The sequence below is a fragment of the Callorhinus ursinus genome, unplaced genomic scaffold, assembly GCF_003265705.2.
Source record: "Callorhinus ursinus isolate GAN/ISIS: 27379988/994484 unplaced genomic scaffold, GSC_fseal_2.0 scaffold31, whole genome shotgun sequence".
Taxonomy (NCBI): domain Eukaryota; kingdom Metazoa; phylum Chordata; class Mammalia; order Carnivora; family Otariidae; genus Callorhinus; species Callorhinus ursinus.
Genome location: NW_027397093.1, coordinates 2,856,816 through 2,997,767, shown reverse-complemented (window position 1 = coordinate 2,997,767; position 140,952 = coordinate 2,856,816). Strand labels below are relative to the sequence as shown.

Sequence of the window (140,952 nt, the reverse complement as noted above, 5' to 3'; positions counted from 1 at the left end):
GTCGTTAAGCGTCTGCCTTCGGCTCAGGTCATGATCCCAGGGTCCTGGGATCGAGCCCTGCGTCAGGCTCCCTGCTCAGCAGGAAGCCTGCTTCTCCCTCTCCCACTCCCCCTGCTTGTGTTCCCTCTCTCACTCTCTCGCTCTGTCAAAATAAATAAATAAGATCTTTTTTTTTTAAAAAGGTGAAGCTTTCTATTTTAAAAAAAAGAAAAGAAAAAAGTTCCTCATAAAATGTAAATAAATAGTTACAAGGCCAAACTCAGCGTCCTGAATATCTTATACTTTTAGCACAAATGACTCATATTCCAGGCTTAATTTCTCATGTTCAAAGGATGTGCTAGAAGCAAATATTTTTCTTCCCAGATAGAATAAAGGAAGTAATTTAGTTTACTGAGGAAAATTTGACCTCTATGTTGAATTAATGTTATACAAAGATAATGCTCTTACTCCTCTGTGAGCAGGGCATGTTTTTCCCCTCATGGGGATAGATTTGAGCTGAACTATTCTATCTCCTTTCACCTTGCTCTCCATTCAGCTGATGATGAAGCATTTGTAAGGCTGGGGACTGGGGGCACTTAGGAACCTGGCCAAACAAAGCAAATTGACCTGTCCACTGAGCACATTGAGACCTTGGCCAAATACTCAATTCAAACGAGCTGAACTGAGACAAAATAATGAAATATTTTTAGGTGATTCTGTGCCATCCAGGCGAAGCACATTCTTTGACAATGGAATGATGAATTATCTTGGATACCACCAGATAACACTGTGAGGTGTGTGTGTGTGTGTGTGTGTGTGTGTGTGTGTGTGTGTCTGTCTGTCTGTCTGTCTGTCTGTGTTTTAATATAAAGCACCTGGAGAAATAAGGGGGCTAATGTACAAAAAAAAATAAATCTTATACTGAAAACCATAGTCTATGAGTGTGAAAAGGGGAGCATGTCTAAAAATAATCTAAATTGGTTCCCCATCTCCTGCTGCCATCTTGTCTCTTTCCCAGCTCCTTCAAACCCACTGGAAGAGTGGTCTATACACAAGTCTCTCCTTCTTCACTTCCCCCAGCAATCTGTAGGGTCTGCCCTCACCAATATGCTGAAATGATTCTGATTAAGGTTACACATTAACTCCTAGTCGCCATACTGTTTCAGCTTTTGTCTTACTTGACTTTTCCATAACCTGCATGCCAGTGAACATTCCCTCCTCCTTGAGACCTTTCCTCTATCTGCATTCTCCCACTGTATTGGTTTTCCTCCTACTGTTCCAGGCGCACATTTTCATTCTCTCTGTGTGTTCCTTTTCTTCTTTCTGCCTTTATGTTGGTGTTCCTTAGCTAGCTGTGACTTCTCTGTCTTCACATACTTTTCCTGGACAAACTGCATGCATTTCCATGATTGCAACACTCACCTACCTACTGATGGCTTAGAGGTCTGTGCTTCTATGGCAGCCCTCTCTTCTAAGCTCCAGCCTTTTGGATGACTAACTTCTTAGAAAATCGTCCATAGATGTTCCGTGGGGGTACCTCAACTCTGCTTGTCCACCACTGAATTTGTCTTGGCTCTCTTCTAACAAAACCATTTATTCCTCCAATATTCCTCATCTCCAAGACAGAAACCTGATACAATGCTTGATGCCTTCTTTGCTGGTTCACATCTAAAATGTCACCATGTTCTCTTGATTCTACCTCTTAAATATGCCTCTAATTGCTTACCTGCATATTAATTGCTTACCTGCTTATTAATTGCTTAACTAAGTTTGGGCCCTTGTCATCTCTCCTAAAGTATTTCAACAGTCCCCTAACTTGTAGTCTCTGCCTCCAGTCTTGCTTCTTTCAATCTCTCACCCATATATCAAAAGCATGGTAATGCTGTCATTACTCAAAATAATTCAATGACTCTTCCTTACAGAAGAACTGCAATTAATACATGTAGAAGAAATGATGGAAATAGAAAATCACCACTTGAACACCATAGTAATAGTAGATCCAGGCAAGATCCATGGGTAAATGCTAAAATTAGTGGGCAAAAAATTAAGGAGAAGCTAGACATTTGTATGGTGACAAAGAATGTCCCTCCAAAATATTTAATAGCCACAAAGGAAAAATAATAACTTCCCAGTGGACAAACCTGACATACATCAGCTTGGCCATGTGAAAGAGGTTAGCATCACCAATAATAAGCTATCAACACCAAGTTCCACTTGTTATAACATGCCGAGAAGGGCAAATCACTTCCATAGTACTCTTGCCAAAAAAACCATAACCTCAATCTAATCATGAGGAAACTTCAGACAAACCCAAACTGAGAGACATTCTACAAAATAACTGACCTGTACTTTGGAAACATGTGAAGGTCAGGAGAGACAAAGAAAGGCTGAAAAACTGTCACAGATTAGAAAATACTAGAGACGTGACAACAAAATGCATGCAGTGTAGTATCTTGGATGGAATCTTGGGAGGTGGTTTTTTTTTTTAATGTACTGGGGAAACTGGTAAAAATCTGAATAGAGTCTATAATCATTTGTATTATACCAATGTGAATTTCTTGGTTTTGATAAATATATAAACTGTTGACATTAGAGGAAGTTTGGTGAATAGAATGTTGGACTTTATACTATTTCTGCAACTCTTATGTAAGTCTAAAATTCTTTCTAATTAGAAAGTTAAAAAAACACACAGAGTGTTTCCCAAGTACTTATAAAATAACTCCAATTTCTTTAGCATGGCATTTAACATCCCTTGTGGTCTGACCTACTTGTCACATCTGTCTCCCATCACTGCTCATAACACACCCAAGGTTTCAGCTATACTACACTTTCTTACCTTGTACCACTTTTTATAAACATACACACACACACACACACACACACACACACACTCATATGCATTCACTCAACACACATGAGGCCCACAGACAATTGTCTAAATTTGTCATTAATGGGCATAGGGCTAAATTTTGGGTTCCCTGATTCCTAAACCATTGTCTTTATTGAATCAATATAATTCCAGTCTGCTCACTGGGACACCCAAGTTATGACATATGACATGTCATAGCTGTCAAGATAGTCAACTTAATTTTTCCATCAGCTTAATTGAACCCTTTGATGGGGAGTAATACCCTATAATGGTGTATGTCACACATGGAATTAAGGACTTTGAACTCATTCATTTCAAATGCAAACACTGCAATTAATTCTCATGAAGCCAAAAATGGACACACTTATGCACATTTACAAAGTGCATAGTTCTGCTTTTATCAGTCGCATTACAATCCTGTCTAAATCCTAAAGTGAAAATGAATGTCACAGGGAAAAAATTACTGGTGCATATAAAACAGCCTGGCCTAACTTTTTAATATATTCACAAACAGGGATTTCATTCTTTTATTAGTAGTTAGGAAAGGTTGCATTAATATTCAGTAGTTAAAATGTGCCGTTCTAAATTTTTCATAATTTCCCATGGGGGAATAAATTTTTTGAAAAATATTCCCAGTAGGTGAATGACTTCAATAACACAGTGTCTGTAAGGATGGCAAATAAAATGGCTTGTAGATTCAGGCTTTGGCAAACAGTTGAAATAACTTTTCCTTTATGGACAAGTGTTAGTCCTGCTCAATGAAGCTGATCGAGATTGGTTAGCATCTGTACATAAGTGTGTATTAATTTTGGGGGTCCTATTCACTTTTAGCGTTCCGAAATCCTTTCTTGAATTCTTTCAAAGGTGACGCCTTAGTAGAAAGAGCAGAGAGTAGAGGCAGGTAGGCTTGAGGAAACTAAAGAGCTCTGAAATAAAAGAAATGAAGACGCTAGATGAAATTCTGGGTTTCCAAGAGCACCTAAGTGGCTCAGTCGGTTCTGACTCTTGGTTTCAGCACAAGTCATGATCTCAGGGTCATGAGTTCAAGCCCCATATTGGGCTCCACGCTGGGCATGGAGCCTACCTAAAAAAATAATAAAATAAATAAATAAGTGGATAAATAAATAAATAAAAGCACCTCTGGGGCGCCTGGGTGGCTCAGTCTGTTAAGCAACTGACTCTTGGTTTCAGCTCAGGTCATGATCTCAGAGTCATGTGATCGATCTCAGGCAGGCTCCATGCTTAGCAGGGACTCTGTTTGAGATTCTCTCCCTCTGCCCATCCCCCCATTCATGTGTGTGCTCTCTCTCTCTCTCGAATAAATGAATTAATCTTTATTAATAATAAAGTGTACCACTTATTTAATCTTTATTTATCTGAGGGAGAGAGTGCGGCAGACCAAGGGAGAGGAAGAGGGAGAGTGTCCAAGGAGACTCCCCCCTGAGCACAGAGCCCACCCCGGGCTCAATCCCATGACCCTGAGATCATGACCTGAGCTGAAACCAAGAGTCAGTCACTTGACTGACTGAGCCACCCAGGCGCCCCTAAATAAATAGATCCTTAAAAAAAAAAAAAAGGAAGAGGACACTCCTATTTCCCTCTGGATCTTCTCCACAGCGTTCCATGAAGTCTCAGTTTACCCAAAGAAGGAGCTTCCCTTCTTCATTCTCTTTACTGCTGGATTGTGTTCCTTCACAGCCATGCTGGCCCTCTTGACACATCAGTTCCCGGAACTTATGGGGGTCTTCGCCAAAGCTGTGATTGACATTTTCTGCTCGGCAGAGCTCAGGGCCTGGAATTGCCCGAGTATTTTCACGCGTGTTGAAGATGAACTGGAAATCCCACCGGCACCTCAGTCTCAACATTCCCCAAACTGAACTCATCACCCTCCTTTCCCACCACCGCCCCTCCTGTATTCCTGACCTCCGCCCGTGGCACTGCCATCCGCCCGGTTCCTCAAGCCAGAAACGCGGCAGCCCTGCTGAGCTCCTCTCTCTCACTCCCCACACCCTACCTGTCTCGGCCTCCGCAGCGTGTCGGGTCTAACTAAGCCACTAGGCGTTCGGTAAATGTAATTCACCTCTTCTTCCCTCCCTCTCTCCCCATGACCTCCTTCTCTTCATTTAGGTCTTGTTTTTCCTTGCTTGGACTCCTCTGCAAGAGTCTTAACTGGTCTCCTGGCTTCCAGGTTCATCCCCTGCCAGGCTGTCTCTCATACTGACACAAGAATGATCCTTCCAAATTGCAAGTCTGAGCATGTCACTTCCCTGCTTGAATTTCTCCAGAGGTTTCCCAGACTTCAGGATAAAGTCTCAGCTCTTTAGCATGGTATGCAAGGCCCTTTATGATCTGGCCTTGCTTGCCTCTGCAGCTTCATCTCTCCCAACTCTTGCACAGACACTGCTCTTAGGCCATAGTGAATTACTCACCACTCCCAGATGCATAGGCTCTCGTACACCCCAGTGCCTTTGCACGTGCTGTTTGCTCTGCATGGAATGCCCTTCCCCATCACCACCCCAGCTTGTCCACTCTACTAACTTCTCTTCCTTCTTTTATACTCAGCTTTCTTTCTGAGTTTCTCCTAAGCTGAGTTAGAGGTCTCTCCTCTGTGATCCCACAGTATTCCATGAATACTGACATTATCACATTTATTGTACTATATTATAATTGTTGAAAACTTGTCTGTCCCCCTTTTAGAATGTGAGCTCCTTGAGAGCAGGACTGTGTCTTCCTCATCTCTGTATCCCCAAAGCTTTGCACAGCACCTTGCACATAGTAGGTTTTCAATAAATGATTATTGAATAAAAAAAAAAAAAGGAAGAAATTCTGGGTTTCCAATCTTTCTTTTTCCTTTCTCTCTTGGTTGTGGAGATAAAGAGTGACCAACCACTATTTTCTTTTTTAATCTTTTTTTTTAAGATTAGCAACTTGGTCTTGCAGAAGGGGAAATTTCTTAATCAAGTGAGGAAAAGAGCTACTAAAGCCATGGAAGCAGGCAAGCAAACACAACAGGACAAAAAAGGACTGCAATCCTGTCAAAAGCTTGTCTTCATGGGTTGTTTGAGAGCACCATGGTGCAAGACCATGACACCACATTGCCTGGCCAGAAAGAATTACAGCAAATACACACAAAGCTCGTGATGGACTCTTTCCTAGAATTTTCTCACAATCAGGTAAACAACCCTTTCCTTGACAGTGCCATGTCTAAGGATTCCAACCGTTTGAAGTAGGAGCTATTTCTCTGTCTCCCAAAGTCCTGAGGTAGATTTGTAGATCTGGATGCAAGGGGCTGGCAGTTCCCAGACAGGCTCACATTCGTGGGCAAAAACATCAGAGAAGGTGTGCGGGGAAGATTTGGGGACTGCCCCCCCAACAAATCCCTTCTCTGATGGAGAGGTCAGCAGAGTACATGAAAACAGCAACTGTCTTAAAAGTAGTAAAATGAGATTATGGAAACATATATATTGGGGGAATGTGAAGATAAATCAATGAAAGAGATAGCTGGATATAACAACAGTGACTAATCTACATTTATAGAAAAGGTTCTAGACTTATATAACCATTGTATTAACAGTGCTTATCTCTGACCATTGGGATTATGAGTTGCTTCATTTTAGTTATTTTTGATTCTGTTGAGCATTTACTTTTTATATGTCTCTCAGGTAACGTTGGACAATCATTGGAAGCCCAAGTTCTAGGCAGCATCTTTCCTAGGAAAAAGATTAAACCAAATGATGAAATGTTCCTCCTGGATCTAGGATTCTGTTACAGAACACTAAAGAGGGAACAAAAACAAAACAAAAAAAAAATCAAACAGGAATCTGGGTACCTTGCGAAGTACTTTTATTAAAAAGAAGAATGAGGGGGCGCCTGGGTGGCTCAGATGGTTAAGCGTCTGCCTTCAGCTCAGGTCATGATCCCAGGGTCCTGGGATCGAGTCCCGCATCGGGCTCCCTGCTCCTTGGGAGCCTGCTTCTCCCTCTGCTTCTCTCTCTCTCTGTCTCTCATGAATAAATAAATAAAATCTTTAAAAAAAGAAGAAGAATGAGATTTTAGCATATATTTTTATAGAAATACTGATTTTATTTGACAATTACCTTCCAAATATTTACATACTACTTCCTTTATTATTTTAATCACTCTTTTAAATGAGACTATAAAAATTACAAATGAATTGCTTTACTGTAAGAACATTATAGCTTACATTAATGGAACTCTAAACAAGGAAGAAAATATTAACCCTAGTTTTATATTAGAGATATTTATAAACTTACATCTGAAATTCAGTGAAACCAACTGTTGTTCCAAGTTGCCTTTACTAACCTCAACCTCTAAAAAATGTATAATCGAGTACCATGACCTCTTGCAGAAATGGTAAGATAAAGCATTGCTCTATGGTAAATTTATTCAGAGATCTGATTCCTCACAAACAGCGTGTGTCATTAGGACTTCTGAACCAAAAGCCCATCCCTACCAATCAGAGGCACAGGCTCACAAGTACCCACAGCCTGGCAATAGGAAGCAAATGCTACATTCCCACTATCTTAATAATTCAGATTTTGTGAAACGTGCAAAGTGTTTGGCTCCCATCTGCCATAGGGAACTTGACAGTTCTGAAATACATAATGACTTCTTTCCTTGAAATTAGCCTCAAAGGAGGTTACATATTTCAACTGGATACTAACAAACCAATAACTTTGAAGAAATTCCTTCCTTTTCCTGGAAAGGTCACACTACAGAATGTTAAGATCTCTTAACCTCCAACTGTCGGGACCTCAACATTAGAGTCTTTGCCCAGTGTAAACCTGCAAGCTACAAATTTCTATTCATTTCTAAAGCAAGAACTAAAAATAAAATAGTAAATAGAGATAAATGTATGAATGAATGATGAACATAAATGCTTCTACATAAGAAGGATGTGGATCTAAATATTATGCTGGTTTCTCTTGAGAACAAGGCTCAGGAATTCCAACATGCTGAGTATTGGAGAGTGTTCGCAGGACCTGTGCTCCCAAGTCCCTGGTGATATGAGTGCTGTCTCCATATGTCCCTGTTAAGATATTTATTATAAAGGCTGGAACAGAGAAGACTCTCTGTATTACAATACAATAATGTAAATATACTTAGCTGTAATAGGTAAGCCCCCAAACCCTATAAACCATACCAGGAGAGGTATCTAGAATGCAGGGCAGGAGGCAAAGCCATGGCATGCTCCGGTTTTTACCCCAGATCGAACTTTGAAAACTTCAGTGCAAATTCACTCCAAGGAGAAATTGTATGAAGCACAGACTCATTTATTTTCTGCTGATGAGCACGGCCATGTGAACAGCTGATCAAGTCATCTCTCCCTGCAAAAGTGTGCCAGCAATGTAGTTATGAGTTTCAGTTCCAAATTTCAAAACCACCCTATTTGCTAATGCAATTGTAGGTTTGTTGCCATTGCACGCGGCTAAATATGTAAGTGACTCCGTTCTATCTTTTTTTGTCTTAGCAAGAATGGCAAGGAAACGTGCTCTGCCGACCAGGAAAAAAAAAAATGTTTGATACATCCATTCGGGAAATGAGTGCAATGCGAGGTGATATGAAAATTTCTGGAGAAGTGTCAAAAATCCTTAACAGAAAAAGAGGATGCTGACTGAGTATGTGTTTTGAAATCTGGGTGAGTGAGGAGGGCTGGCAGCAGAGTTTTCGGCTGGCGCCTACTGAGGCTCTACAAAGAAGTCTCCTCCGTGGCCTGTTGACAATGACCCTGTGCTGGTACCATTTTCAGGGTCTCAAAGCCTTCAAGATAGTCACATAGGGTATGGCATCTATTACAAATTTTTGCATTCTAGCCCTGCAATGGCTCCTAAAGAGATGAAGCCTACAGACAGGACGGCATACATGATTTGCCAGGTCCAATGCAAAATGAAATTCTTAATAACTTTTAAACATTTTTTAAAAACAGTAAATTCAGAGCATTAAACCAAGCCCTGGATCCTTCTAAGCAGAGGGCCCTATGTGACCACACAGGTCACACACTCATGAAGACATCTCTGCCTATACTTCTCCCCAAGAATCCATTGTGATTTCTCCGATTTTAGTCCCTTCTCAACTTCTTGCATAGAGACAATGTATGTTCAGGCATGCGTGTGTGTGTGCGCACGTGCATGTGTGAAGAACCCAGGAAATGCATTTTGAAAAAAGAAGCAGAGAACACTGACTCTCATTTACTCAGTCTCATTGAGCTCACTGCTGGATTTCCTGAGGCCTTGGACTCCTGAGCCAAAGCACGAGAGGCTCACCTTTAAATCCTTACTGTAGATTATTTTTCAAACATAAAATATTGCCTTAAGCATAATAATATCAAATGCTCACATTCATAATACAAAAAGAATATTGAAAGGAGAAATGTTAGCATTTTTACTTAAAGGTATAATAAAAATACAGGGAGGTTAGGCATGAAATATTATAAAATATGAAATGCTAGGAGTACTTTCATTAATATTAACAATTACCATTCTGAATTTAACAGGGTATGATTAGTAACTGAATTGTTTAAATTAATGCTACAGCATAATAGATTCAGAATCTATAAATAACATAAGTTTTTTTTTAATTATTGATATTTTCTTTAAAACCTAAATTACCCAAAGATGTTGCCAAAGATCCCATGTTGCTGGACCTGGTTTTAATGAGGAGTATCTCCAAAACATTGCTTAGGGAAATTCTCTAGGAGTAAATAAATACAAAGAAGCAAAACTCCTCAGAGAAAGAATGCAAAGCAAATGGACATTCAATGACATCTAAGCAAGGTTAATTTGTAGCCCAGTTTGTGGCTTCAACACGGGCAGCTAGCGCCACCTATAGAAAAACAATGAAAAACTGTCCTGACAGCCCCTAGGCTGTTTCTGCAACAATTGAACTGGATCAAACATCACAAAGGAATGAGTCAGCATTTTAGTGAAAAAACTGTGGTCTTTGTTCAGTAAACAAAGAGCACTTCTCTAATGAGCCTCAGCGCTGAGCTACTAAATATTTATTGGAAATGGAAAACGTGGTGTATTATCAAATCTGCTTCTAAGTCTTATCTCAGCCTATTATAAGAGAAAAACACAAGTGAGACAAGCGTAACAATTCTACTGGAAAGGGAAAGAGTATTGAGCCTTTTACTGTAATTAAGATACCACACTGCTTGTCCTTTTCTTTTCTGACTCATTTAAACATATTTTGGGGACATCGGCTTTCTGCCAAGTACTTGAAAATAAAATCTCTGTCCTCAAGGTGCATTCAACCTAACTGGAATAATATACACATATGTATATAAATAGTGGAATACAGTATAGGAAGTATTAAGTATCAAAGACTCATGGCTCAGATAAAAACTGTAGTATCTAGAGAAGGTACTTCCAGCTGGAATATCTGAGAAAACTGCATGGGAAATGGTATGTGAGCTGGACTTTGAAGAAAGAATTTGATTGGGACAGAAGGGAAAAGTGGGAAGACACAATTTGTATATGAAAGAAAGCAGAGAGAGACGCATTTGGGAGGGTACCCAGGAGCCAGATCATAAGGAATCCTGAATAGCAAAGACTTGCATAGTGTCTGCAATGTGCCACGTACCAGTCCACAAGCTTCCTACAGATGAACTCATGTCATCCTCGGAACCGTCATGAACAGGTCGGTACCATATTTAATATCTCAGTTTTACAGATAAGAAACTGAAATACAGTGAGGCTACCTAACTTGACAGAGATCACATAGCTAGGAAGGTTGGAACCATGTTCATCACCACCCCCACCACTACTAATAAGGAGTGCTAATTACTATTACTCTTGCTCAGAAGGAGTTTAGACTCAATTCTGTCCAAGATGAAGAAAAATGGAACAGTTCCTGGGTGAGTGTGTTTTTTTTAAGTAAATAAATGCTTTCATGAAAAAGGAAATAAATGCTCATTATAGAGAACTCAAAAGATGGAGCAAAAAGAAGGGGAGAGACAAACATTGTCCCAGAGACATTGTTCACATTTTATTCTGCTTTATTCCAATGTGTTTTAAAACCTCCTGATAACAAAGTAAAAAATAAAAGAGGGTCACCTGGGTGGCTCAGTTGGTTAAGCATCTGCCTTTGGCTCAGGTCATGATCCTGGGGTCCTGGGATCAAGCCCCAAGTCAGGCTCCCTGCTCCCTCTCCTTCTGCCCCTCCTCCCTGCTCATACTCTCTCTCTCAAATAAATAAAATCTTTAAAAAAAATTTTTTAATAAAAAAATAAAAGAGCTTAGGCTGGAAAGAAACAGCCTACCTCAACACCCCTGCTCCCTAGTCCCCACCCCTCAGGCAGCCTAGATCTAACAATTGGAGGCAAAATCTATGGAATTCAGGTATGCTATTCCTTTTCTCTTAATGTCTGAAAATTACAATATTGCTTTTACATCTACTATTAGTTATCTTAATCATTTTCAATAATATAGTAGTCCTCTGCTTATTCTATCAGCTTGAGATGGCTCATTATTTCCTTTGCAAAATGAGAATATTAATACCTTATTCATCCCTTCAACTGGCCTCCCTTGACCTTCTGCAACTGCACTTTTCCTTTTACAGTACAAGGCTGTTAACATTTATGTTCTCTGCTGCAACTACAATCAAGTCTTTTATTCTTTGTCTTTAGGTTGACTTCAAGAGCTAAAAAACCAATAAACAGCATTTATATTAATATGACTCTAAATAATTTTTTACTGCAGGGCCAAGTATAATGCTAGGATTATATTTTCTTTTTTACAAGCCCAATGTCACAACACTTGGGCCATGGAGAGGAGAATGATCTTGCATGAAGGTAAAATGGGTTCTCTTACACTCTATCAATTGTGTTTAAAATCATTGCATATTGTGTTTTTCTTCAAATTTGAATCACAACAGCTTGTGATCCTATTGTGATTTTGTTTGAGGGGATGGGTTTTAAACTGCCTTTTTTGGAGCCTTCTATACTTCTGTTTCAAGCTGGAATGTTTGTCTTCAGGCCTGTGGCATAGCTCTTATCCTGGATTTGCCTTCACTGCCTTCTTGGACTGGATCCACTGCTCCCTCTTGCCCTCTCACATGGATCCAGCCTCTCTCTTGAGTTTCCCCCTTGATTTTCTAGAGTATATCATAGTGAAACTTCCTAAGAAGTGAGATAGGGAAACTGAAGGACTCCACTAAAATCTGCTTTTTTCCCTCCCTTTCCTGCTCCTCTTCTTGCTAGGACAGGCACCCCCACTTTATACATACAAATAATGTATGTCCTCCTTGTAAGGGACAAGGCGTTAATGATTTCTTTGGAGTCTTCCAGCACAATAGACAATATCTAGGAAATGACCAGGCAAAGATGACCAGGGGAAGCCATCTTGTGTGTATTCCAGACCACCAGTGCTAGACATCTTGATGTCAAGACCCCCTGGCTTTAAGAAATAAGCGAGTTAGGGACGCTGAGTGGCTCAGTTGGTTAAGCGTCTGCCTTTGGCTCAGGTCATGATCTCAGGGTCCTGGGATTGAGTACTGCATAGGGCTCTCTGCTCAGCCAGGAGCCTGCTTCTCCCTCTCCTCCCTGCTCATGCTCTCTCTCACTATCTCTGTCTCTCTCAAATAAGCAAATAAAATCTAAGAAAGAAAGGAAGGAAGGAAGGAAGGAAGGAAGGAAGGAAGGAAGGAAGGAAGGAAGGAAGGAAGGAAGGAAGAAAGAAAGAAAGAAAGAAAGAAAGAAAGAAAGAAAGAAAGAAAGAAAGAAAGAAAGAAAGAAAGAAAGAAAGAAAGAAAGAAAGAAAAGAAAAGAAAAGAAAGTTATAGAAGACACCTGGACCCTTGTCTTTGTTCTATTTCCTAGATGCCTGAGAGGACACATACATCAGACCACAATCCTTAACAAAAACCTAAGACCCCAAGCAAAGACAAGACTCTCTCTTCTTTCCTTTCCAAGTCTCCTGGATGCTCTGTGTCTGCACTCTCTCTGTACCTTCAGTAAACTCTGCTCTTACTTCCTCCTGACTCACATTTGATTTCTATCCTGTGCAAAGCCTAGGACCCTCTTGGCTGGTCCTGCAGGACCCCCCTCTGGGTCCTGGGACCCAGCCTGCCTATATCAGAAGGATTATGCTGTTGATAAGCTTTCTGACTCCATGAACTCACTGCTTGAACCCAATCAGAAGCCAATAAAATAGGAGCCTGAGAAATCCAGCCTACAGAGCCAGTCCCCTGCAATTCAGAGCAGAGAGGGGCAAGGCAAGGAATCCCTCCCAGAGCAAACTCCTGCCCTCACTCACACTTGATTTGTTTTCTTCCTTGGTATAAAATTCTAGGTCCTCAGTCCTATTCCTTCAGAGCTCTGAAGGCATTACTTCACTGGCATCCAGTGTCCAATGTTGTGGATAAGAAATCTGAGGCCTGTCTGATTCCTCTTCCTTTCTATGTGGCTTGTCTTTTCTCCTGCCCATCAAGCCACCAGAGAAAGTGGAAGTCCCAAGCTTCCTCTTTGAAGACATTCCCATCCACATCTTTTCATTTCCATTCTTCCCTCCACTTTTCAGCCTATCATACTACTTTACCTCCAGAACAAAGAAAGAAAGCTTTTGAGCAATTCAAATCCCTGGCGTTCGAGAGGACAGTCCCCAGGATTCCCCAGGAGGATGCACTCACTTTCCCATAGTCCACCAAACCTCACATGACCGTGTCAGAGCCTCCTCATAGGTGTTGAATAAATAAATGAAACTATCTGGAGATAAGAGACCCTGAAGACACTCACTTCTCTTCCTTGTTTATCCAGGTGCCATCAGAAACCCAAACTCCCCAGGTTCTTCATCAACATATCCCTATAATGATCCAGGCCCACCCAAATCTGATCCTATTTCCTACCATACCCAAACCTTCCATCATGACCCCTGGAATTCATGATGCATAGCCCATAAAAATTCCTTCCTCCTTCTGAAACCCCAGCAACATTTAAATGCCTGCATCCGGCATCACCCTCCTTAGTTCTCATTTACTGTCCTACCTCCTTCCCATTACCATCACTCTCCCTAATTCACTGATGACTCTAATATCTGCTGTTTTAGCTTCCTATTGCTAAATAACAAATTACCACAGACTCATTGGCTTAAAACATCAGAAATGTCTTATCTTACAGTTCTGGAGTCTAAAATAATTTCATCAGGGCTATGTTCCTTCTAGAGGCACTACCTTCTGGAGGGGAAAATCTATTTCCATGCCTTTTTCTAGCTTCCAGAAGCTGCCCACATCCTTGCCCATCATCCCACATTACTGCAACCCCTGCCTACATCATCACATCTCTTTCTTGGACTCTGATCCTACTGTAAGGACACTTGGGATTAAATAGCCCCTCCCCTGATAATCCAAGATAAACTCCACATCTGAAGATCTTTAGCTTACTCATATAGGCAAAGTCCCTTTTACCGTGTATGGTAATGTGTTCCCAGTTCCAGAGATTAGAACAGGGGCGTTTTAGGGCACCATTACTGTGCCTACCACACCACCTTCCCTTCCAACCCTTATCCTAGCGCCATCCTTGGGGCATCTGCATCTATTGGAAGATCCATCCAACACTTAGACCTCTCAGCTCTTTGTCACTTTAATCATCTTCTACCGTACCTCAGTCACCTATTCCATGCTCATATTCATGACCTCGACATTACCAATAACCACACTGCTTCCAAAATCTGAATTTCAGAATATCCAATCTTTTTTTTTTACCACCACCTCATTTCATTGAAATCACCAACTCTAACAAGTATTCAAATTCAAAAACTTCCAAGCCGTTAACCATACCCGTTTCTTAGTTTCTCTCATCTTTCTCACATTTACTCTGATCCAGCCTAGATCCTATGGCCAATCATCATAATCCCTCCTTTGAAAACCTTTCATTTGTTCGCCATTTTCACCCTCCTACACACTCACCTGGAAACGCCCCATTCCCTGGTTAAATCCAATCAAGTGATTTAATACTTCTAGTGGTGCGATAACAGGGGAAAGGTAGGGTCAAGCCTCTGAGACCATCTTAGAAGAGCACACAATATAATAAATATAAGAGGGCCAGCGACTAGTAATGTCTGCCCATAGTAGAATTCAATAAGCTGTAGCTATTATTAAACTATTCTCGTGATCTACTTTCTGTATTATTGATAAAACAGTATAATCTTAATAGCTAACAAACCATTTTGCCATCATTATCCTTTTTTGTGTGGGTGCCACACTTGTGGGTTTCTGATCGTGTAACCCAGTACTGAAATATTTGGATGACAGTGCTTTACTACAAGCACACCACCATTTCAGTAAACCTAAATAAATCTCAAAATACGATTTTTTTATCTGAAAGGATTTTCATTACTTTTTTCAAAACTATCAGTGTGTCTGATGCTTGAAACTGACATATAAAATGACATAAAATGAATGCTTTCTGCCCATAAGCATTTATGTACTAAAAAGAAAAGCAAGGCAAAATGTACAACACAGAAGATAAAAACGAAAATAGTGTTGGGTCTGCTGTTTGACAAGAACATTTTGAAATATGGCAGGTGAGCTTCATCAGGGACTAATACAAAGTAATTCACTCAGAAAAAATATATATATAATCTATATTTATAAAGTAATGAGCTCAGAACCATCTGTTATCACCCAGTAAAGAAGACATCAGAAACTGCTAAAATGAGACAATAATCCAATGTGCTACAGAGGTGGGGGGGCGGTGGGGAACTAAGACATTTTAGAAAGCAGATTATAAATAGAATGTAAAAAGGTATCATAAACCACATATTATGTATAATGTATGAAGACCTATTTGGTTCCCCTCAAGAAAGATAATTGAAGCTCAAAAACAACAACAACAACAAAAAAACACAGCACAAAGTGGTATCTAAAAATCATAAAGTGAGGCTCTCAGTATTTAACTCTTAATACCAATAATGAAAATAATAAAGACTCATTGTACATCTACTCAACTCGGAAACTTCACATGTTACATCACTTAATCCTCATGGGAACCCCATGAGACACATGTTACAATCTACATCGTGCTCGGGCTGCCATTACAAACTACCACAGATTGGGTGGCATGAACAACAGAAATTTATTTTCCCACAGCTCCAGAATCTAGAAGTCCAAGACAAGGGGCCAGCAGGATTGGTGTCAGGTGAGACCTCTCTTCCTGGCTTAAAGGTGCCTTCCCAGTGCACCCTCAGTTGAGAATAAGAGTGTATATTCCTCCTCTTATAAAGACATTAGTCCTATCAGATTAATGCCACACACTTATAACCTCATTTAACTTACCTCCTTGGAGGCCTCATCTCCAAATACAGTCACATTCACAGGTTAGAGCTTCAACCTATGATTCTGAGGGGACAGAAGTCGGCCTATAACAAATGAGAAAGTCAAGACCCATTCTCTACACTTCTCCACACACACACCCCCACATACACATGGGCCCTGGAAAACTAACCTCTGGGGACTGTATTGTCCCAGGTGCCTCTGGCTTAGAGCTGGGTTCAGGCATTGGGAGGCACCGGCCAATGATCAGAGGGTGTGAAGTTGGAGTGTTTATCCCCCTGGCTCCCAAACTGCCATGCCATGGGTTTAATGGTAGTCACAACTCCTGTTTGGTGATCCCTCTCCTATACGGGCAATTCTTGCCATGATCCACTATGATTATCAGCTCCCCATTATCCTTCCAAGCCCAGGGTGATAACACTTCCCACTACTGCTAATTCCAGGTGCTTTACTATCCCCATGTGTGTGTTATCCCAGGATACACATTTGCAAATAGTGACTTCATTAGACTCTCTTCAATTGTCTCTTTTATATGCCATCTGTTTCCTACCTGATGCTAATACAGTAAGTGGTACCCAAGAGACAGACTCTCAAAATATGATTCTGAAATGGCTCACATATTTGATGAAAGCACACATAACCTCCTTCCCAGACATGAGGTGGCATCACAATTACTCAAATCATTACTGGTAGTAGCAAGGGATGGGGTATGAGTCCAGGGATAGGAGTTGAGAGATAGCTATGGCATTTGGTTGCTAAGACAAAAATGTGGCATTTGTGTGTTAAAGTAAGTGAAGTCATTATAAAGAACGTGGAGCCAGCTGGCTATTTCTGACTATCCTGCACAAAGAGGACATTGAAATTGAAATCCAAACTCAAGTATGAGTATAAAATCAAAATACTGCTATGAAAGGAATCTCTTCTCTCCTGTGACCACAGAACAAATATAGTTGAGGATCAAATTCAGGGCCTGATTAGAAGGATTATGAAGTTGCAGCATGAGTTGACTGGGGAAATCTGCCAAGTCCCTCACACTAAGGTAAGGGCATCGTTGCAGAGAGAATGGTGTGGCAACATTGGGGCAGATACTAACGAGCCTGAGAATTTTGAACCCCCAAGTACCCCTTAATCTTTTTTACTGGTAGCAGTAGCCACACACACACACACACACACACACACACACACACACACACACACACCTGGCACTCATAGAAGGAAAGCAGCATTTGTGCCGTTAAAAAGTAATAATAATAATAAGATTCAACAACTACTCCTGAAGCACTTCACTCATTAGAGTGGCAGAATCTCATCACCCAAGCTACCCCTCATTGGCTCTGGACCTAAAATAAGAGTTAGATTTCAGCACAGTCTAGACAGAGCAGTATAAATCCTGCTCCTGGAGAGACATATCACATACCAAAAGGAGTGATGGGATCTCACCAATTGGTATTATCAGGAGTTCAGTTAGCATGTGTGGAGGTGGACATTAAGGGTATTACACTAAAGAAAATTAAATACCTGGTTTGATTTTCAATATGGATGCACTTGCTGGAATTTGTGATTTATTTTTTTTAAAGATTTTATTTTTAAGTGACCTCTACACGCAACATGGGGCTTGAACTTACAACCATGAGATCAAGAGTTGTACGCTCCACGGACTGAGACAGCCAGGCGCCCCCAGAATTTGGGATTTAAATGTGTTAATGTAAGCTTATGAAAGTGCCTTTATAGTTTTCTAGCTGGTCGCCTGAAGCTTAGACTCAACAACAGCGTAAAGTCTATGAGTATGAGATGCCAAAATTTCTCTGGCATGCTGTAGAACAGTGATTTTTACATTTTTACATGCATCAATACCCCATGGAAATGTGCTTAAATAGTTTCCTAGGCCTCAGACCCAGAAATTCTGATCCAGTAAGTTGAAGGTATCCTTGAATTTGCCTTTCTAACAAGCTCAGGGTTGATGTCACTGCTGCCAGCACTGGGACCTGGGACTACACTTTGAGAAGCACTGCTGTAAAGGAATCTGAAGACCCAGGGAAATAAAGAACATTCGAGTATATCCATTATGTGCAACTGCTGGACAACTCCTTAGCCATACTCACTGAAAGTGCTTTGGTAAGAGAATAACAAACATCCTCAACATTTCCATGGTGGCTGGCCTCTGTAGGTTGGAGATGACAATTTTGAGATGTCAACATGGAATTGTGCTCCCTGATCTCAGTGGGAATGATGAGATCCCAGTGCACTAGAGGCCAGATTTTGATCCTTAACGATTAGGTAACAATGGGAATAATTATCATAATAAACCCCAAAGACAGAGTAGTACTCAGAGTATTTTGCCCCATGGGCAAATGTGACTAACTAAATGGACCATTCAGTCCCTGGAAATGAAATAAATAAGTAGCCTAATGAAGTGCTGTTTCATAATATATAAACAGAAAATGTCTTGGTCTAAGCAGACACCAGATTTAAGTTGTCATAGTGGAGATTCATTGCTTCTTACCTAGTTCCTGGACCAAAACCAGTAAACAGACTCAGAAATCTTTGTTTGAGGGGGAGACTATGTCCCTCTGAAGAAGCATCTTGAAATACAGCCATAAGCATGGACTGTGACTCTCCTTCCAAGTCTTCTTTGGAAAGATCTATGACCATATACTAGGAAAAAAAAACAAAAATACCCAGCCCTTCCGGAGGTTATTAGATACTGCTTCTGAAGTGTCACTAATCCCTGAAGAAACAAAACATTGTTGTGATCCACTGTTAAGCATGAGGACTTATGGAGGTCAGGTGATATGTGGAATCTTAGCCTGAGTCTGTCTTACCGTGAGTCCAATGGGTCTATAGACACATCCTGTGGTTATTTCCCAAGAACTGAAACATACAGTGAAGAGATTACTTATAACTGGAAGAATCTCCGAATTGCTTTCCTGATCATGCAAATTATGGAAGGAAGGGTCAAGTGGAAGCCCCTGGAATACTCCTTGCCAACATAGTAAACAAAAAGCAATATGCATTCCCAAAGAAATGCAAGGAATAATGTCACTCCCAAAGATTTGGAAGATGCATGTGTGGTAATTTCTTCACATTTCCATTTAACCTGCCAAATGGCTGACACAAAGGCTTCTATGTCTTGGAGATGACTCTTAATTATCATAAATTTAATCAGATGGAGATGTCAAGTGTGCCTGCAGTTCCAAATACAGTATCTTTTTTTAATCCCAGTATAGTGCTATATTAGTGTCAAGTGTGTGATATAGTGATTCAACAATCCCTTACATCACCGGTGCTCATCACAACAAGTGCCCTCCTTAATCCCCATCTTCTATTTCACCCACCCCCCCACGGATCTCCCCTCTGGTAACCATTGGTTTTTCTCTATAGTTAAGAGTCTATTTCTTGGTTTATCTCTCTCTCTCTCTTTTTTCTTTACTCATTTGTTTCTTAAATTCCACATATGAGTGAAATCATATGGTATTTGTCTTTCTCTGACTGCCTTATTTCTCTTAGCATTATACTGTCTAGCTCCACCAAATATAGTATCTTTACTAGAGCAACCACCAAACACCCTGGCAGCAGGTATGTAACAGTTAACATAGGAAATTTTTCCTTTTCTATTCCCATCAATAAAGATTGACAGACAAAAATTGCCTTTATGTGTTAAGGTGATCAATCCATCTCTCTGAAGCATTGTTTTAGTTGCATCACACAAATTTTCTATGTTCAATTTTTATTTTAATTCAATTAAAAATATCTTCTATAATTCTTTGAGAATTCTTCTTTGATTCATATATTACTTAGAGATGTATTGTTTAATTTTCAAATATTTGAATATTTTCCATATACCTTTCTGTTATTGGTTCCTCACTGAGTTCCATTATGGTCATAGAATATACTGTATATGATTTTAACTCATTTAACTTCTTTACAGTTTGTTTTATGGCCCAGAACATGGTCTATATCTTGGTGAATCTATCATGTGTACTTGAGAAGAATGTGTATTCTGCTATTCTTGGGTAGAGTCTTCTGTAAGTATCAATTAGATTAAATTGTTTTTAGTGTTGTTCAGGTCTCCCATAACTTCTCTGATTTTCTGTCTGTGTTCTATCATTTACTGAAAGGAAAGTATTGATGTTTCCTAGTGTATTTGGGGATTTTTCTACTTCATCTGTCAGTCACATACCTTTTCCTTCATGTATTTTGAATCTCTGTTTTGTAATAGGGGCACACACATTCAGGACTGTTATGCTTTTTGATTAATTGAGCCTTTCATCATTATGTAACATCCTTCTTTACCCTGGTAATTTGCTTTATTCTGAAGTCTACTTTGTCTAAAATTAAAATAGTTGCTTCAGCTTTCTTTGTTTAGTGTTTGCAAGGTATTTTTCCCATTATTTTATGTTTAATCTACGTTATTTTATTTAAAGTCGGTTCCTTCCAGGTGGCATGTAGATGGGTCTTCTTTCTTTAAAATCCAATCTGAAAATCAATATCTTTAGTTAGAGTATGTAGACCATTTATATCCCACTTAATATTGATATGGTTGTAATTGTTGTATAGATAGGTTAATATTGATATGTTTGCCCCCTCTTTTTTTGTTCCTTTGTTCCCCCTTCCCTGCCTTCTTTTGGAATATTTGACTATATTTTAGCATTCCATTTTAATTTATTTCTTGACTCTGTGGCTATATGTCCTTGTATGATTTGCTGTTGTTGTTTTGGTTTTGTTTTCATTTTTGTTTTGGTGTGGTTGCTCTAGGATTTACAATATATACATACCAAACTTTCACAATTGACTCGAATATTTACCACTTCAAGCAAAATTAACAAGACTTGCTGCCACGTCTTGATATCCTCCCTTTATGTTAGGATTGTTGTGAATTGCGATTTATAATAAATATATATATTAGTGGCCATGATTCCTGGCACACAGTTCCTGAAACCCTTAGAATTTCTTAAGTGATAAGAATAATAAAGGTGGGGGCATCTGGGTGGCTCAGTTGGTTAAGCGTCTGCCTTTGGCTCAGGTCATGATCCCAGGGTCTTGGGATCAAGCCCCACATTGGGCTGCCTGCCAAGCTGGGAGTCTGCTTCTCCCTCCCTCCCTGTCCCTCCCCGCCCTTGCTCATGCTGTCTCTCTCACTCAAATAAATAAATAAAATCTTTAAAAAAAAGAACAATAAAGGTGAAAAGGGTGTTTTTTGTTATTCATCACAAGCCCCTTCCAACCACACCTGTGTTCATGTTAATAAGGTGGTTTTTGGAGAGCCTCTAGACAAAGACATGATGGGGACTGGTTGCCAGGAAAACCAACCAGGGGATTAAAGGGCTGAAATTTTCAGTCTAACCCTCCCACCCCTGTCCCCTGGGAGGCTGGAGATTGAATCTATCTTCAATGGCCAATGATTTAACCAACCATGCTTAAGTAATGAAATCTCCATAAAAACCAAAAGGACAGAGTTTAGGGAGTGTCCCATTTGGTGAACAGGTGTAGATGCTAAAAGGATAGTAAGACGCAGAGAAAGCATGGACGTTCCATGCCCCTTCTCACATACCTTGCCCTATGCACCTCTTCTTTCTTGCTGTTCCTAAGTTGTATCCTTTTATAATATATCAGTAATATAGTAAACTGTTTTCCTGAGTTCTATAAGCCACTCTAGCAAATTAATCAAACCTGAGGAGGGGTTCTGGGAACCTCCAGTTTACATGTTGTGTGACTTTTCAGTGTTTGACTTGAGTCATTGTGACACACGGCTATACTTCCTACCCTTGGATTCTGTGAGATTTCCCAGGAATAAAATATTTCTAATCCATTTCATAATTCTGGCTATAAGCTGGTTTGAGACATGTTAGATGGAGATATCCTAAAGCAGAAACAAAGGATATAATGATGGACTTTTGAATCAAGAGAACATAAAATTACTGAAAATAACATCTCGCTGATAGAATCACAGAGGAAAATACCAAAAACTTTTCTGCTGAGCAGGCCTGCCATCAGAGTGGACCACCATTGTCACAGAAGTCCTAGATTCTAGACCAATATTTTTCAACCATTATTTTATTATTGCTTCTCTAAGAAGCATTTTAAACATTTTCCCCCTAGTTTCCCTGCCCCATGAAATTTTAATGCCACAGATATACTTACCTATGTACTGTGTGTAATGTTTATCTGTTATACTATATATATACTTTGTAAACTATTTATTGTATAATGTTATATTTGTTATATATACAAAGATTTTTTTCACCCTTTAAGAACCAGTTTTTAATCCCCATTGAGAATGGTCCTTCTAGACCCAGATCTACTATTCATTACCTTGCTACGTTTTCTTAAGCTATTATCATTTATGAGTTTTAGTGTCCTCTTTGCAACCTGACCAGAAAGTGTGAGATTATTCTCGAGATTCCTCCAATGTTCTGCCCCTTAACAGATACTATCCCATAATGAAATTACTCTTTTGATCTACACACAGCATTTGGTTGCATCTCTGTGAGGGGTACACATTGAAAAATTGCCAGTTAAATGAGTACGAAAGTGAACTACATTTTTCCTTAATCTGGAATCAATGTTCCTTTTGAGCCCCAGTCAGCGTAAAGCCCAGAGCTTAGTCTATTCCATTCTGTTAAGCTCAGGACAGTCTGACAATTTATCAGTCAGATTTAGGACATCTCACTATCAGTCACCTTCTAGTTCAAAGGCCTTTCTCCTCTCCTGGACCCCTTATGGCTGAGAAACATTACATTAAACAAGAGGAAACAGGTGTGGACTGCTTTCTATTTCTCCACTCTACTTTCTGGTCAATGTACAAGCTCCCAGGTAATGCTTTCAGCAGAACCCAGAGGGAGCAGTTCCTTCTTAGCTAAGGCTTCATTTTTCTTTGGTTGAGGTTGGCACAGTTTGATCTCTTACTCAGAGAGATGCTGGCTCTGTTGTGTAGCACAACCATAGTCTGTTGGTGCCCATCTGAACATATTTCTGGAAAGTGACTGCCTCCCTACTGAGCAGTGTCTTAAAGGGTGCAAACAAGCTAGCCCACACTCACAGGTACATTCTTGGGTTTATCCAGGTCTCAGGGATTCTAGGAATCTGATATGGCAAATTTTAAATCCAAGGAAAAACAGGAGGGGAAGATCTTGATTCCTTCCCACCTGCTTTGTTTTCTGCCACTTAACAAGCTACCAGTTGGCCCCCCATGTTCACAAACATTACCAACCTTTCAGGGAGAAGCACCTTCCCTTTGTTGGGAGATACAGTGAGCACACTGGGGAGGGTAGTGGTAAAACCTTCACAAACTCCCCTTTCAACTCTCTTTCACCCACCCCACATCTCCTGATGGAAAAGTTTAGTGGGGCATTGCGGGGGCATTTATTTTAACTAAAGAGAAATAAATATTTTTTTTCAGTCTTTGCTTCTGATTTTTCTCATCTATAGCCCAGCACTTTCCACTTAGCCAGCAGGTGGAGGATAAGGAGCCAGTTAGCAGGCTTCAATAAAAACAGTGGTGGATATACAGCATTAGGATGCATGATTCATGTCTTTTTCTGTTTTCTGTCCTATGTTCCAAGGCCTTAGAAGCAGAGAACTTACAATTTAACACTTCATACTGATACTGGCAGGCAGGGTCCAGGGATCTAGAGGGGGCCTGCAGGACCAGCCAAGAGCGTCCTTGACTTCTCTTAGGATGGAAATCAAATGTGAGCCAGCAGGAAGTGAGAGAGAGCTTATGGAAGATATAGAGAAAGCAGATACAGAGGGAGTGTCTGGGAGACTCAGAAAGGAAAGGATCATGAGTCTTGTCTTTGTTCAGGGTCTGGGGATTTTTATTGAGGAGGGTGGTCTGGTATACGTGTCCCCTCAGGAACTGGTTAGAACAAAGGTGAGGGTGCAGGTGTTATTCCTTGGAGCCAGGGAGCCTTGGCATCTAGATGTCTAGCGCTAGTGGTCTGGAATATCCATATGATAGTTTTGCCCAGCTATTCTCACCTTGTCCTTCCTTAGATGTTGTCTATTCTAAAGAAATCATTAACTCCTTGTCCCTTACAAGGAGGACATTATGAGGCATGTGTAAAGTGGGGTGGGGGTGCAGGTCCCAGCAAGAAAAGAAGCAAAAACAGATTTTCATGGAGTCCTTCAGTTTCCTGTCTCAATATTTTTACTTACCCACTTCCCCTACATCTGTATCTCTTTCTGTATCCGATCTTTAAATTAATGGTGTAATTATCCACCCAATTTCACTCAGTTCAGAACACATGGATTATCCTGGGTGCCTCCCTCATCCTTACCAGCTATATTCAATCAGTCAATAAATCCTGTAATTCCTCCTTGGTCATATATCTCTGTCATAAACCCCCTCTCTGTCCCTCTACTCTCTTAACTCTAGCCTTCAACACCTTTTGCTTGAACCATTGCAATAAATTCCTAATTAGTTTCCAGTCAATGAAATCTCTCCCCACCCCACATTGAGTATATCTTCCCAATGATGTGACCAGGTAACACGCATTTTTCAAAATATTTGACATCTGCGGAACAATACAAACCCCATACTTAAGAAAATATGCAATCAGAAATTTATTTTCCTTTATAAAGAGAATAAACTTTAATTAATAAGACTCTTATAAATCGCCTGGGGGGCTCACTCAGTTAAGCATCTGCCTTCAGCTCAATTCTTAATCCGGGGTCCTGGGATAGAGCAGGTCAGGTTCCCTGCTCAGCAGGGAGCCTGCTTCTCCCTCTCCCTCTGCCCCTCTGCCTGCTTGTGCTGGCTCTCTCTCCCTCTCTCTCAAATAAATAAAACCTTGAAAAAAAAATCTTACAAATCACTTAATAAAGCATATTGTTTATTCAGGTACTGTGCTGTGAATCTCTTCTCTTTGCGGATAACAGAAGCTGTAGGGAGAAAAAAAACACTAAGATAGCTAAACAAAGAATCCATTTGCTAGCTAATCAAATTGGGGGAAGATCTAAAGATTAAATTGATCTTGCTTGACCTGTTCACTATTTTAAGTGACAGGTTTCTCTACAGTGTTTTCCTGCCATTTTCAGAGTAAAGAAATAAAAATTGCGTGCTGCCAAACTATTTTATTACCCACGTAAAATGTAAACCTTTATGTTTGTCAAGATTTACACGGTTAGAGGATTATCATAAATCACAATTAACAATAGAGGAGGAGCTAAGGCTCATGAATTTTACATGTTGTTAATCATCTTATCTAAAATAGCACCCTTCTAAGGCTTTATGCAGCTTTATTTTTCTCCGTAGTACTTATCATCACCAAACATTTTGTCTATTTTTGTCTCCACCAGAAAGTCAATACCGTAAGGGCAAGGACTTTGTTTTGTCCAAACAACAGTATTGGTTGTGTTTTATTCATTTGTATACATCCCTAGTTCAGTGCTTGGTACAAAGTGAGACTCAGCAAATATTTGTGTAACGGACAAAAGAGAGTGAAAGAAAAGCAAAACAAAACCTCTGTCGTGTAGCCGAGAAAAGGCTTTTCACTTTACAACTATGTGTAATGAAAACATTTTCACGGTCTTCAAGGTAAGAGGCGGAGGCTGTTGTATCATGCCTGTTACACATGTATAAACTGAAGCCTGGAAATGTGTCGTGGGAGATCAGAGCAATGGGAGGAGAACCTGCTAAAATCTAGCGAGTGACCTTGTGTGATTTAGACCCTTTCCTAGATTTCATGAGCCAACCTTAGGCGTCAGAACTGATTGACTCCACTCTGAAACTACCACGTTTGGCACACTATTCATCTCGCAAAACATTCTTGAGAAGGAAAAAAAAAGCAACATGAGGAAAAGAAAGGGACGACGGAATAATTTTTAGCTCTCACACATTAAATATTCTTTTTCAATTTTTACGTGATTTTTGTAACGGCCGCTAGTGAAATTGTTGAAACAAAAACAAAAACTAGCTCCGCTACCCATAGCTAACACGGCTGAAGTGCCTTCGCTGCCCATACTCAAAATGGACGCTGACTACGACGCTTCCGGCAGTTCACTACTGGCCCCGCCCCTCCAGCCCGGAACCCCTCCTCCCTACCGCGCCAGCCCTTCCGTCAGAGATCTGCTCACGATTGGATGACCCTAGTGTTTGGCGATTCTCCGGATGTTGCGTCACTCAATGGGTAAGGGAAACTGCGCGCGCAGAGGCAGTAAGGCGCGGGCAGAGGTCTAGGGAGGTGTACGCGTTTGCGTTTCGCCGGCCCGGAAGGGTAACTGTGTGGTTGAGGTGACCAGGGACTGAGGTATGGCTACTCCGGGCCTGCTGGCGCCGGAGATCCACTGTCCTGACGGCCGGCTTCGCGGGGCCGCTGGGTGCATCCGAGGAGGGCTGAAGGCCGGGCGCAGCTTGCTGCGTCACAGGCTGGCGGTGCCACAGCTTGGCGGCGCGTTAGGGTCATCGTCCTACGGTGACCGGGTGAAAGGGGGCGGCGGCGGCGGGGCCTGGGGCAGGCGGGCGGGGGCTTGCCCCCGCTGTCCGCTTCTCCTTCGGGCAGAGGTGCTGAATCACCCAGCGGCTGGGCCGCACAGCCGCCACCCTCTCAGATAAGGGGGTGCTGGAGCGGGGAGGTGGTAGGGTTATGCCTTGACTTTGGGAGACTGGAGTCTTCCTGCCGAGTTCTCAACCGAGTCTGGAGAGCTGGGTCAACTTTCTCGGGGGACCAGGCGCTTGAGCGCATCAATGCTTGCGGAAGCGTACGGGCTCGTCATACTTTATCCATTTTATAGCTAACACATCTGAGTCTCAGAGGGCCGACACTCACGAGGCCACTTCTGGCATGTGGCAGAAACAAGATTTCCACTTTGTTCTATTGCGTGACATGGAGGCCGTTCAGCGGGGCCTCGTTCCCAGTCGATGTGTTAAATAGCCGGGGACATAAACCGCAACAGGCTGAGATGATGTAATGGCTGAGATGAAGGTCTCGGTATTTTCTCAGCGTTGTACAACGATTACAGATTCAGTGGGAGAGCTGGAAGTACACTTTGATAGGTATTTCTTAGCAAGAATTCTTAGCTTTGGGAGTGTTAGGTAAAACATTCCTGGGTCCCGTTCCTAGAGGTTAAATCATAAGGACCAGAGATGCATCCCAGGTGGTTTCAGTACCTTGAGTATTTTTATCACATTTTGAAGCGAATATTTGGCATGTTTAGCAGAAATTTAAGTATTTGATTACTGTTGATGTCGTGAAACCTTACAGTGCAGCATGACCTTGAAGAGTACTCATCTCTTCCTTGGATGACATTTTTCTTCTGCTCAAAAGTTATACAGAGTCTTGTTTTAAATTGTCCCATTGAATGCTTAAAACCACATTTATAAAAGTCATCACACACACTGCAATTGTCTTAAGATATTAACATCTACTTTGTATTAGACGCGTAACTTATAGGGAGTCATACACCATATTGTTCAAACTGGTATTCAGTTCTGTTTTGGTGATCATCCCATATTGGATTCTGTGGGTTGGATTTCTTGGACTAACAAGGAATAAGCCGACAATTCATCATTAACATTTAAAAAGGTCCCCACTCCATTTTTCTACTAAAATATGATTGACGGGCCCTTCTGTGTCTCTGGATCTTTTCTGTGTTATTCCCTCAGTTGGTTAATGGGTTATTTTTTGTGTGTCTCGAACTAGCATTTCAGATCTGCTTGGTAAACCTGGTGCACCACCATGCTGGCCGCAAGATTTATGTGTCTCCGGACACTCCCTTCCAGGGTTTTCCAACCAGCTTTCACCAAGGCCTCCCCAATTGTGAAGAATTCCATCACGAAGAATCAATGGCTCTTAACACCCAGCCGGGTAAAGATAATCTGATAATCTTATATTGTGTCCCTCTTTTTGTGCACTGGAACCTTTTATTTATTTATTTTTTTTTGACTGTATGAAGCTCCCTGTTCTACCATTAGTGATTTACTGAAACATTTATCCCTGATAATGTCCCAAATCAGCTCTTTCTCCCCGTTAGTTTTGTGTCATTCTGTTCCTCATTATCACATATGAAAGACAGAGCTCCTATAACTTTCTCTTTACTTACAGCTTTTGAAGTTTCATTTAGAGATCTTAGAGTGATTTGTGTGAGATTGAGAATTATATGGTACAACAAAGAGATTGTGGAGCCTGTAGTCAAAAGCTTAAGAACCCAGAAATATTAACATTTGGTCAGTAGCTTATTAATAAGTTACTAAAAATGTCATTTCAGCTCTTGATTAAAGAGTAAAGAGTGGCAAAAGCCATCAGGTTAGAGAGACACCCATTATTTTTTATAATAGATTTCTCCAGCATTCAAATCAGAAGTATAAATTTTGAAATGTGAGGTAGGTAAGGAAATATATATAAGCTAAAAGAGACAGCTGTTTTCCTCATGAATTAACTGTTCTGCTTTTGAAAAAGAGCTAAAAAAAAGAGGTAGTAATCATCCTTCCCTTTAACTTTATGTTAAGGAAAGGTAACTTTCTTGAGCCCATTTCCCAGATAGAAAAGAAAATGTAGCTAATACTTACTGAATGCATTTTTTTTTAAAGTTAGTGTTTAAAGTATGATTCTAGAGATACAAATCTGTAGTTTATGAAATAATTATTCTGAAACTTTTAAGAAGTTAAGTTGTAAACTAAGAATTTAAGTGAATCACTTCAAAGATAGACCACAGATGGTAGGGTTTACATTTAATTTTTTAGATTGGCTAACAGACTTTTATAGTGAAACTATATACATAGAAAGTACCAAGTTATATACAGTTTTCTAGTGTAATGGGATTTAATTGTATTTTATTAATAACATTCTGTTTTGCTGTATGTATCGTGTGTCTTTGTTTTTGTGTATATCAGCAATATGCCACCAAGACAAGAGTTGGGATCCGGCGTGGGAAAACTGGCCAAGAACTTAAGGAGGCAGCAATGGAACCATCAATGGAAAAAATATTTAAAAGTAGGCAGCAGTCTTTAGTTTTTGAACTGGAGTATGTGAATATGTTTTAAGAAGTCCATGAACAGCCTTCTAAAATATGTGCAAACTTATATATGTGAGCATTTTCTGGGAAGAAAGGCAATCATTCTTCAGGATCTCATGACCCAGAAAAGATTGATACTTCACACTGGGTTCATTGGTTCCCAATCATACTTCTTCCAGAGAAAATTTTACTTTTACCATTTTTTTAAAGAAAGGATTAGTAGTTGATATGCCATGGTATTAAAGATATAATCTGTTAAGGAAGCTCACTTGAAGTTGCAAGAATCTTCATTCAAGCATAAAATGTTTATGTATGTTTTAGGTCAAGAGAAAAATCACTAAAACAGATATTAATGAAAGCCTTGCTGTTCAAGAAGAGTCCTCTTAATTGGTTGTTCATATATGGGCTCCCTGGAAACAGTACCTTAATGAAGTTCATTTGGATTTCAGCTTTGCAAGTTTAACAAGATTGTTAATCTACCCAGATCTATTCATAGAACACTGTTGCTGGTTAATGACCTTACAAAGGTCAATATATTATAATGGGAAAGAGCTGTATTCCGTATCCCTCCGGGCATTTCTTTCTGATTAGTAATTTTGCCCTAAAAAAATAAGTTACATGAAACAGCTATAGCATAGTAATAGTCTTAGTGACAAATTCATACTAAAAGGAGTAAGATGCATCCAATTAAGAGTTGGTAAGTTGTTTCTTTCTTTTGCTCTTAGTTTAGGGCACCCTCCCCCTTGATTCTGCTGCACTGATTACATTTTTGGTTCCTTTTTTTCTTTGTCTACATCAAGCATCATCTTTGTTTAATGGCATTTTATACACTGTGGTATAAATATTAACATCTTTTTCATCTTTTTCTTTCTAAGAGCATCATGAGAACATTACCCAGATTCTTACGAATAAAATAATATGTATTACAGAGGTATCCCCACATCTACAGATACATTGCCTCCTTAAATTTCTTTGGAGTGAAATTAGAGGCTAATCAAATCTGATCCTTTTTGTATTATTACACCTATGTTTTAGCAGTGTCGTTTTTTACTGGTCCCCTAATGTTGAAGCCGCTTATATCCCCATATGTTCTAATTATGGTTGTTACAAAGGACTATGGTATATAGTTTGATTTTCCTCATACAAATATTAGAAAGGGCTTACCGTCAGCATTTTAATTGAGTCAAGACATGACCATATTAATGTGCATTTCCTCCTGTGTTCTCCAGTTGATCAGATGGGAAGATGGTTTATTGCTGGAGGGGCTGCTGTTGGCCTTGGAGCATTGTGCTACTATGGCTTGGGAATGTCTAATGAGATTGGAGCTATTGAAAAGGCTGTGTAAGTAAATCATTCCCAAACATTTCCCAGTCTTCAAGGTTCCAATTTTGTTTTCATCCTTCTCTTTTGCCACTTTTGGAATGTTTTATATCTAATCTTCTAACTGTAGACATACACTTGAATAAAAATAAAATCTCTTGGCATCTATTCAAACAAAAATCTTTTACTAAGGTTATATGTGTTTAAGCAAGGAGAAAATGTGTTGCTTTGTATATGTGCCAAGTGCTTATGTTTTATATCATTTAATTTTTATGGTAACTCCAATGTATGCATCATTATTTCCATAATAAATGAGATAAGATTAGAGCAATAAATTGTTATTTCCCAAAGTTTCCCAGCTATGAATGATTTAACCAAAATTTATATCCATATTTCCATAAATTAACCATGTTATGTTTCTTACAGAATTTGGCCTCAGTATGTGAAGGATAGAATTCATTCTACCTATATGTACTTAGCAGGGAGTATTGGCTTAACAGCACTGTCAGCCCTGGCAGTGAGCAGAACTCCTGTTCTCATGAACTTCATGATGAGAGGCTCTTGGGTGGTAAGTCAGCTTGTTTTTGTTTTCCTTTTTCACTAAATATCAAAAGATTAGACAAAAAATATTGGGAGACGGGTATTAAATGGAATGAATCCCTTACTATATTGAACAAGTTGTTCAAATCTGTGAAGTAATAGTGCAACTGAGACAAAAGTAGGAATTACATTCTGAGGTAGATCAGGAATTATTCCTTGTTGAGTATGTATTTAAATAGTGGCAAAGGGGTTGAAAACCAAACTTACAGGAATATCCTACTTACCTAACAGCAGAGATCCAACAGCCTGTGTTTTATAGCAATTTAGTTAATAAAGGGGGGGAGGTGGCAAATGCAAAACCATCTTAGAAGTCAGTGGAAAATATTTGTTGCCAACACTTTGAACTTTCTTAACCCTGTGCAAGGTTTTATATTCTGTGTTTCTTGAGCATTTGTTATTTTGCTAGATACAAAAAAAAAAAATGATTTTAAAAGTAGTAGCTATTTTCTGCTGTCTGGTTGAAGAAATGAGCTTGAGTAAGTGGTAAAGGATGCGTACAATAAGAAGTAGAAAGTGTAAAATCAGTTGAAAGACTGTTTTTGTCTTGAACTAGCAGTGAAGGTCCATGCAAGAGACACTTATTTCATCAGAAATGTTGGAGGCTAGCATTTTTTTATTGTAGGAGAGGAATAAGGTAGTCTAGGTTTGCCGAACAGCTTGAGCAAAGGAGAAGAGGTAGTCATTAAAACTGGCTTCACCTATGATCCCAGGGTCCTGGGATTGAGCCCGGCCTTGGGCTCCCTGCTCAGTGGGGAGTTTGCCTCTTGCGCTCCCTCTGCTCATGATGTCTTTCTTTCACTTGCTCATGCTCAAATAAATAAAATCTTTAAAAAAAAAAAAAGGACTTTGAGATAAAGCTGGCTTTGCAACAGTGTCGAGAGTGGAGATCGAGGGGCGCCTGGGTGGCTCAGTGGTTAAATGTCTGCGTTCGGCTCAGGTCATTATCCCGGGGTCCTGGGATCGAGTCCCACATCAGGCTCCCCTGCTCAGTGGGGAGCCTGCTTCTCCCTTTCCTCCCTGCTCGTACTCTCTCGCTGTTTCTGTCGCTATTTCTCTCTCAAATAAATAAAAATCTTTAAAAAAAGAAAAAAAGAGTGGAGTTCGAGGATTTGAGGTCTAAAGTGTGAAGAAGACACAATTAGAAAAAGAATGTTTTGATGGCCACACTGAGGAGAGTGCCTAAGTAGGCAGAGGCCATTGCAGATACTGAAACAGCAAAAATATTTTTTGTATTTGAGTTCTAAGAGCTGCTCAGTGGGGAGTCTGCCTCTCGCTCTCCCCCTCTCGTGCCGTCTTTCTCTCACTTGCTCACTCTCAAATAAATAAAATCTTTAAAAAAAAAAAAAAAGACTTTGAGATAAAACTGGCTTTGCAATAGTGTCAAGAGTGGAGATTGAGGGGCGCCTGGGTGGCTCAGTGGTTAAGCGTCTGCCTTTGGCTCAGGTCATGATCCCAGGGTCATGGGATCGAGTCCCACATCGGGCTCCCTGCTCAGTTCTAAGAACTCAGGTGGAAGAGAAAAGATGCAAGTATACCAGCCATGGCTTTGCAAAATCTGAAACGAAGGATTGTAAGAACATGAACTATGAGTTTGAGACTGGAAGGGAAGGGGTATGAGAGAGATTTCTACAGATTTCCTACAGATTTCCCATCTGTAACCAGATCTAACCAACTTCCATCCAACTTCCAAAACCATATTTCCACTGTACTTTGCAAAGGAGAACCATTTAGAATAGCATGGCCATTTGGACACTTCAGTATACTTCAGATGTGTGTTACAAATCTCCTAACCTAAAAGTCCATGAGGGCACAGAATAAGCATGGTGCATTCTCACCAAGAATGTAAGTTTTTATCAGGTAGAGAATATAAAACAAGGCCTTTTAACAAAACACCATGGCTACAAGAGGAAAAATAATACAAAAGAGTTTAGCCCCTAAAATAAGACGCCAAAGAAGTTTTGTGCTTGGGCCATATTCTCAACTTCCTGTGGGCATAAGATCACTCTCACCTGCTGTTAGGACTACTGAAATAGTTTGGAAAGCCAGGCAAGTGCTACAGAGATGAAGATGAAGTTTTTTGGGGGTGACAGACGTACAAATAATGTCAAAGTTGGTACTAAGTGATTTTGGAACAGAGAAGAGGCTTCTGACACTGCTCGTGGCAGTCAGTGTCCTTCCCAGAAAAACTTCCCGGGTGAGGAGGTAATCCTTGAATAAGTCAACCAGATAGAAAAGAGGTATTCTTAGGCAAAATGAACCAGAAGTAAAGGGGCATGAGATGGGGATGTGTTTGCATCCCCACCATTTCAGTGTAGCTGGAGTGTGTAGAGTATGGAAAGGTAAAAGGCAAAAAATACAGCTGGGTCATGAACATGAAGGACCTTAAAAGAAAAAGACACAATTGTGATAAATATCCTGAAAATGCCTTGCATTTGTATGAAGTATGAAGGAATGTATGAAGTGGTTTTTAGTAACTATTTCTCCATTAGAAAATGATAGAGTAGAACTCAGTGTGCTTATTTATCTTAATAGGAGCAAAGGCTTTCCCATTCTCAGCTGTTCTGTCTCTGTCTGTGCTTTACGTCAGAGATTGAACATTCACATATCATGGGTCAGACAGATAATGCAGAGGAGTTAGGCAGGCCTGGTATGTCACACACACACACACATCAGTGACTAAGCAAAAGCGTTAAAAAAGCATTGACATTCAGTTGATCTTTGAGTAGTTGGGCAACAAAATATCTGCTGTTTTGTACAAGAGCTGCAACTTTGCACTTTCTACTTCAAGTTTCCTAAAGATTCATTATCTTTTTCTATTCTGTGCATTTCTTTCTTATACACACAAGGAATATTTAAGTGTTAAAACTAATGTGGCAATCTAAGGCAAAAAAAAAGGGATGGAGGACCAAGTCAGCCAGAAAACTAAGAGGATAGAGAAGTAGAATCGTACTCTCTTTTCCATGTGCTTCTGTTTTTTAGGTTTTTAGCAAATGATGGAGTTCAAGGCAATGTAATACATATATATTCTAATCAGTATATCATGATTAATTTTTTAAAATGCTGTCTGTGCTATACAAAATAAATTAAAAATTATTTTGGAATTCTTATTTCTTTAAGATTTATTTAAAGATTTTATTTATTTGAGGGAGAGAGAACGAGTTGGGGGGCGGACGCAGAGGGACAAGCAGACTCGCTACTGAGCAGGGAGCCAGAGGTGGGACTCAATCCCAGGACCTGAAATCATGACCTGATGCTTAACCAACTGAGCCATACAGGCACCTCAAGATTGATAGATTTATTTGAGAGAGAGAGCGTGAGAGTGATGGAGCATGTGTGCATGAGCTGGGGGCGGGGGGTGCCGGGGCGGGGCGGGCAGAGTGGGAGAGAGAATCCCAAGCAGACACCATGCTGAGCTCAGAGCCGGATGTGGGGCTCAGTCTCATGAACCTGAGATCATGAACTTAGTCGAAACTAAGAGTCAGACGCTTAACCAACTGAGCCACCCAGGCGTCCCTATTTTGGGATTCTTAATGAGGTTTATTCTCTGTCTAGCAAGAATAAACTTTAAAAAGATGGTGGTATCAGTCAAAGCTCAACTTAACTCACTTGAAGATGTCTGCAAAACTTTGTGTGACAGTAGGGGGCACTCTTGCCCCCTATAGGATCAGTTCATTTTCCTTAATCTTTTTAAATAAGGTTTTTTGGAGGGACTAGCTGAACTTGGAACTGGTGGGCTTCTACTTTGTTGTTGCATAAGGATTGATTTTTCTCAGTAATATGTGTCTTTCAGACAATTGGTGCAACCTTTGCAGCCATGATTGGAGCTGGAATGATGGTACAATCAATACCATATGACCAGAGCCCAGTCCCAAAGCATCTTGCTTGGTTACTACATTCTGGTATGTTCTAATTTAAAATTTTTATTTAACAACCTTCATTACTATTTTTTTTTTTGGTGGCTCTTCACAATTGTAAATGACTTGTGCATAATTTTAATAAAACCTTGTGTTTAGAAAACACTTAGAGTTTTTCATACTCATTGGTGGTTGTTTATTGCCAGACCTCTACTCTGAAAAATGATTCTGATACTAAGACGATGGACATCCCCAATATTACATTTGGCCTCCTATGACAGTCTAGTTTGTGCAGAGATTTCCTTTATGTATTTTGTCTACTCCTGGGAGGGTTTCAAACCTGATACACATTACTTAAGAATTGTTTTTGTTGTGTATTTTTAGAAAAATTTAAAAATGAGGGTGGAGAAGAAAAGGATGCAGTAAGAAAAGAATAGGAGCAGAGGATTTTGCAGTAGAGCGTTGGAAGAAAGAACACAGTAGAAAAGATCTTTGGAAATGCACATTTGTGTCTGATACAGTTAGCTCGGTCATTATTTAGGTTTAGCACAAAGTACAGTGGTCAGGGCAGAGGCTGTCCACCTGTGGTATTGTAGGACAGTTTTAATACCTTTTATAGGTATATGTTGTGATACCACCCCTTAACTGTGGAGACACAAATACTTTAGATTAAGTGTTTTCCATCTCCGGTATCTCGGGATAGTCTCTGTGGGTTGAACAAAGAGCCAGCTAGACCCAGAAACAAAAGTACTTAGATACATGTTCTCTACCACAAAACAAGACATATTTTATTTTTTCTAATTTGTTTTTTGAGTATAGTTGACACAATGTTATAGTAGTTGCCGGTATACAACATAGTGGCTATACTCCCCACGAGTGTAGCTACCATCTGTCACCATACAGCACTATTATAGTATCACTGACTGTGTGCCCCGTGCTGTGCCTTTTACTCCCGTGACTTCATTCCATAACTGGAAGCCTGTATCTCCCACTCCCCTTCACCCATTTTGCACACCCTGCCACCTCCCCTCTGGCAACCATCAGTTTGTTCTCTGTCTTTACGTGTCTGTTTCTGCTTTTTATTCGTTTATTCACTTAAATAAAACAAGACAAATTTTGTAAGCATTTCCCTGAAACTTCTAGGGAAACAGACTGTGAAGTGTTTCTAACATAGGTTAGTAAATGGAAATTAGGTATTTGGCATCCAGTATGACAAATTTCTGGTATGAACTATGTCATTTACATTCTTTATGTGCTATCTTTGTTTTGGTAAATGTGAAACAGCATGACTTGACAACCGCGGTTTTCAAGTCTCTTCTGTTAGGTGTGAGGTTATTCAACCATAGATATTCTCCATGGGGCTTTACAGGATAAAATCCTTGTGATTGAGGGAGGTGGTCCATTATCTTCAGCACCAATAACCTGCTTTTAAGAAAAAAATTATTCAAGATACAACATGTACTTCTATAAAATGTAACATCTCTGAGTGCCATCTATTTAAGAATTATTCTGCTTTAGAACAAGTACATAACCATAGTAGTGTACAGAACTTTTTTTTTCTCTTGAGGATGTACCCTTGCACTAAAACACCAAAAACCTCACCATCTGAGTTTAGCATTAGCATCTTACCCAGAGAATGGAGTTGTGCACCTCTTTCCCATTTTAGACACTCAGTTCCTTGAGAAAACAGGTTCAGTGTTTTTATCTCTGATAAATATTAGATACTTAGTGACTTAACTGAATTAAATTAAAATAGCTATGTAGTTTGAGTTTAGAATAAGGGCTATCTGGGTTGCTTAGACAACTCCTTTTAATCTGCTATTATTTCAGTATATAAATTACTTGGGTCAAAGTATTTTTGTGTTGGAGGGGGTCCCCAAGACCAACCATTCATTCATTTAATGTTTTTTTAGAAGGAGTCCCAGGACTCAGCATATAGTTGTACTCAGCGCTAAGGTTTATTACAATAAAAGGACACGTGATAGCATCTGCAAGGGGAAAAAATATAGACAAAGTCTGGAGAAATTCATCCACAGGCTTTCAGTGCTCCCTCCTTTCCTTGAGGGGACTTATCAAGGAAGTGAAAAGAGCAGTGAGATAGAAGCCCATTAGAGACTTGGTGCCTGAGGGTTTTTAATAAGGGCTGATCATGTAAGCACCTTCATAGCAACTACCAAAATACGGATTTTCAGAAGGAAAGCAGGCTTTCAGCATAACTCAGATTTTCACAAGCAGTTTAACCCTCCAGTTACAGAATGCTTCATCTGCCAAGTTCTTAAGTAGCCAAGGACCAGCCCTGCAAACAAGTCTTTTTAAAGATGACCTTAGGCCTGCTCTGGTAACCCTTTCTTGTACAGCATGAATGCCAGTTTTTGCTTTACATTTCATCCATATCTTGAGAAGCTGTGCAGGCAGACATTAGCATTTTCATTTCATGGATGAGGGAAGTGGAGGCGGTGTGAGGTCACACTGGCAGGTGCCACAATCAAAACTGAACACCCTTATTTCTTCAAGTCCAGCCCTCTGTCCACTCTTTCTTTCACTGGTATGATTGAGATGAGACCTGAAGGGGGTTTGGATGACCCAAGGGCAATCCCTTACAGTTTTAAAGGGACATCAGAGTTAGCTTTTGACCAGTATTAACATCCCAGTGCATTCCATTTCATTTTTCATCCAAATGTTTAGCACTGGGTCGACACAGCTGTGGTCTTAATCAGGACTAAGTGTGCAGGAATTACTGAAATGATTGTTGGAAAACTGTTCTAATTGTGTTTTCCGCCCAGCTTTATTAGGATATAATTGACACATAACATCATATAAGTTTTAACATACATAACTGGTTGATTTGATACATTTATATATTGCAAAATGATTACCACCATAGCATTAGGTAACACTTGCATATTTACCATTTTTTTTGTGGTGAGAACATTTAAAATCTATTCTGTTAGCAACATTCAAGTATATGATGCAGGATTAGCTGTAATCACCATGCTGTACATTAGGTCTTTAAATTTATTCATCTTATAACTGGAAATTTGTGCACTTTGACCAATATCTCCTCATTTCCCCCACACCTCTACCCCTGGTAACCACCACTCTACTGTTTCTCTGAGTTTGACTTTTTTAGATTCCTAATATAATTGAGATCATATGATACTTGTCTTTCTCATATTTCACTTCATATAATGCCCTCAGGGTCCATTCATGTTGTCAAAAATGGCAAGATTTCATTCTTTTTTATAGCTGAGTATTACTCCATTTTGTTTATACACCACATCATCTTTATCCATTCATCCATTGAAGGACAATTTGGTTTTTGTATCTTGGAGATTGTGAGCAATGCTGCTGGCAGCACAGTCATCTCTCTGAGATCCTGATTTCAATTCTTTTGGTTATAAACTCAGAAGTGGGATTGTTGAATCATATGGTAGTTATAGTTTTAATTTTTTGAGGAACCCCCATACTTTTCCATAGTGGCTGTACCAGTTGGATGAATGCCAGTTTGATTCACAATATAATGTTCAGCTACCCTTGTTAGTTTTGTAATTGGTATGTCTTCTTAAGCAGCAAACATCTATTACCATTTAAGATTTTTATGAGAAAATATCATTGAAAGATCTCTGACGATTGCCTTAAAAGTTTTGCTAAAGCTACAAGAAGACTGGACTACAGCTTCCCCCACCATCAGAAAACCAGGCCTTAGAGAACAAACAGGCTCACGAAAGAGCCAGATGTTGGAGAACAGACCTTTGGAGGGATCTGCCCGCAGCTGATGAGAAAGTCCTGGAGGACCAGACCCCCACCCCTGCCAGAGGCTTCAAACTTAGGGGCTACTGTTGTGAAGAGGCCAGGACTCAGGTGCCCACATTCTGTGAGGACAAGTCTCAGGGCCGGAACACACAGAGCCTGATTGCCAAAGAGCTAGTTCACGAGTGTTGGACCTCTCAGAGGACTGTGGTATCTGGGATGAGACCTTGGCAGAGCATGGTAGCCAGGATCTTTGGAAGACTTAAGCCACCCAAGGGCCAGACCCCCAGTGATAAAAGCTCCAGAGATAGAATCTCCAATAAACCTAGCCATGAAGAATGGGAAAACCAGAAGATTGTACCATGACTGTCAAGGCCACCTGGGAAACTGTCTTTGACAGGGTCAGCCTACATAGGAGAGGACCACTGGAGGGACAGGTCATGGAAAACAGGACCACCAGGCCAGACCCTGGAGAGCCACGGGAGGACCAGGTGCCACGGGGTAGGGGTGGCGGAGATGCTATGAAAAGGCCTTGAGGGAGGCAAGGCCTCGCTCATCCTTCCTCCCTGGTACCAGCTCTACGTCCTGTCCCTGGCCGTTGGTGGCTAACGGGGTCAGAACCTGGAGCAATGGGCTGGCACATCAGTATAGGGAAGGAAGGAAGAAGGACATTCTTTCATCCTCTGCCTGTGGCTTAATCCAAATTTCAGGACAAGGAGTTACCTAGGGTGAGTAAAGTTCTCCTGCTGGAGAATAAAGGTTTTTTTTGGCTTTTGAAAAAAAAAAAAAAAAAAAAAAAAATAGATTTTTTTTTTTTTTTTGCTAAAAATTTTGCTGTCAGTTGTAAAACTGATGGGAATCCTAATAGAAATGTAAAGATTCCTAGAGGAATTTTTATCCAGTGTCTTTCTTAACAGCAAAAGATATTTTTAATTGTTCATTATCATGAGATATATCTTCCTACTTGATCTACAAATGTTACTCTCACGAAAGAGACACTGGTGTTGGAATTATAGTATGGGCATAGCTGTGCCTATTCCATGAATTAAACTATGGACATTTAATGTTTTAATAAGAGGATAACTTACTCTACTCACTACTGAAATAATGCCTTACCTAAGATTTATTTTTTGAATTAAGGAGTTCTGTTGGCTAATTAAATTATTGATACCTTTCACTGTAATTTTTCTGAACTTGTTTATGAATATTTGACAACTAAAATTACGGTTAACAAGCTGAGATGACATTCCCTATCCACAAGGAAACAGTAGTGCCTGTCCTTGAAGTTCCTTAGGATTAACATCCTACAGCATTCTCTCGTTTTACCTTGTTTCCTCTTGGCAGCAACAGGTTTGACCTTGAGTTACTCATTTCAAGCCTTTTAATCTCAATTCTTATATAGGATTGTTGTTGCAAAGAATATACCAGTAGGCTCACATCCAGATAATGAAGTACATAAAATTTGATAAAGTTACTCAAACATCTAGATTAGTGTTTGTACTCTGAGTTGAGACAGTTTAAGAATAGTGTTATTGTTCTGTGGAAAGAGCCAAGATGTCCATCGACCATCGACAGATGAATGGATAAAGAAGATGTGGTATATATACACAATGGAATATTAGGCAGCCATCAAAAGGAATAAGATCTTGCCATTTGCAACGACGTGGATGGAGCTGGAGGGTATTATGCTGAGCGAAATAAGTCAATCAGAGAAAGACATGTATCATGTGACCTCACTGATATGAGGAATTCTTAATCTCAGGAAACAAACTGAGGGTTGCTGGAGTGGTGGGGGGGTGGGAGGGATGGGGTGGCTGGGTGATAGACATTGGGGAGGGTATGTGCTATGGTGAGCGCTGTGAATTGTACAAGACTGTTGAATCACGGATCTTTACTTCTGAAATAATGCAATATATGTTAAAAAAAAAAAAGAAGATAGCAGGAGGGGAAGAATGAAGGGGAGTAAGTCGGAGGGGGAGACGAACCATGAGAGACGATGGACTCTGAAAAACAAACTGAGGGTTCTAGAGGGGAGGGGGGTGGGGGGATGGGTTAGCCTGGTGGTGGGTATTAAAGAGGGCACATTCTGCGTGGAGTACTGGGTGTTATGCACAAACAATGAATCATGGAACACTACATCAAAAACTAATGATGTGATGTATGGTGATTAACATAACAATAAAAAAATTATTAAAAAAATAATAGTGTTATTGTTGTGATTTCGAGTTTGGCTAGCTGCAAGTTTGGGTTGTGGAATTCAGGGGTAGTATTACCTACATACAGGAGAGACTTGGTAGTCCTGTTTTTGAACAGTCAGGTATACGATGTTCAGGTGGCCTGTTACTAGAAGTGGCATTTTCTTCTTGGTTGTCATTTAGTAACTACTTCCCTGCTTGCTCTTTCTCCAGGTGTGCTGGGCGCAGTGGTGGCTCCACTGACGGTACTAGGGGGCCCTCTTCTCATCAGAGCCGCGTGGTACACAGCGGGCATCGTGGGGGGCCTCTCCGCCGTGGCCGTGTGCGCACCCAGTGAGAAGTTCCTGAACATGGGGGCACCCCTGGGAGTGGGCCTGGGTCTCGTCTTTGTATCCTCACTGGGTAAGCAGCTGGGTGTTGATACTTGCTTCTTGGTATCCTAAAATCATTGATGTGCTCAGTTATCCTAATGGAGGGAACTTATTAAGAGTCACTTTTGAAAGTCTAAAAGGGAAACCCTGATTAGAGTGTATTTTCTTATTTGGCATCATGGTAAACTATGATTTTTGGTTTTACCAAATACATCTAAAATGGAAAAGTTGGTCTGGAGAACATGAAAATTGCTCTTGGTGCAAGAGCCTTTCTGTAATGTGAGCAAGTGGCCCATCGCAGGAATGGGTATAATGGGTTTGCAACTGAACGTGCATAAAATTACACAATGCACATAGTCCCTTTCTGACCTGTGCAGTACACCAAAAGAAGGGTTGTTTTGTTTTGTTTTTTAAGTAATGTTAATCATAAATCCAATTATAGAGGAGTCCGTCTTTTTTCCTTCCAGGATCTATGTTTCTTCCACCTACCACTGTGGCTGGTGCCACTTTGTACTCAGTGGCAATTTATGGTGGATTAGTTCTTTTCAGCATGTTTCTTCTGCATGATACACAGAAAGTAATCAAGCGTGCAGAAATAATACCAGCGTATGGAGTTCAAAAATATGATCCCATCAATTCGTAAGTAGTCTTTAATGTCTTTCCTTTGTTACATAGGACATTTGTGTTATTATGGTCTATTTTATTTTACGGCTGTATTAGTTTCCTAGGGCTACTGTAACAGACTACAAACTGAATGGTTAAAACAATGGAAATTTATACTCTCGAAGTTCTGGAGTCCAGAAGTCTGAAATCAAGGTGTCATCAGGGTTGATAACCTTCCGAGGGCTCTAAGAGAATCTGCTCCATGCTTCTCTTCTAGCTGCTTGTTTTGGCCCACAATCCTTGGCATTCCTTGGCTTGTAGACACATTACCCCAATCTCTACCTCTGTCTTCACAGCATTCGTTCTGTGTGTCTGTCTCTGTCTCCGGTCATTTTGGATTGAGGCCCACGCTACTCCAGTATTAATCTCATCTTAACTCACATCTTGATTACATTTGCAGAGACCCTGTTTCGAAATAAGGTCACATTTACAGGTACAGGGATTAGGATGTCACCATACCACATAACCACAATGGGTTTGTCGAATTGTACTGTTTTATTTCTGTTGCTGTTTGATCTGTTCTATCTCTTTAGTAAGCTATGTATCCACAGAACATTTGATTAGATCGTAACTAAGTGTAGTATTTAGGTATTCAGTTAAATCAGTATTTGCCTGTTTTTGTTGATTAGCTTTATGGTGCAACTGTTATATAATAATGCTTTTCCCTTTTCTTGGACTCTCCACCAAAGTAGATTGTTTTATTTAAACAACTTTCTTGAGTTTCATGTTGTCTCTCACCTTTTTTAAAGTAATCTTTTTTTTCCTTGAAACTGAAATTCAGTGTAATGGTTTTTTTAAAATGCTGCCGTAACACAGATTTGTGACAGTTTTCTTTGGTTGGTAGTGGAGGGGGGGTTGCCTTGAGGAGATGTTAATTATATTTAAAAATGCCAGACTTGTGTCTAACACATTTTTGTGAAGGTGTTTCTTTGGTTTTTTTTCTGATTATTTCATTGTCTATCACCCAGGGTTTTTTTTTTTTTTTTTTTTTTTGCAAGATACTACGCTCATAGAGCGTATCAGAGGATAGAATAATGATTTTTTAAATTGCCCTTTAACATTTCGAAGATGAATCTGCCAGAAGAAAATCTTGACTGTTGTCTAGGGCTTCCTTAGTTGGCATCTTTTCTTTTCTTAATTTCCATTTCATGTACCTATGACAAATAAGTATTGCTTTCTCTTTTCTAGATTAAGAAATAGTTTTTAATCATTGTTAATAGAATTATATCATCTGTAACAGGCCATAATTTTCTTTTCCAGGATGCTGGGAATCTACATGGATACCTTAAATATATTTATGCGAGTTGCCAGTATTCTAGCAACTGGAGGCAACAGAAAGAAATGAAGAGCCTCAGCTTCTGACTTCTTTAATACATCAGATATCTTGCTTGTTTAATAGGGACAGGTATTCATTAAATAGATTGTACAAGCAGCTTTCATTGAAGTTTAGAAGATAAGACTTGTCAACATGTTTCAGTTGTTCCGGTGATGTGGTGCTTCAGGTCTCCTTTATCTTCTGCAGAATAAATTCAGTTGTTCTCTTCCAAGTAACCACACACATTTCCAGTTCTCATGTTTGAGTAATTCTTAAATGTTGCAATGAATGTGAAAACTAAAGTTTGTGTTGTGAGAATTTATTCTATTTTAAAATTTATTTGATTGAGTGAAAATTAGCAAACTCTGTTTTGCTGTATATCATATCAACAAGTAATGTCATAAGTGATGTAGAGGTTTGGTAAAGGGACCAGAGAGAAGCAAAGGGTTACCTGCAATCTTTCTTTGACTACTTAGCACTTGCGTAATTGGTGAGCTGGTGAGAGGGGTCTGGCTATTTGGAAACAAATAAATAATTGCTGTTCTTACATCCGTCTGTTGAACTTAGAAGCACTGAGCATGAAACAAAGATATAGGTGATTCATTCTCCTGATGTTCCTTTCTTTCTCATTGCTGTTTTTACAACATACGTGTTATTTTGTTAGGCTTCTCATTATTTGACATTGCTAGGATGGTCCAGAATGTTAATCGTATGGAGAATTCCTGATATGTGTTATATATGTTTAAGTTTTATTTTTGAACCTTATAGAACAAAATATCCTTAAAACTCTTCTCAGGATAAAACATTCAAAGCATGAAAACTCTTGCATTTTCATATATACAAACACTGTGTTTCTAATTGCAGAATTTTTGTGCATATTTATTGAAATGTTTAATAGAATACATGTTTGCTTTTCCCATCACTTCAGGCTTTGAAGCTTTTATCAGAAAAGCCTGTTTGTGGCTCACACTTAAGATTATGAAAGCAGTTTTTTTCCCAAGACTTGGTTTCTTGTGTTCCTCTCAGGCTAAGCACTAAACAAAAAGGGAGGACATAGCTAGTCTTTCTTCATGAACTATGTCAGTCAGAACTGTAATAGGCAAAATGCTTCATTAGAGTTTCCCCCAGCAGACTTTTCCTTCTCTCCTGCATAGACTGTTACTTGACTCTCTTGTGACATTTGTGTTTTGATACAGAAGAGTTATTTTTGGAAGATCTTAATGAATGAAGTATGTATGATTATTGAAATGATTGGTATTTTTGACAAATATTTATTACAGTCTCCAGAAGTAGTTATTCTAACCACCTCAAATTACATGGGATGCTTATTTCTGAAATAATAAAGGTTCCAGCCAGATGGTGATTGGTCCATGATTTTTCCAGCTGAACCAAACGCATACTATTTGAATAGAGGATTTGTTTCATTTATTTTCTCTTCCTGACCTAGTAGGTAGAATACAGTGTGATTATGACCATGGTACTTAAAGCCAGACTGCCTTTATTTGAGCCCTGCCTCTTCAACTTATTTATGTGACTTTGGGCAAATTACTTAAGCTCTCTGTGCCCATTTTCTTATCTATAAAATGAAGATCGTAACAGAACCAATCTCATAGGATTGGAGTGAAATGTGTGGGCATTTAGTAATATGTAAGTTTTAGCTGCTATTGCTGGTTTGGGGGGGTAGGCAGTGCGGGGAGTTGCCCTAAGAAAAATCTAAGTGCCAAACTTCTATTTTCTCCCTTCTCCACTTTAGTCTCTACAATGTCAGTGTGATCCTGAAGGTCCTGTTGTCTTCAGCCATTTTAGAACCCAAAATTTATATCCCTATGTTTGGACGGTATCACACAAAACAAAATGATAGAATTTCGACAGTGGGTATCAGGCAAAAGCTTACTTAGAAAAACAAGCTGGTTTTTTTTTTTCTTTTTAATTTAATGACTTCGTACTTCATTACATCACTTTTTCTGACTTTGCTAAGACAATGAAGACTTTGGTATAAAAAATGAGTTATATAAAATGTGAATAGTTATAAAATGATATGACAGATGTAAAGTCATAATGAAACAAAGTCCCTGGTTCCCAGGCTCTGTTAACATGCCATGCCACCGAGGGTTTTTCTTCACATCATTCGCAGGGAAGAGTGAAGACCTGCACATGGATAGGCTTCAGGCAAAAAAAGAAAAATACCTACTTCTCATTTTCTAAAGCATCACCTGAAGCTTTTCAGGATAACTGAGATATGTATTTAAAAATGATCACACAAAAAAATAAAGGCCCTTTGGTTTGCTTAGAACGCTATTGTGAACATTCAGAAAACAAGTGTGGCAGGCATCATGCTACCTAAACCCAGGGGAGACAACCAGGGTTCTTCAGGGCAAATGTTATAAGAGCACAGCAGTGAGTTTCCAAGGTGTGCCAGCAGGAAGCCTCCCAAGACTAAACAAGAGTTACAGCACATAGTAAGAGCAGTGAGGGTGTTTCCCCCAGCCAGAGTATGATGGAGGAAGGGTCGGAGAGCAGGGAAGGATGGCAAGAAATGCCAGTTCCCTTGAAGCCCAATTTCCTGCTCGTAACACGGATGTCTTCTGTGCTAGGACCCTGAACCTTTGAATGTGTTCTGTGCACTTTAAAATGTTAGGATGTAGGGGCACCTGAGTGGCTCAGTTGGGCATCTGCTTTCAGCTCAGGTCATGATCCTGGAGTCCTGGGATCGAGCCCCATGTCATCCGACTCCCTGCTCAGAGGGAATCTGCTCCCTCTCCCTCTGCTGCTCCCCCTGCTCCTCTCTCTCTCTCTCACCCTCTCTCTCTCAAATAAAATATTTTAAAAAAACCAAAATGAGAAAATATTTATAAAAAAAATGTTAGGATGTGGGAAGAAAGACACGTTTCCCTTAAAATTGTTCATCTGGATAGAGGGTGTGTTTCCATGTTAAAATTCTTGAAACTGAATGACACCTGAGATTTGTGTCATTCCAGTGTGGTAGGAGGGTCCAGATACCCTGTTAACTGCTAATGATTCAATTATTTGCATATTGTGTGCTAAGTCCTTTGTATAAATCATAACATTACTTTGAGCTAGGTACTTGTAATCCCCATTTCGCCAAGGACTAAGCTGAAGCCCCCAAGTTTGGTATTTATTTGCACAAGGTCATATGGCTGGGAAGAAGTGGTAGAGTTGAATGTCTTAGCCAGTTACGCTTAGAAAGTTCGACGGATGCCACAGGGCTGAAATCCTCTTTGAGGATCAACAGCACTGTACAAATAGGTTGACATTTTGCTAAAATTACAGCCTTAAAATTTTAGTGTTTATCGAAAGGGGCGCCTGCGAGGCTCAATCAGTATCTGCCTTCAGCTCAAGTCATGGTCCGGGAGTGCTGGGATCAAGCCCTGCATCCAACTCCCTGCTCAGTGGGAAGTCTGCTCCTCCCTCTGGCCCTCACCCCACTCTTGTGCTCTCTCTCACTATCTCAAATAAAAGCTTTAAAAAGGGGGGGGGGGGCGATTGACCTTAGTATCTGAAGAATAAATGGTAATTATGTTTGACTTCCCCAGATCCTATTTCTTATATATAGTACCAGAAACTCCTTTTCTCAGTTGCTGAGATCACCTCTAGTCACAAATCAAAGGATGTTTTGAAGGTCAGTGTTAATCACGAAGATGGAGTCCTCCCTAAATGTACGCAATTTACTTAGCTTTCAAAACGGAAGCCGTTTTTCAGGAAAAGATAAAGCTATGACCTTGAAGACTTGGTCTTTCGTAAAGAAGCCGTTCAGGAAGCTGGAGAAAGTTCCCCCAGTATTGACACTTGAAAACTGCAAAAGGAGCATATTGTGCCAGAAGCAAAGATGAAATTAATGGGGGAGGAGATTATATGGGCCGTTCTGGCCAGTTAGCATGAGGACAGGTCCTGCGCAGTCTCTTCCTGTCTGCCTAGCGTTTCATTCGGCCTCACTCAGCCTGCTATCCTAAGGGGCCAGAGTCTCATAGTTGGTGGGGGGTAGTGCAACCTCACTTGATCCTAGAAATAGAGAATTGAGGTTTTCTAGCAGGGCCAAATTGACATTCATGCTCACAGATGAGCATACAAGTTGAACAGTTTTTGAAAATAAGACCTTTCCGTGAGCACTTCGTAAAAATTACCTGATTACCTGTATGTGGCAGCTAGCCACCATCGTGCTAGCTTTCCTTGCACTTGGACCACCTGGGCTGCTCACCTATACACCCCAGAGTGGTTTTACATAGCATCACAGAGCTTGGTGAAACAAGGTTCATAATGATGATTTCATAGGAAGGGTGTTCTGTTTCTTAATTTTATTTGCTCATTAGTCATGGTACCTCAATTCCAAGATGCTATATTTTTCACACTTCATTTCTGAAATGTGTGTTTTTCATGGGTGTTTAATTTTAATGTGTGTTTAATTTCATGATTATCATTTATTCTTCAGATACTAAAACTAGGTTCTTTTGCAAAACTAAGGTTATCCTAAAATCAGTGACATTTTAGAATTTAAAAAAATGTTATTTTCCAGTGGTTAGTTTTTCCATTTCTAATAGTTCATTGTCCTGTAAGAACAAGTATCTGAAGGATTATCTTTCCATAATTGTAGCAAATTAAAAAAAAATTATTTCAGAGAACAAGTGGCAAGAGGGGCAGAGGGAGCAGCAGACTCCCCATGAAGCAGGGAGCCCATGTGGGACTCAATTCAGGACCCTGGGATCATGACCTGTTCCAAAGGCAGACGCCCAATGGACTGAGCCAACCAGGTGCCCTAATTGTAACCACTTTTACTGATGATTCATAAGGAATCTTCTACAAGACAATACAAACCTAGCCCCACCCAGTTATGTGTGTCATGCAGGTTGAATGGACTGATTTCCCAGCAATGCAGAAAGATTCCAAAAAGGAGGATCAGTGGAAGTTGAGAGAGAAAGCATTTGTAGTTTGATGTGATCTGACTGTTCATAAGGACAGTAAGGGATTTGATAGGTTTGTTTGGTTTGCTACTCTGAAGGAATTAATTGAGCACCAACTGTGGGGAGAAACAAGGATGAATGAGAAACTTTCTTCCCTGGCATCACAGCCAGGCTTGAAAGTCTATAAAACAGCATCTGATGGACAGCGGCAGTGTGTGGTAGCCAGGAGGGATCTGATAGTGAGCAAAGGCTTAGCCCTGCTGACCTCTGAGCAGTGAATGCTGAGGGCAGAAGCCCTTAACTGCTGGTGGGGAATTTAGGGCCCAAACACAAGTCTCTTTTTAAGAGATCAAGTCAACAAATGTTTATTGAACCCTCTATTAGGTACCATGTAGTTAAAATGTGAGAAATAGCAACTAATGACCCGAGGTAATTGTGAAGTTATTTTCTAGAAACTACAACAGCCTTATCCAGATGGATAATAATTGCTACGGGAGTTCAGAGAAAAGGGGGCAGTTGTATGAGTGCCCACAGGAATGTAGGTGTCCACACCACCCAGCACAGAGGGCTGATGGCTGGAGGGGGCTCCTTGCTTCTGTGGGAAGGGGGATGCTTGGGCAGCCCTCACATGCAGCATCATGGGAGGTGTCCTGCCCTACTTTGCTGGGAATCCTTCTCTGCTTGCAAACCAAATGTGTTTGTGACTCTGCATGCTCACAAATTGTCTCCCTCACCATACTGGGTGCCTCAGGAAACAAGGAGATCTGCTCACTACTGCATTTCCGTAGAGGAGTCATTTACAAAGAAGTTGGAAATTATGACAAGATTTTCACTGTTAATTCCAAGCAGTAGAGAAAACGGGCATTTGGTAGGAAACCGTTGTCAGTATATTACAGCTGCCACCTAAGTAATTTTTTCCCTTTAACTTCTTTTATTGTTATGTCAATCACCATACATTACAATATTAGTTTTTGATGTAGTGTTCCATGATTCATTGTTTGTGCATAACACCCAGGGCTCCACGCAGAATGTGCCCTCTTTAATACCCATCACCAGGCTAACCCATCCCCCACCTCCCTCCCCTCTAGAACCCTCAGTTTGTTTTTCAGAGTCCATTGTCTCTCATGGTTCGTCTCCCCCTCCAACTTACTCCCCTTCATTCTTCCCCTCCTGCTATCGTCTTCTTTTTTTTTTCTTAACATATATTGCATTATTTGTTTCAGAGATACAGATCTGTGATTCAATAGTCTTGCACAATTCACAGCGCTCACCATAGCACATACCCTCCCCAACATCTATCACCGAGCCACCCCATCCCTCCCACCCCCCAACCACTCCAGCAAACCTCAGTTTGTTTCCTGAGATTAAGAATTCCTCATATCAGTGAGGTCATATGATACATGTCTTTCTCTGATTGACTTATTTCACTCAGCATAATACCCTCCAGTTCCATCCACGTCGTTGCAAATGGCAAGATCTCATTCCTTTTGATGGCTGCATAATATTCCATTGTGTATATATACCACCTCTTCTTTATCCATTCATCTGTCAATGGACATCTTGGCTCTTTCCACAGTTTGGCTATTGTGGACATTGCTGCTATGAACATCGGGGTGCATGTACCCCTTCGGATCCCTACATTTGTATATTTGGGGTCAATACCCAGTAGTGCAATTGCTGGGTCATAGGGTAGCTCTATTTACAACTTTTTGAGGAACCTCCATACTGTTTTTCAGAGGGGTTGCACCAGCTTGCATTCCCACCAACAGTGTAGGAGGGTTCCCCTTTCTCCGCATGCCCGCCAACATTTGTCATTTCCTGACTTGTTAATTCTAGCCATTCTGACGGGTGTGAGGTGGTATCTCATTGAGGTTTTGATTTGTATTTCCCTGATGCTGAGCGATGTTGAGCACTTTTTCATGTGTCTGTTGGCCATTTGGATGTCTTTGGAAAAATGTCTGTTCATGTCGTCTGCCCATTTCCTGATTGGATTATTTGTTCTTTGGATGTTGAGTTTGGTAAGTTCTTTATAGATTTTGGATACTACCCCTTTATCTGATAGGTCATTTGCACATATTTCTCCCATTCTGTTGGTTGTCTTTTGATTTTGTTGACTGTTTCTTTTGCTGTGCAAAAGCTTTTTATCTTGATGAAATCCCAATAGTTCATTTTTGCCCTTGCTTCCCTTGCCTTTGGCGATGTTTCTAGGAAGAAGTTGCTGCGGCTGAGGTCAAAGAGGTTGCTGCCTGTGTTCTCCTTTAGGGTGTTAATGGACTCCTGTCTCACATTGAGGTCTTTCAACCATTTGGAGTCTATTTTTGTGTGTGGTGTAAGGAAATGGTCCAGTTTCAGTCTTCTGCTTGTGGCTGTCCAATTTTCCCAACACCATTTGTTGAAGAGATTTTCTTTTTTCCATTGGACATTCTTTCCTGCTTTGTCAAAGATTAGTTGACCATAGAGTTGAGGGTCCATTTCTGGGCTCTCGATTCTGTTCCATTGATCTATGTGTCTGTTTTTGTGCCACTACCATACTGTCTTGATGATGACAGCTTTGTAATAGAGCTGGAAGTCTGGAATTGTGATGCCGCCAGCTTTGCTTTTCTTTTTCAACATTCCTCTGGCTATTCGGGGTCTCTTCTGGTTCCATACAAATTTTAGGATTATTTGTTCCATTTCTTTGAAAAAAGTGGACGGTATTTTGATGGGGATTGCATTGAATGTGTAGATTGCTGTAGGTAGCATAGACATCTTCACAATGCTTGTTCTTCCAATCCAAGAGCATGGAACATTTTTCCATTTCTTTGTGTCTTCCTCAATTTTTTCATGAGTATTTTATAGTTTTCTGAGTACAGATCCTTTGCCTCTTTGGTTAGATTTATTCCTAAGTATCTTATGGTTTTGGGTGCAACTGTAAATGGGATCGACTCCTTAATTTGTCTCTCTTCTGTCTTCTTGTTGGTGTATAGGAATGCCACTGATTTCTGTGCATTGATTTTATATCCTGCCACTTTACTGAATTCCTGTATGAGTTCTAGCAGTTTTGGGGTGGAATCTTTTGGGTTTTCCACATAAAGTATCATATCATCTGCAAAGAGTGAGAGTTTGACTTCCTCTTTGCTGATTTGGATGCCTTTGATTTCTTTTTGTTGTCTGATTGCCGCGGCTAGGACTTCTGATACTTATGTTGAATAGCAGTGGTGATAGTGGACATCCTTGCTGTGTTCCTGACCTTAGGAGGAAAGCTCTCAGCTTTTCCCCATTGAGAATGATATTCGCTGTAGGTTTTTCATAGATGGCTTTTATGATATTGGGGTATGTACCCTCTATCCCTATACTCTGAAGAGTTTTGATCAAGAAAGGATGCTGTACTTTGTCAAATGCTTTTTCTGCATCTATTGAGAGGATCATAGGATTCTTGTTCTTTCTTTTGTTAATGTATTGTATCACATTGATTGATTTACGGATATTGAACCAACCTTGCAGCCCAGGGATAAATCCCACTTGGTCATGGTGAATAATCCTTTTAATGTACTGTTGGATCCTATTGGCTAGTATTTTGGTGAGAATTTTTGCATCTGTGTTCATCAAGAATATTGGTCTGTAATTCTCCTTTTTGATGGGGTCTTTGTCTGGTTTTGGGATCAAGGTAATGCTGGCCTCATAAAATGAGTTTGGAAGTTTTCCTTCCATTTCTATTTTTTGGAACTGTTTCAGGAGAATAGGTATTAATTCTTCTTGAAATGTTTCATAGAATTCCCCTGGGAAGCCATCTGGCCCTGGGCTTTTGTTTGTTGGGAGATTTTTGATGACTGCTTCAATTTCCTTAGTGGTTATAGGTCTGTTCTGGTTTTCTATTTCTTCCTGGTTCAATTTTGGTAGTTGATACATCTCTAGGAATGCACCCATTTCTTCCAGGTTATCTAATTTGCTGGCCTAGAGTTGCTCATAATATGTTCTTATAATTGTTTGTATTTCTTTGGTGTTGGTTGTGATCTCTCCTCTTTCCTTCATGATTTTGTTGATTTGGGTCATTTCTCTTTTCTTTTTGAGAAGTCTGGCCAGGGGTTTATCAATCTTGTTAATTCTTTCAAAGAACCAGCTCCTAGTTTTGTTGATCTTTTCTACTCTTCTTTTGATTTCTATTTCATTGATTTCTGCTCTGATCTTTATTATTTCTCTTCTCCTGCTGGGTTTAGGCTTTATTTGCTGTTTTTTCTCTAGCTCCCTTAGGTGTAGGGTTAGGTTGTGTATTTGAGACCTTTCTTGTTTCTTGAGAAAGGCTTATATTGCTATATACTTTCCTCTTAGGACTGCCTTTGCTGTATCCCAAAGATTTTGAACAGTTGTGTTTTCATTTTCATTGGTTTCCATGAATTTTTTAAATTATTCTTTAATTTCCTGGTTGACCCATTCATTCCTTAGTAGGATGCTCTTTAGCCTCCATGTGATTGAGTTCTAGTTTCAAAGCATTGTGGTCTGAAAATATGCAGGGAATAATCCCAGTCTTTTTGTACCGGTTGAAACCTGATTTGTGACCTAGGATGTGATCTATTCTGGAGAATGTTCCATGGGCACTAGAGAAGAATGTGTATTCCATTGCTTTGGGATGGAATGTTCTGAATATGTCTGTGAAGTCCATTTGGTCCAGTGTGTCATTTGAAGTCCTTATATCCTTGTTAATCTTTTGCTTAGATGATCTGTCCATTTCAGTGAGGGGGTTGTTAAAGTCCCCCACTATTATTGTATTGTTGTTAATGTGTTTCTTTGCTTTTGTTATTAATTGCCTTATATAATTGGCTGCTCGCATGTTAGGGGCATAGATTTTTACAATTGTTAGATCTTCTTGTTGGATAGACCCTTTAAGTAGGATATAGTGTCCTTCCTCATCTCTTATTACAGTCTTTGTTTTAAAATCTAGTTTGTCTGATATAAGGATTGCCACCCCAGCTTTCTTTTGGTGTCCATTAGCATAGTAAATGGTTTTCCACCCCCTCACTTTCAATGTGGGGGTGTCTTTGGGTCTAAAATGACTCTCTTGCAGACAGCATATGGATGGGTCTGGTTTTTTAATCCAGTCTGATAGCCTGTGTCTTTTGATTGGGGCATTTAGCCCATTCACATGCAGGGTAACTATTGAAAGATATGAATTTAGTGCCATTGTATTGCCTGTAAGGTGACTGTGACTGTATATTGTCTGTGTTCCTTTCTGGTCTATGTTGCTTTTAGGCTCTCTCTTTGCTTAGAGGACCCCTTTCAATATTTCTTGTAGGGCTGGTTTCGTGTTTGCAAATTCCTTTAGTTTTTGTTTGTCCTGGAAGCTTTTTATCTCTCCTTCTATTTTCAATGACAGCCTAGCTGGATATAGTATTCTTGGCTGCATATTTTTCTCGTTTAGTGCTCTGAAGATATCATGCCAGTCCCTTCTGGCCTGCCAGGTCTCTGTGGATAGGTGTGTTGCCAATCTAATGTTTCTACCATTATAGTTTACATATCTCTTCTCCTGAGCTGCTTTCAAGATTTTCTCTTTGTCTCTGAGACTCATAAGTTTTACTATTAGATGTCGGGGTGTTGACCTATTTTTATTGATTTTGAGAGGGGTTCTCTGTGCCTCCTGCATTTTGCTGCCTGGTTCCTTCCCCACATTAGGGAAGTTCTCTGCTATAATTTGCTCCAATATACCTTCTGCCCCTCTCTCTCTTTCTTCTTCTTCTGGGATCCTAATTATTCTAATGTTGTTTCATCTTATCGTATCGCTGGACATGGGTTTGAGGATCTGGAAAGGAGACACCTCTCTTCTGGGAAGCCTGCTGCCAAACCTGCAAAGCACAGAGCAGACGCTGGCAAACAGGGCCCATCCAGCTTGACCTGCGGTTCCCCAACTCTAAGCACAGGCAGAAGTGGCCAACATTGGCATTCATCTTCGCCGCCGCTGCCCAAGTCTCTGGCAGTTGCTCTCCCGGCCCTCAACCCTCTTGGTCAAACTTCACATTTATACATGGGCCTGTTGTTGTTAGTCATTTCGACCTGAATTTCAGTGTGCTTTTTTTAAAATTTGCCGTGAAATACAACCAAAGGCAACCATTGTTCTGCATTAAAGAAGCATCCTACATCCTTGAACACAAGAGGAAGGTATTTTTTGGAGACAGGATGCTGTTGACAAAGGGAAGGAATGCGATGCACCCCTCTCCTGGCAATGGGCCATCTAATCTAACAACTGTTTTCATATAGCATGACACTTTCGCATTACCCTCTCATCAAAAGGACGTTTCTCTCCAGCTTCAGCTACTCTTTTCCTGAGAAAGAGAAAAACCGAGAAACAGAGAAGTTGAGCAATTTGTCCAGGGTCACACAAGCTAAAATGTGGCAGAGCTCTGGTGAGAGCCTGGAACCTGTGGTGCTAGAGTGTAGGGGAGGGAGGAAGATGGAAATTGCAGACGGGGATCCTGGGTCCCCCACTCCAGGCTGAAATCACAGGGTAGGGGTGAGGTGATGAGGGCAAAGGGCCAGGAGCTGCAGAGACACAGAGAGACAGAGACAGGAAGGCAGCCAAGGGACTATTCCCATCAGATGGTGGCTTCCTAAGTATGCAAGTACCAACATGAGTGGCCACTGGATAAAAGAAGGCAGTGCCTGCAAGTCTCCCCAGGTGCCTTGGTGGTGTGGAAAAGGTGACCTTCCAGCATGACTTCCATGGAGGAGCCTGGGACCGCTGTTGGCCACCATGGTGAGGCAGGGTAGCCCACCAGCCATGGCTATGGGTAGGCAGCCCACACCCAAGGGGAGGGGACAGTTGGAGGATGCACAGCATCTGTGAGAACCCAGGGGACCAGTGACAGCAGGGGTGGAAGGGACAGACCCTGGATTTGCCAGTCTTATTCCAGTAGCAGGAGGCAGGCAAAACCCAGGGAGCTGGAGGCTTACAAGGAAGTTCGGATCAACTGTAAAACATAGAGGAAGCTATTGGTTTATTGTACAATTTGAGGGTGGCATGTAAGCTAAATACCAACGTGGGTTATTTTCAGCTACTTGTGAGCTCTCATGGAAGCAGCGTTAGAAAAGAACCTCAGCTTTGGAGTCAGGCAGACCTGGTTCCAGATGAGAAGTTACCACAAGTCTTTTTGTGAGATGAAAGAAAACCTCACTTTCCCTTGTTGCAAGCTGGAAATTCAATGCCTGCCTCCCTGAGCTTAGGGCGTGGGAGGATTAAATAAGACAACTGAAGGATCACTCCAGTGTCTGGCTTCTCCATTATAAACTGATCTGCAGTTTGCTAAGCAAATAAAGGAAGGAGAGTCATTTCTGATCAACTAGAGGGTTCATAAAACATCCTTGAAAGAAAAGTGTCACACAGGTGAAGAATGAAGTGTGGGGACTCCAGCCAAAAATGTTCTACCTGTAAAGGGTGGAGACACTTCAGGCATTTTCCTAATTGACTATAGAAATCACAAATTTGACTTGAAAATTTTTTCTTCCTTGTAAATTCCCCTGCGTGTTAGATGTGTCTTTGGAGTCTTCTCAGGAAGGCTTCCAAGTGTTCAAAATCATCTTTAGAAATTATTCAAAGCCTCAAATCTTATTATTTTTGTACCCAAACTGCATATGCTTAAAACTAACAGGTAGGTGTTCCTATTAAAATGCTTCTCATTTTCACCTCTCTCAACTCAACATGAGATTTCAAATATTCTAAAGAGCCAGAGGTGTTTCTTCCTTTTTTAAAGTAGGAAGTTGGTAGCTATCTTTGAAATGTTAAAAAAAGCAGGTGAAAATTTGTGAACAGTGATTGTCTCTGGGTAAGGGCGGGGGTTAGGTGGAACTTTATGCCCTGTGTTATTTAACTTAGTGGGGGGCCCAGATTGCTTCAGTAAGTTTTCATAAGCATTTACAAAGCAGGGTGGAATTCTGACATCTGAATCTATTCTTCCCGTATAAACATATTGGTCCCAGGAACACTTGCAAATCTGTGAATTCTATGTGTGAGAGGATAAGGAACAGAGCCCTGGAGATAGCCAGTTCTTCTGGCCCTGATCTGTGATCTGTGGTGAGAAAAAAGCTGTGTTGAGAACCTAACATCTGTTTCTGACTCCACAGTTGCGGGGCTGAGAGGCCGGGCAGAATTACCCAAGTCCAGTGGATCCAGACAAATCTCCCTCTTTACTGGCTGAGAGTCTAAGGTCTGCACCATTGCTCAGCAATTAGAGTTCAGCTTTAAGATTTGGCTGAATCCCTGCCCCCTTGAGCAGGAGGTTGCTCTTTTCTCCTCTGCTGATAGTTTGCCAAAAGCAAAAATTACCTGTTACAACAACAACAGGTAATGGGTGGGTGGCAGCCAAAGGTAGGCTGTTGTGCAGAGAACTTGATGGTGGCACCCCAAATGACCTCACATAAAAACAAATAAAATAGTGGTAATAGTCCTTGATGTGGACCACAGATGCAGTTCTAATTTCAAGAAACATCTTTAGAAAACCGTGTGGAGTTTATGGACCTGTAACGTGCAATCTGAGTAAGAACAGGGTGCTGGCTGGCAAGTGCAGCCTCAAGACCAGTCCCACCTTCTTCCCAGCCCTCTTTCCCACAGTGGCTGCTCAGAAGTCTCTCCTAGGCTCCAGTCCCTGACTTGTCCCTGGTCGGCCCCCCCAGGGTTTTCCCGACCACACCCTCTGGCACAGCCACTGCCTGCTCAGAACACAGCTTAGAAAGGGAATCAGGCAGGGGCTGGGCAGGTGACTCACATGACATAACATACGGTCCTTAAGCCCAGTGGCCCAACCTGTTTCTTTGTGTGGATTGCTTTACAGTTTTTGTAAATGCATAAAAGCTGACTTTCAGAAAACATCCCCAACTACCCATTTGCTCACCAAGCTATCTGAGCATGTGGTTTAAATCGTGTCTCTAATCTCTGGCCAGAGAGGAGGGCCAGTGAAGCGCCCCACTGGCCAGTCTCGGGCAGCAGGGAATGTCTGCATTGGCTGCCAGGAACCAGCAAGACCCTGGGCAGTGGAACCAGATACTGGCATCTTCCCATGTGTCCTTGGAAAATGGAAACCAGATAACCAGTAGGTTGGTTAGAAGGGCACACTCATTAGGGCGCAGGACTGATGGACATGATACCACAAGGGCAAACACAAATTCTGTGTATCTGCACAGCTGCCTCCACCAACGGAGGCTCCCTGGGGCCAGGCACAGTGCCTTTCTGCGTCCCCTGTGCACAACCTAGCCCACAGAATATGTCCAGTGAGTAGGTGACGATGGTGGACTCTGCCCTATGCCTGTCCTTGTGAAATGTTTCCTTCCTCCATACACTTGCTCAGGCTGATCCTATACCTGAAGCACCTTTTCATTTCATCCTAAACATCTGTTAAGGTACAGCTGCAGCCCCACCTCCTTCACAGCTCTATCAGTATCCATCGTGTCACCCGCGGCCCCTCACACATGTGTGCTCATTCAGGCTTGTGTCCATCTCACAAATGGGAAGCCGACTCAGAGGCATTTAATGACAAGTCCAAGGTCACACTGCCGTTAGATGGCAAAGCAAGAACTCAAACCCAGTTCATCTGATTCCAGGCTCTCTGCTCCCTATATTTCATGGATTGCTTGAGACTCTTCTCTGAGGCTTTTCAAAGGGTTTTATGGCCCTCCCTGCCCCATCTTAGGAATGAGCAGGAAGATCTGTGTTTGATGGCATGATTACTGACACTAAAAGTTAACCTTCAACACCAGGAAGTGGCCCTTCCCTGATGGGAGTTTCCTGCTCTGACCACCGAGGCTAGCGCCAGGAGTTCCCAGGGCTGGGCATTTAATAGCTCTGTGTGCTACAGTTCACTAAATACTCTCACCTTCTCGAAAAGCTGTTTTTTTCCTCTTGGGAGCGGCTGACTCTACCCTTTATGAGAATTCCAAGGCTGCTGGTGCCCTGCCCATTGGGAAACACCTTACTGTATCACCCTATAAACATCTGAGGTGGCCCTAGGAGGACCTTTGCGGCACAGCTGTCTCCCCACGACGTGAGGTTCCAGCCACCCCACCATGAGGTTTCTAGTCGTCTCCAGGCTGCTCTGCATCTGGCTCCTCTGCTTCTCCATCTTCTTCGTGGAAGGTAGGGCCATCTCCCGGGGTGCTGGCTCTCGAGGAGAATGTAGGGCCTGGGAAGGTTGGAATCAGGAAATGTGGGAGGGCAGGACCCCCAGGAGGCAGTCCTGGGCCTGGGAAGACAGGCTATCACTCCTAAATCTGTAGCACCTCTTTCCACAGTGGCAGCACCCCCCAATCTACATCTACAGCCCCAGCTCCCCTAAACACACACACAAGCTATGTAGAAAGTGATGTGTTTACCGCAAGCATACAACCTCCCGGCAAGATTGATTTGTGCACCTGAATCCTACCAAGCTAGAAACGCTGGAGCCACTCTCGTGTAGGTGTATCATGCTTGCAGGACAGTACATTTGCGTTGAGTAAATGAATGAATGAATTAGTAGACTGAGTCTGAACATCCCCAGATCTTATGTGCAGCAACCACGTGCAGCCAATGCAGCAGACCGGGTTAGCATGTGTGTGTTTGCAAATAGGGGAGATATTCCTTGCACCTCTGTGGATATGAGTATTTAGCTCTTCTGCCTTTATTGTTTCAAGTAGCTATTTTGAGCTTTTTCTCTTGCCTACCCCTCTAGACATTGCCCATTTATTATTATTATTGCTATTATTATTTTTAGCAATTATGGTGATTTTAACATTTATTGGAGTGGGAGATATGGACATAGGTGGGGCGAAAAACACCTGTACTTTCATGACTTAAGAATAACCATGTTCAACATTTTATTTCTTTTTATATTGCAGGCAAGCATTTTTTTGAAATTAATATATCTCTATATGTTCAATGTTGTATCTCTTTGTTTATCACTGTATTATTATAATCACCAAAAATACTTATGACTGAAATTATCCTGGAAGCATTTACACCAGAATGTCAACAGCAATCATCTCTGAGCTGTAAGATTATAGGAAGTATTTGTTTTCTAAAGTTTCTGTCATGAACATTTGCTGCATATGTAATATGGAAAACAGTGATTAGAATTCCTCATCAACACAGTCCAAAGCAGCGCAATCTGTCAGACCTCTAATTTGGGGACATTGTGAGAGGTTGCCACTATTACCTTAATGACAACTCATTGAAGATAAATACTTTTCTGCATAAAGTTTCCAATCCATTTAGGAATGTCCCTGGCATAGGCTTCAACGTAGTGTTATTTTAGTAATATTTTAAGTAATATTTTGAGATATAACTTGCCATCAAGTGAATGTGCTATGATGAATTTCATGCTTAGACATTTAGATGGTTCACAACGTTGCACTATTTTAAGCATGTAGTAAAAAAGCATATGTGTATATAAAACACGTCTTGTATTTAAGATTATTTCCTTAGGCTAGATTGCCAAAGGGAGATTACTAGGTCAACAGGCATAGACACTTTGAGTGACGGTGCTGTTTTTTGGAGGAAGGAACGTGAGGAAGACAGGATCTGCCCACACTAACTTTGTTATTTCTGGAAAAAAAAAAATCACCTCCAGGCCCACCCTTCCCCCTACCCCCCACCTCCGCCCAGCTCTCCCCTAGCCTGGCGCATCCTGAGTTTCCTTGAATAAATACTCCTGACCCCAGCATCCTGGGAGCAGAGGCTCATTCAAGTCATTCCTTCACAGACCCAACCCCATGGTGTCCCCAGACTTGCTAAGGAAGGGTCTCTGCCCCTCTGTGTCCACCCTCAGGGAGAAAGAATTCTAGTCATCTTAGCAAGCCCAGGAAACGCAGGCTGTGCTGTTCCCGAGTTCCTAGCCCTGCCCTGACGACCCAGAAAGGTAAGCACCGCACCCTGTCCAGATGGTAAGAAGACGTTCTGGGGGGGCCGTGGGACAGGTGGTATATGCGGGTCAGCCCCCAGCCGTGCCTGACACGGAGGGGCCACAGCAGATGTGACCTTGGCCTCATGGAACTTCCAGTCTAATGGGGGGAACCGGCCCCTCCCCCCCAAAACAAAGTCAAAGAAGTAATCATTTTAAACCAAATACTTTCTGTCGAGAGAAAGAACAGAATGAGATTTGAAAATGTTACTGGGAACACCCCCTACCCTGGGTGGGAGGCGTCGGGGGAGGCCACATTTGAGACCTGAAGAAAGGCAAGGAGCCAGAAGGAGGAATGTGGAGGGGAGGGTTCGGGCAGGGGAAGCAGCAGGCGTAGGGGCCTGAGATGGGCAAGAGGGGGCCATGGAAGACAGAGAGGCTGGTGAGTCATCGGGAGGTGTTCACGGAAGCTACTAACCAAGGCAGGACTGGCCTCGTGAGTTGGCACATGAGGAAAGGGGACCAATACAGGGATGGAACTCACAGGTTCAGAGAGTCCCAGGATGCAGGCAGTCAGCACGAGTCCCAGTAGCCCGGCTGGAGGAGGAGAGCTGGGCTCCATACCAGGGTGAGACCTGGAGGAACAAGACTGCCCTCTCCCACAAGGCCTGGGCGGAATGGGGGCACTGGATGCTGAGGGAGACAGGCTCAAGGGGGGCTGCACGCCCCCAGTTCCCAGCACTGACCTAGGCTGGGGGCCTGCTGGAGCATGAGAATTGCCTGGCCCAGGTGTGAAGTTAGCATTCCTACACTTTTACTCGCCTTTGGTAGGAGGGCCCTACAGCCTGGGGCAGGCAGAGCCCCTGGGGAAAGCTGCTGAGCCTTGAGCCAGCAGGCCTGATACTAATCCAGGGCCCCTGCCCCCCACTGTCTGCAGCCTAAGGCCCCTCCCAGGGGTCTGAGAAGGCCCCAGCCATGCTGGCTCCTCTGGGACCATGGTGCAGGGAGCCCACGACCAGAGTCAGAGCCTCCAACCTGCCCCCCAGCCAACTACTGGAGTCCTGTGCCAGGGGAGCTTGGGTATGAAGGAGAGGAAGGGAGGGAGACAGCACAGCTTAGCCTCAGGCCTCTTCTCTGGAGAAGCTAACAGCCCCTCCTTCCAAACTGGCATCACATCCAGCTGGGGCAGGATAAAAATAACCAGTTCTCACACACTGGACCCAGGTGCGAAGCACCCGCCCAGGACAGGTGAGAGTAAGTCACTGACTGACTGACTGGAGCTCTGCTCCCTGCTGAGACCCCAGCCCCATGGAGGAGGGGCAGTGTTTCCATGAAATAAATAAGGCAAAACTGTAGGCAGAGAGAGGTAGAGTCCCTCCCTGCTGAGTGAGTTTATCCACAAACCCTTCCCCAGGATGGACTCACTCACAGGCAGTAAAAAGAAGTTAAGGATGTGCACACACATGTGCACACATACACACACACACGCACACATGTGCACGCACACACACAGTTCCTAGGAAACACAGCCAGGTTAACTCCTTGTGCACAGTACAAAGGCAGCTGTTTCGTTAGTCACTCAACACTTTAAAATAATCTAGGTGCGAGACTTCCATGTTGACCCCAGATTTCCTTTAGTGTGTGTGTGTGTGTGTGTGTGTGTGTGTGTGTGTGTACACACATATATATATTTTAAATTTTATTATATATATATCTATTTTAATTCAATTGCAGAAACTTGCAAATAACTTTGAACGAAAAGAGCAAAACAAACCTTTTTATTGGGTCCTTATTATATAATCTCATTTAAATCCTTGGAACCACCTCCAGGGAAACATTGTCCCCATTTTACAGATTAGGAAACTGAGGCTCAGAAAGACTCTGACGCAGAGCCAGGAGCTCGGATCTGTCCACCTCTTTCCACTGCAACAAACTGCCTCCTGCATAGAGAGCAGGTTTCCTGTGGCGAGCTTAGGAAGACACGTGCATGCCCAAGACCTCAGATTTCCCCAAAGCAGAGCACCTTCTGGGTTGGAATCCCAGCTCCACCACCTGCTAGCTGCGTGCTCTTGAGCAGGTCACCCAGCTCTGCTAAGCCTCAGTCTCCTCACCTGTGAAAGGGTATGATACTAGAATCTACCATGCCAGGCTCTGGCAAGGTCGTGACTATAAAGCCAGGTGTTAGCCTGGCACCGAGTACCCCATAAACACATGCTGCTCTTGCTATGGAGGAAGGCAGAGCCCTGCCAGCGCACCTGAAGCAGGAGGCCAGTGACTTCCACGCTGAAAACCAAAGCCTAAGCCCAAGCTTGGTGGTTCCACCCGCCATTTTCCCCGGCCTGATCTTGGGACTTACTCAATGCCACGTAATCAACAGCAGAGGGGCTGGGGGTGCCAAGCTCGGGGAATTTGGCCTCTGTACTCAGGTTCCCTGATATATAAGAGCGTCTGTACACCTGTCTGTCCAAAGAGAAAATAACCGAGTGTACCTAGAGGATGTCCCCGAGCTGACACACTCAGCTACGACACACATACACCAGCACGACGACTCTTGAATCTCACATGTCTTTCCGGAGCCTAGCTTCGTATGCAAGTGCAGTGCTAGGCCCGTGGGCATGACGGAAAGTGGCAGGCACAGGACTCTGGGTCAGTTCCACAAAACCAACACCCAAAAATCAATGGGCTGAATGAATGGCCAATTTGCTGAATTTACCACATTTACCAATTTGCTAAAAAAAAAAAAACTTTTCCAAAGTATCTGAAAAGTGTGTATAAATCTCTATAGCAACATGTCACAGCAGCATTTTTTTTCTTTTTATAGCAGCATTATTTTTTTAATGGAGTGTTCAATTTGTGAACTCTGTTCGCACTTGAGGGGCATCAGGGTGAGGCAGGGGGCAGAATGACAGTTGTTTAGGACCCACCTGGGGCCTTTGTCATGTCACCTTCCATCCAAGTGTCCTGAGGTGGTTGGTAAGGAAGCTCTGGGGAAGGCTGGGAGGTCTTTTTAGAAGACCCCTGGAGCCTGAGCGTGTACCTGCCCCTCCCACAGACTGCCTGGGACCCAAGAGCTGCACGCCACCCTCCCTATTTTGAAGACAAACAAAATTACTTGACCCAGAGTGGGAGACGGGGTGGAAGGGGCCCAGAGAGATTTCTCCCCTACCATGGGGTTGTCCTCGTCTTCCGGAAGGGGCCCAAACCACAGAGACAAAGATTACCCATTGAGGACCACCAGTGTGATGACTTGAGCGTTGTGGCAACTTTGGGTGACACCTGGGTGGATAGAGCCAGTATCATGGACCGTGGAAGGGAGGAGGTGAAGAGGGTGCCCCGTCCATCCTGTCCAGTGGGTCAATCAGTCAGAGGCTCTCATATCAGTAGCCTCACTCCTTGGGATTATATTCATTAGCCATAGCTGCATAACAAAACACTCCCAGAGCGCCTGGGTGGCTCAGTGGGTTAAGTGTCTGCCTTCGGCTCAGGTCATGATTTCCAAGTCTTAGGATCAAGCCCCGCATGGGGCTCCCTGCTCAGTGGGGAGCCAGCTTCTCCCTCTCCCACTGGCCCCAACCCTTGCTCATGCTCTCTCTCACTATCTCTCCCTCAAATAAATAAAATCTTAAAAACAAAACAAAACAGGGCGCCTGGGTGGCTCAGTTGGTTAAGCGACTGCCTTCGGCACAGGTCATAATCCTGGAGTCCCGGGATCGAGCCCCACATCGGGCTCCCTGCTCAGCGGGGAGTCGGCTCCCTCTGACCCTCTCCCCTCTCATGCTCTCTCTCTATCTCATTCTCTCTCTCAAATAAATAAATAAAATCTTTAAAAACAACAACAACAACAAAAAAAAAAAAACCACTCCCAACTTCAGTGACCCTAAGCAACATGTATTTCTTATTTGCCATGAATCGACAGGTCAGCTGAGCAGTTCTTCAACTATTAGCTGGGCTTATTCATTCTTCCAAGGGTTGGATACACCACTCTGCTGATCTTGGCTGGGCTCTCTCACATGTTTAGGGGTCAGTGATCTGCAAGGCTGGGATGGTCTCAGTCAGGCACCTGGACCCTCTTCCACCTGGTCTCTTGTCCTCCAACAGGCTAGCCCAAACTTGTTCACAGAAGCTGCAGGGTTCCACCTATGTGAGTGAGAGCACCCAAGGCCTCTCAAGGCCTCAGAACTGGCCCACCTTTATCTCCACGGCATTCAATTGGCCAAAGCAAGTCACCAGGACAGCCCAGATTGAAGGAGCAGAGAAATAGACCCCATATCTTGGTGGGAGCAGCTACAAATTTGCATTGCAAAAACAGGGTGGAGAAAAGAAGACATCCAAATGGCCAACAGACACATGAAAAAGTGCTCAACATCACTCGGCGTCGGGGAAATCCAAATCAAAACCTCAATGAGATACCACCCCACACCAGTCAGAATGGCTAAAATTAACAAGTCAGGAAATGACAGATGTTGGCGGGGATGCGGAGAAAGGGGAACCCTCCTACACTGTTGGTGGGAATGTAAGCTGGTGCAGCCACTCTGGAAAACAGTATGGAGGTTCCTCAAACAGTTGTAAATAGAGCTACCCTATGACCCAGCAATTGCACTACTGAGTATTTACCCCAAAGATATAAATGTAGGGATCCGCAGGGGTACATGCACCCCGATGTTCATAGCAGCAATGTCCACAATAGCCAAACTGTGGAAAGAGCCATCCATCGGCAGATGAATGGATAAAGAAAATATGGTATATATACACAATGGAATATTAGGCAGCCATCAAAAGGAATAAGATCTTGCCATTTGCAACGACGTGGATGGAACTGGAAGGTGTTATGCTGAGCGAAATAAGTCAATCAGAGAAAGACATGTATCATATGACCTCACTGATATGAGGAATTCTTAATCTCAGGAAACAAACTGAGGGTTGCTGGAGTGGGGGTGGGGTGGGAGGGATGGGGTGGCTGGGTGATAGACGTTGGGGAGGGTATGTGCTATGGTGAGCGCTGTGAATTGTGCAAGACTGTTGAATCACAGATCTGTATCTCTGAAATAAATAATGCAATATATGTTAAGAAAAAAAAAGAAGATAGCAGGAGGCGAAGAATGAAGGGGGGGAAATCGGAGGGGGAGAGGAACCATGAGAGACGATGGACTCTGAAAAACAAACTGAGGGTTCTAGAGGGGAGGGGGGTGGGGGGATGGGTTAGCCTGGTGGTGGGTATTAAAGAGGGCACGTTCTGCGTGGAGCACTGGGTGTTATGCACAAACAATGAATCATGGAACACTACATCAAAAACTAATGATGTAATGTATGGTGATTAACATAACAATTAAAAAATTTAAAGGGGAAAAAAAAAACAGGGTGGAGAATTGCAACTATATTTGCAATAAGTCAACTGCTGTATTTGTTGTAGGAGCCAGAGAAGAGAGTCTTAGGGATCTGAGGGGCGCAGACAGGGGGTGGAAGCAGGGTTGAGGAAATCATGGTCCTTCATCAGAAACACTGATGAAAAAAGCTTGCAACATGATATTAATAGAAAAGAGTACTTTATACTGTATATTACTGTGACAATTCTATTTGGAAGATGAAAGCACTTTCAAATAGGAAGAAAAAAGCCACACCAATACTAGCACTGATTTATGATTAAGACATGAGGCCATTAATAAGTTATGATAATTAAATTTAATTTTATAGCCAGTTGTTATACAGCAATTATTGTATAGCACTTATATCTGCTAACTCAACAATAATCTTAAGAGTTAGATACTAATACTGCCCCCATTTTTACAGATGAGGAGCCAAAGCACAGAGAGGTTAAGTCACTGGTTGAAGGTCACCCAGCTGGTAAGTGGTAGAGTTGGGCTTTGAATCCAAACACTCTCGTTCCAGATTCTGCGTTGTCAACTCTCACACCACCTTGCACATAGTAATAATCTGGAAACAGAAGGAGAAAAAAAGAGTAATCTCATCACAGCAATTTAGTAACTCTCCCCATTCATTTGTGTTTCTTTTTTTTAATGCAGCCATGTTTTATTTTTATTGTATCTCATTTTTTATGTTAAAATTAACATTACACCCTGAGTATTTTTCTTCCTGTTGCTACCTAGTCTTCATAATCACAGGTTTTATCACTGCTAACCATTTTCCATCATAAGATACCATTATTAACTTACTATTTCTCCACCATAGAATATTCAGCTTGTTTTCCGAAATTTGTTTCTGGTATCCAAAACCAAACTATAAAGAACAGTTTGATGCATGCAGGGTTTTTTCTTGTGGATTATTCCTCCCATAAGTGGGACTGATCTGTCAAGATGTAAACATAGCTTTGAGACACACATTGTCTGCAACATGCTCTCTGGGAGGAGACAGCCCGAGGGGTCTGAGGGTCTGCGAGGACATGTGGGCAGACCCTCCTACCGTAGCCATCAAAAACAGGCCTCCCAAACCCCTCAAATTTAGTGGACTGTGCTCTTGACAGAGCTAGTTTAGGGCATAAGCCACCTTCCCTCCATCTTCTGCCGGTAAATCAGATTTCTTCCTGATGGGACTAAAATAAACTGAGCCAATCATGTTTGCCATGAAAGGTCTCCTTCTGGGTCTCCAGGAAGGAGATAAGCTCTGATTCTCGCCTTGATTTTTAAAAACTCTTTGTGCCTAGAAATGAACCTTAATTGTGTTCTCTCCATTCTCCACCCCCACTCTGCCTGCCCCTCTGGCTCTTGTCTTGTCTGCCCCTTCCCAGGGCGCCATGTGAAGATCTGCAGACTGTGTAAGTTCAAGCCAGAGTCCCGCATTTGGGTGGTACCTGGGGCTCTCCCTCAAGTTTAATACTCTCCAGACAAGGCTGCACACAGCTGAGACCCTCATGCCCAGTGCCCGAGGCATCCAGAAGTCTCAGGTTCTGCCAGGATGCTCCTCTTGAAGCTGGGGGTGATGGCAAAGATGTCAAGAGCTTTGGCCCATGGAAGCTTCTGTCCATGAACCATGAGTCTCTTCTCTTAAAAACACAACATTTCTTGCCCGCCGTGTTGACTGTGCTCATTCTGCCTTTTAGAAAAGCCTGAACCAGAATTTTCTGAAAACCACAACATAAATACAAAGGTCAAAACTCTGGAATGCCTGTCTTGCTGTGGGGCCTTGAACAAGTAAGTTAGCTTCTCTGGGTTCATGCTGACTTCAGAGATGTAAAGTTCAGAGAGAAAAAACCCTCCAGGGAAAACCCTGGCATCAGTGGGTTTCACTACCCTTTTCAACCTTCATGGCAATGAACTGGGAGGTTGGAGGGCTTCACCTTGGGCAGGAAGGGCCCTGAGAAAGTTCTGGAATTCCAGATGCCAGTCCCAATCGTGCCACCAACTTTCAGAATTATTCAGGCTCAGCCCACTAGTCTCAGTTCCCACCTGACCCCTACAGTGCTGACGGTCAAAATTCCACTGTAACATGTGGCAGCTGCAAGTCCAGACACTTCCGAGCCTACTAGGGTGCAGGATAACAGGCCCCCAAGAGCAGCGACCAAGTCTGTAGAGGCTCAGTTGTCCCGAGATACACAGAACCTCTAACCGTTCCATGTCTGATGGTCCCTGAAGGAACCCCTTCCTAACTTCCTGATGTGGGTCTGCTGGAAAGAACACTCAAGCACACAAATAATAAATAAGAAGATACACAAAATGTGTGGCACATCCCAGTTTGAGAAAGTCAGCAATGGGGGTCTGAGCCACAACTTTCTGCTAGAGGAGACCCGTGCCCCGAAGCCCCTGCTGCAGGCTGCCCTTCATCACAGCAAAATCTAACTCTGAGAAGGGGATCTGGGCACTACTAACAATAATAGCAAAGGTCCTGGTCCGACACACCAGGACTCAAGTCCCAGGCCTACCCGGGATTTTCTGTGTGACCTGGGCAAGTCAGTTACCTTTTCTATAAAATGCAGAGCCCAGGACCCATTCAGAGGGCTGACATGGGGCTCCCGCACACAAATGGATGTAAAGGGCCCACAAAGGGCACACAGAGGGGCTCGGTTCAAGAAGTCCCTGTCTTCCCTGCCCTCCCCCCGGGGCTGAGCTTCTGCCCACGATGAGCCAGGGCTGCGGGGCTGTGGCTCAGAGGCAACAGATGGCCCAGGTCTAAGAGGCTTATCTCTCTGTAAAGCTACCTTCTTAGCTGATTCTCCCAGCAAGGTGAGAAGCCCCTCCCCACGCCGCCCCCAGCACCGTGTCTGCGAGTGCCAGGCCAACCAGGAGCAAGGCTGGTGGGCAGAGGTTCTCTGGCACGGGGCTTTGGGGACAGCAGTCCCAGGGCCAGCCAGAGCCCTTACCTTGTTGTCGGCCAAATCTTCCACTTCCATTCAGAGGCTGCGTTCATGGGCTGGCTCGTTCACTCACTCACCCACTCCCAGGGGGAGGACGGTGGTCAGACAGTGCTAGGTTCTGAGGCTCAGACATGTACAAATGCGGTCCCTGAGGGCTAAGAAGCACCGGGGTGTGAGCACCAGGGCAGAAACAGAGGGCCAGACACAGGAGAGGGAGGGAAAAGATGAGCTGACGCTTGAGCTGAGTTAGGGGAGAGTTCCAGCTGGAGAAGACATATTTGCAAGCAGGAGGGAATGCAGATAGGAAGGGCCACGAGGAGGAGATGGAATGAGCTAGAACTAAGGCAGAGCCATGGGCAAGGCACAGAGGAGAGGAATTAGAGGGGTTCTGAGCAGCAGTGGAGTGGCCTTAGAGACTCGGTGGCTGGGTGGACTATGGAGACAGGTCCACGGTGAACATTCCCGTGCTGGGTCAGACCCTCACCAGGAACTCCCTCGGCAAGGGGCAGCATGACCAGCAGCGGGACCGCTGAGTATTCCACATCCTCGTCCCCAGTACTTCTCCTTCCACCCCACCCTGCAACACACAGACAGAAAAGGCAAAGAAAACACTCACACCTAACTAAACATGCGTGCTTGAGGGTCAGCCAGGAAGAACAATTCAGAGGCTGTGTGTCCGACCACTGAACCACGTCTAGCCTTATGCTCAGGAAAGCAGGAGCCTCAGCTTCTTTGTGGGCAGGAAAGACCTGTCACTTAATATACACAAATAAAAGGACACAGCCAGCCGTTGGGAAAAGGAGGAGGCTGTCTGTGGGGCAGGAATGCAGTCCCTGCAGCTCGCAGCCCCTGGCTACGGGGGACCAGCCTCAGGTAGGACAGGCAATGATGCAAAGGGACCTTCCAGGGACACCAGCCCCTCGGAGCAGCCCAGGCCAAAGGTGGGAGGCACAAAAGGGAGCCGAGGACCCTGCTCCTGCCTGCCCCCCAACCCCGCCCCATCTCTCTTCCCTCTGGGAAGTGAGGGAAAGCCTGAGACCCGCTCCCAAGCAGAGATTCCCATGCAGAGCTGGAGGCTGGCCAAAGGCCAAAACCTTTCCTTCCCACTCTCTCCCCTGTGGAATGTCACCTCCAGAAGTTGCAACACGAGCTTTTAAATTTGGTGGAAGAACTTTACCCTCGAAGGGTAGATTGGGTCTACAGGGAACGTCCAATGCATAAGTTTATTCAAGGCTACTGAGGATCCCATGAGGATTCCATACATCTAGAAGTGACTTGAATTTATAAAACTTGAACTCGTAGTTTGCCCTTAATTGACTCCCTGAAGAACCTAGACCGGGTGGCAGCTGGCTCTGGTGTCACTAGGGAAAGTATACGGTCCCCATGGCAACACCCTGGCTGCGTGGGACACGTGGCGTAGGTGACAGAGCACAGGCTTCACAGATGTGGGTTCAAATGAGGGGCCTGTCAGGTGCCTACTGGGTGATATCGGGGAGGTCAGGTGACCTCCTGGAGCCCCAGATTCCCCACCTGTAAAATGAGGCTCACTGCCTGACTGCCAGTGGGCTACTGGGGAGACTAATAAAACGAGAAGTGCCTGGCTCTGAAATAGAAGCCGAATTGTGGTCACAGATCCGCTTCCACCAAACTAGACGGATCCAGGTCTCTCCCCCGTCCCCACCGCCATTCAGGATTGGGCCCTCCTGGACTGATTTCATCCCCAGCTATCCACATGCACTCTACAGCGCTGCGTGCTCACCTGTTCTGCTGACTCAGCTCCGAGCTGATTTCTGGGCAAACTGGGCAGAATAGACAACTTTCTGGTACACTGCAGAGGCCATGCCCTGGCTGGATAATGGTCACATAAGAACCCCCCACATGACTCCCCTGACTGACTCCACAGCCCTTTTCCCCCGCCTTGGAAGCATCATAAAACTTCTAGGGTAGGAATGTGTCCAGGGTTCTAGTCTGCTGCCCCAAGCAGTGGCTGGACCTTGCCTGTTTACTAACAGCCTTGTACCACGTGGACAGGTCCAGAGGCATCTGGCAGACTTGTTATCAACAGCTCCATCTCTGGAAAAGATCTTTGGCTCATGGGTTGTTTAGTCTGCCAAACTGCACTGCCCCTCAGGATTTGCAAAGTGTGAACCAGAAGATGGGAGGTGTCAAGTCACAAGAGAGCAGAACAGAAAAATAGGTTCTTTTCCAGATCAAAAGGCAGCCATTTTGCTTGTTGTACTCAGTGTTTCGAGACACTGTGGATATGAACATGTATCCATGTGCGGCAGTCTCCACCACTCCCTGCTGCCTGTCACTCAGCCTCTTGACACACACTAGCCTCCTGCCTGGCTCAGCAGGCATTTCAGTGGATGGCCCTTGGCTACTCCAGTCTCTCAGCTTAAGGAAGGATGGAGTGGGGAGGAAGCATGTCAAAGGCATGCAGAGGATTAGTTGCTGACTAGGACCAGGAAGCAAGACTCATGACATCATCAGGGACCTCTTCATGCATTCATTTATTCAGTTACACCTTCAGCTGGTCAACAACTACCCACTGAGGACCTACTATGTGACAAGCCCTATGTAGATACTGAAGAAACCTATGCATGACATGGTCTCTGCCCTAAATGGTTCACTCGGCAGGAGATACCAAAGCAGACAGATTGAAGCACTAAAGTCTTTTAAAGACCCTGTCAATGTCCCAATCAGGGACCACTTTCACTTGGGGACAGAAGATGCCCGAGGAAAAAACCCTTCTGGAGGAGAAGACATTCTTTGCTGTGTCCCCTACCTAGACTCAGCCAGGAGGCAGGCTGGATGACAAAGGAGAGTACTATGGGGTGAAGACAGGCAACATCGGGTTGGAGCTTCTGCCGAGTGTCACTGACCAAGAGCCAGCATCACAACCCAGGAGTCCGAACAAGTGGGTACTAGTGCCAACTAGATGGGTACTGGAAAACAGTTGTCAGCCCCAGACTCGTGCCTAGTACCTCGGTTAGGGGGACAGGCAGCGCCTTAGACAGATAGGGGAGGAATCCCATCTACATGTCAGAGGAAACAGAGACAGCCACCCTACACCTGGCCTGGACAGAGCAAGGGGACAGGGAAGGCCACATTTCAGAGTAGATGGTGTCCCAGGCTCCCAGGCCCCTTAGCCACTAACCCCAGAGCCCACTGCTGTGGCAAGAGATTCCCAACTTCCAGCCAGGTGGGTATACCCTGAGGCCCACAACCACAGAGGACAGTCGTCCGGACCTTACCTGGGCTGGGATAAATGGGCCTCACAGTCACGTCCAGAGAGTGTACATCCAGCCCTACTGGGATTCCCCTGACCCTATGCCTTCATGCTCTGTACCAAATCCCACCCTGGACAAGGGCTGCTCTCTCACGAACAGTTGTTCTGGAACTCAGCAACTGGACAGAACAGTTCAGGATGCCCAGTACTGGGGCAGAGGTCAGTCTGCAAGATGGTCTTATCTCAGACAGCTAGGGCAGAATCAGAGTGCTGGAGACCTGTCCTTTCCTCCTCCCGGGTCAGGGTCCTTAGGAAGATGAGCCTGAATAGCAGGCACCTGCTGTTCCCCACATCCTCAGCACTAGGGGCCTGGAGAGCTCCTTGCCCTACTTCTCCTGGTGCAGGTGTGCATGTGCTGGGCATGCATGTTTACACAAGGAGATGGGAACGGATTCACACATAGATGGTCTACATGCATGAGTGTGCAAATGGGACCAGAACTTGTGTGTGTGTGTGCAGCTGTCTAAGTGTGTGCATGAGCAAGCAAGGCACCATGGGTTAGCACATTCAGGTAGATCAGACAGGGGCAAAGAGGTTCTGAGAGCCTGAGTTGGTGTGGTGGCAGCTGGAGGAAGAACACACTCACATGCCAGGCTGGCAGCTGACACTTGAATTCCCACGTACTGACAGCTGGACCAGCTGTTGTCAGTCTACGTGAGGAAACGCTGTCAGACCTGACCGAGAGGTGAAACTGATTTGGTGTTTCACTACAGGTGCCATGGCTCTAGGAGGCCTTAGAAGAGGGGGCTTGTCACCCTGCAGGGGTAATAGACATGTGGAGGATAGGCTGACATGTGTCTGAGGCTGCCCAGGGTCTGCAGGTGAGGGCCAAGCTCTGTGTCTCACAGGAGGTGAGCCCTTCCCAGCTTATGATACACTGAGCCCTCCACAGAGCCTCTCATTCCTCCGCGCTAAAGGTCAAGACCATGGTGAGAATCTCCGCGAAGAACTGCTGTTCTCCCGGGTTCTCAAATGCTTTGTGGACAGGGATAGATCTACAGTGGCCCGCTTGTCCCAGTTTACCCCAGACCTTCCTAGTTTTAGCACTGAATGTCCCACATCCCTGGAAACCCCCAGGCAAACCAGGACAGCTAGTCATTCTAGCAGATCTGAGCCTGTACAATTGAAGGGGGATGGCCCCTTTAAGGAAAAAAATATATATATATAAACTGCAAATAAAATTAAGGCTACAGAAGAGACGTGTCAGCCAGGGTCCCAGGCCCTGAAGCTTCAGTAGCTTCATGGTCATCTCCCTCTGCCACCAAAAGTTTCAACTTTTTATGCAGCAGACCCAAACTGGATGTGACTCTAGGCTCTGTCCCTCACTGGCTGTGTGAAGCTGGACAAGTGACTTACCCTCTCTGTGCTTTACTTCTTCTTTTCCAAAGCAGAGACAATCGCATCAGAAGAGATCATACTGCTCACACGAGATAATAGAGGTGACAACACACACACATACACACACACACACACACACACACACGGCATGTGGGGGTACTCCTTCAGTATCCCTCTCCAGTGCAAGTCTGTTGACTGAACTGAGGCCAGAGAAGTCAAGTGATAAGGAAGTAGGCAGACAGGACACAGGGAAAGCTCAGCCCACTGGCAAGATGTTTGCCCCAGGACACCGTTGCTGCCTCCAGCACACTGAGTGATCCACAGAAAGCCTCAGTCTCCTTATCTCTATGGAGACCTGTGGAAACTTGCTTTGGCCTTGTCCCAGCCTTTTGTGACAGAAAGATACAGAAATGTCTGTGCAATTTAATGTGCATTTTCCAGGGTCACCTGGGTGGCTCAGTTAGTTAAGCATCTGACTCTTGGTTTTGGCTCAGGCTGTGATTTCAGGGTCCTGATCTCAGGGTCCTGAGATGGAGACCCAGGTAGCAGTCGGCTCCATGTTCAGCAGGAAGTCTGCTCATCTCAGTCTGCCTCTCCCCCAGCTTGCCCACACATGCGTGCTCTCTCTCAAATAATCTCTATCTCTTGCTAACAGTAGATCAGGGAGGGCTGGCCCAGGGGCATAGGTGACGTTCTGCTCTGATGAAGGCCCCCGCGGAGGAATATCAAGACCCCAGGCAGGGAGGCCTCTCCAGGAGGCACACAAAGGGTCTCCTCGGTCTGTGAACACACCCTTCCAAGACCATCCTGGGACATGATCAAGCTTGGGCCTGAAGTGACCTCCTTGTGCCCCCTGTGAGTAGAAGGGACCAGGATGCTTCTCCATTCAACCAAACTCCAATATCAGAGCAAGAGAATGAGGGTCCAGTCCAGGGAAATCTACCAACCACCAAGAAGGTTTCTAAGCTTACCTGCTTCTCCTACTTTTTAGCATCCAGGGCCCCCATAGCAGCACCTTGCTTTGACTAAATATCCTTCGGGGATAGGGAGCTCACCCCTCCCGGGGGCAGTCCATATGTGTGCTGGCCAGCTCTGCTGGCAAGTCTGTCCCAGGGAGGGGCTTGATTCTGCCTTCAGGCCATTCATCCTTCCTTACAAGGCTTGAGTGGGTCTGCTACTTCTCCCTTGGCACCCACTGGACACTGGGAGTGACAATGGGGATTGAGACCAACCTGCTACCTGATAACTTCTGCCTCCCACCTTAGTGGTGACTTGAACACACACCCCCACCCCTGCTGCCTACCACATATGTGGACCCCCACTAATGATCACACTAGCTAACTACCCCACTCGCTAGGACAGCTGGCTTGGCCTGGGGGGGCAGGACAGGAAAGAGTTGGGGTCCCAGTGAGGTGGGCCTGACAACCGCTCCCCATCTGCTCCTCACCCTACAACAACCCTCCTCTCTGTCTCACCCCCACCCCAAGCCTTCAGAGGCACTACCCCTGGAACCCCACCCCCCCGCCAGTGGATCCACCCCCTTCTGCACATTCCGCCTCTAGGGAGGGACCCCTCTAGACTCAGGCTGGGCTGTTCCCTGCCAAACTCCCTCAAAGTCACAGTGGAAGATCATAAAAAGGGAAACCTCCTGGGAAGCCCAGGCCCACCAGAACTTGGAGACCCCGAGAAGCCCCAATTTTCCAGTGCCCTGCTCAGGGCCCCCTCCCCAGTGGTCCTCCGGGCTGCGGAGCTGGGGACCCCTCGGCGCCTGCGCTCCAGACCTGGGCAGAGGGGGGCGTGGTAGGGAGAGGAGTTCGCCGCCACCCCTCCCGGCGCCTCCCGCGGCTGAGAGCCGGTGCCCTCACCTCCGCGCGCACTAATTGGTCTCATCTGGCGGCCAGCGGGAGCGCTCCAGCCGCGCGGATCCTAGCGGTGTCATCCGCTTAGCGCCCTCGCGCCACCCAGCGCCCCCGCCCCGCGCCCCTCCCGCCGCCGCCGCCGCCGCCGCCGCCCCCGCCGTGGGTCGTCTCTGCCCTCCGCGCGGCCCGGGGCATGCTCCGCGCTCCTGCGCCCGGCCGGGCTGCGGCGAGCGACACTCTCGGCCCGCGGAGACATGAGGCGCGGCCCAGGGGCCGCCCTGGCCCTGGGGCTGCTGCGCCTCTGCCTGGGTGAGTGGCCGCGGGCCCCCGAGCGCCGGGTCGGGGCGATGCGCGGGTGCCGGCACTGCCCGGGTGGCCGGCCGAGGGAGAGCTCCGGTCCGCTCACTTCCACTGTGGGACTCGGGCGTGCGGGGGGCGGGGGGGGGGGGACGGACGGGGCGGGGTGGGGTGATCCTTCCAGCTGCCGGGCTTGGCAGGTACCCTGGAGACCCCCGATTTGGGGCCAGGACCCCCGCTGCCCTCGGCTTCTTCAGAAGCAGGGTGGGAGGTTTGGTGGCTGCTCTGAAGGCTGCTGGGGCAGAGGAGGGTGTCCCAGCTCCCAGTGTGACCTTGGCCAGGGCATGGTCCCTCTCTGGGCGCGGGGTTCCCAGTCTGTCCATTGGTGGGTTGAGATTGGCCGCTGCCTGGGTTCTAAGTGCCCCAGATGGTGCAAGCCCCTGACAAGCCCGAGCCAAGCCTGAGCGGGAGGAGGTGGTGGTGGAGAGACCCTCTCCGCAGCTCCCAGCCCAGTCTGTCGGTGTGCTGGGGTTGGGGAGGAGACTGCCAGCCTGGGCAGACTAAGACCAGACATGTGACCATGCAGGTGTGAAGCTGTCCCACCCTGTGTCCGTGCTTCTGCCTGTTCTCTTCCTAGCCCAGGCCAATTTCGCCCCGCACTTCTTCGACAATGGGGTGGGCAGCACCAACGGAAACATGGCCCTGTTCAGCCTCCCGGAGGACACCCCTGTAGGTGAGTAGCCCTGGCCCTGGCCCTGGCCCCCTATTGGTTTCCCGGAGGATGGCCCACATTCCCCTGGACGCAAGGACTGAACCCGTGACTCCTCTGAGCCTATGGAGACACCCAGTGCCAGGCTGTGGGCCCTCCCGGGGCACCCTGTTTGTGCTCTGAATTCCCCAGGGCAGTTGCAGGAAAGGAGGTCACGGCTGTCATGGAGACTTAAGCCGAGCCAGTCCTGGAGACCCGGCTGTGGGCCCAGAGACAGGGCCACCCCCAGACAGCAGGTAGCAGTTGGCAGTGTGATGATAACCCCTAGGCTTGGCCACAGCACTGCCCCTTACTCACTGTTGTGACCTTGAGCAAATATACTTACCTCCTGGAGCTTGGGAGCTTCGAAGGCTTTAAACAGGCCTAAGAACCTCCAGCTTGCTGGGATATGCGTGAGAAAGGGCGAAGGGGAAAGAGGAGATTCTCCCTGCTTCCCTCTCTCTCTCTCTCTCTCTCTCTGGGTTGGGACCCCTGAGCAGAGGATAGCAGTGTAAAAGACACACCTACTCAGAAGTCCCTGAAGAACCAATCCAGACATGGGGGCACAATGCTGCATCATGGGTCACCCCTCCTGCCTTAATGCTGCCTCCCTTTTGTCCCATCCCCCATACCCAGGGAAGCCTAGTCTCGGCTCCTGGGACAGGAATCGATACTAGACAGAGGCCCTGGAGTTAGGCACAGCAGACCTGAAGCTCCTCTATAATCTGTATTATGGATTACAATCCGTACAGTGGCTGATACTAACATCTCACCGACAGTTATGTAGAATAATGATAGAGGGTGGGAAGCAGCCCACAGGGGTGAGGCCTGCAGCCAATGCTCACTCCGGGGCGGGACTTTTAGCACTGGATTGAATACCCACCTTATAAACAGCTGAATCCTTGGTCCCGAACAGATGCCACTTTTAGGAAAAGTTGGGTCCCAGATTCTAGTCTCCCCTTCTGTGTCTCCTTCCAGGTTCTCATGTATATACTCTAAATGGGACAGACCCCGAGGGAGACCCTGTCTCCTACCACATCAGCTTTGACCCCAGCACTAGAAGTGTCTTTTCTGTTGACCCCAATTTCGGAAACGTCACCTTGGTTGAAGAGCTGGACAGAGAGGTATGGAGAGGTGTGGGAAGTGCTGTCTCCCAGGTGTGCAGACAAACCTCTGTGGGCTGGAAGTTTCCCTAGAGGTCATCCCTGGAGAGGTCCTGTAAGCCACAGAAAACTGACAGCAGATCAGGGCTAGAAAGAGTCTTTTTTTTTTTTTTTTTTTTTTAATATAAGCTCTACATCCAACACGGGGCTCGAACTCATGACCCCAGGATAAAGAGTCGCATGTTCTACTGACTGAACCAGCCTGGGAAAGAGTGGTTTAGAGAGTGGGTCTGAGTTTGGTAAACCTCCACTCCTCCATCGCTCTGCACCTTTCTGAACCTACGGGTGCCAGGGCCTGAGCTACGTTTCTCTTTTGAGACCCCACACCAGGCTGCTGGGCCTCGCGGACCACATAACTGGACCTCCACCATGGGCTTACCTCCAGCTCTGGTCCGATGGCCGACTCCACCTGCTGCAGGCCAGGGTAGAGAAAGGAAAGGTGGGTCTCAGAGGCTGCTGTAGGGACCCCGAAGTGGAAGTGTCATCGTGTACCCCTCCCCGGCACCCCGGGGGCCTGCTGATCTCAATACCCTCCTCACTGAGGTCCCACCATGGGCTAGGGAGTGCTTGAGATACTGCAGACCTGGACCGTGGAATACAGAGAGAGGTGTGGGAGAGATGAGGAGAAGGAAGAAAAAAAGGAAACCCCAGCTCCCTGGGGCGTCCAGCACACTAGATTAGCATCTGTCCTCATTCTAGCAGTGGAACATTCTCTCTCAGTGCCTCAATACTACTGTGGATTTATGAGAACCTCTGATGGGCTGAGACCCTCTGATGGGCTGAGACAAGGTCTCAAGCACAGCCAGAGGCAGCTTTTGGTCACCCTGCCTTGCACCGGGGCTCCTTTGAAATGCCCAGGTCTGCTCTGGTGGGCTCCATGGGGGCAGGGAGAGCCTCCCCCCCCCCCAGCCTCAGGGTCCCCAGGTCCATCAGACTCCCAGGCACTCACTCAATCCTTATGCTTTACAGAGGGAGGATGAGATCGAAGCCATCATCAGCATTTCGGATGGCGTGAATCTGGTAAGTGCACCCCTGAGCCAGCCCCCTGGCAGTACTCACTCCCTGGGCTTGCCCACAGTTCCTTCTCCCTCCTAGGGGCTCTCTGGCAAATCTAAGCCGAGGCCCATGAAGATCTGCTCCAACATGCCCCCAGGACAGGGCTGCACCAGGGGAGGCAGTGGGGATGCTTTCCCGTCTGCCTCCTCCGACCAGCTCCTGCCCAGTCACCCAGACCTGGCTGCCCCTTTACCTCCTTCCCCACAGACACCACTTCTGCCGGGCCCTCATCACTGCTTGCCAGGGTGAGTGATCTCAAGGGTTCCCCAGCTTCCAGGCTACCTGACCCCAATCCATCTCTGAAGTTCAGCCAGAGCCATCACCATGAAACGTTAGACCTGGCCAGAGCCGGCTGTGAAAATACTCACAGCAGGCCCCACTGCCCTCGGGATGTAGTCCAAGCCCTAGTTCGGCACTCAGGGCCTCCGCATTCGTCACTATCTGCCTTGCCCACCTTCTCTCCCATATTCACCCTCCCAACCATCTAGCCCCAGATCTGCTTATGTCCTCTGAACTCGCCACACATATCACTCCTCTTTGCCTTTGCATGTGCTGTTCCTTCTTCCTGGCATACCTTTCCACCTCTTTCCCTCTCTCCTGACAAACTCCTGCAGAGCTTAAATCTCACTCCTCTGTGAAGCCTCCCTGCTGTCCCAACCACTGGCTGGGCTAGATGCCTCTTCTCGGGGCCTCTGGAGACAGCCTCCTAAACCATGTACCCACAAACCTAAGGGGTGCATTTACCTAGGCCATAGTGCCCCCAGAGTCATATAGCACAGGGGCCCTGCCCACAGTGCCTGGCATGCCACTGTTAGCACCCTGCATGAGATCACCACCTTTCTTTTATATGAGGATTTGTTCCGCCATCCCATTCTGCAAAACACACACCATCAGATCGTGTGTTCTGTCTCTGGGGCGGACCACAGTGCTTGGCACCAAGTGGTTGCTTCATAGTGTTTGTTGCATGAATGAATAAAAGGAGGAAGGAAGGAGGGAAGGAAGGGATGAAGAAGGAGAGACACCAGGCAGAGACATACACCTGGGGTATTAGAGGCCACTGTGCCTGTATTGCCCAGAAAGTCTCACTGCCCCAGCTCCTGTCCGCTTTGCCCCTTCTCAGGTGGCAGAAAAAGTCACGATCCTGGTGACGGATGCCAATGATGAGGCCCCCAGTTTCATCCAGGAGCCCTACGTGGCCCAGGTTCCCGAGGTAAGCAAGAGGCCCCGAGGTGGAGCCCGTGCCTTCCCGCCCTGACGCCCTCCCGACCCTCTGGGCTGCCCTGTGACCTGCCCCAGGAGGCCGGCCCCAGCGTGAAGAGCACCTGCTCACTGCCCTCCGGGGGGCCCTCCCCTTCATGTCCTCCCCTCACCTCTGCCGCCATCCCCTCACACATCCATTTTTATCCACAGGGGTGTCCATTTACCGTTTTCCATTTAAAACCATAATGTATGTTTATGGTGGAAATGTGAAATATATAGAAGAGTAGCAAAAAAACGAGTTTCAAAAATCACCCTCCATCCCTCCAGCTTGAGACAACATTGTCAAATTTTGGTGCTGTTCTTTTGAGTCATTGTGGGATTACTGGATTCATTTTGTTTGTTTTATTTGCATAACTGTGATGATACTAAACATACGCTTTCTGTATGCTGTTTTTCGCTTAATTTACAACATAAGCATTTCCTCAGTGATTGTAAAGTTTAGGTAACTGTCATTTTAATAGCTTCCATTTAGTGCATATTCCATCATTGACTGAACTAGTCCTCTACATTTGGACATTTAAGATGCTTTACATTTTTGCTGTCATAAGAAACGTAAAATTCTGAACATTAACATAAAACCTCCATATAGCTAATTAGAATGATTTCCTTAAGATCTGGTCCAAGATGTGAAATGACAAGGCTGAGAGCATGAGCTGCCTTAGTAGCCCTTGCTGGCTCTCTCCCCTAGGATGTGGGAGGGGCTTTGTCTCCCCATCCCTGACCAACATTGGGGAGTCTCGAATTTTTTAATGTTTGCTGATTGAGTAGGAGAAATATACTTCATTTTGGCTCTGAATGGTATGTACGTGATCCCTGGTTATGTGGAATGTGTCTATTAACCATTTCTCCATTTCATATTTAAACCCTTTGTCTATTTGGAGTCTTCGTTTTGGAGGATGGAGGATGTCCGTTTGTCCCTTTCTTTCCCCTTTCCTTCTTCCCTGAACCCACTGTGACTTTGGCACGTCTCCTCCACGGCTGCCTCTCCCCAGTGGGGTGCTCCCTGGTTAATCATCACCTTTTCACCTCTTTTTAGCCCTTCACTCCCTGGCTCCACCTCTCTATGGCTCCCTTACCCCCAGTCCCCTGAGCATTGTGTCACTGCCCTGGGACTGACCCCACCCCCCACTATGGCTGTGACCTCTCAGGACATACCTGCTGGGAGCAGCATCATTAAGGTGCATGCAGTGGACAAGGACGCAGGCTCTGGAGGGGCTGTCACCTACTTCTTGCAGGTAAGGTCCCTACCAGAGACCTGGGCTAGAGGGGACACCTGGAGGGCCACCACCTCCATCACCAAGGCCCTGAGTCAGCCTCCACTATTCCCGAAGATTGTGAAAGACGTCACTTCAGCTCCACCGGGACATGAGAGGAGCGTGGGTGGAAGCCGTCTTCCCTTGACCGGCCCACCCTGGCTCCCTCTCGGTTCCCTGCCACCTTCTCCCTGGGTCTCCAGGACCCTCAACTCTCTCCCCCGAAACCCCTTCCCCAGGAGAGGGCTGGGCGCATTGCACCCACACAGGGTGGAAAAACTTCCCTGGGCCTAGAATTGTGGAGAGGAGAAAGGGCAGAGGGGGATCTGTCAGGAGGAACAGAGCAGTGACACACGCGCCCCAACCCCGTCAAAGGCAGAGACCCCCTGCCCGCACCTCGTCCTCCTCTCTGGGCTCCTCAGGAACCCGCCGTGCCTCTCACAGCTGCGCCCCCGTGGCTGCTCCTCAGCCCTCCGAGCTTAGTCCCAGGCTCTCACAACTGTCAAGGCAGTACCGCCTGGTGGCTGACAACAGGGGTTCTGGAGAAATCCCTGGGCTCCACCTGTACTGGAAAGATTCCGCCACCTCCTCGTGGGGCCTTCAGCCCCTCATCTAGCTCTCCCAACTCTCCTTCCTCACGTGCCGAACGGGAAAGGCACAAGCCCATCCTCATGGGTTCTTCTGGGGATTAAATACACGTAAAGCTCCACAACAGCTCGTGACGCACAGTAACCCCTTTTCCAGCTTGAGGGTCACCCCCTGTCCCCACCCACCCTCCACCACCCCCCAAGCTGCCTGTGACTGGCCCGTAGTCCCTTACTTGCTGGGGTGGGAAGATCCTGAAGGCTGTCTCCACCACTGTGGCTTCTGAGCCCCCACTGCCTCTCTGCTGCTAAGTCTACCTGCTAGAAAGTCCAGGCCAGAGCTGAGCTGGAAGCTGGGCAGCAAGAAGCCGGGGTCCTGCCGGGAGCACGCTGAGGGATGGGAGGGGGACCCGAGGGCCAGGGTTCCTGCGACAAAGGACGGTGAAGACCCCCTGTCAGTAAGCAAAGTGGCCTTTCCTGGTCTGGCCTGGGTCCCCCTCCGAGGACCAGCCTGCCCCTCACTCTTACAGAATGTGCAAGCCACCAGATTTGCCCTGGACCGCCACAGTGGCGTGCTGCGCCTCCGGGCTGGGGCCACGCTGGACTACGAGAAGGCCCGGGCCCATTTTGTCACCGTGGTTGCCAAGGTAACAGAGAGGGAGGAAGGCGGAGCATCTGATCTTTCTTCAGCCTTTGTCAAGGGAAGCTGCCCTGCGGCTGGAACAGAGTTCGGTTCTGTAAGGGAGTGGGGGCGCTTTGGAGGGCTGAAGGTGTGATGGCAGTGGGGGTGGGGGTGCAGCTGATCAGAACCTCTGTTGATGTGGACCCTGCCAGGACATGGACATAGTCTCCGGGGACGCTGGAGTGCGTGGGCTGGAGAGGGCATATTCCCTCCTGGAAGAGGGTGTACGCCCCATGAGGACTGACAGGCCAGCTTCCCCTTCGGAGGACCAGGCGGCCATGGCCTAGAGACCCATGCTCCCTCACATCCCCCACAGCCTGGCCTCTGGGCACCTCCCTGTCTCTGCCTGGGCTTGCTCACCTCACCTGTTCCTCTCTGTGATCCTTGGCTTCCTTATCTGCCCACCCGTGAGGCTGAGCTGAGTTCCTCAGACTTCTAAAGTGCGTCGTATGGGATCTGCAAGTCAGCAGGTGCTCAGCCAAGGTGGCCGCTCTGTCCCCTGAGGGCGGGAAACCCCAGCTGTCCCTCTGGGCCCAACATTCTCTTTTCCAGGAAAAGAAAGGCCCTCGCTGGTCACATATTGGCCACAGGCCAGCCCCCTGCGGCCTGTAGCCCCTGCCCGATAAGCCACGGGGGCCGGGCTCGCTGGGCACACACCTGCATCACGCAGGCTCAGGCGTGGGCCCAGGTCGTGCTCTTAGTAGGTTCCCAGGAGGTGTTTGAGGCTTGGCTCCTGGTAGGTGGGAGAATGTTCTGACCCCCTCCTCCTCTGCCATGGTTTCCCTGGAGTGAGAATTCACTCTTTTTTTTCCAAAGGAACACTTTTGAGTGAGCTGACTAAAACCTCCATGCATCCTCTCATTAAAATAACCCCTATGAGGCGGAAATGATCTCCAGGTGACACAGGGCCAAACAGAAATCAGAGAGGGCAGCTGGTCTCAAGGCCAGGACGTGGCAGAAGCCAAATCGCACCGGGGGCCACCCAGAGCCCGACCCCCCTTCACTCTCTGATTCTTCCCCCAGGATGGCGGAGGGAGGCTGCGAGGGGCTGACGTGGTATTCTCCACCACCACCACGGTCACAGTCAACGTGGAGGACGTGCAGGACATGGCCCCTATCTTCTTGGGCATACCCTACTATGGCTATGTATATGAGGACACCCTTCCGGTGGGTGGCTGGCCCCTCAACCCAGCGTCCCCTCCAGACACCACGGCCCCGGGATCCCCTGTGGCTTGGCCCTGGGTCACCCTCATCACATGGCTGGCTCAGGCTCAGTGCATGAGCTTGTCCTTTTGCCAGTGGGAGTGTAAGGGAGAAGAAGCAGGTCCTGGGGTGTGGAGCACCTGCTGGGCGCCAAGACTGTGACAGGCATTTCTTCACTCATTCAGACTTACTCTCATCCAGCTGCCAGTGTTCTGCCCCTCAAAAGGGCTGAGAAGAGAGGCTGGAAGGTGGTCCATTGCTTTTGGGTGGGGTGGGGCTTTTTCTACACCTTGTGTGGACGAAGAGGGTGAGGTTCCTTTACGCCTCCCCAGCTCCAAGCTCATAGCCTGGGGTTGCTCAGACCAGTAGTTGTCCCGCAGGCCCAGTTCCAAGGATGGCCTCAGCTTCCTCCCCCTCAGTGCAGTCTTTGCCTCTGGTGTTGTGGTGACTATGCTTGTCTTCAGGCCTCTCAGGGAAGGTCCTATCCCTAGGACTGGCATCTAAGGCCCGGCCTCCCCTCCACCCCTGAGTCCTCACCAGCCTCCAAGCACCCAGCCCATGTCCCCACTGTGTCCTTAGCCTTTGCCTGAGACCGTCCCGCGGGCCTGACGCTCCTTGCCCTTGTCAGGCCAGCCCAGGCACTGTTTTCCTTGACATCTTTGGTTGAGATGGGAGCGCTCTTCTCCGTTCCCACGCTATGCACACCCCTCCTTGGGGTGCACCCACGTATTTACATGCCCCCTCACCTCGGGCAGACCTTGAGCTCCCCGGAGGCCGAGACCAGGCTGGAAGCAGACTTCACACAGCCACGGCTCAAGGACTCTGTGGAACTGAATTGCATTATCAATTTTCCTTTCCCTGAGTCTGATGATTCTAGACTTGATGAGATAATGAAAGCACTTACTGAGGACCGCTTACATGCTGGGCCCAAGCTATGATACTGCTTCTCCAGAAGCTGATGGCTGAGAGGTAGAGATGAGCACAGAGTGAGGGAGAAATGGCGGGCTCCTCTGGTGGGGGCCGAAGGCAGGGCTCGGGGGAGGCCAGCTGTCCTGCCAGGAGCTAAGAGTGGAAAGCGTTGCTGAAGGAGAGCAGGCAGCACTTGGACAGACAGGAAGCAGCCACGAGTGTGGATAAGCCGAGGAGAAGCGCCCTAGTAGGGGGCTTAGGAGGGCACGGGCAGGCTGACGTGGAGCAGGCTTGTTAGTTGTGCCATCCCTGCCCAAACCCTTCGAACAGCACCCCAGCCGGAGGCCCCAGGAAAACATCCTCGTTCCTGGACTTCACACTGGACCCCTCTGTGCCCAGCCCCTCTCCCACCTGTCTCTGACTCCCTCCCTGTACCTCTGAAGGCAAAAGGTGGATGAGGCAGTGAGGGTGAGGTTTGTTGGGGGCCAGACAGCGGAGGCCAGAGCTGAGTGTGGTGTGTGGGAAAGGAGGGGTGTGAGGGGGAGGCCCACTTGGGGGGGCCTGAGTGTCCCTGGGCGGCCATGTGTGAACCGATGTGGTGGGGAGAAGCCGGGCTCAGGCTGTCCCTCCAGCCCTGGGAGCCAGTGGGTGCTCCGGTCTCCCTGTAGAGCAGGTGTGGGGCCACACAGAGGCCTGGCCCTTTTCTTGGGTGGCAGTGGCACCTCCCCTCTGATGGGGGCAAGTATCTGGGGAAGGGAGAGCCCCAGCATCACCCACTGGCCTCAGGCAGCTGCTTCTGTCCCCCCGAAGGGCTCGGAGGTACTGATGGTGGTTGCCATGGATGGAGATCGAGGCAAACCCAACCCGATTCTCTACAGCCTCTTGAATGGTGAGTCTGGGGCAACTTTGGGGACAGGCCCATCGCTGGGCTAAAGCTCCTCCTTGCTGGGTGACCAGAGTGACCTGCCCAGACCTCTCTGGGTCCCCGTTTCCTCATTGGTAAAGCCAGAAGTACAAGATGTATTGTGGGGGGGGGGGGGTGCTGGGCCCCTCCAGGAGGTGACAAGTCTTCTTGGGCATGTGCTCTGGCTCCTGCTTGTCACTATGTCTAGCAACAGGGAGACAAGCATGGAGTGGGGGCACCGACTCATGTCGCTTCACCCTGGGCACACACCAGTTAACAAGAGGGGGTGGCAATGTGTCTTACACTTTTTAAAGTTACTGGTTTTTTTTTTCTCATTACTTTTTTGGGGGGAGGGTAGGGGCAGAGGGAGAGGGAGAGAGAGAATCCTAAGCAGGCTCCACACCCAGCACAGAGCCCGGCATGGGGCTCGATCCCGTGACCCTGAGATCACGACCTGAGCAAAAACCAGGAGTCGGACACTTAACTGACTGAGCCATGTAGGCACCCCTCTCATTCTTTCACGCTTCTGGCCTAGAGCATATGGCTGAATTAAAAGAATTAAATGCAACGATGATACGACATTTCCTACTATTAGCCCTATATACGGATGAGAAAACTGAGCCTCAGAGAAGCTAAAGGGCCATCCCACATTCCCATTGGATTTGAACCTAAGTCTTCTGGCTCCAAGACTGTGTTCTTTGCACAACTGAGCAGCAACTGAGCAGGTCACGGTGGCCCCGGGTGGGTTCTGTGGCCCCCAGGAGCCAGTCCCCACAGGGTGGTTGCCTGATCACAGTCGTGCTCACGTCTGTGTGCTCTCATTCAGACCCCATCGCCTCTCCGGCCCTATCCCTAGGATATGCCTTGTGCACACTGTCCCTCCAGCAGCTCACGCATGCATGAATGTGGCACCATCACAAGCAGGCTCCTTTCCGCAGGCACACAGACCCCCCCTTGACGGCTCCCCATCCCCACCCCTCCACCTCTGCAGCCTTCCCACAATTACCCAGCACCCACCATCCCCATCTCTTCTCTCCTCTCCCTCTTCTGTTCCTCCTCCTGCAGCCTCTGCCTCTTTCTTCCCTCCCTCCCTTTCTCGCCTCTCTCTCCCCCTCCTTCTCTCCCTGCCTGTGTGGCTGTTTGTCCCTCTTTCTTGGCCATCGCACACACAGGGCACATAAGAGAAGCCAGTTCTATGAAACCTGAAAGCCAGAGTCAGAAGTGAGTTTAAATCCCGGCTCTACACACGCTGTGTAATCGTAGACAAATAACTTAGCCCCTCTGAAACTCAGTTTCCTCATTGGCAAGATCCAGATGATAGAATTACATTCTATAGAGCCTTCAGTGAGGGAATGCCTGAGGAGCATGAGGCCGCCTGCCTGGCCTGGCTCCCCTGCGCCTCCCATGGCTGTGTGTGCAACTGCAGGGCACATCTTTCCCCCTTGCCAGGGAGTGATGGAGACTTCGAAATTAATGAGACGTCTGGAGTCATCTCTGTCATGCAGAGCCCTGCCCAGCTCAGGAGAGAGGTGTATGAGCTGCATGTACAGGTACCTCTAGCTTGGCTTTCCTTCCTACCCTCCGGCTCTGGGAGATTCCAAAGGTGATGAGACCCAGCCCACTCCTACCACCCACCTTCCACCCAGGGAGGGAGCTAGATGTTGCTCCAAAGAGCACCTGCCTCACATAGCCTGTGTGAATCCTGCAGCAGACGCACACAAAGCCCCTGGCAAGGGGAGATGTGAATTCACAAGGAGGTAGGACTGAAGAAGCAAGGTCTTGAACATGGGTAGGACCCAGCAGGTGGAGATTGGTGGTGGGGGTGAGGGCGGACTGGAGGCAGCGTGGGCTAGGAAAGCCCCATGAGCCAAGGCTGGAGGGGAGAGCACATTGATGTACTAGGGTAACAGCAAGGAATCATGGGGCTAGAGCAAAGGGTCCACAGGCAGCGTGTAGACAGAGAAATGGTTGGATCTAGGCTGGGGCCAGAGGAGTGAAAGCCCTGAATATGAGATATAGTTTTTTTTTCCTGGAACAGGGACAGTTTTATGGGCATGTGGTCTATGTAATTACACAGGCATCACCATTAGAAGGGTCCCATGCTGGGCATAATGCTCTGCTCTTGCTGTCTTGAAATTCTTGATAATTTTTTAACAAGATTTTAAAACAATTTTTAACAAATTTTTTGTTAAAAAATATTTTCATTTTTCACTGGGTCTGCAAATTATGTAGCTGGTCCTGCCCAAGAGCAGTAAAGAGCCATTGAAGGGTTTTGAACATGATTAGAGTCTTGTTAAAAAAAACTCATTCTGTGTGCTTTAGACTGGCGGGGAAGGGGGCAGGGAGGGTTCTCAGATTTAAAGAGTTTGGCAAACAAAGATTTCCGGGACCTGGTCCTGGCGACAGGAAGTTAGTGTGTCTGGGAGAAACCCAGGACTCTACACATTCTGAGCTCCCAAGTGATTCTGTGCACCAGTCCCAGCCTAGGGTTTGAGAACGCATGTCCCAACTTGAGTTTGGAGGGAACTGGACGAGAAGCAGGGAGGCAGAGCTATTAGTCAAGGTGATAAATCAAGAGGGCCCTTGGGGAGGAGGGGAGGTGGAACAGTAGAAACAGAGAAATTGCAAAATATGGAGGAGGCTGACACCACAGAATGTGGCTGTGCGGGGTGAGGGAAGGGACAGGGCTGGGGCGTCTGGGGCGGTACCATGACATCAGGAGCACAGGAGAGGAGGCAGTCTGGGTAGGACGGGCCCAGAGAGTTTGGGTATACAGGTTTGGAGCCTGGGGAGACAGTGTCAGCATACGGCGGCTGTGGAAGCGTGGGTTTGGGTAATGGGATCACCCCGAGGATGGCTGTGGGGACACAGGAGCACTCGCTGAGGACACAGCTGTGGGCTCATTGAGGCTGAGTGAGGAGAGGGGTGGGAGCAGGTGAAGCAGACCCGGGAGAGATCAAGGAGGTAGAGAGGAGCCCGCACAGAGCAAAGTCACATTAGCAGAGGACACTCAGGAAGGCGAAGGAGGTGACAGTGCTGCATGCAGCATGGAAATTAGTGTGAAGTATCTCAGTTGGGGATGGGCTGAGAACTGAGTAGGAATTAGGAAAAATAGGGGTGTAGGCTTCTGAGAAGGGCTTCAGGACAGCAGCTAGGCTGTGACGGAGTGGTGTCCGGGGAGCAGGAGTTTTAGAATAGGTAAGGCCAGAGCATGCTTATGGAACAAGGGGAGGGAGGTCCTTGATGGTATCTGTCACAGGGAGTGGTTCACATGGAGCCTGTGGATTCTCGGCCCCGGCTTTGTAGCCCCCCTTCCCTGCAGCCTTCCCACAGCTAAATGGACACTGGACAGAATGTGGCAGAGCTGGGATTTGAACCCATATCTGTCTGGCTGCAAAGAGGGGCCAGTGTGGGGAGATGGAAAGAGTGCTGATTAAGGAATCAGACACACCTGAATTCTTCCTGTTCCAGCTCTGCTACTCACTAGCTGTGTGACCCCAGGTGACTACTTCACCCCTCTGTGCCTCATCTGTGAAATGGGATCGGTACTAGCACTGTATTGTTGCCTGTGGCTGTTGTAACATTCCCACAAACTTAGTGACTTAAAACAGTACACATTTATATCTCACAGTGGCCGTGGGTCAGGATTCCAGCCTCAGCTTAGCTGGGTCCTCAGGTTCAAGGTCTCTCATGTAGCTGCCATCAAATTGTCAACTGGGCCTGGGTTCTCATCTGAAGACTCGATAGGGGAAAGATCAGCTTCCAGGCTCACAGGGTTATGGGCAGGATTTAGTTCCTAGTGTGCTGTTGGCTAGAGGTTCACCATTAGCTCCTTGAGACATGAAGCCTCTCCAACATAGCTACTCATTTCATCAGAGCCAGCAAGGGGAAGAGTCTGCTAGAAAACAGAAGTTACAATCTACGTGGTCTAATCACTAAGTATGTCTCATCACCTTTGCCATGTGCTATCAGAAGTAAGTTGCTAGGGCAGGCCCCACTGAAAGAGAGGAAATTATACAAGAGGATGAATACCTCGAGGCGGTGATCCGTGGGGCCATCTTGGAGTCTCCTGCCACACAGCAATAGCCACCTGTCCCCACCCCAGGTGACTGAGGTCAGCTCTTCAGGGATCCCAGCTGCCCAGGCCATGGTCCCAGTCACCATCAGGATCGTGGACCTCAACAACCATCCGCCTACATTCTATGGAGAGAGTGGACCCCAGAACAGATTTGAGCTGTCCATGTATGAGCACCCACCTCAGGGAGAGATCCTGCAGGGCCTTAAGATCACCGTCAACGACTCAGACCAGGTGTGTGGTCCTGCCCTCCACCTGTCTTCCAAGGGTCCTGAGCCGAGAGCTCATCAGCCTTCACTGCTTATGTGCCAGGGGCCTGGCGGGTCACAAAATGAATGAAACAAGAGAGTGTAACCGAGAGAGAGAGATGGGGGAGAGTAGCTAACCAAAGACTCTCTGCTTAGCCTAATGACATTCACAATCAATTAAAAAGTAAAGCCAGCCAAACAAAAGCCCCTCTGAATTTGATCCTCCAGAGGGGTGTTGTGACCACTTCCCATCACCTCCTCTGCCCAGCAGAGGGCTAGGCTGTAAGTGTTTGTTACCTGGCTTAGTCTCCATAGCCTGCTAAATCTTTCTGATCCTCGATGGCCTGGCCGACAGAAAGAAAGAATAATACTCACCTGCCAGGGTTAAGGGCATAGGAACCCTCCTCGCTTAGCATGACTATCTAATGAGTTTCTGTTCTCGTTCATCTTCCCCGTTGCCTTCCTCCAAACTCTGTCACCCAGGGAGCCAATGCCAAATTCAACCTGCGGCTGGTGGGACCTGGGGGCATCTTCCGAGTGGTCCCACTGACAGTCCTGAATGAAGCCCAAGTCACCATCATTGTGGAGAACTCAGCTGCCATTGACTTTGAAAAGTTCAAAGTGCTAACCTTTAAGGTAGGTGATGCTTTGCACCACCCTGAATTGGGGGGGGGGGGTCCTAGGAGCTCATAGCAGCTCCTGGATTCATTCCTGAGGGGTCCCTGTCACCTCCTGCCCCTCCTTTATTCCTCTCAGTTTCTCTGCCCCTCCGGCTGACTGGGGAGCATGAGTGGGAGGTGGGAAGAGGGGAGGGTACAAGAGCCTGCTCTCACTGCTCACACAGCCTCACTGAGCCCCGGTCCTAAATCATGACTGTCCCAGGAAAGCAAAGGCATTCAAGGTGCCATGTTAATAGATTGAGACAGAAATACTATCTGATTATCAAGATAGACATATTTCTCACATGCATTTGACATCTGTCATCGATTCTGGTAAAAACTTTAGCAGAAGATGAAAAAAATACTCCTTTGTATCTGTGATTGTTTAAAATTATGAACATATGTAAATAATGACTATTACATATAAACATAAATACTATATATTAATAAAAAGGAAAAACATACCTCATTGATATTATTTTAATGGTTATAATTATTTATAATTATATATACATACCATTACAGCGAACATCATGCTTAAAAGCGCAATTCTAAAAGCCTCCTATGAAGTCAGGAACAAATTGTGGATGCCTGCTATCACATTCTTTAGCACTATTCCTGGAGTAATGTTATTCCTCAGATAAAGAAAGGAAATAAGAGGTATGAACATTAGAAAGGAAGAGACAAAATTATCATTATTTGTAGGTGGTGTTATTGTTTGCTTAGACAAATCTAAGAAATGCTGGAAAAATAAACACAGCAAAGTTGCTAACATGATTGATTACAAACTTAATATACAAAATTTGAGAGTGTTCCTACATATGAAAAATAGCAAAGAGAATAATGGAATAAAAGATCCTCTTTCATAATAACTAAGAGATAAAGTTCCTAGGAATGAGGATAATAAGAAATATGCAGCCTCTAAATAACAAAAAGCACAAGAATTTAACAAAGAGATATAAAGAAAGCAAGAAATATAAAGGCGCCCCTTGTTTAAAAAATGCAAATTCTTATCAAGTGAATAAAGAATCCAATATCATTTCAACTAAGTCTTACCTGGAATTTCCTTTGGTGAGGTGGAGGGAGTTTAACGTAATTACACTGGTTTTTGTAGTTGAAGAAATAAACCTATAAGAATAGTCAGGAAAAGAGAAAGAAAGAATATGAGACAGGAACTTCCCTAACAAATATTAAATTATACTATATAACAAAATAATTTTTGAAATTGAAACTAAAAAGGAATATGCAAATCAATGGGATAAAAGAAATTGGCCCAAATACAACTGTAAGAACCGCAAGAAAGCAGGCCTTTCAAGACAGTGGGCCTTAGAGATGCCCCCCTGCAGGTGGTGCCAGGCATCGCAGGCTGGAGACTGAGAGTAAAGGCAGAGCAAGGCAGGCTGGTGCTGGACCCTGCTAAGACAGAAGTGGGAAGGCTTTCTGCTTGGTGACCCCCGCCCAGACAAGCCCTTATTTTCTTTCTTTCCCCAGCTACTGGCCATTGAAGTGAACACTCCAGAGAAGTTCAGCTCCACAGCAGATGTTGTGATCCAGCTCCTGGACACCAACGACAATGTCCCCAAGTTTACCTCCCACTACTACATTGCCAGGATCCCTGAGAATGCGCCAGGGGGCTCCAACGTGGTGGCTGTCACAGTGTGTTGGGAATTCGCACGGGGACTGGGGCTGGGGTTAGGAGCCCCCACTGAAGGGGGCCTGATGAAATCAGACAAACCAGGGTTCCTGTTTGAATCGCAAAGCCCAAACTCATTAACTGTGTCCTTAGACAAGCTACCTGAACTCTCTGAGGCTCAGTTTCTTCTTCTGTACAATGGGGTAACAGTACTTCTCAGGACTCTAAGGAGGACATAGGCATAAACCCTGAAGTCAGGGCACAGGACCCATCTTTTCCTTCGTCATTTATGAAGGAAGGATACATGCCTTCCAGATCTAAACCTTTTGGTTCCTCCAACAGTTGAGACCTCCCGGATAGAAAACTAGGGCTCTAGAGCAGTCCTTTAGATAAGTTTCTCCCCAGTTGGGTAACCCCAAATCCCCTTGTATTGCCATGGAAAGCAGCCCTCAGACACATGAGCTGCCAACATGCCCCGACAAAGGGCAGGGACCTCTAGGACCTTTCTCTCTTCCAGGCCGTAGATCCAGACACAGGTCCATGGGGCGAAGTCAAATACTCCATCTATGGGTCCGGGGCAGACCCGTAAGTAAATCCAGAATCCTGAACAGGGCCTCGGACAAGGGATTTGGGAGGCAGGGGGCAGAGGGGATCTGGGCGGAAGGCAGGAGGGACCTGGAAAGGATAGGACCTTGATTGGAAAAATAAGCGCAAGCCCAAGGAGGGAAAGGGAAGCAGAGAGCCCGAGGCAAAGGTTCTGGGATCTGAGAGAAGAAGGGTCACGGTCATGGCCTTGAGCTAGGGAGGGGCAGGCCCTGGGTGGAGAGGGTGAGTCTGAGCCCAGCTAAGTTCAAGGTTAATATGTGGATGAGTAGATGGATGGGCCTGCCTCCCACAGTCAGACTGCAGGGTCAGGGAGAGGATCAGGTGGGCCACTTTGGAGAAGCTGCATAATGCTTTGGAGGTAGGTCACTCCTGCAGGTGTGTGTGTGTGTGTGTGTGTGTGTGTGTGCGCGCGCGCCTGCGCACGCGCATGCGTGCGCGCGCACTCATGCCTCTATGCACACTCCTGTGCTTGTGCACACCCAAGCCTGAGCTCCCTTTGCCTGGCAGCTTCCTGATCCACCCATCCACCGGGATCATCTACACCCAGCCCTGGGCCAGCCTGGACGCTGAGGCCACGGCCAGGTACAACTTCTACGTGAAGGCAGAGGACATGGAGGGCAAATACAGCCTGGCTGAGGTGTTCGTCACTCTCCTGGATGTCAATGACCACTACCCTCAGTTTGGAAAGAGTATCCAGGAGAAGACAATGGTGCTGGGGACCCCAGTGAAAATTGAGGTGAGCTTTGAAAACAATGAAGCTTCCCTGAAAGCCTTGTTCTGGCTGCTGCAAGAGGCACTGTGGCATAAGAATTTATTTCAAAATAAAATTTATTGGCTTCCCACAATGAGCAGGGGTTTTTAAGGTACATTATATATATATACTCTGGTTTCTCTTCATATCGTATAAATCTTTCGCCTTTTTAAGGTACATTATATAGCCCCATGCTCACCTCAACCCAGAAATAACCTCTAAGAGAGAAGATATTATTGCCACTTTACAAAAGAAACGAGGCTCGGGGAGTTTAAGTGGCTTGCCTTTGTTCACACAGCTGGTTGGCCGGCTTTCAAAGCAGTGCTATGCAACACTGTCTTCCCGACGTGGAAGAAGAATGAACTCTGAAACCCACCACACTTGACTTTGAATCCCAGCTCCCCTCCTTCTCTGTATCCATCCTTAGACAAGTTACTTAGCTTTTGTTTAATACCTACTGCCCAGACTTGTTCTGAGGATGGAATGGTGTAACACATGTAGGGGGCCTGGCACGGACCCTGGCTCATTCAATTCTTCTCCCAACTCCAGTTCACTCCAAGTAGGGCTTAGGACCATTTTCCCATCAACCCAGCAAGCCACATACGAGTTATTGGTTTAGCCAGGGTATACAAGTGTCATCCGTGAAGCCCAGCTCTGTCTGACCCTCCCCACACTCAGGCCACGGACCAGGACGCAGAGGAGCCCAACAACCTGGTGGACTATTCCATCACCCATGCAGAGCCAGCCAACGTGTTCGACATCGATGCGCACACGGGGGAGATCCGGCTTAAGAACTCCATCCGCTCCCTCGATGCCCTGCACAACATTACGCCTGGCGGGGACTTCACGTGGTCCCTAGAAGTGCAGGCCAAGGACCGTGGCTCCCCATCCTTCAGCACCACGGCCTTACTCAAGATTGACATCACAGACACTGAGGTGGGTACCAAGTCTGTGTTGGGAAGAGGGTCGGAGGACCAGCTCAGGCCTTGCTGCAGTGTGATCAGAGGAAGAAAGACCATCTCCAGTCTTCCTCCAAAAGACACTCAGTGCTAGCAAAGCCTGCCTGTGCCATCAGACACACAGGCTTTAGAATCAGGCAGAAATCCTTGTTTCAACACCTTTTAACACTTCCTTTCCTGTAAATTGGGAATAGTGAAGGTTCCTTCACATGCGTGTTAAAAGGCAGAAGTAAAATCATGATGTGTAGTTCTCAGCTCAGTATCTGGCAGAAAATCATGACTTAAGGGAGCTCCTGATACATTTGGGCAGGCGAGCCCTTCCCTAACCAAAGGTAAGCAATACCCTAATCTCCCAAGAAAAGAGTCCAGCTAATGCAGGAGTTCTTAATCTAAAAAATGTTGTTTGCATTATCCTCTCTCGGTGTATATTTTTCTGGAGAGCTGCATGCATCACGTTTTCTCTGTGTGCATTTTTTCTGGACTGAAGCCCATAGTGCTAGTCGGATTCTCCAGGGATGCCTGACCCCAGAAAGATGGTTTTTAAACCATCAGGCTTCAGGGAGCAACTCCAAGGACTGGACAGAAGCCGCAGAATGCAAGGGGGTGGCTCTCTCTTCCAGATGCTGTCCCGAAGCCCCATGGCCACCTTCCTGATGCAGACTAAAGACAACCCCATGAAGGCTGTGGGTGTCCTGGCTGGCATCATGGCCATCATTGTGGCCATAACTGTCTTCATCTCCACCGCCACCTTCTGGCGTAATAAGAAGTCCAACAAGGTCCTGCCTGTGCGGCGAGTGCTCCGCAAGCGGCCCAGCCCTGCTCCCCGTGCCGTCCGCATCGAATGGCTCAAGTTCAGAAGGACCAAGGCTGCCGCCAAGTTTGTGCTCAGAGAGGATCCTTCCAATGAGAACTGCAACAACAACAGCCTAGGAAGCACACTGCCCCCCAAAGCCCCAGCTCCCCCTCCACCACCCACAGTGGCACCCAAGATGGGCACGGCCCCCTGGACTGTGCCTACAGTCTCTGGCTCACTCACCCCTCAGCAACCCCAACAGTCACCAAAACCCAAGGTGGGAAGCCCCATCCAATCAGCTCTGGTCTCTGAGCTCAGGCAGAAGTTTGAGAAGAAGGGTGTAGGTAATAAGGCTTACTTTTAGCATGTGTCCTGTGGACCCTCATTTCCCCAGCCCAATTGTCCTACTACTTGGACCATGCTCCCCACCACCCGCTCCTTAGGGTCACCTCTGTTTTGTACCATGATGTAAGCCCCATATCCACGGTTCTGGACATGCCTTGGATGAGGGATTTCTCTATTTATGGGCTGCAACTTGCAAATGCTTCCTCATCACCCAGATTATTGGCACAGTTATGATGCTCCCCATTCCCCAGAGGCTGGGAATCAACAAAGAGCCAGCTCTGGGTGTCTTCTACTCACCAACCTCAGACCTCGTCGAGTCCCTCAGGTCCTCCTGCAGCCTCAGCATCCTCAGTGGAGGATCAGGGCCCTGGCTGCATGTGGCAAGGCCAACCAGAACCTGGATCCTGAAGCCTCCCATTAAGAGCAGGAACAGGAAAAGGAGGTTCAGCCCTGGCTAAGGTTGTGGTCAGTGACCCTTGCAGGCTGTAGGAGAGCAAATGCATCAGGGCCGGGCAGTGATGCCCTGAAAACTCACGCCAACTGTGGGGCTGTTCCTCAAAGCCATTGGAAAGATGGAGGATGGTGTCTGGGCAGAGACCGTGGGCCCCTGCTATATCCGCATGGGACCAGGGGCACAGAGGTATGAAATGACCCCAGCCAGGGCTGTCCCAGGCGGGCCCAGAAATGTCCAAACTGGAGCCATGCGGGAGTCCTAGAGACATCCCGAAGAGCCACAAGCCCCACCCTAAGGTGCTGCCCCATCAGGAGTCCTTGAGGAGACAGTGCAGGGCTGAATTTTGGAGAGATCTGTTTTTATCCTGCTCATGTGGTATAACCTTGGGAAAGCCATTTAAATTCCCTGATCACTCACTTCCTCACCTGTGAAAATGAAGTCGGTTCTCACTGCCTCACTCACAGGTCCAAGGTGAAGACTGAAATAAATATGTGGCAACAAGGGCTTTAACCAAGTGCAAAGCAGCACAAATGCAGAGTATTTTTCTGCAGGCCAATCCTCTGGGGTGAAACTCTTCCAGAAAGTATTAGGAGCCTTTCAGGCTATTCTGCCAAGCACCCCCAGGAGGGCCTGTGCTGGGTTTGAGTGCCGCCCCGATCTGTGGCAGCCAGAGCTGGATGATGTCATTGCCCTTGACTGAGGCTCCTCCCATCCTGTTCTCACCTACCACATGCTCCACGCAGCCCTGGCCAGCCACCATCAGAGAGGACCAGAGCTGGGCAGCACATCCAGCCGAAGTCTCTGTTTTGCCAAGATGACAAACGGGTTTCCAAAGGAGGAGTAACTCCTAGAGGCGACACAGCAGGTTGGTAGCAGAGACCTGGTCTGAGGGCTCCTGGCTTCTCGATGCTTGCCCCTGGCCAAGCACACCTCATCAGCTTGTGACAACCTGCCCCAGGAGACAACACACACAGGCCTCTATGTTTAGTGCAAAGAAGTTCTGCCCGACTTTCAGGAAAACTGCTTTATGAGGAATCTAGATGTGTACAGGGAGAGGGTTCTTCACATCTTGCTCCCCTAGTAATCGCTCTAGAGTGTCATCAGTGATTTTATTTAAACCAATTAGATGCACATGTGGTTTTCTTGATTTCTGAGCCTGTGTTTTGAGGTGTTACTCAGATGTGCCAGTGTGTAAGCTCATTGCTGGGGTTTCTGCAGTCCCCACCCCAGAGTGTATTAAGAGATGAAATCCAACAAGCTGGGAGCCCAGCCTGATCAAAGAGGCATTTTGCAGCATATATTTCAGGAGAGGACTGTGCTGGACCATGTTTGCCCTGCACGGGGAATATGGCATCCTTCCAATTTGCCTGTGATCAACCTCTTTTGTAAACGGTCAATAAAATCTGTTAAGGAAGGGCCAAGCTGACCTCCTGCCCCCTGCTTCCATGTGCGTTAGCTGACTCATAGGGACCAGTCTCCCTGACAGCCATGTTCAGCCTGTCTCCTGGCTCCTTCGGTGGGTGGATTCATCCCCTAACTCCCAGATCTGATTCCATGAGAGACTGCAAAATTTTGTCTAAATGGCCACACGTATACCTCTCATGGTAATATTTGCAGGGCTTGTCTGTCTGATCCTGACTCATCAGGGGCCTGGACTGGGCTTTTCTTCTGAGCAGGACAAGCCCCAGCTGGGTTGCTTGGGAAGGAATGGACTCTGGAGCTAGAACCAATTATCCCCCAGCCCAGCCCAGCGGAAGCAGGGATTGGGAGACCTGGCATGGACAGGAAAGCCTGGGCAGAAGTGCTGTCTCTGGGATGGTGGTCATGAGAGCCTCTGGGCTAGAAGCTCAGGCCAGCATCCAGGCCCTGGGAGGGGCATGGGCTCTGGGACAAATCCAGAACTTGAACCAAGATAGAGGCAGTCTTGGAAACTGGGCCTTTGGGGGCAACCTCCTGCACTGGGAAGTATGAGAAAAGTACCTAGCTGCTGGCAAGAGCCATACTGAGAAAGAATAGGAAGATATGGCCAAACCTAGGGTTCCAGCAAATGTGGAGGTACTGGAAGTGACCCCCATCCAGTGGGAGTGAGGCTGGGCCAAGTTCTACTGCATGAGGGAATGGCAGGGGCCAAGGGACTGCTGCTCAGCCATGCTGGGACAGGCCTGGCCTCTAAGCTGGCATAATTTTAAGCCTCCAGCTAAAGAGCTGGGAGGCAGGGGTTTCAGCTTAGGAGGACTCTCCCACTTCTGGGCCCTAAAAAAGGAATGGATAATCAACAGACGTGTCTCCAGGAAACCTGCAGGACAGTGTGTATTTTTTCCTATGGTTGAGGTCAGACTTTCTAACTGTATGAAATAACAAGGTACTTTCCAGTCTGACAGCCCTGGGTCTGAATCCTGGTTCTGCTGCTTACATGTGTGACTTTAGGCAAGAGACTAAGCCTCCCTGGGCCTCACTTCCCACATCAATACGTGGTGTAAAAAATCAGTGCCGTGAAGGTGATGGGAGCTAATCTATGTAAAGCATCCAACAGCAGCTTTGTATCTGCTGATACAAGCTCAGGAGACAGTTGCTATTCTTAGAGGTATGAGAGGATATTTGAGGATGTCAGCATGCTGTAGCACCATATCCTGGAGGGGAGGACTCCTGCTCATGCTGACCTCCAGGATGTTTCCACCCACTGATAGGCCCGGGAGCCTCTCCTTTGCACGAAGAGAGGAGAGGGGAATGGGAGGGAGGTGGGGGAGGGCAGGGCAGATGCCACAGCTCCAGACCTGTGCAGCCGGGGAGGCTGTGTTGGAACATCTGCATCCCAAAGGAGTCAGGAACTGAGGAGACTGTCCCTAAGAGAACCTGTGGGACTCGGGACGGAGCAGCTGTCCCTCAGAGTCCAGCTGGCAAATGTGGCAAAAGCTGGTGCACAGCCGGAGCCTCCCACTTCTCTGAGGCCTTCTGCAAGCTGCTACTCTGAGGGCAAGAAGCTTCGAGAAAGCCAGAGTCAGTCCACCTAGCATGGATGTTGGCATCTGTTGGCAGGCAGTGATGCCTCTCTGACAGTCCTCAAGGGCCCTGGCCACAGGAGGGAAGGACAGGGAGAATGGGGAGGAGGCCATGTGAGGACTGAGGCTGCCACAGGCCCGTGGAGAAGCTGCAAGAAGACAGATGTGAGTTTAAATCCTGAGAAAGATCACCAGCGGCAGAGCTGCCCGGGGGGAAAATGAGGTTCTCTGGGGTTCACGGGGAAACCTCCACTCCATGTGCACCCAGATAAGAGGAGACAATCACCTCTCAGGGATTTAATAAGAGAGCTTGAAACATTTAATAGGGGAAGGGAGTGGGGGTTATAGCCTCATTCATGTAATAAACACTTGTGCTCAGTGCTGAGACGCTAGGGACACAGGCCTGGAAAAATAAGCCTGAAGCTCAGGATCACATGAGACTAGGTGGGAATCAGGATTCTGTAGCCTCCCTTTGTAGGTGATAATAATAATGATTATAGGGTCATATGATTTTCTATAGATTCTATTCCTTCTGGGTATGGCCCTTGCAACTCTACTTTCTAACAATCATCGGAGCACAAGCCCTGGGATGTAGCCAATCTCCTGTTCCTCGGTGCTGATGGCACCAGGCTCTCAGGAGCACCAAGGACTGCTCATGCGGACACAGACACCCACACATAAAGGGTCACATCACCCACCAGGCTCTCATTGCCCCACCGGGCAGCTCTTTGGAGCCTCAAACTTAGGTGATCTCATTGGGGGTTTCCAGTAAGAGGAAGAAGAATACTTTCTGAAGGAGACACAAGAACACTGCTGAGCAGACATTTAGAGGAAACAATGGAATGAGATGGGTGACGCTGCACAAGTCACCGTAACTTGTGGGTTAGAAAGGGGTAGAATTCTACCTTTCTCCAATAGGATAGCACATGTGGCATGTTCTATGTAATTGTTACAGGGCTATATATAGGGAAAGAGTAACATTTATTGATTGCCAGCCACCATGTATAATAAGATAATTAATCAGATGGGCCAAAGCTACACTGGCATCCCTTCCATGAAGAATTGTGTCTTCCTGATTATTGTGTCAAGTTCAGTGCCCGGAACAGAGTAAGTGCTCAATAAAGAGTGTTAAATAAATGGGTCAAGCCAAGTTGAGTTGCCACAGAGGGTCAGTCTAGGGACTAAAAGCCCTCACTCCCCCCAGCCCCGCCATGCCCAGCCTGAGCTGTTCAGCCCCAGGCTTCCTCTCTGTCTTGCTCCTCATCCCCTTCAGCCTCTCTGTGGCCCAGGCCATCCTCGCAGACAACTATGTGCTCTCTGTAGGAGCAGTCCCGGTGCTGCGGTGCAGCACGGGGGCACCTGGGGGCCTTCCTGAGCTGAGGACAGCAGTGCAGTCCCCATGCCCTGCAGCTGCAGGGGGCCTGGGCTGCACAGACGTAGGTGCCCACGGGCACCGCAAGCAACACAACACACAGGACCACTGCGACATGCAGCAGGCGCTCCCGTCCCTCCAGCACACTGTGGTCTCTGCCCGTCACAAAGACCACACACCGGCCTCTGCGTGCGGGCTGGCCCTCCAAGCTGAGGCATGCCTCATATTTCGTGCCGGGAAGGAGATCCTCCACAGTGTATGTGTTAATTCCAGGGCCAATGTGCACCACCTCCTTCCAGAGCGTTTCATCTGATGCAAGGTAGAGGGTGAACCATTTCTCCTCAGGGGCGTCTGCCACTGCAAACCACTCCAGCAAAATCCCATGCACTGTCTGCCTGACAACCCGCAGGTCAACATAGGCATTGCCATCTGAAGGGAAAGAGGGAGAATGGGTTGCCGTCAGGGCCTGGGTGGGCTGGACATGGAGGGAGATGACAAGGGTGCTCCTGCCGATGGAGTTGGAGGCCACACAGGTGTAATTGCCTCTGTCTACCAGGTGAGCGGCAGGTATGACCAGTTCCGACAGAGCAGTATCTTCTGCAGTAGACGAAGTCAACACTGTGGGAGAGAGAGCAAAGCAGCTCTGATAAACATGTCTCTGATAGCAAGCTGGACAGTGTTCAGCAATGCCAGTTACCTTTTTTAAGCTGGAAGTGACCATTTATTAAGTATATGTTTGGTGCCCAGTAGTTGCCTCTCAGCAACCCTGTAAGATAAGTACCCCAGTTTTACACATAAGAGGTTGAGGATTGGAGTGATTAAGCAGCTTGCCCATAGAGATGTTCAGAGACAGTGACTGATCTGGAACCTCATTCTTCTGCCTATGAAGACTCCACTTCCAAATTCACTAGCTGCTCCCACCAAACCACCGGAAGCCTTGCTATGCTAACAACATGGTTTTGAGGAGATCTCTTACAATTGTGTGCTATTGTGAGCTTCAAGAATTGCCTTTTGGGGGCGCCTGGGTGGCTCCATTGGTTAAGCATCCGACTCTTGGTTTCGACTCAAGCCATGATCTCAGGGTCGTGAGGTCCAGCCCCGTGTTGGGTTCCATGCTCAGCAGGGAGTCTGCTTCTCTCCCTCTCTCTGCCGCTCCCTCTGTCCCTCCCCCAACTTGTGCTTTCTCTCTAAAATAAATAAATAAATCTTAAAAAAATATTTAAAAGAATTGCTTTTTTACCTCCCAGATATAGAGAGGCTCAGAGCCTGGAGCCCAATGCCTGGATTCTTTCCCTTACTAAGTATATGGTCTTGGACCAGTTGCTTAGATTCTCTTGGCCTCAATTTCCTCGTTAATAAAATGGGATGATAATAGTACTCATTCCCTAAGTTTGATTGTAAGTGCTCAGTGTGAGCTGTTGTTATTACTGAAAGAACACATATAACACGGTAGCAAAGAAACTGACTACAGAGCATTAAAAAAGACATCAGCATGCATCTCACTGTTCTTCAAGATGCTACAACAATAAATCCTACGTTTCTCCTTCACTGGTATTTAATCTCAACCCAATAAGATGTGATCAAAATGATAGGAAAAAGTCAACAGTTCAGTTTGTTAGGTATTTTTTAATCTTCCAGCGGCTTGTCACTATGCTAAGCAAATATATGAGTAACTCGCTGTATTTTACTGTATTTTATTCAGGTATTTCTAGTTGACTTCTAGACAACTTTAAAGATATCCCAAGGGAGGCTATCCCTGGCCTTGTGATGTGTCCCAACCCTGCAGGGTAGCATTAAGGGTGATTCCACCTGAGGTATGAAAACAGAGCATAGAGTTTCAGAACATGAGAGGCAGGTTTGAATTCCTGTGGTGGGGCCCCATGGAGGTCACTTCCTCACGCAGGGTCCCAGCATTACAACTTCAAGCCAATAAGGTCTGAACAACACAGTGGTGGGAAGTGTAAAATTCAGTCAATATCTAGGAATTCCCAATCTTGCCCACCGGTAATTATTACTTGGGAAAGGAGGAGGGGAGAAGAGGGAACACTTGTTAATATATATTATTCTCAGGCCCTCCCCTGGACACAGGGAATCTGAATCTCCAGGGCAGAGGCCTGGAAATCTTATTTCAAACAAGATGAGTCTGCTTCAGCAATTTTAGGAAATAAATAATAGATAATCTCTAGAATCAGTCCTAGTCAGAAATTCTATGATTTAAAAATACACAGAATAGTATTTTGCATCTAGAAGACTCTCAAAGAACATATTTGTTCATATATAATTTTATAATATTTATATAATATGTCAAGTCAACTCCAATATATATATTTGCATATGCATATATATCCCAGAGAGATCTGCAAGCAACCATTTAAAATCATGCCAATAGTGGAACACTATCTTGGAAACTTCCCTGTTGTGGTGGGTATAATTTAGGCCCATCCCAATCTTACCCGCACCCTGACTTCACAATTGGCCCAGTTCAGAACCCTCCTACTGAGGATAAGGTTGCTGTTGCTGTAAGACCTTACTATTAACCCAGATACATTGAGAGGGCGCCTGTGGCTTACCATCAAATTCCCTCCACCTGCTCAGGGGATAAGTCCATGCAATGGTTGGTGAAGGACTGGCTCGTGCCAGGCATCTCAGGGTCACATTCTGTCCCATCTGGATGGTGACGCTGGCAATGGGGGTTGAGATCTGTGGCTTCATGCAATCACTGAGCTCAGTTTCATGAAAAAGCTGCCCCGCCTTGGAGAGAGGGCGTTGGCACATCAGGTAGGAATTCACCAGGATGACCGGGATGCTGATGGACTTTACAAATTGGACAAGTCCCCTCAGGCGACAGTCACATAGCCAGGGGTTGTTGTGCAGCGCCAGCACCATGCTGGAGAGAATCTTGGCTCCACAGCCAGGCTGCAGGTGTTTCTGGTAGGCCAGCCAGTTCAAGAATACACTCTTGGATACAACTGTAAGCCTATTGGAGGATAGGTCAAGGTAGGTCAGGCTGACCAAGAACTGAAGAGCTAGCTCAGGGAGCACATCGATCATGTTGTGTTTGAGATCCAAAATCTTAAGGACAGGAGTGGCTTGGAATGCTGTCCATGGTACTGAACGGAGTTTGTTCCCCTCCAGTCTCAGCTCTTTCAGTTCAGACAGGTGCTCCAGAGCTCCTAGATGTATCACAGTGACATTGTTAAAATTAAGCCAAAGGTATTCCAACGTGCTCATGTTGATGAAGGACCCTCGGGGCAGTTCAAATAAGGGTGAATTTTCAATTCTCAACAGCTTTAACTCTTCAGGATGGTTCCTGGGGATCTTTCCCAAAGAGATAGATATGCACCGCAGAGCCCTGTACAAAAACCACAAAAGCTTTAAGGTGAATATTGGGGGGGGGGTGTGCCTAGGTGGCTCAGTCAGTTAAGCAACTGACTCTTGCTTACACGCAGGTCATGATCTCAGGGTCCTGAGATCAAGCCCCGAATTGAGCTCCCACTCAGCAGGGAGTCTGCTTCATCTCTCTCTCTCTCTCCCCCTCTGCCTCTCCCCCACTCATGCGCGCTGTCTCACTCTCTCTCTCTTTCTAAAATAAATAAATATATCTTTAAAAAAGATGAACATCAGGGAAATGAGATCAGGTTTATTCTGGCATTAGATGTATGAATTAAAAGAAAAAAACAGATGTTATTCACTTGAAATAAAAGAGACCCATTTTGGTGCACAGTTCTCCAAAGTTCAGCACCAACTAGAGATTTTGCTGATTTCCTGCCAAATCTGGGCCTGTTCCCACTCCACATCATCCCCAAAGAAAGCCCATCCCCTACGACCTCCTGGCATCTTGGTAGCACAGCGCACCTGCCGAAACTCTCCTCTGAGCAGGTACATCCTGGCAGACAAGATGGCTGAGCTTCATGTGAATCCAGAAAGAACAGAACTAGCAGGAAATAATGAGAAACTGAAGCCATATTCCTCTGTTAGAAACTACCTTGTAAGTTTTGAATAAGTATAGTCCAAGCTTCTGAGTGGCAAATCCTATTATTGGTAATCCATGGTGATGTAGGTCAGCACAACAGTGGCAAAGCCCCTGGATGCTCTGAGGTCTGTTATGGCCCAAATCACAAGCTCAATAAGAACCCATGAAGAGGGAGCTATGTCTCTTAACTAAGATCACAAAATTCACCCTTTGTATGGTTCTTAAGTCTGGAAAGCAAACTCTAAGCGAATTGTCCTATTTAGCACTGATACTGCCTTACCTTAGTTTCTTACAAAATGATCTGAGAAACCAGCAGGTAATACTATCCTGAGTGCTGTGGTTCAGGTTATTTGGCCAGAATTCATCTAATACTTCATCCATCACAACTGGCTTCTGAAAGCTCAAATTTTCAACCACTCTCTAGAAGTGAATACAGATGGTGGGCGACAAAGATGTGACCACTCCCATCACTGGCTTTCTCCCCACACCTCATGTGATGGATTCATTCCTATACTGCATTAAGACAGCTGCCTCTGCCACATGGATGGGCAGAGTCAGAGAAGCATCACGGTGCAGAAGTTAAACCACAAGACTGCATTTTCTGATTAAGCAAAAGTGTGTTTCTTATCCTGGATCTCACAACTTTCCCTGAATGCTGTGTATTTCACATGATAAAAATTAGAGACTTGTGTTTTAAGGTGAGATATATGTAATTTTGGATACTTGCTCTGTCACTTCTTAATCGTTCAACAAGTATTTATTGACCATCTGCACACACTTTTTAGGTGCAAAGACTTCACTGGTGGGCAAAACTTTATAGATCCTGTGCCATGGGGTCTTCTTTCTAGCTTATGCTTCCTTGTGTTGAGATCTTTGGAAGGTCACTTAACCTCCATGAGTCTCAGTTTCTCCTCTGCAAAGTGAGGAAATTATTAAATACTTTATAGTGTTTCTAGGAAACTTTGAGGCTATATAAAACAAAGTACCTAACATACAGTAGTTAGGTTAATTCCCTTCCTACACCAACAGACTCTTGAAGAGCAGCAAAGTCTACTTCCCTATTACTTGGGGTACTTCCTGGTGAGTATTGACATTCCATGAGTTCCCCTAAGACTCATGATATACATTATACCCCACAAAAGGCCTCAAGGAAGAAAATCCGCTTAGTGGTTAGCCAGTGATGGGGAAATGGGTCACCAACTAAGCTGATTACACTCCAGCCTTTCCATCCAAGCCAGATATATTTGTTCAAGTTTCTTGTCTAGCTCTACAATCTGGCTAGATCTCTGGAATTCTTCTCAAGGTAAAAATCAAAACAAGAGTGCAATGAGCACAAAACTTGTGCTAGACATGATGTGCAGCCTAGACCTCCTTCAAGGAATGGGTTGATGCTCAGCTGCAAAGATTGCTTGCATGAGATCATGCCCTTTCCAAAGCAACCCATATACAAAAACTGAGGGTGAAGAGGACCCAAGGGCCCAGCTAGTTTGGCCTGATGGGGGGCAACTCTGATCTTACTCCAGAGACTTGCACCAAGATTTTGTCAAGCTAGCTTTTTGGGAAAAAATGTGATTCCTGCCAAATCTAGGTTGGCCAAGATTTTGTCAAGCTAGGTTTTTGGAAAAAAATGTGATTCAATTCATTGCATCACAACCCACTAGTAAATTTTTCTCACCTCAAAATATAAAGAGCTAAAGTGATCTCCATTCCCACAATTTCTTCTCTGTTCATCCTGTGTTATCGTCTTCCAATGAATCCAGCTGAACCTAACCTTCCATTGGTTTGCTGAAAGCTTGAGAAGAACATCCACTGGCATGTCATCTGTGGAATTATGCAGGCCACTTCTGCACTCCTCCTTCTCCTCTTCTGACCCCCTTATCTTCTGGTTTCCTTATTTGGCATACGGGCACAGCGGTGTAGCTGTGTTGCCAATTAAGGCAAGGGACTGGGACGATTAAATCTGGGTTATGTCATTTACCTTGAATAAGTAGTGGTTAAGTGGTGTCCCTAAACTCAAGAGATTTAACAACAAGGGGAAGAAGTTTGAGAATATGACACCCTCATCTCCCTTCCTGCAGGATGTTTTCAGGAACTTGGCTCTTAGAGTTATGGTAGAGATAGTCGTGGGAGAGGGGGTCATTCTGTTTATGAAACAATTAGATATAAATAGCTTCTTGGTGGTGGCTCCCTGGCTAGTCTTAATAGAACCTTAATAAGATAGTTTTCTATCTATTCATTTGGAAAATGCTACCCCAACATTAGTAGAGCTTCGGGATGGCTCAGACAGAGAACTGGGTGACATATCAAGAAGCAGACATGCTATCTTTCCTCTTTCTCAAGTTGGTGTTCTTCCCTCACTCCTCCCTCTGCTGCCAACCACATATGAGATGTCTTCCTGGCTACCCATGCTCTGTGGCATGCCTGTGATAGACACACAGATGACTACATTCCCAAGCTCTCTTGAAATAGGCAGGCTATGTGACTGATATTCTGGCTAATGAAATGTTAGAGGAAATAATGTTTTAAAAGCCCCTACATGATTCTCTAGTTTCTCTTTCCCCTTGTTACAGCAATTGTTGACATTCCAGGTGGTGAAGTCTTCACCAGCCTGGGTCCCTGAGTGAATAAATGGAGCAGAGCCCTTCCTCCATCCACATTTCCCACAGACTCAAGAAACTCTGTAAAAACAGGGATAAATCTTTCTATGCTAAGCCACCAAAATGTGGTAATTGTTAGTATAGCATAAGTCTAACCTATCCTGACTACAATGCCTTTGCAATTAAATAACATGTTCAAGTACTTTTAAGTTTATTTTTGTCTCTACTGGATTACATGAGAGTTAAAACAAAAATTTCCAGCTCTAAGACCTCTAAACACACTGTTCACTGAGTCCCTTGAATGATAACCTAATTTCAGTAGCCTACGTCCACTTTGCAGGATGCAATTTCTGTTACTTGCCTTTTGTACCCTGCAACCTACATGTATACTTTGAGATAAGTGACATCAGACATACTCACTGCCTAGGTCAAAAGGACTATAACACGCTGCAGTCAGAAAAAGACATGATGGAGATGCCACAATTCCAATCAACCTCCAAACAAGGCTTCCAAGGACAGCATGCTATAAGATCACCATGGTGTAGGCTGGACTTCATCACTGGGAGACCAGAAATTATTTTCGCTGGACTCTAAGCAGGTTTTCAGGGACTAACTTATACTAACCAGACTCATGTACCAAAAGACCAATATATAAACCAGACATCATTTTATTTTTTTACATTGGGAATTGATTTTTTCCAGTTACGTGAATATTCATGAGTATAATCCAGGGTGGTTCTTCTCTACAAGAGCAAACCAAGGAAAACAGAACACACAAAGGAAGACTGACAGATGGATATTAGGAGGTTGACCATCTTGGGGGTCATTCTATTCAGACCACCAAAGTGGGTCTTAATGAATCATTGAAAAGTTTGAATTCTCTCTCTTCTTCTCTCTCTCTCTCTCTCTCTCTCTCTCTCTCTCTCTCACACACACACACACACACACACACACACACACACATTCATGTGATATTGGATAAATACTAACAAATTCTTACTTTCAAGTTCCTGAATTTTCCTCAAACAAGGTTTGATAAAACTGACTGGATGTTAGTAGTCTTTGGGCCAATAATTTCTCAATCTTGAATGGCTCAGCCAGTCACTTAGAGGAAATATTTTCACCATTTCAAAAAGTGGCTGATTTCACCTATTGCACTTATATTTGTTCTATTGTTCTAATTTAGGGAGTGCCTGTCAGTCTCAAATATCAAACAATCAGAATCGAGTCTTGGGTCTCAACAGCAGAAATACCTTTATAAATCTGCATCATGGGTTGGAAAACTACAGCCTGGGAGCCAAACCCGGTCTGCCACTTGTTTTTGTAGATCACATTTTATTGGAATACAGCCATGCCCATTAAATTACATATTGTCTACAGCTGCTTTCACATTCCATCAGAGGAGGTGAGTAGTAGTGACAGAGCCTAAACTATTTACTATCTGATTTTCTCTACAAAATATATGTTTGTTGACCCATGATGTAGACAGTGGTTTTGTCATCTTCCAACCAAATAATTTCTCTTACCAATGGCTATGGCCCATAAGTTATAGTCAGATGTACCCTCCAGGTGAAGGGCAGAAAATACCCATATATGGAAATTCCATGCTCATCTGTACTGGTGGCCTTATAGTTCTTATGGTTTTCAATGACTTGGAAAAATCCATTTCCATAGTGAACCTGCTGTAGATTACACTGCAGAGATCAACACTGAATAAAGACCCTCAGCCTGGCAGAAAGTTATCAAAGACTTAGACCCTCCAAGAAAAATCGATCAGTACTTCCTATAAATTATTCAACTCATCAGGCTTCAGTTTTTTCATCTGTAAAATCAAGTAGCTCAGCCTCCATGATGGGTTGCTGTAAAGATCAAATGAGAGAAAACAGGAAAATATGTTGTAAGGTCATATGTTGCAAGGGCTTTTGTAAATATGAGAGGGAGTACAGTAGCTTTAGAAATCACTGCATTGGGACACCTGGGTGGCTCAGTCAGTTGAGTGTCTGACTCTTGGTTTCGGTTCAGGTCCTGATCTTAGGGTCCTCGGATTGAGCCCCAAGTCGGGCTCCACACTCAGCACAGAGGTCAGCTTGTCCCTCTCCCTCTGCTCCTCCCCCTGCTCTCTCTCTCTCTCCCTCTTCTCTCTCTCTCATAAATAAATAAAATCTTCAAGAAAAAAAAGAAATCACTCCATCACACTGTTTCATATCTGGCAAAGGTTCAACACAATATGGAGTCTCTTAGTCGATCCCAGCAAAATAGTTGCCTTGGATCACTTGCTGTCCCCAAACTTCTGCAGTTGTTATCTAAAGGCCTTGGCACCAAACACCCTGGATGCTCCCCTTGTTAGAGCTCAGTCTTGCAGACAAGTCACAACATTGACCCTTTTGCTGGGAACATTCACCTTCACTTGTGCACAGAGACAGTATCTCAGCGCTTTCCCAGTTTTAAGCAAACTGAGCAGGAATCCTACTTTGAAATGGCTTCCTGAATGACTGGGAAGCCCTGAGACACCCTCAGGAACCCAGGTAAGTTTCAGTCAAATAACAAAGGCTGCTACATGGGGACAGAGGTGAGCTGTATGCCCCACAGCATTGAATGTCCTGTGCCACCCACCATGAAGGATCTCTCAGACTCAGATTCCTTCAGCCTGACATTCTGAGAGTAAATAAGCAGGAGTCTCTTTGGCATCATCCAAACCTCTAGAATTTATTGAAAATCAAATGATTATGTAGGTAGAATGGCACCCAGAGAAAAAAAATGTTAGAATCCCTAAGCATATACGGTGAGGGCACAGCGTGTGTCTCTGCGTGTATATGACTGTACAGATGTGGCTAAAACATAAAGAGATTGTGTATGTGAGTGTCTACAAGCTAGCATAAATGTAATCCAGATGCCAGAGTGGGGAGTGGTAAGGACTGTCAACTCTGGAACCAATTCCTGGTCCAGATTCCAGAGCGGCTGTGGACAATGTAGTAGGATCAGACCAGTGCTCGGCACACTATTTCCTGCCCCACCATCACCTCCCTGGGAGAGCCGTCCTTGTCTGCTCTGTGAAAGTTGGCTTTGGCCATGGGACTTGCTTTGGCAGATAGGATAGGGGCAGCAATGGCAGGGTGCCAGTTCTAAAGCTGAGAACTTAAGAGACGTTGCTTATTTTTGCTCATTCCTCTGATATCATCTGACCCCTCCAAGAAAGAAGTCTGCCCCAAGTAACCAGTGATCCTCCATCCTGGGCCCCAAATAGAACTCATGGAGCAGAGCCACCCCGGTCAACCTGCAGACCTGTCATTGTGTGAAAATAAGGGCTTGTTGCTGTATACCACTGAGATCTTGCTGTTATTTGTTACACAGAAAAAACTGACAGATACAGGCAAGTTGGTTAATCCCCCCGTTTCTTCTCCAGGAAAATGGGGAGAACACGTAGGGCCTGCTGCAAAGGACTGTGATGAGAACGGATTAAGCTAATGTACATAAAGCACTTAGAACACTTCCTGGCACACCGTAAGTGCTTAGTAAGTTAGCAGTCGTCGCTGCGTGTAAATGTATGAGGAATCAGGTACCCGAGCCAGCAAGAGTGGGTGAGTGTGGACTCGGGTGTCCAGGTAAGCAGGTGGGAGGAGCAGAGGGAGAGGGGATGGCAGCAGGTGTGTGGGCATCTGGAGGGAACGCCCCCCTCAGCAGAAGTACTCATTGATCCGCCGGCCGCCCCTGGCGCCCAGGACCTGAGAGTCCGTGCTGGACCGGGCCGAGAGGAGCCTGTCGGCCTCACTGAGGCTGTGCTGGGACAGCTCCTCGGAGCCGTCCTCGCTGTGACCCAGCCTCTCCAGGTTGACGTAGGCGCCCGCGGCCTCGGCAGAGCCCCCCATGGGGCACTTGGCACAGCGCCGCTGCAGAGCCCCGCAGCACACGAGCAGGGTGAGGGGCAGGGAGATGACAACAGCCACACTGATCACCACCACGTTGATGAGCCGTTGGGTGGCCTCGGCGTCTACCACCTCGTCCGTGGAGAAAATGACACACTGCTCCTTCTGGGGCACCAGGTCCCGCACACAGACACACGCCACGTACTTGGTCTTGGGCGCCAGGCCACGGATGGTGACGCTGGTCTTCCCAGGCTGCACAACCACCCGCCGCATGCTGCGCTGCCCAAAGACCGCGTAGAGGACACTGAAGGTGGTCGTGTTGCCAGCCTGGGGGGCCTTCCACACCAAGGTCACGCTCTGGTAAGTGTCTCCCACCACCTTGAGAGACCTCACCATTCGGGCCTCCTGGCGTCCTGCCTGCCCACTTGAGCGCCCTCCTGGGATCCCCATTTGGAAGTGCTGGAGGCTCAGCTCCCCCTTCATGTTGGCCACAGGGGACCTGGTGGCTGGGACAGCAGGTCCGGGGATGTCAGGGACATGCCTGGCCACCATCTTGTTGTACGCGGCAGCTTCTGCCCCCTCGCCCCTTGCCCACAGTGTCCCTGGGCTCCCACTCCGTTCCGTGGAAGCCTGAGGTTCAGTGATGGCCAGGGAGATGACAGTCTCAGAGACTCCTAGGAAGTTCTTGGCCTGGCAGATGTAGTCTCCAGAGTCAGGGGGGGACACAGCAGGCAGGCCCAGCAGCGTCCAGCTTGTGCCATCGCTGGAGACTTCCTGGTGCACTGCGGGGAAAGAGGCATAAGTGGGAAAATGAATGGGCTCCTCGGCCCCCAGCTTCCTGCCAGGGCCAAGTTCACAGCCCTTGGACTGTGCATACTCCTGTATATGCAGCAGACCTTGTCATCCCAAGAAAACACTGAGAGTCATTCAACTGTTCTTAGACTAGCCAAGGGGATCAAGATCTCCGGGGCTCAAGGTAGGGAGACCTAGGCTCAGGCCAAGTCTAAAGATGATCTGCCTTCTAAATCTGAGGTGGTCAAGCAATATTCCTCAGGACCCTGGAGTCCTACAGAACGGACTCCTTGGGGCAGCAGACAGCGCTTGGGGGGTGGGGGGATTAGGTGCATCAGGTGAACATGAGGCAGAGGCCCAGATGGAAGTTCATGACCACCCTGTCCAGACGCACTGCCACCTCAATCCCAGCATTTTCAACTCTGTTTTAACATAATGGAGATCCTGATCCAGTTTTGTTTGTAAACTGATTTCAAACTCACAGTCTTAGAGCAGCACTTGCCAACCTAATTGAAGGAGACGCCTAAGAAAGTAGCGAGAGACATGAGGTTTTCTGGTCAGGCACTAAGAAATGATTGCTCCTCGGCCCCCTTTTTGCCCACAGGTGAGCCGTGACTCCTGCAAATCCCACCAGCCCAGGCCAGAGATGAGCCATCTCTGTCTACACAGCAAAAAGACCACAGGCTCTGTGCTGTAAGCCAAGCATTTAGCCTCTCAGAGTCTGTTTACTTACAAAACAAGAAGGATAATCAGGTTGTTCTTTAAAGTTCAATGACACTGTGCCTAATATACCTAACACGTGAGGAGCTCAAGAGATGGTAACTCATATGGTTAATTACTCCTCGTGATACTGGCTTAACAATTACACTTGGACACTTACTCTAAATACTAAATGTACTAAGAGTCTCTTTCACCAAAATGGCAGCATCTTGTCCCTCCCAGGGTGGGCCCGGATGGGGTGGCTCCTGGAACATGTAAGACAGGTTGAGAGCCACTGTCCCCCGACCTCCCCCGACTCAGCCTGCACGGTCCCTGCAGCTCACACACCTGTGCCGTTGAGTGGGTGCCCGTTGGCTCTCCTCCAGCTCATCTCTGGCCCAGGGACGCCGGTGGCCCCACAACGCAGCAATACCGCACTGCCCAGTGGGGACCTGACGCTGGCCACCCCTGGGCGGAGCTCAGGACTCTGGCACTTCCTCAGTTCCAGCTGGCTGAAGGCCACTCCGGCCAGGCTGCGTGGGCTGGCGCACTTCAGCCTGGCCTCTATGAAGGCCAGATGTGGGGCCCAGCCTTCCAGGAAAAGGGCTAGGTCATAGAGGCGGCAGTCGCAGGCCCAGGGGTTGTCCTGCAGCCCTGAAGGGGCGGAAAGGGAGGCAAGCAGTGAGCACTCGATATTCAGCCCCCCACGGCCAGCTCCTCTTCCCCCTCAGGGAGGACAAGGCGTGTCCTGAGCTCAGAGTCAGCAGAACTGGCCTCCAGGTCCAGCTCCTTGCCTCGCTAGCTGTGGAGCAGTAGTAGTACCTGCCATATTCCAAAATCCATTTCTCAAAATGTTTCATGACCCCTGACCCTTGACTTCTGTCCTCCCAGCTTATGTGGCACTTTCAGCATCACCCCAGCAATGAGGGTGACTGCTCTGGGCCATGGTCCCTTTGATACAAGCTCAAAAGGGGAGGAGTGAGGAGGCCAGGAAATCAAATCCTATGTCATGTCCAGCCCTCTTTACTTTAAAATTGAACTTCTTTATAAAGATGAAAGTAGGTCACTGTACCCACTCTGCCCAAGAACCTTCTATAGATAGAGGGGTATCATGTGTCCTGACTTCTAAGACACAATTCCTTTTTATATGTTTCCATTTCTGAAATATGAAATGAATGCATTTAATGTGGTGTCTTTTTATCCTCCAAAGACTGTTATCAAATTCAATAGTATGTCTGAGAATCAGTGGCTTATGATTTATTTACATACATATATTTGATACAGTTGGAAGGGGAAATGTCAAGGGTTGGGGTTAGGGGGTTAGATTCATCTGCTTGTACATCCATGACTCTCAGGTCCTTCTGAACACTAGCTGGGAGGATGCTAGCTCCTTTCCCCACCCATCCTCAACCCATCCCTCTGGTAGCTGCTACCCTGTGTCACTGATTAAATGCATTTAATGATATATCTGCACCCCAAGAATCATCACTGCCCCGTTGTGGCAGTGAGCTAGCTGGCTTTCACCTGTTGTAACAGAGTCCCCAAAGAATTAATGCAAACAGCAAAGTTAAATGACAGGGAAAGGTTTACCCCTCAAACTGGCAAAAGTTAAACATTCCAAACCTTTTCATTATTAGCCTCATGAGGGAAGAGATTTTCATCTATTTCTTTTCTGCTGTATCCCCAGCACCTAGAACTAAGACCCCACATTCATAGGCAATATACTCTCAGAGTGAGAACACCTGCATGGGTGGTCTCATGCACTACTGGTAGTGCATGCACAGACTGATATCAAAATGTCTAATGTGCATACTCCATTACCTAGAATTCCCCTTTCAGTTCCTATCCTAGAGAAACATTTGTCTGCGTGCACAAGGATGTATTTTCAAGAATGTTCTGTGTCATCATAAGTGTTAGTAAAATAATGGAAACAATCTAAAGGTCCATTGAAGGTAGAATGGCTAAATTAACTGTAGTATAACTCTACTATGGAAAATTATGCAGTTGACAAAAAACGAAATTGATCCATTTGTAGTAACTTAGATCTCCAAGACATATTGCTGAGTGAAAAAGTTAGTGCTAGTTGATATATACAATATGCTCTATACAATATGAAATTTTACGTAAAACACAGAAAGAATTTCTATGTGCATATATATATATATGCATGTAAATGCATTCTAAAAGATAGGGAACATGCAAATAAACATAACAGTAGCTACCTGTTAGAAGGGGGAGTAGGAATTAGAATCAGAAGAAGGAAAAAAGAGTCTTTAGCTTTTTCTGTAAAGCATATATATATATATATATGTTTAAAGGGCACTTAGTTAAATTTTATTTTCAAATAACCAATTTTTTCCATGTAAGTAGTATCCTATACACTATCCTTTATCAGGTGAGAAAGTCTGCAGGGTGGATGGAGCTGAAATGGGGCTTGCTGTTCCCTGCCCTGCTTCCAGGCAGTAAGGCCTCTAAATATTCCCTCCTCCTGAGATTCTCCTGGGCCTTAGGGCAGGAGCTGCCCCAAACCATTCTAAGATTGCTCCAGCCCCTGGTACTGAACCCCCTACGAGCCAAGGCTCCAGGCACATCCTGCTAGGAGGTCTCTCTTCTGCTACTACCCATCCACTCCCTACCACCCACCCTCTGCCACCATTCCTTCATAGGACAGAGGAAAGAGAACCAGTCTATCTGACATGAGCCTTAGGCCCAAACCACTACTTACTAACCCTTAGGTCGTGTCTGTTCTGTAAAACAAAGGGCTTGTACTTGTACTATCTACCCTGGGATGTGGCGAGGGTCAAGTTCTATGAGGGGGCAAGAAATTTAGGAAAGCTTCAGGGCCACACTAACGCTAGATGGCCAGTAAGGACTGACCAATTAGCAAAGAGCTAGGACCACCTTCCTGCCATGTAGGCATACTTAGGGCTCCGAGGAGACTCTCAAGGGGATGGGGAGTGTTCACAGGCTTTGAAGATTGTTGGAGGTTGGATTTCCCGGAAGCACACCCTGAGATGAAGATTAGCATGCAGCATGTTCATTAAGGAGGAGAGGAAGGAAGGAAGGAAGCAGGAGGGAGACATGGAGCTGAGATGAATGGGGGCCTGGTGAACCCCTGGGGGGCTCCGGAGCTGAAATAGCTCATCTTAGTCATGCCAAGTCGCTGGGCCCTTTGACTCCCACCTGACAGGTCTTGGGATGAAAGCTGTGTCCAGAAAGGGTGGGTGGCCTTGGGCAAGGCTACTCTGCAGCGAAGGCTGTCCCTGAAAGCCACTGACAGCACCTGCAAAAGCGGGGCAGCCAGTCCTACCTTGACGGGGACCAGGGTGGCACATCACTGTGCCTGCCACATGTACCTACCGTGAGCTAAGGACTGTTTTTTTACCCACAACTCCAACATTTTGAGATGGATAGTCTTATCATTCTCTCTTCACAGAGGGGAACCAAGGCACAGAGAAGCTAAGCAATTTCCCCAGGGACACACAGCTAGTAAGAGGCAGCGCTGGGATTTGAACTGGCAGCAGCTTGAGCTCCAAAGCGGCCTGTGTGTGCCTCTCACCCAATCTTCACTCGAACTCCCAAGGCAGGCGTGATTTCTATTCTTCAGGTAAGGAACAGTGACTCAGAGAGGCTTAATAATTTTCCTAAGACTCCCCGCCCCCACCCCCACCCCCACCCCACCCCCACCGCCCCGAGGCTCCCCAAAGTGGCTCCAAGTAAAGGATGCCTTCCCTTACCTAACACCAGCCTGGTGCGGTGGCCGGGAAGGAAGGGCCCGGTCTGCAGGTGAGCCCAGGTGGCCAGCAGCTCCTGCGGGAGCCTCATCAGCTGGTTGTTGGAGAGGTCGAGGAAGGTGAGGTTCCCCAGAAAGCGCGCGGCCTCCGGCGGCACGGCGGAGAGCCGGTTGGCTTGCAGGTCCAGCAGCCGCAGCTGGGGGGCGTCCTTGAGCGCCGCCCAGGGGAAGGCGGCCAGGCGGTTCCCGGGCAGGCGCAGCTCGCGCAGGCGGCGCAGGCCCCGCAGCATCAGGGCGCTGAGCTCGCTGAGCGCGTTGTAGGGCAGCCACAGCTGCTCCAGGCGGCCCAGCGGCCTGAAGGCCTCCCCGGGCACCCTGCGAATGGCCGTGCGCTCCAGGCGCAGTCTGGAGGTGTCCGGAGGGACGGACGCGGGGGGCAGGGTCATGTCCGGGTCGCTGCACACCACCGTCCTGGTCACAGAAATGGGGGACATTGGAGCGACGGTCCTGTCGGGTCCGAGATCCCCCCTCTTGCCCCGCTCACTCCCGGACTTCCCTTCACGAGGCCTCCTGGTCTGCACGGAAGACCGGACCCCAGAACCCAGGCTCCGAGCTGCGCTGGGCCCTGGACATGGGCCAGGACCAAGCAGCCTCCTGATTTCCCTTCTCGGGCGGGTGGGGGACGGTTCTTGCTTTCAGACCCTTGCACGGGGGTCCCAGAGGGCCCTTTGGTCTCATCACTGGCCTGAAGCTTAAACTGTTATCTCCTGTTATGCACCTCACACCACCTGCCGTGCACTAAGAATGAAGAGTGTTCATAAATCCTGAGATCATTTTGTGCATTGCAGCACTGCACATAGGTGTTAAAAGTGTTCCTTTATTAAATTATACCTCCGTTTTGGTGACTACTTTGGATTCTCTTCATTAAAAAAATATAAATATAAATTCAAATATAGATATAGATATATATCTATATATATCTATCTCAGCGGGCGTCAGAAATGGAAGCCATACACTGGGTACCTCAGGACTCACCTGACTCAGGGACCAGAGACGATTAAAGCGTTTAAGAGCTAGGACTTTGCGCCCGCAGTTGGATTCATATCTGGGCTCTCTGTTTGCTGGCTATGTGTCCTTGAGTATATTATATAACTTCTATTTCCTCAGTTTCCAGTAATAGACTCCACCTCACAGGGTGGTTTTGGGGGTTAAATGAGGTCATGTTGTGTACCCGCTCTGCCTATCTGTCACTGGTAGGAGTGCAAAGCTATTTATTGACCATTATCACGAATTTTGGTATTCCAGCACTGTAAGCTCCTTGCAATGATCCCTCAGCCCAGACAGTAACTTCCTAAACCTTTTTCTATTAAGCGCTGCATTCTAAGACCAGGTCTGTCACCGATGCTGTGTGACTTTGAGCCCTGTGCTTTCTGTTGGAGGTAGGGGCAGTAGAGGCTCTTCATCATCCTGGTCACACTGACCCTCACCACGGGCTATCTCCTGGCCTGCTCAGGGCTCAGCCCTGGCTTTCCTTGGGGAGAGGATCCTTACGTCTGATGATCCATATGAGTTAGAGCATCAGAGCCTTAGGTCAAGAATGGAGTTCTTCTTGTTTTTCAGACCACATGGGGTATCCTTTGTTGGGGGTGACTCTCCATTCTCTCCATCCCCTCACACCCAATCAACACAACACCCATTGCCAGGATCATTGTAAGAGTCACACTGATAACCTGCTGCCCTGATCAGAAGACGAGGGGAGAAAGGGAGAATGCAATGCCAAAATGTTGAAAAGATGGTAGGAAAGGCCCTGCACCAGGAGCTAAAATCCCTGAGCAAGTCAGGAAATGCAGTGGTCATTAGTGGATAAGGTGAAGATGTCAGGAAGAAGACAGTGTAAAGACTGCCAGAGAGAAAAGGGAGAGTGGGCCTTGGTGGAAGAGCGAGGGTCCACAAATCACAGTGGCTTTGGAACATCCCACGGAAGGGGAGGAGGAGAGGATGGAGGTGCCCTCGGGGCTCAGGTGGGGCTTGGGGAAGTGAAAGAAAAGGCTGAGGATGGAGGGGTGCTTGCTTGCATGGAATGGGCACTCCTGGGCTTTCAGAGAGCCCATAGAAATGGGTTGAGGCCAAGGCTCCTGGGGGCTGGGCCAGAGGAGCCCCAAAGTGGGGAAAGCATGAGGAGGCAGGTGGTCGCATTATGGGGGGGGTGGTAAGAAATACCTGGGATGTGATTGTGTACCCCCAGGAGCTGAGATAAGAGAATGGAAGCGGCCTGGGAGAAAAGGGGCTGGGGAGACACAGGGAGGATGGTGGAATGGGAGGAAGAAAGGGAGGAGAGGAAAAGAAAGAGCGAATGGGGAGACCTCCCCTGCCCTTCAGAGGCTTCCTCGCCACCAGGATCGTGGAAGAGAACTCAGGACGGATTTCTCGGAGTGGGCACTCTTGTGCCCCCCCCACCCCCATGTGTAAAGGGACTTGGTACTTCCCACGCCCTGCTGGCTGCAGGACAATGCAGAGCAGACCAGCCCCCTAGGACACCGGGTCTCAAGAGCCCAGAAGATGGAGGTCTCACCCAGCCATGTCCTGGGGGCCCTGCATCCAGCCCTCCCAGCCCAGCCTAGCTGCTACAGAGACAGGGGTGGGCTACCGATCCCACACACCGGGTGCCATACCTGGCCTTGTTGCCATCACCCAGGATGTAGAGGCTGCAGCTGCATTGAGAGGGGCAGGAGCCCTGGGCTTGGGGGTGCCCCCAGAGGGCCAGGAGCCAAAGCATGCCCACTGCCACCCTCATGGCTCCTGGCTCCTCTGTAGCCCGGACAGGGGCCTGTCCCTGGACTGCTCTGTCGTCCCAGCCCAGGAAGCCCGACAGCTGCCCACTGGCTCATCAGCCCCCCCACAACCCCTCCTGAGGCCATCGGATAAACAGGGACAGACTGGGGATTAGGGAGGGGAGCCCTGGCCACAGCACTCAGCGGCTTATTGCTCCTGGAATCACCCAGTCCTGAGGGTGAGGGTGGGGGATCCTCTTCGGTGTCAACGGCCCCTGGCACAGAGAGGCCAGGGAGTGGAAAGGTGGGGCGGGTGGGCAGCCACCCAGGGGCAAGTGGCTCATGAACTGGCCAGCTCGGCTGTCCACCTGCAAAGTCGCCCCATGTCAGCCAGGCTGTGGAATACACAGACCGTGTCAGGGTGCCTGGGCTCAGAAGATGAAAACAGACCTGGCCTATGATAAGGGCCATTGGAAATTCTCTCCTGTGACAGTTTTATTGGGAGAAAGAACTGAGATGAAGGTGATAAAGACATTAGAAAGAGCCAAGCTCAAGGGTCAGGGTTCAAATCCCAAGGTTCAAATTCAGATATCTGGGGGAGACCACAGAGGTGTGCTCCATGGACTCATGAACTTTCCCATTCTGCCGAGCAAGCAGCTGCCTCCCTGAATGCCCCGTGGACATCCAGTCTCAGAACACACTGTCCAAGCCAAGCCCTCGTGGGCATCATCATCAATGCCAAAGGTGTGAGGTGTCTCTGTGTGAGGGCAGAGAGCATCCCTCTCCTCTGGTTATCATACTCTGAGGAAAGTCCCAGAGCAGGATCTCAGGAGTTCTTAGAAAAAATGCTTTCAGTTTTTGCTGATTGTTGCCCGCCTCCCACCTCGTCCCATCATAGACATCATCCTTCACTCATTCATTCTTCACGTTTGACCTCAAGGTTCTGCTCTCTGGTCCGGCATGCCCTTCCCGCTTCCTTCAGCTTTTCCAGAAGGTTCCCCAGTCCTTCAAACCTGTAGGCTTAGGCAGGCATAGACCAGTGAGGTGTGACCAAGCAGATACCTAGGGCCCCAGCGCACACATAAAACGCCTAGCTCTGTACCGGGCCTGTTTTGACAATCTTGGCTTCCAGGAAATTTGGTTTCCCTCTCTTCCTCTCTTCCAATCCAGCCAATATGCTTTTCTCAATGTTTCCCACCTGTCCCTCCTCCGCCCCAAACCAAAAAGGGCAGCCCTTATTATTCCCACACCTGCCTTTTCTGCCTTCTGTTGGGGGTGTCTTCCCATCTCTCTCTAGCCTAACGGAGCTCTACCTTGTTTCCTGGCCCTGTTCTGCTTTCCCGTGTCCCTTGAAGTCTTCTGCGGTCTTGTAGGCATGAAAAAAACCTGACATATGGTAATGACACATGGTAATGCAAGATAGAAATTAGGAAAAAGGGGTAACTGGGTTATCAAGAAAGGTTTCCGGGAGGATGGGGGCCGTCAGCTCAGCCCTGCAGGGTGGTTAGGCTTGATTAAGTGGGAACCAAGAGCAGGAAAAGCACAGGAAGTAAATATTTGTGGAATAGAATGAGCTGCTTTACCCAGAGTCTGGGGACAGGAGGTCGGGCTGTTGTTTCAGCTTCGTTCACAGATCACTCTGTGACCTCACGTCAATTCCTAACTGCTTTGAGCCTGCTTCCTCACATGAAATGCAAAGAATTCATGGAGTTGCTGTAGGAATCATTCTCAGATCAGCTAGCACAGTGCCTGGCTCCTAGCGGGGCCTAAACATTAGCTATATTGCTGATGGAGCTCCGGGCCTTTGGTTTCTTTATCTGAAAACGAGTGAAATCACTCCAGATCAGTGTTTCTGGGTGTAATTTTCACTGTCAGCCAATGCGTAACTTCTCATTTGTAGGAGCAAGGCTCTTAGCGGGTTGAGGGGCCACTAAGACGTCAGCCCCTCTGTGCCAAGCTCATGCCTTGGGAGACTTTTATGTTTGTGGAGCGTAAATGCCCTGTGGGAGTTGGGAGCTACAGCCCTGGAGGCCATATCCATGACGTATTCTAACCAAGACTTACGCAGGCCGTGGGAAAAGATGTTTGTGTACCTTGCGAAGGAGGAAACTGAGAAGACCCCAGTGGCTCCACCCCAGCGCACGTAGCTGGTTAATGGCAGGTTCAGAACCACAAACTTCATCTTTGGTCCTGGCTGGGATTCTTTCTATGACAATGGCTGGCTTGCCAGTTATCATCCTTTCCCCTTCGCTTGTGAGGACACACATGGAAGGGCCTGGCTCCAAACCAATTCTCAGGCACAGCTGCCGCCTAAATCCCTCTTTCTGTTCCCCACCCCTCCCTTGGTTATGCAACTCTTTTCTAATTTGGCTCTTAGCCACACACCGTTTGGATTCTGGGACCTTAATCCTGCCCCATTGGGCTGAAATGAACGAGAAAGCGTTCCATTCCAGCTTCACAAAGGCTGCACTGTCCAACTGGTGAATGCGTTCCTTCTACTTGGCCAAAAGCACAGTTTAGGGAAGGGGGCAGCAGGAAGGAGCCCAAGGCCTAGCATAATCACCTGCGTGTGCCAGCACGTGGAATGGCCCTTTAAAAGGTGGGGCCTAGCTTAAAGAGCCAAAGAAGAGCTGGGCTGGCAGGGAGAAGGGCCCAGCATGGCAGAATCGGGGTCCCTGCCCAACGGCTTCAGCGAGCTGGAAGTGTTGGCTGTGGGGACGGTGCTGCTGATAGAAGGTGAGCCAGGAAGGACCTGGGTGGAGCGGGGACCCAGTGGGCTCCCCGATCCGGGCCACAGCTATGGAGTTGACAAGACGAGGCCCCCAAGCCCTACTCCTCTGTGCCTACACCCCTGGGGCTTCTGACGGGTGCACCTGTGGGATGCAGGCTGCAGGCTGGGAGCCGAGAGAGAGAGAAGCCAGGCAAGGCCCAGGGAGTGAGGGACATCTGCCCAAAACATGACCAAGAACAAGGTTCAGGCCTTTTCTTGTCCTCCAGCTGGGAGAAAGTTTAACCCACTCCCTGGAAATTCTCCTAAGAATCTCATATAAGCTCAGGCCTCTGGTAGGTTCTGGAGACAGCTCTGTCATGTGACTATAACCAGGTCAGCCAGGTTCTCGGACCCCAAGTGTGTGGTGGTGAAGGTTTGAAGGGGTCATGGGTGTGAAGTGCTAGCCTCGATAGACACTGAGGATTTAATTTCATTTGCCCCCATCCTCTCTGGCTCCACATTGCTCCCACCATCTCCATTCCCCAGCCCAAAGCATTTCCATTCCAGGGGCTGCCTGACTCCCTGAAGTGCCTGCCTCAGCCCAGAATCGCTAAGATGCTCCCTGAGGCCAGAGCTGGGACTAGAGACAGTGGTGCTGGGTCAGCTCAGGACTAGGTTAATCAGGAATGCAGCCCTTGTTCACAACTTATCCAGAGAAATCGTCAGTCCATTGCCTCCCCCAACAAGAATGCATAGCGGGGAGGGAGTGGCAGTCACTAGACTGGTCCCCGAGGTCCCCGACACCATTGTCTGTGGGCCCTGCCCCTCTTCCTCTCTTCTAGGAACCCTACAATCCAGCACCCCTCTCAGTCCTCAAACATGCCTTGAAATTTTACCACTTTAAGTTTCTACACATGCTGCTCCCCTTTCCTAGAATGTTCTTCCACACCCTGTCCTCCTAGTAAACACTGGCAGTTTTTTTTATTCTACATTTTTCTTATTTTATTATGTTATGTTAATCACCATATATATATACCATCATTAGTTTTTGATGTAGTGTTCCATGATTCATTGTTTGTGCATAACACCCAGTGCTCCACGCAGAACATGCCCTCTTTAATACCCATCACCAGGCTAACCCATCCCCCCACCCCCCTCCCCTCTAGAACCCTCAGTTTGTTTTTCAGAGTCCATCGTCTCTCATGGTTCATCTCCCCCTCCGACTTACTCCCCTTCATTCTTCCTCTCCTGCTATCTTCTTTTTTTTTCCTTAACATATATTGCATTATTTGTTTCAGAGGTACAGATCTGTGATTCAACAGTCTTGCACAATTCACAGCGCTCACCATAGCACATACCCTTCCCAATGTCTACCACCCAGCCACCCCATCCCTCCCACCCCCCAGCACTCCAGCAACCCTCAGTTTGTTTCCTGAGATTAGGAATTCCTCATATCAGTGAAGTCATATGATACATGTCTTTCTCTGATTGACTTATTTCGCTCAGCATAACACCCTCCAGTTCCATCCACGTCGTTGCAAATGGCAAGATCTCATTCCTTTTGATGGCTGCATAATATTCCATTGTGTATATATACCACCTCTTCTTTATCCATTCATCTGTCGATGGGCATCTTGGCTCTTTCCACGGTTTACCTATTGTGGACATTGCCGCGATAAACATCGGGGTGCACGTACCCCTTCGGATCCCTACATTTGTATCTTTGGGGTCAATACCCAGTTGTGCAATTGCTGGGTCATAGGGCAGCTCTATTTTCAACGCTTTGAGGAACCTCCATACTTACACTTGCAGTTTTGAAGGCGGGATCCTTCCCCATTTCTCCCTTCCGATGGGGAAGCCAGGGTTCAGAGACCAAAAGGAGCAGCAAGTGAGGGACCAAGCAAAAGCCCCAGGTCTGGTCTGTCGGCTGCCTGAGGTTGCCCCCTCCAGCTCACCTCACCGCTTGCTGTCTCGGGCAGCCCCCGGCTCGTACCTCCACACCCTTTGCCCAGGCTCTCCCTAATGTTGCTGCACAGCCCTCAGAGTGGCCTTTTGGAATTCAACAGACGTGAGTCTGAGTCCCAGCTCCGCCACTCACCGGCTGTGTGCTTAGGGCAAGTTAACTAGTCTCTCTAAGCCTGTTTCCCAGCTGCACGTGGGGAGGACAGCATCCAGGTGAAGACAGAACGGGAGGACCGTCAGAAAGCGCTCGGCCCAGTGCCCAGGCTGTGATAAGTGTCAGCAGCTGTCAGTGACTGTGACTATTGCAGCATGAACCGTGCTGCACCTTACTGGTTTCTTCCTTATCTTTGAGTAAGGAAGGGGCAGGATGTGCATCTTAGGGCCTGTGGCATCTGAGAGCCAGCCCTTCTCAGAAGTGTTTGACGAGCTGCACCGACAAGGTAGCTGAGCATGAAGGGGGCAGGTTGCTGAGGCTCCGTCCACCCCAGGCCCTGGGTCTGACCCCAGACGGCCTCTGTAGCCCTGACACTGGCCTCCCCCTTCTTTCCAGCTCTCACTGGTCTCTGCCTCAATAGTCCCACCATCCTCTCTTTCTGCAAGACCCCGGAGCTGCGGACCCCCATCCACCTGCTGGTGCTGAGCCTGGCTCTGGCGGACACTGGGATCAGCCTGAATGCCCTCATTGCAGCCACATCCAGCCTCCTCCGGTACCCGCTTCCCCCTCCCCCCCTCCGAGCTCAGGGGCCCGGCCTGGGGCCTGAACTCTGGGCACTAGGCAGCCAGGTCAGGGGCATTCTTCCCACCTAGAGAAAACTGTAGGGGACAGGGTGGGCAGGCAGTACGTGGCTAAATCCGAATTCCACACTATCCCTGAAGAGCAATGGCTGATTTCTGGAGCGCAGGCGTTGCTCAAAACCCCCAAAGAGCTGGTTGACTGTAGGGATGAAGGGCACAGGCCCTGCAACCAGGCTGCCTAGATTTGAGCCCTGGCTTCCATGTTTCTATCTCTTGTCTTCTCCTGTAAGTTGAATTATTATTACCTAACTCATATGGTGGCTGGAAGTATTCACTTGTTATTATGTGGAAATAACTGAAAACAATGCATGGCACCCAGGAAGCCCGACAGATGTGTTTGCAAAAGCCCACAGGATTTTGACAAGTGTCTAAAACCTCCTTAGGTGCAAACCAGGATCTTTCAACACGGCGTCTGGTGTTTACAGGATTGTTTTCTTAAGTGAACTGAACATTCCTGCTCTGGTTCCAGGCACTCAAACGGAGGCTGGAGCCCACCTGAGTGTGCTTGCTCAGGGCTGACCAGTCTGTGGGGTCAGAATCCGTGAGGCTTCCTTGCCCTGATCTCCTCCTACCCCTTCCTGGGTTCAGTGAGGGGGCAATGGAAGCTTTTACTTACGATTGCTTGGTCCATGGGGCCGAGAGCTGGGAGTCCTGGGGTCTACCCTCTGACCTTGCCTTCATCTGCTGTGGGACCTTGGCTCAGTGCCTTTTCTTCTCAGAGTCTCAGTTTCCCTATCTATAGAAGAAAGGCATGGGCTTTCTTCCCAGGATGTCCCATTTCCTGTGCTGGAGGCTTCTGACCACACAGAGAGACCCTTTGGTCCCTCTGAATGCAGAGAAAGACATGGAGCCCAGGGAGTTTGCATCGGGCTCCACCTGTTCACCCCAGGAACTTGACCTCTCGGGCCCCTGTTTCCTCATAGGAAAAGCAGACAAAGAAGCCCTCTTCTGGGGAGCCGGGCCAACATTCAGGAGGGTGCCCTCCACGCTCCTGAGGGGCAGGTGTGGGAGTAGGGCAGGGACAGAGGGAAGGGGTCACCGGCCCCAGTGTCTCCCACAGGCGCTGGCCCTATGGCTCGGAAGGCTGCCAGGCTCTCGGTTTCCAGGGCTTTGTGACAGCACTGAGCAGCATCTGCAGCAGCGCGGCCATCGCCTGGGGGCGCTATCACCACTACTGCACGCGTGAGTCCGCGCTTCCAGCGGGGAGGGACGTCTACACCGCGAGGGTGAGCAGGTCAAAGGTCTGCTCAGCGTTTCCCGGTCCAGGGGAGTGTGGGTGGGCGTGCATGTCCGTGAGTATGCGGCGTGGGCATTCAGGAAAGGAGGGAGGCAGGGAGAGTGGGCAGGAAAGGTGCCAGGGCACATGCCAGAAAGGCTGCCTGCGCCCTCAATGTCATCGCAGCCTCAGAGAAGTCAGGAGTCCTCTCTGAACCTCTGCCTCCTCTAAGAGCAGATTTTTATAAGCAACCTCCCAGTTTTATTCTGAAAATCAAATGAGATCATCGGTACAGAAAATGCCCTTGCAGACAGGCCCCTTTGAGGCTGTGTGTGTGTGTGTGTGTGTGTGTGTGTGTGTGTAGTGGGCGTGTATCCCTGTATCTCACACTTCCATGGGGCCTCCACCATGCCAGGGCTTCATGAAGACCAGTCCAGCCCCAGATTTCCCAAGCCGTGTTGTCAAATATCACCTTCATAATCGGCCATGTCACTGTACCACCTGCTCTGTTATTTACTTGATTTTTTTCTCTTAAAAGTGATTCATTTTAAAAAATGTAAACACCTGCTCTAGTATCCTCCTAAACAGTATCTCTGATGTCTTTATCATTTTAGTACACATTAAAATAAACATGTTCACCCACCGGCCGTCTAGAATCCCACTCATACTTTGAGGAGCTGTGACTCCGCTAACCCTTATCGCAAACTCCAACTTGCAGACTGGGAAGCAGAGGCTCAGAGAAGTTAAGTTGCTTCCCAGGTCACCCAGCTAGTAGAGGTTGGGGGGGGGGGTGACTGGGCGTGGCCGGAATGTCTCCTGAGGCAGTCACTCCCAGGAGGGCCCCACGTCCCAAAAGGTGGCTCTGCCTGGCATGGAGGCTGCTGTGGGTCCATGGCCAGCATGGCCTGAAGCCCTGGGCATGGCCCCTTTGGAATCTGCTGGTCTTCCCTGACCCCACACGCACAACCCCCCCCCCCCCCCCCCCCCCCCGCCCCAGGAAAGTCACACACCTCTCCCCAGGCCAGAGAGTTGATAGAAGTGATAAGAACAAAGCTTATCATTTCTAGAGGCAGGTTAGCCCCACCTGCCCCACCTGCCCTCGGAGCTCCTGTCCTGCCACTACTGTCCCAGTCTGACCCCCGAAGCTCCCTCAGACCACTATGTGCACACGTATGCGCACATGCACACTCACACACGTGCACATACACAATGCACACCTCCTCAGACAGCAACATGCTTCCCTCCCTCAGTATAGAGCAGCTGATCCCTGTTCTGGGGTCCCTAGAGCAAAGCCTTTCCTGAGCTGGACGGCACCGTGGAGCAATATGAAAATGGGGGAGGGGAATGGAGGGGGCCTGAGCTTATCTACTCCATACTGGGTGACCCTGGACATAGCACCATGGTCATCCACTTTGAAAGCCAAAGAAGCAATACATGGGTCATGGTAGGTACTAATTATTGTGTCCACAGTTAGGGGGAGGGGTGTCTTTGTCAGCTTGGGCTGCCATAACAAAATACCATACGCTGGATGCTTAAACAACAGAGATGGATTTCTCACAGTTTCTCGACACCGGAAGTCCAAGATCAGGGTGGCAGCCCTGCCGGGTTCTGGCGAGAGCCATCTTCCTGGCTTCTGGACAGCTCCCTTCCTGCTGTGTCATCACACAGAGAAGACAAATCATCTCCCTTGTGTCTTCTCACATAAGGGCACTCATCAAATTATGGGCGCTCCAACCTTGTGACCCAATTACCTCTCAAAGGCTCTCCCCAGGAATACCATCCCACGGGGATGAAGGCTTCCACAGAGGAGTCTGGTGGGGGCTTAGACATTCAGTCCATAGCAGGAGGACACATTCAAGCAAACTGCATCCGGGGCTGTTTGTCAGTGGACGCGGTGTCAGGATGAAGGAGGGTGTAGATCTGCTCTTCTCTGTGGACCGAACCCCACACGGAGTCCTGCCCTCTGCCCTGGGACCTTGTCCACAAAAGAACATGACAAACCACAGACAGACAAGGCGCAAGGGAAAAGGCCTCTGAAGCTGGGGCCAGGAGGAACCACTGGATGGGAGGGCTGGATGAGGCTGTTACCGAGAGCGGCATGGGAGGAGGGGATATGGAGGCAGTCAGGTCACTGGGACTGGTCACATGAAAAGATGCTGTTGGGACCAAGCCCCTGCCATCAGCACTGAGATGGCACCCCAAGTCCTCAGAGGGTATCCTGGAAGCAGGGATAGTGGCCTATGTCTGAGCAACAGCTAAGGATGGTGGGAAGTTCAGACTTCTGCCTCCCTCCCTCATGACCCTCACCCAAACCACTGCCCATGCTTCTTCCCTAGTCGACTTGGGGAAGCACCTCTTTCTTTGCTCCTCCCTCCTTCTCTGTCCTCTAAAGAAGATGGTAGAGAGTGTCCACTAGGAGGCTTCACCACGCTTTATCTCTTTTATTCTTCATAACCATCCTCAGAGACAGGGATTATCATTCCCATTTCATGGAGGAGAAAACGGAGGCTCGGAGAAACTTTTAACTTGCCTGAGGCAATAAGCTAATAGCATCAGAGCTGGGATTTAGGAACATTCTGTGTGAGGATGAAGTCCATTCTTCTGCGCCCTGCCTAGCTAGCACCTCCTCCGGACCCTCCTCCCCCTCTCTCCCCTGCAGGCAGCCAGTTGGCATGGAACACGGCCCTCTCCTTGGTGATCTGTGTGTGGCTGTCTTCTGCCTTCTGGGCAGCAATGCCCCTCCTGGGCTGGGGCCACTATGACTATGAGCCTCTTGGAACGTGCTGCACCCTGGACTACTCCAGGGGGGACAGGTGAGGTGGGAGGAGGAGCTCCAAGGCTCCCTTCCTTGGGAACAACAGTGTCACAGCTGAAAACCTAAATGGGGAAATGTCAACATTTGCCAGACAATCTCAACTCCTTGGTCATGATGCCCACTTGCAAGTCGACAGTGGGACTAGGGAAAGCCCATTCTGAAAGGCAGCCAAGTGATGGGCATGTTATGCAAACTGGGGTATAAAGTTGTGCCCAAGAAGGAGTATTACCCCCTGAGCCGTTGGTCTGTGTCAGTTACAACAGTCGCTGAGTCCCGTGACCCCTTTGCCAACTTCAGTACAGTCAGTTGTCCCAGCTCTGACTTGATCAGTTTCTAAAGGGAGTTGTGTCTTTTGTTCAATACAGCCAAAGAACGTTAAGGTCTTTGCATTGGGAGGGACCTCCTTGGCATAGAGTTTAGTTCTCTGAATTTCCCGAGTATCTGCTGTGAGCCAACCCCTGGGCCAAGCCCTAGGAAAAGATTGATGCATGATGGCCCCCACCATCATGGAGCATATGTCTAGTACTGCCCCATCCATGTGGCTCTGGGGACACCAGGGCTTAGAGAGACCCTTTAGGGGACACCATGGGGAGTGGCCACCTGGGCTCCAGCTCCCCTCTTCTACTAGAGGCATGTTGCATTCATCTGCTTTACATGTTTACTCATGGCACACCTGCCCCTGAAGACAGGCTTTCCAGGTGAAACCTACTTGAGAACACAAGTCTGGTACAAGTGTCCTTCCAGGGCACTCCCTACGGGTATCCTCCCAGCCAGTGTCCAGTCCTCTGGCAGGCTTTCCTCCTACCCGTCCCTACTGGGCAGCACCCAGGTAACATGGCCTTCCCTTCACAGAATGGGAGTCTGCCTTTCTGTGACCCCCACCTGTTCCTGGTTAGCCCTCCCACTTTCCCATGACCCTCCCTGGGCGCCCAGGCCCTCCTGTGGTCCTTTCAATGGTTTCTTCGGTGACACAGTGTCCAGTCTCTTTGTCATCTGCAGACCCCTTTCAAATCCCCGTGCCAAGCATTCCTTGAATGATCCTTCCTCTTGGTCCACTGACCTATCTTCCATTTGGCAAACATGTTTCCCAAACTGAAGTGTCCCATTCTCCATGCTTGGGGCACATACAGAAAGCAGGGCTGAGCACTTGAACTGCCCAACAGAGAGTTGACGGAGGACTCTCCCTCATCTCAGCCCCCCAACTCCTAGGGGTAGACTCAAGAAGGACACAGTGGCTCCCTGTCTCTAAGGGGAGTCTGTCTGGGACCCGGGGGTGACCGCACTCAGAGTTTTTGTCTGATGAGAGCAGTTCCTCACATGTGGCTGTCTAGAGCAAAGGCTAATTAAGCCTTCAAGGGCAGCTGATCTCCCCCCGAGAGATGGTCCTGACTCCTCTACCCACTCTGCCTGCAGAAACTTCACCAGCTTCCTCTTCACCATGGCCTTTTTCAACTTCTTCCTGCCTCTCTTCATCACGCTCACATCCTATCGGTTCATGGAGCAGAAACTCAGGAAGACGGGCCACCTTCAGGTGAGGACCAACTCCCGGAGCGGAAGAAGTCCCTCTGTCCCTCTCAGGGAACATGAATGATGTGAGAGACAGCAGTTAGGGGTTTTCTGTGTTTTCAGAAAAAATTCAGCATTTACAGAGCTTGGGGTGTCAGGGCAGGAATGCACCCTCGCCATTGCTGGGCATCGCCAAGACCTGGGAGGAAGGGTCAAGACTGCTCAGGCTTACGGAACCCCATAACCTCGAGAGCCAGGGCACCCTGCTGGACCCCATGCATGCTGTCACATTTCATTCTTCCCAAGGATTTAAGGGTTGGCACAAAATGACATACTCTTCAAATGCTTCTTTTAAATTGCTCCAAAATGTTTAATTGAATCACAGGCACAGACTGTTGTTATCCACAACATAAACTCACACGTGCAAGCACATTTATCCAAGAAAAACAATCCTTCAAAAAAAAGCCCTCCTGGCCATTTCTGAATTTCTGCCTTAATATTCCCTTTCCACAGTTTTCTTTTGTCACCTGGACACTCTCTAGCAGACGAGCCATAACAAGCACCAAGTTAAAAAAAAAAAAAATCAGATACTAATACTACTTTTCTGTGCACTATGCCATTCCATCTTCCCAACCACTCTCTAAGGAACGTTTCGTTATCACTTTGCCACAGACTAGAAAATTGAGGCTGTACGGGTTTGTTAAGTAACCAGCTACAAGCCCTGAAAGTAGTAATCACAGAATTGGATCAAACCCAGGTGTGGGACTCCATGACCCAAGTGGTCATAGTGCATAAAAGAAACAATCTTTGTTGAGACACTTAATCGGCCACCTTATTTTTTTCCCCCGTAAATTGGAAAAGGACTGTACAAATCGATTTTAGCCGGAGATCCAGGCTGCTCTGAGTCAGCGGGAGGACGAGGGCTGGGCGGGGACCAGAATCGTGGCTCTGGGCTCATGCTCCCCTTGCCTCTCACCGCCTCCGGGCAGTCCTCCGCGCCGCCCGCCCAAGCACGACCTGGGCGCTCAAAGGTCGCCACATTTATTGGAAGTTCAATCGGCCAGGAGACAGGGCTGCCACGCCGGTTTTCTCTTCCCCCCTCCCCCCCTCCTGACTTGAACCCATCAGTCCCCGCAGCATCAGCAGAGGTCGCTGCGCTTGGGCGCGGGGACCTCGGTCAAGAGCAGAGTGATTCCCGGAGGCGACACTCTCTCTGCTGAGGGCTCCATGCTCCTCCCGCCTCAGCTCCGCCGCGGAGCCCCTCCGTCAGTGCGAAGCCCTTTTTTTTTTTTTTTCTTTTCTTTTTTGGACGGAGGGGCAGTTCAAGAGAATAAATGTCTCCCAACTGACATATTTTTATTTCATCAAAGAAACCTGTCCTCTTTCAACTTAAGTCACCTTCTTCGTTAAAGGGAGACGCGAAGAGGTAACAGGCACTGATGTTTAGCGTCCGCATTTTAACATCCGAGGGTGTAGGGGAAGCCGGAAGAGCCCCTTCCGTCCGGAAATTAGAGCGCAAGTCGTGCGCCTCCCTGTGGCCAGAGGCGGCACCACAGGGCCCGCCCGCGGCTTGTACCTCCCACCTTGGAGAGCCGCTTGGAACCCAGCACAGACCTACCGGCCGGGGCGGGGCGGGGCGGGGCGGGTGCGCTGAGGCGGCTGCGGGCTGCTGGCTGCTGGCGAGCCGGTTCTGGGACTGAGGTGTGAGGGCAGCCCCGCCTGGGGAGCCGCATCACCCAGCCACACCCATGGAGCCCAGAGCTCCTCAACCAGAGCGTGGACCAGGAAGGGAGCTCATTATCCGCCCCCTGGTCCCCGCCTCCAGGTAAGTGAAGCATTATCAAACCATTTTTGCAAACAAGACAACTGAAGTCAAGTAAGGTTAAATGAGAGGTTTAGGGTCACACAGCTTACACGCCAGAGAGGTCCATCTGGCCCCGAGGTCCTCCGCAGGCTCAGCGCCTTCCCACAGCTGGGTCACACTGCCCCGCCCGGCTGCATGCCCACCTGGTCACCCCCGCTCGTGGGGCCACAGCCGGCTAGAGCAAGTCAGTGCCTCCCTCCCGTGACGATCTCTCGGCAGGTGAACACCACTGTGCCGGCCAGGACGCTGCTGTTCGGCTGGGGCCCCTATGCCCTCCTGTATCTCTCTGCCACCGTCATGGATGTGAGCGCCATCCCCCCCAAGCTGCAGATGGTACAGACGTCTCCCGGACCCAGAGTTAGAACTCTCTCCATCTCTGTGTCTCTCCGTCTTGCCCCGTCTCTCTTTCCTGCTCTCTGGCCTCCTGGTAGTCTCTTCCTCTCTTCTTTGGAACACTCCTATTGCACGGGGAATTTGCTTCTCTTGGGGGCCACCCGGAGGGGCACCTTGACATTGCCTTGGCCTTGCGTGAGAGGATAGGGACAGCCACACTCTGGGACCAAGGCTGAGACTGGTGCTCAGGACGGGGTGTGCTTCCATGCGTCATCTGCCAACTGGTCAAGGAGGCCTTGGGAGTTGCAGAATCCAGCCCGGGACAGATGACTGGGGGCTGGCGGGTGGGGGGTGGGGGTGGGACTGGGGTCAGCAAGTGGGACCAGGGAGAGGAGCCAAGGTTGCGAGGCTTCTTCCCCGAACTTTTCTGTCCCAACAGGTGCCTGCCCTCATTGCCAAAACAATGCCCACGATCAATGCCATCAACTATGCCCTGGGCAGGGAGATGGTCCACAGGGGAATTTGGCAGTGCCTCTCACCACAGAGAAGCGAGCTGGACCGAGCCCGGTGAGGTTCTCCCGGGGGCTGCTCAGACCCAGGCCCACCCCTGACCCCCTGGACTGAGCCCGGTGCTAGGAGGCTGCCCTGGAGTCCTGCCCAGCAGCCTCAGAAGCCAAGCTCCAGACACTCACTCCCCCCACCCCCCACCCCGCCCCTCGGAATGGCCCTGTTGGGCCTGGGCCTCGGTCGGACACGGGGCATTCAGAGAGCACCCAGGCTGCGTGGGAGGACCTGGGACTTTGGAACCAGACAGATACGAGTTTCCATCACAGTCCACCAAACAGAGGTTGAGACACCTTGGCAAAGTCACTCCCTCTGAACTGAGCTTCCTGACCCATAACATAAGGTCTCCACGGGGCCGCTGTGAGGTTTAAGCAAGATAATGTGTACTCACCACGCACACGGAACCTCATTAAAACAGCTGTCAGGGCTCCGAGTCTTACATAGAAAGGCGTGAAAGCCCCTGGTTTCTTGTGGGAGGGCCGATCAGGCTGTCAGCGTTCCAATACCACTTATTAAACTGAGATCTGGTGCAAGCGACTGAGTCTGTGTGTGCCTCTGGTTCCCAGCTTGTGAGACGTGGTGACGGGCATGGTGACTTCACCGTGCAGAAGGGACCAGGACATCACCTGGCGCATTAAGTGCTCACTGACAGTTAGCCACCAGCACCCGCTGGTCAGAGACAGCTAGCTGGGTGCTGCTGAGTTTCCAGCATTAAAAAAATCAAGATAATGTATTTAAAAGTCCAGATGTCTGAAGATGAGGCCCCACCAGCCTGGAGGAGGCTCCCTGGCGACAGTCTGTAGAACTCAGAGCAGCTCTGTCCTTTGCCCGGGGCTTGTCCCCTTCCATTCCCCTTCCATCAGCTGTAGCTTTTATATTCCCTGGCATCTGGGTTTGTGACAGTGATGGGGTTCCCATCCCTGGATGGACATCTGCACTTCCAGCAGAGTCAGCATTTCAGGGACAAGGTGTGGCAGGTGCGCAGACCTGGGGGGACCCGTCGCCCTAGAGGGAAATGGAGGTGGTTGGCAGGGAGGTGGTGGGCTCCGCAGAGGGTCTGATGATGGAGCACTGGCTGCCCCAGGGACCTCAGATGCAGGAAAGATGAAAGCTCAAGCCCCAGCTGCGGAGCCGGGAGGAAACAGGTCCCCAGGGGTTGGGGATAGGATGGTCGTGAGAACAGCGTCTGGGGTCCCTGTGTACCAGGACCTGCCTGTCAGCTTTGCAGATGCAGAAAACCAGGTCACATAAACGTGACTCACAAGAAGTCTGCGTTCAACAGAGGCTGGCTCAGTCATTTGGCAAAGCCAAGTGGAAGGGAGAAGGAAGCAGCCTTCCCCCAGCACGTTTTCTAGACCACGCCCCGAGCTGGGTGCTGTAGAGACAAGATGCCACGGAGCCTCACCCCAGTGACCAGTTGGGTTCCTGGTCTTAGGCCTGCAGTGGGAACTGATTGGGAAAGTCCTGGGGCCTGAGCTGGGCTCCCATACAGGCTGAGTGGGTGGCCACAAAGGTGACAGTGTCCCTAGCCCAGAGATACTGACCCTGTCTGCACAGTCCAGGAGTCCTTAAATTGTCTTTACTGGGGATCCGCCCTGCTCTCCACCATTAAAGACACTAACGCCATAAGGTGGAACAAGGGAACACAGTGAGAAGAGAAGGGAGGTGACCCCCAGACTCAGACAGGTGGGGGGGATGCAGGTTGGCCAGCCATGGTCAAGGACACCTATAGCTCCAGCCCTGCACCCCAAGGCTCTGTGGAGGGGAGAACGTGGGCTCGGGGTATCTCTACCCTGGACTAGGTTGGCAGGAGACGGCAGGGGCTGAAGCAGCGCCCCCATGGGGAATGACCAAAGCCCTATGGGAAGCCCCAAGTCTACCCACACCCCTGCCTCTCACTCATGGAATGAGTTTAGGGAACCCTGCCACCTTGGAGCTTTTCTGCCCATGTCCCAAAGCACTTTCAGGATCTGGAGTCCTTGTGGACACTGTGTACAGAGCCTTTCCTCTGCCCTCCTTGCCACCACCCTCCAGCACCCTACCCTGCACTTCCACGGAGCAGCTCACCTCCCAGGCCAGAGGGACAAAGGAGGTGGCTGGGTCCTTTCAGATGCCCACCTCCCTGCAAGCCCTTGGCACAGGCACCGGGCTGGGAGAGGAAACAGAGCCGGTCCCTGGGAGACAGTCAGCACCTGAAAAAACTTAGCGCACAGCCCCCAAAGCCCTGGAACCTTCTGCAACTCCCCCTGCTCTGCCCGGCCCCCACCCCAGGCCCATACACAGCCCTCAAACTGCCTGCTGATCTTCTCCAAGATCACTGTAGAATACGTCAGGAACTTTAACAGTCAGGAAAACATATGAAGAAAGCAGTTACTTCTGTCTCCTTGACGTGTTTGTTTCCTGGCCCCTTCTGTTCATTTATTTTGGTGAGTGTCCCTCCCCTCCCTCCTCACTCTGCTGCCCCCTCAGGCTCCTGTTGAGCAGTCTGCCCCAGGTCCCTTTCCTCCACATGCGTAGGGGGCCCCCAGTGCCACTAGTAGGGACAATGCCCTGCTCCCCCCACACAGACACAACGGGCCTGGGGGGACATGCCAGCCGGTCCCCCAGCCCACACCATCCATCACTGTTGCCATCATGCTCTCCCCGAGCTCCTGCATGGACCACATGGTGGCAAAGATGCTCTGTCCCCGTCGGACACTGGGCTGATGGGGGGAGACAGGTCCGAGAGCCTTTCCAGTCACCTCAGAAAAGGTCCATGCCTCCTTACCTCTTCCTGGCTTTTGTGAGTAAAACCTGTGCTAAGCTGGCTAAGAAGGTTCAAAAGTAGAGACTAGGGTCCCAGCTGTGTCCACGCAAGTGGAGTCACATAGTCATCAGCATTATTGACATTACCCAGAAGTTTCCTTCAGAGTCTCTGCAAGTCTCTACGTCAAAACTAAACTCTTTTCCCTCATTCTAGGTAAATTAAACATGCCCTCTGAGCTCCACGGTATGCTTGGTTTAGTCACAGGTTTCAACAGAATTGTCCCCCACTGACTTTCAATGTACAGAGAATGTCAGCCCCATTCTGGGTTTTCCTTTAAGTTGCTGTGGCTTGACTTGGTAACCTGTATGTCTCCATTATTTTAAAAATGTAACCTATGGGGGAGGAGAGCCCCGTGCACGCCCTCACGTGTGGTGCTGAGGCTCCAGCCCTGCCACCCTCTCCCTGGGGGACCCTGGGTGAGTCCCACGCCCTCTCGGGCCCATCCTTTCTGTCTTCTCAATCTGAATGGGCTCTGACAAGGGCACGAGGTTTTCAGACTCTATCAAAAGTCTAACTCTTTTTCAAACAAGATGTATGTTATGGATTGTATGTTTTTGTCCCCTCCTAAAATTCATATGTTGAAGCCCTAACTCCCAGTTTGACTATATTTGGACATAGAGTCTTTACAGGAATGATCAAGATGAAATGAGATCATAAGGGTGGGGCCCTGACCTAATAGGACTAATCTCTTTGTAAGAAGAGATACCAGAGAGTTCTCTCTCTCTCTCTGTCTCCTCTCTCCCTTGGGCATCAGGGAAAGGCCATGTGAGGACACAGATGTCTGCAAGCCAGGGGGAGAGCTCTCACCAGACACGAACCCTGATGGCACCTTGATCTTGGACTTCTATCTCCAGAACTATGAGACAATAAATGTCTGTTGTTTAAGCCACCCAGCCAGGGGTATTTTGTTACAGCAGCCTTAGCCGACTAATACAATGTTACCCGAAAGCTCATTGTTTAAAACAGATGGAGTGCCCTGCTGTTGCCACCTGCTCACCAGCACCCAGAGTACCCACCCAGTCTCACTTCTGCAGAACCAAGAACTGCTGCATGAAACCCAATTTAAAAGGCACAAAATTCGCCTTCTAAGGTCACCTACTGTTCTCAGATCCATTTATTTCAGAGTTTATTTTTGTAAGGAAATATAAGTACAGTAGAATAATAGCCCCCGCCCCACCCCATCTTCCCGCTGGGAAAGACGGCTCTGCTTATTGACAAATGGACTTGAATTAAAGTCACAAACAAAATAGCAAGTTATCTCTGAGGTATAGGAATGTACAATCCCTGCCCCCCCCCCAAAAAAAATCGCCACTGGAACAATTTTTCTGGGGAGGGGAGGGACTGTGTGCCTGATTGATTAGCAAAAAAAAAAAAAAAAGGGGGATTTTTGAAAATTTTCCACATAGAGAAATAAGTTCAATAGCAAGGTAACAGGCCTCACTTATTTGTATCTTTGTCCTTGCCATGAAATTGATAGGATTTCTGTTGTTTTCTCTGTCAGAGACATTCCTGGTTCAATTTGCTCAAATACAAGCTCACTCCCCCTCCCATAAAACGGCCTCTAGTATTATTTTCCCTATCTCAGTAAATATCATTACTCTCTGTCCTGTCATATAAGCTAAATGAAAAGAAAACGAGGGGAAAATGCAAAGATCTGATACACCTAAATACTTGGCAGTTTAGGACCACGCAGTGCTTAGCATCTACCACAAGGTGGCAGTGTGAACTCAATGATAAATTCATCCTGAGCCGTTGCCCCGGAGGTACCTTTCGGAAGAGCCTGGGAGTTCCCTGGTGAGGCCCTCCGGGTGAATTCCTGATTCCTGCAGGATCTCAGGCAAGCTTTCTTTTCTGCTCTTAGTACAGAAGCCGGATGTCTAGCAGTTTTCTACCTCAGATGATGATGTGATTCCCCATCTCTCCTTGAAGGGAACAGAAATTGCATGCCCACTGGCCAGAGACGGCCCAGGTGGTCCTACAGGGTTGCCCTTTTCTTTGCCAGCAGAACAGTCACTGGAAGTCTTCCTGCACATAGGATTTGATTAGGAGGGCATTCCAAGTACTATGCTCAGAGAAGCCCCCCGAGCCTCCGCGAATGTGCAGTAAATGGCATTTGGTGATGGTAATGTTTCTAAGGTCACGAGTGCTGGAAAAGCCTTGGGTGAAGGCCAAAATCATAATCCCTGAATCTTCCCTCTCCTCTTGGTTGTGGTAACTTGCCGTTCCCCTCGTAAGCCGTTCCCTGGCCCTGACACCGCACACCTGTTCTTTCCTCTAGCTGCTTCTACAGTGGTCTCCATTGTTTCCCTGCAAGGCACCCTCCGCCCAGCTGCCCCTCCCTCTGCAACTGTGGGAACACATGCAAGTCCTTCCCCTTCCAGGTAAGAGGCAGCATGACAGCTTGGAAAGCCCGTAAAGTGTGGGCATTGGAGAGACGGAGGCATGAATCCAGGATTTGCCTTTTATACAGTGTGTGACCAAGTTGGAGCAGGGTTCTTATCTCTGAGTTTGTTCCGTGCCCGCCAAAATGGACTCACCGGGTGGCATAATTTAAAGCACATGGCACGTGGTGGGTGTTCAACAAATATTTCGATTCCCTCCATCAGGGACCTTATCAGCTATTCCTTGCTACCCCCTGATTTTTCTCATTAGTTGCTCGAGAAAGGGGCATATGGGAGAATTACGAGGATTGGGAGACAACTATATGCCACATGCATCAAATCTACTACCTCATTTAATTTGCTGCACATCCTTAGAAACAGTTGTCACACTTGTCTGCACATTGAACCATCTGGGGCTTGGTGATTCAGAGTGTGGTCTCTGGACCAGGAGCAACAGTTCCGCCCAAGTGCTTGTTAGAAATATAGACTCTCAGGCTCCACCTCAGACCTCCCAAATCTGAATGTGCTTTTTAACAAACCCCCACCAGGTAATGTGTGTGCACTTAGAGCTTGAGAAGCATGGTGGAGCTTTACAGACTACTGGTGTCTGGGTTCCTCCCACAGAGACAATGATGTAATTGGCCTGAAGAGCTGGCTGAGCTTGAGACTTTTAAAAGCTCCCAGGTGATCCTACTGTGCAACCAGGATTAAGAACCACTGATGGGGTGGGGGGCGATTACTGACATCCATTTTACAAAGAGTGATTTAGCTGAGATTTACCGAGTCATCTCTGAGACCATTCTCTGCTGTTTTATATGCACATATAACATATATGCATATAATATGTACATACATATACATATATAACAAATACATGCATGTGCATATTAATATACACACACACCTGTACATTTATATCTATGTACACATGTGCATATATAATATATACACACATGCAGATATAATATATGTAGTTTTGCATGTATAACATAAGGCACATGCATATTAATATATATGCATATGCATACTAACATACACACCTGTGCATATATAATATGCACATGCATATTAATATACACGCACATGTGCATATTAATATATACACACATGCAGATATATGTGCATATGCATATATTACAGGCATAGGTGTATGCATGTTGATATGTACACACATACATATATAATATATACACATGCATATTAATGCAGAAGTCCTTTATTTTTACTTACCTCCGTCTTATCCTATAGCTTGCTTTCATCTTTCCCTCACTAATTCCCCAAATCCCAAAGTTCATAGATGAGCAGGAGATCCTCAGCCCATGGCTTTTTGTTTTATCACCATGATATCATTTACAAGATAATAGGGTCAGGTCTTGTACATAATTGAGAGACTAAAGCATAAAAAGGTTGAACACCCTGCTGAAGGTCATAAGTACCTGGGGAAGCTTCCTGGCTCAGGGGTTTTCGGGTATCAGTGCAGGCAGTGCATTTTGAGGTGGGAAAGAGAGGCTGGCTTCTCAAATCATAAAATGCACAGGATCATCTGGGAATCTTGTTAAGTGCAGACTCTGGTTTGGTGAGTCTGGGGTGGGGACGAGAGTCTGCATTTCTAACAAGCTCCCAGGTGAAGGGGATGCCGTGGTGTGTTTGGCCAGAGCAGTGCACTATAACGTGATCCCAGCTGCCTGGCCTTCACGTCCCAGCAGCTGACTGGGGTGTTCATTCAGTCTCTCTCACCAGGCAGATGTTTCAGACCAACGTTAACGGTGTGTCATTGGCTGTGGAGATCCACTGACGTCCATGCCAGGCCTCAGCCCACCACTGGGTGGCGCTCTGGGAACACCTCCCTACAGGTTTCTTGTTGCTGACCAGCTCTCCGTGTTCATTGAACAAATGTTTATTGAGCCTAATTATAAATCAGGACACAATTTAAACAAGACAGTCAAGGTCCTCATGCGCAGCTGACATTCTAGTAACAATAAACAAGTAAGTGTATAAAGTAGATCATTACAAATTGTGATAGGAACCCCAAAGGAGATAAACACGGGATAATACAGGAAGGGACTGGGAGGGTGGTCAGGAAAGAGACCTCTGAGGAGGTGATATTTAAGCCCAGACTTAAAGGATGAGAATAAGGCAGTCATGTGGAGGGCAGGGGAAAAGCATTCCAGGCAGAAGGAACAAGCAAGTGGGAAACAGCATGACTGTTTAAGGAACATAAAGATTCGTGAGGCTGGAGCAGATGAACTCAAGGAGAAGCAATGAGAGATGCAGGGACCACGTCCAGCAGGGATGCAAGGTAGGGTGGGTGGGAGGTGGTGGACAGAAAAGATGGATTAGGGTTTTTTTGTTTGTTTGTTTTTTAAGAACAAATGAAAGTCTTTGGAAGGTTTTAATGAGGAAGTAGCCAGATCTGATTTCCATTTCTAACTAGTCTCTCTGACTGCTGTGTGGAGACTACACTGGAGTAGCCAACAGTGGAGGTGAGGTAAGAAGGTGAAATGGGTACTGTTATGCTAGTCCGGGCTTCAGGTGCTATTGCCTTGAAATGAGGAAAGTGATGGTGGTGATGGTGGTGGTAATGTTAAGTGAGCAGATATGATATATGTTTTTGGAAGCAAATATAACAATTTGCTAGTGGTTTGAATAAATTCATTAGTTTGGTTCTTTTGATTTCAGGAAACAAAACTCAATCTTAACTTTCTTCAGAAAATAAGGACAATTCACAGACATAAAAATGAAAACTGATAGTTGTAGGCTTCAGGCAAGGTTTGATCAGGGCTCTAGCCTTATTTTTCTGGTTCTCAGTCCAGCTCCATCTGTCCCCCACCCTTTGTGTGTCCATTTATCCTTAAGCTGAGTCCATACATGGTTGCAAGAGGGCTTCAAGAGCAAGATACATACATGGTGGCAGGATGGTTTTATTTGCATGGAGGAGGGGCAGGTATCATTTCCAACAACTGTAAAACAAAAATCTTGATTTTGAGATTGATTGAGCCATCTCTGAACAAATATCTATTGCCAGGAGAATGGATCAGAGAGTTACCTTAATACCCCCACTATACCTCCATTGCCAGTGGACTGATTAGCTTTGATGGGAGTTACTAGACACAATCAGCATGGATAAGGGATGAGATTACCTTAGTTGGCTTGGACCAATGAAGGTATGGGCGTGATCCCATCCTACCCAAATGACATAGGGGCTACATAGAGGGGAAGAACCACATGGATGTTGAGGAGAAACGTACAACTTCCATTATTGTAAACTGTATTAAGTTTGAAGGCATGAAAGAACATGAGGATGACACCTAAGTTTTTGGAGGTGTCAGGCAAAGATGGGGAAGACCATAAAGCTTGGAGGGGAATAAATACAGATGTCTCTTAGGTACTCAAGTATCTGAGTCCAGTGAGCATTTGGAAATATGAGCAGAAGCTAAAGGGAGTTGTCCTGGGTGGAGTCACTCACATCACATGGCATCCTGTAGGTGTGGCACAGAGTGACAAACTTCAAGCCACTGATGCAGTCTCTCCTTGACTCCTAGCCCAGGGATTAGCATGAAGAGAGGGGTGGCCTAGGATTCTGATTAAAGAGTTAGGACTAGTGATTTTTCCAAACCAAATAAAGCCACAAGTATCAGTATTCGGCTACTAAGGGAATAAATGGTGGATCTTAGTAAACATGTGGATGAAAAAAATTAGAATGAAAAATCTTTTTCATGTCTTTTATTTCTGTGATACTTAGAACAACCAGAGGAGGGAAGTAGGAAGTGAATTTGGAGCCCTATTTTTTTCAATGAAAACAATGATTCACACAGGTTAACTGATGACACCAGATCTCGTGTTTGAACCCCATCCTCTTTATTCTAAATCTAACCTCCAAACTCTGTATATCCAAGTATCTATGGTCAGATAAGATATTCT

General features: G+C 46.9%; 6 protein-coding genes across 9 annotated transcripts; 4 read left to right on the top strand and 2 right to left on the bottom strand.

Annotated features, from left to right (window-relative positions):
• The first annotated feature begins 26,195 nt into the window (after positions 1–26,195).
• Positions 26,196–44,514, top strand: GHITM (growth hormone inducible transmembrane protein). 2 transcript variants are annotated; one of them, XM_073878726.1, is made up of 9 exons: positions 26,196–26,292; positions 27,778–27,942; positions 28,968–29,067; positions 30,319–30,430; positions 30,836–30,977; positions 34,800–34,908; positions 41,022–41,210; positions 41,647–41,818; positions 43,103–44,514. In XM_073878726.1, the coding sequence occupies exons 2-9, from the start codon at positions 27,814–27,816 to the stop codon at positions 43,185–43,187; spliced, it is 1,038 nt and encodes a 345-aa protein (XP_073734827.1). In that variant the 5' UTR covers positions 26,196–26,292; positions 27,778–27,813; the 3' UTR covers positions 43,188–44,514. The 2 variants fall into 2 exon arrangements, with proteins under 2 accessions (XP_073734827.1, XP_025736444.1); XM_025880659.2 differs by having other exon boundaries at positions 26,260–26,385.
• Positions 44,515–58,039: 13,525 nt separating this feature from the next.
• Positions 58,040–66,946, top strand: GPR15LG (G protein-coupled receptor 15 ligand). The gene is made up of 4 exons (XM_025880358.2): positions 58,040–58,166; positions 59,833–59,922; positions 65,692–65,745; positions 66,647–66,946. The coding sequence occupies exons 1-4, from the start codon at positions 58,097–58,099 to the stop codon at positions 66,730–66,732; spliced, it is 300 nt and encodes a 99-aa protein (XP_025736143.1). The 5' UTR covers positions 58,040–58,096; the 3' UTR covers positions 66,733–66,946.
• Positions 66,947–74,934: 7,988 nt separating this feature from the next.
• On the top strand, positions 74,935–96,711 carry CDHR1 (cadherin related family member 1). The gene is made up of 17 exons (XM_073878679.1): positions 74,935–75,007; positions 75,582–75,728; positions 76,722–76,867; positions 77,876–77,926; positions 79,083–79,172; positions 80,371–80,457; positions 81,590–81,706; positions 82,765–82,908; positions 84,664–84,742; positions 86,207–86,307; positions 88,863–89,066; positions 89,564–89,716; positions 91,231–91,395; positions 91,890–91,957; positions 92,486–92,714; positions 93,408–93,665; positions 94,309–96,711. Exons 1-17 carry the CDS (start codon positions 74,953–74,955, stop codon positions 94,843–94,845), a joined length of 2,631 nt encoding a protein of 876 aa, XP_073734780.1. The 5' UTR covers positions 74,935–74,952; the 3' UTR covers positions 94,846–96,711.
• Positions 96,712–99,502: 2,791 nt separating this feature from the next.
• Positions 99,503–103,616, bottom strand: LRIT2 (leucine rich repeat, Ig-like and transmembrane domains 2). Its single transcript, XM_025880487.2, has 3 exons — positions 103,507–103,616; positions 102,222–103,003; positions 99,503–100,269 (listed from the first exon to the last, which is right to left on the bottom strand). Exons 1-3 carry the CDS (start codon positions 103,614–103,616, stop codon positions 99,509–99,511), a joined length of 1,653 nt encoding a protein of 550 aa, XP_025736272.1. The 3' UTR covers positions 99,503–99,508.
• A 5,398-nt stretch (positions 103,617–109,014) lies between these two features.
• On the bottom strand, positions 109,015–118,102 carry LRIT1 (leucine rich repeat, Ig-like and transmembrane domains 1). Its single transcript, XM_073878680.1, has 4 exons — positions 117,981–118,102; positions 115,313–115,779; positions 111,924–112,229; positions 109,015–110,866 (listed from the first exon to the last, which is right to left on the bottom strand). The coding sequence occupies exons 1-4, from the start codon at positions 118,100–118,102 to the stop codon at positions 109,896–109,898; spliced, it is 1,866 nt and encodes a 621-aa protein (XP_073734781.1). The 3' UTR covers positions 109,015–109,895.
• Positions 118,103–120,726: 2,624 nt separating this feature from the next.
• RGR (retinal G protein coupled receptor) lies at positions 120,727–132,367 on the top strand. 3 transcript variants are annotated; one of them, XM_025880926.2, is made up of 7 exons: positions 120,727–120,815; positions 123,302–123,458; positions 124,607–124,728; positions 127,422–127,575; positions 128,991–129,108; positions 131,167–131,280; positions 131,720–132,367. In XM_025880926.2, the coding sequence occupies exons 1-7, from the start codon at positions 120,737–120,739 to the stop codon at positions 131,849–131,851; spliced, it is 876 nt and encodes a 291-aa protein (XP_025736711.1). In that variant the 5' UTR covers positions 120,727–120,736; the 3' UTR covers positions 131,852–132,367. The 3 variants fall into 3 exon arrangements, with proteins under 3 accessions (XP_025736711.1, XP_025736712.1, XP_025736713.1); XM_025880927.2 differs by having other exon boundaries at positions 124,595–124,728; XM_025880928.2 differs by lacking the exon at positions 131,167–131,280.
• Positions 132,368–140,952: the final 8,585 nt, after the last annotated feature.

What these genes read in the sequence shown, in the direction of transcription:
- GHITM (XM_073878726.1), top strand. Translation starts at nt 27,814, where the DNA reads ATGCTGGCCGCAAGATTTATGTGTCTCCGGACACTCCCTTCCAGGGTT. An exon ending in TGATGAGAGGCTCTTGGGTG is followed by an intron (nt 30,978 to 34,799) that starts GTAAGTCAGCTT and finishes TGTGTCTTTCAG; the next exon opens with ACAATTGGTGCAACCTTTGC. An exon ending in TGCTTGGTTACTACATTCTG is followed by an intron (nt 34,909 to 41,021) that starts GTATGTTCTAAT and finishes CTCTTTCTCCAG; the next exon opens with GTGTGCTGGGCGCAGTGGTG.
- GPR15LG (XM_025880358.2), top strand. Translation starts at nt 58,097, where the DNA reads ATGAGGTTTCTAGTCGTCTCCAGGCTGCTCTGCATCTGGCTCCTCTGC. An exon ending in CTCCATCTTCTTCGTGGAAG is followed by an intron (nt 58,167 to 59,832) that starts GTAGGGCCATCT and finishes GTCCACCCTCAG; the next exon opens with GGAGAAAGAATTCTAGTCAT. An exon ending in TGCCCTGACGACCCAGAAAG is followed by an intron (nt 59,923 to 65,691) that starts GTAAGCACCGCA and finishes CCATTTTTACAG; the next exon opens with ATGAGGAGCCAAAGCACAGA.
- CDHR1 (XM_073878679.1), top strand. Translation starts at nt 74,953, where the DNA reads ATGAGGCGCGGCCCAGGGGCCGCCCTGGCCCTGGGGCTGCTGCGCCTC. An exon ending in CTGTCACCTACTTCTTGCAG is followed by an intron (nt 80,458 to 81,589) that starts GTAAGGTCCCTA and finishes TCACTCTTACAG; the next exon opens with AATGTGCAAGCCACCAGATT. An exon ending in TTGTCACCGTGGTTGCCAAG is followed by an intron (nt 81,707 to 82,764) that starts GTAACAGAGAGG and finishes TTCTTCCCCCAG; the next exon opens with GATGGCGGAGGGAGGCTGCG.
- LRIT2 (XM_025880487.2), bottom strand. Translation starts at nt 103,616, where the DNA reads ATGGCTTCAGTTTCTCATTATTTCCTGCTAGTTCTGTTCTTTCTGGAT. An exon ending in TCAGAGGAGAGTTTCGGCAG is followed by an intron (nt 103,004 to 103,506) that starts GTGCGCTGTGCT and finishes GTTTTTGTACAG; the next exon opens with GGCTCTGCGGTGCATATCTA. An exon ending in CAGGTGGAGGGAATTTGATG is followed by an intron (nt 100,270 to 102,221) that starts GTAAGCCACAGG and finishes TCTCTCCCACAG; the next exon opens with TGTTGACTTCGTCTACTGCA.
- LRIT1 (XM_073878680.1), bottom strand. Translation starts at nt 118,102, where the DNA reads ATGAGGGTGGCAGTGGGCATGCTTTGGCTCCTGGCCCTCTGGGGGCAC. An exon ending in GGTGATGGCAACAAGGCCAG is followed by an intron (nt 115,780 to 117,980) that starts GTATGGCACCCG and finishes TTCTGTGACCAG; the next exon opens with GACGGTGGTGTGCAGCGACC. An exon ending in GCACCCACTCAACGGCACAG is followed by an intron (nt 110,867 to 111,923) that starts GTGTGTGAGCTG and finishes CTTTCCCCGCAG; the next exon opens with TGCACCAGGAAGTCTCCAGC.
- RGR (XM_025880927.2), top strand. Translation starts at nt 120,737, where the DNA reads ATGGCAGAATCGGGGTCCCTGCCCAACGGCTTCAGCGAGCTGGAAGTG. An exon ending in GACGGTGCTGCTGATAGAAG is followed by an intron (nt 120,816 to 123,301) that starts GTGAGCCAGGAA and finishes CCTTCTTTCCAG; the next exon opens with CTCTCACTGGTCTCTGCCTC. An exon ending in GACTACTCCAGGGGGGACAG is followed by an intron (nt 127,576 to 128,990) that starts GTGAGGTGGGAG and finishes CTCTGCCTGCAG; the next exon opens with AAACTTCACCAGCTTCCTCT.